At 33.6% G+C, this 144,179-nt stretch overlaps 5 protein-coding genes and 1 long non-coding RNA gene across 12 annotated transcripts; 3 read left to right on the top strand and 3 right to left on the bottom strand.

Moving 5' to 3' along the window:
• The first annotated feature begins 15,132 nt into the window (after window positions 1-15,132).
• Window positions 15,133-18,533, top strand: LOC120069242 (protein cornichon homolog 4-like). Its single transcript, XM_039020955.2, has 4 exons — window positions 15,133-15,670; window positions 16,633-16,814; window positions 17,906-18,028; window positions 18,136-18,533. The coding sequence occupies exons 1-4, from the start codon at window positions 15,599-15,601 to the stop codon at window positions 18,167-18,169; spliced, it is 411 nt and encodes a 136-aa protein (XP_038876883.1). The 5' UTR covers window positions 15,133-15,598; the 3' UTR covers window positions 18,170-18,533.
• A 2,082-nt stretch (window positions 18,534-20,615) lies between these two features.
• LOC120069196 (Nucleotide excision repair, TFIIH, subunit TTDA) lies at window positions 20,616-22,921 on the bottom strand. Of its 2 annotated transcripts, none has more exons than XM_039020880.2 (3): window positions 22,762-22,921; window positions 22,289-22,382; window positions 20,616-20,974 (listed from the first exon to the last, which is right to left on the bottom strand). In XM_039020880.2, exons 2-3 carry the CDS (start codon window positions 22,321-22,323, stop codon window positions 20,797-20,799), a joined length of 213 nt encoding a protein of 70 aa, XP_038876808.1. In that variant the 5' UTR covers window positions 22,324-22,382; window positions 22,762-22,921; the 3' UTR covers window positions 20,616-20,796. The 2 variants fall into 2 exon arrangements, with proteins under 2 accessions (XP_038876808.1, XP_038876809.1); XM_039020881.2 differs by having other exon boundaries at window positions 22,757-22,915.
• A 3,785-nt stretch (window positions 22,922-26,706) lies between these two features.
• LOC120069238 (putative nucleoredoxin 1) lies at window positions 26,707-29,698 on the bottom strand. 2 transcript variants are annotated; one of them, XM_039020952.2, is made up of 5 exons: window positions 29,436-29,698; window positions 29,076-29,276; window positions 28,307-28,786; window positions 27,747-28,226; window positions 26,707-27,540 (listed from the first exon to the last, which is right to left on the bottom strand). In XM_039020952.2, the coding sequence occupies exons 3-5, from the start codon at window positions 28,772-28,774 to the stop codon at window positions 26,908-26,910; spliced, it is 1,581 nt and encodes a 526-aa protein (XP_038876880.1). In that variant the 5' UTR covers window positions 28,775-28,786; window positions 29,076-29,276; window positions 29,436-29,698; the 3' UTR covers window positions 26,707-26,907. The 2 variants fall into 2 exon arrangements, with proteins under 2 accessions (XP_038876880.1, XP_038876879.1); XM_039020951.2 differs by lacking the exon at window positions 29,076-29,276.
• A 4,399-nt stretch (window positions 29,699-34,097) lies between these two features.
• Window positions 34,098-44,145, bottom strand: LOC120069211 (protein serine/threonine kinase). The gene is made up of 14 exons (XM_039020909.2): window positions 43,722-44,145; window positions 42,616-42,742; window positions 42,467-42,513; window positions 42,267-42,337; window positions 42,075-42,188; window positions 41,785-41,960; window positions 41,586-41,674; window positions 40,438-40,555; window positions 40,021-40,094; window positions 39,828-39,875; window positions 36,435-36,603; window positions 35,593-35,697; window positions 35,321-35,410; window positions 34,098-34,582 (listed from the first exon to the last, which is right to left on the bottom strand). Exons 2-14 carry the CDS (start codon window positions 42,697-42,699, stop codon window positions 34,391-34,393), a joined length of 1,377 nt encoding a protein of 458 aa, XP_038876837.1. The 5' UTR covers window positions 42,700-42,742; window positions 43,722-44,145; the 3' UTR covers window positions 34,098-34,390.
• A 30,689-nt stretch (window positions 44,146-74,834) lies between these two features.
• On the top strand, window positions 74,835-77,363 carry LOC120069240 (uncharacterized). Of its 5 annotated transcripts, none has more exons than XR_005479479.2 (3): window positions 74,849-75,140; window positions 75,566-76,286; window positions 76,401-77,363. It is a non-coding gene; the product is annotated as an uncharacterized LOC120069240 (long non-coding RNA). The 5 variants fall into 5 exon arrangements; XR_005479478.2 differs by having other exon boundaries at window positions 74,860-75,140; window positions 75,924-76,286; XR_016524671.1 differs by having other exon boundaries at window positions 74,835-75,140; window positions 75,566-77,363.
• A 60,140-nt stretch (window positions 77,364-137,503) lies between these two features.
• Window positions 137,504-141,560, top strand: LOC120069207 (putative disease resistance protein At3g14460). The gene is given in 4 exon segments (XM_039020895.2): window positions 137,504-137,795; window positions 137,798-140,730; window positions 140,732-141,307; window positions 141,425-141,560. Coding segments are annotated over 3 exon segments (3,645 nt in total). The 5' UTR covers window positions 137,504-137,636; the 3' UTR covers window positions 141,285-141,307; window positions 141,425-141,560.
• Window positions 141,561-144,179: the final 2,619 nt, after the last annotated feature.

A 144,179-nucleotide genomic window follows, 5' to 3' on the forward strand; every position in this document is an offset into this window, starting at 1 on the left:
TTATCATAAAGTAGTTCACATTAATTATTTAGAAAAGATGAGTTATGAGGTAATGAAGGAAGCTAAGGATCTAAATTAACCTTTAACCATTAGGCCTAATGAACTATTTTAACCATTTAATTCATTAATTTTTACTTATTGACTCCAAAAATGAGGGTGACCTAACCTAATATATGATTCTATGAATTAAATTATCCATTACTATTTCAAAAATTAATGATTCTATTCATTAATTCGGTATTTTTTTAACTTTGTAAAAAATATCTTTTTAAAATTTTCTTTTTCTTTTTATACAATATTTTTTCCTTAACCAAAAAAAAATAATTGTATAGCTTTTTATTAAATAAAAAATTATCTCAAGATTAATTCTCTCTAGATACAAACAAAGCAATGCATTAAAGTTAAAATTCATTTAAGACAATTTAAAGTTGAGATGAATACAATTATTAATTTAGAATTTTAATTAATACAATTCAAAATTTAGAGTATAAATCGATTTTTTTAATACAATTTTGGCATCTAAAAAAGTTTGAAGTTGAAAATCTTTGACGTGTGTGGTTAATAATACATGAGAGAGATTCTACTTTTACCACAACCATAATTTGGGAGCTTCCCTGCTAATCCTTATATTTATACCCTTTTAACAAAATTAAATCTTCCTATCTGGAACAAACTACTACCTTCCTTCTTTTGTTTTATGTCACGAGCCTTGGTCCAAAGTCATTCCCAACAAATTTATATAGACTTAAAATGAATGTATTTCGCGTATATGAACAAATCTAAACGTGTAAATGAATAATAGTAATAATAATAATAACAAAGAAATAAATTAAAACACGTGGTGCATCTGTTGAGTCATCATGTTGTTGTCTTGTCCTTTCAACTCATTAACCCTAAATTTTTATTTTTTGTTTATGATTTTCCGTTTTTGGTTTATGGGGTTTTTTTTTTTGCTAACTCTACCTCCCAAATTTACTTTCTATACTCGTGTTTAGATGCTTTAAACAATTAATGATTCGTAATAATTTTTTTTAAAAAAATGATGATCCATAATAATTAATGTAGGTCATGTTTGATAACGATATGTTTTCTAGTTTTTTACTTATGCTTGTTTCGCTACCCTTTTCTATTGTGATCTTCACTAAGATCTTAAAAAAAATAAAATAAAAACTTGAATTTATAGTCAAATGCTAGAGACAAATTTATAAAATCTATTTTCTAACCATCCTTTGATAATACATTGGTTTTTTATTTTTAGCTCTTTAAAAATGGGAATGTTTATTCTCTAATTCAATTTTCTATTTTTTTTTTCTATTTAAAAAAAAATCGAAATGTTAAGAAACCTTTTTTTAAAAAAAAAAAAAAAAAAAAAACCATTTTTCAAAAACACGTTTATATGGCTTAAAAACACATGTTTAGTAGTTACACACGATATATGTTTAATACACAAGCAAATACCAAACTTTTGTTTTCTAAAAATATACAATAAAAATCAGTAACCAAATATGTATTACTTTTGTTTTTTTAAAAACAAAAAATAAAAAACCTAAAGTTTATTTTATGGGAGCTTAACTTTTTTTTCCCAAAACATTAATGAACACATATGTTTTCGACTCATGTTTTTATCCATTATTAATATTTTTCAAAACTTGCCTGATTTTTCTAAGCACGAGTATTAATAAGATAACAAGATATAAAAACTCATGAGTGGAAGGGATGGTGTTTATAAACTTAAAAAAATAAAATAAAATGATAATCAAATGAATCTTTAATTTTTTCCCCTTTTGAGTATCTATAATATTTTTACTTCATTAATATATATGTTAATATATATTTTTTATATGTAGAGTATGAGGATTGAACGTTTACTTTTTAAAAAATAGTATAGGTTAATTGTTGTTAAGCTAAATCATGTTCATCTTCTACCAAAGTGATTCATAATTAAAGTAGTTAAAATATATCATTTATGGCTTAAAAAATATAGGAAAAAAATTATCATTCTAGTCCCTAAGTTTTCAAGAATATGTGCATTTGGTATCTGATATTTCAATTTGACCATTTTAGTCATTCAACTTTACAAAATAGGTTTAAAAGGTCATTATTCTCATTTTTTTAACTAATTACATATTTTTTAGGGAAATTATTTCAAATGGTAAAACTGTTGAAAATATTTACAAGATATAACAAAAGTTTAGAACCATCAATGATAAACAACAATGATAGACTTCTATGAGTGTCTATCAATATCACTGATAGATACTGATAGAAGTCTATCATTGATAGTTCTAAAATCTGTTATATTTTATAAATATTTTGGGTTTATTTTTTTATATTTAAAAATAGCCCTATTTTTTATATTCTTTTAAATTTTGATATGAAAATTTTAAATAAAAAATATATTTTTCTCTCTCCTCTCTCTTTCCATCCACTCTTCTCTCTCCTCCCCTCCCCTTCTTCCATCATCGTTCCCACTTCCCAGCTCCATCTCTTCTCTCCCTTCTCCAATGGACACATTCCTTTTGGCCTCTCATTTTCTTTTATTCTTTAAACCTTCTAAACTTTCATGAGATAGACCATGTTATCAAGTAGAGAAAGATTAAACTTCTAACAACTTTTAAGTTTCATGAGAATGTTTCTGTCCATATTAATATTTTCAACAAGTCATTGACCACTTCAACTATTAAATTTGCACTCTATAATTTAATAATTAGCAGAGCTCGACACAAATGGAGATTACGAAATTGTACAAACTCTTTGAAATGTTCATAGAGAAATTTGCGATTTTATTTTTTTCTGTCTATGCCAATGGTGCCGAATAAAAAACAAGTTCTCGCCAAGTTGGTGTTGTCGAATTCAATCATGGTAGTTCACGAGATCTCTAAAATCCCTTCCTTCTGGATCAACTTCTTGACATAAACGCTCTGCCATTGAAGAAAATGAATCAATAAAGAAGGGAAAATGGTGAAGGGAGGGGAAGAGGGAGAGAAAGAGAGAAGAATCGCAGAGATGGGAGGATGGAGAAGAGTGAGAAAGGTGAGTGAATGGGAAGAGAGAGGAGAGAGAAAATATACTTTTATTTAAAAATGTCATATCAAAATTTAAAAGAATATAAAAAACATATCCGATTAATTTAAAAATGAGAATAAAAACCTTTTGAACTTATTTTGTAAAATTGAACGGCTAAAATGACCAAATTGAAACCTCAAAGACCAAATGCACATATTCTGAAAAACTCAGGACTAAAAAGATAATTTTTTCACAAATATATCATTTACATTTTTTTCCAAAAAAAAAGTCTAGTTTTCCAACCATCATTAATTTGCTAATGAGCAATTTATTCCTAATTAATTGTAATTAATAATAATAATTTTAAATTATTAAGAAAATGAGCAATCATTGATGAAATCAAATCAATAGTTTGAAAGGGAACATAAGTTTGTTTGTTGGGGTAGAAATAGATCCCATCCTATGATAATTATGTTTCAAGTTTCTTATCATATCATTTCTCTAAAAATACAAATGACTACTTCCAAAATCATTTTAAAAAAATACTTTTTGTTTTTATTAGTTTTTTTAAGAAAATCAAAACATCCAATAATTACAAAGACAACGAGATCAATATGTCTCGACTAAAAGAGCAAGTAAAATAGAAAAATTATCTCACCAACAATGAGATTGATACCAATGAACTAACCTATTATCTGAATTGCAATATTATGAGAACATCACCGGATGTGACAAAACTGATTTCAATAAGCACCTTATCCTCCCTTGTCAACAATCATGCAATTGTTAGGTTGTCTAACTCTACCTAAAAGGCAAATACAGCTCCGAAACAATGACTTGTAATCTAGTCACAAACGCACGAACCTCAACAAACAAGACATCAAAAGATCCTCGATACAACTTTTCACTAACAGCGATAAGAACGATATGATTCTACAATACTCCACTAACACCACTCTTGTCTTTTGTCGCATTCCAAGCAGCATCACACGAAAAAATAGTATTTTTTTTAATTAAAAAGATTAATAACTATTTTATGAAAACTTGTATCTTTCTTCTTTTTCCACAAATATTTATACAATAAAATAGTGTGTAGTTATAATGTATTAATTTTTACAATTCATATACCAGGTTACATATTTACCAAGGCTTTCAAGATATGGTCTTCAACTATATATAGAATGTAAAAGCTATTTTCTTCGAACTCGTAATAATTTTTAATTTGTTTTTGAAAATTATTTTATTAATTGAATGCATTATGCATCAATCTTTTCAAAATAAGCTTAGTTCAATTGACATAAATATGTGTATTGATGAGGTCTATGATTCGAGTTCTCCTATCTAAATCTCTATCTTTATTTCCACTTCACCCTGTTGTTAACCCTAAATTCAACTGTTAAGATATATATTTGTTACGTAATTGGAAATTAAAGAATACAAAAAATGTAAAAAGAATCAGCATACAAACATACATGGTTCACTAACAGTATCCACAGGACAGAAGAATAACAATATTATTAGAGATAATATTTTCTGAATACACTAAACGACGCTTCTAGGATTAGAGAGTTTATATAGCGCACTACTCTAAATCCTAGGATCATAATCGTAAATAACTACAAATAAATAAATATGTTAAATACAAATTCTGAATAGGTTTCAAGAGTGTTACCCTCGAATCTCCACTAGGACTTGGTTATTCGAAGCGCCAACAAACGAATTCAAGACACTCCAACAATATTACCTTAAACTAAGAGTTTAGATGTTCAAAACTCCACACACATGTTTAACTCAAGAAAGAAAGAAAAAAAAGTTAACTCACCGATAATTAAGGCTCCATTGAATAACCAGACATTTAATTTTGTTTACAACCATTTGATTTCTTATTCTTTGTTCTTAAAAGTTAAGTTTATAAATACTACTTCTACTAATTGTTTTCTTTGTTTTGTTATTTATTTTTTAAAAGTTATTCTTTTTTTAAAATGGTCAAATTTTGAAAATTAAAAATATATATTTTTTTGAGAAAACTTGTTTTTTTTTTTTTTTTGAAAAAATGTGATTTAAGAATTCAAATGTGAATTAGGAAAAATAAAAACCATAATTCTAAATTAGTTGTCCAACAAAGTCTTAATTTTTAGTTTTTAATTCTGAAAATTATGTTTGTAAAGGCTACTTTCACGAGTGGATTTATTATTTCTTTATTTCGTTACCAATCTTATTATTTCAAAATCCATGTCGAGCTTTTAATTAAATCTAAAAATTGTAGTTTTTAAAATATCGTTTTTGACATTTTGTTTATTACAAAAATAAATAAATAAATAAAAGATCGTTGTAATGAAATTGTAAAAATAAACAAACACAACTTTTAAAATCATAATTATCAACAAGCATTCATGATATATTCCGCCATTATGATAATTTTATTTTTTTAAAAAAAAAATAAACCATAAAAATCCAACAACTTTTAAAAATGATTAGCTTTATTTTTAAAAATAATTATTTGGTCAAAACTCAAAAGTTGCATTTCAAAATCTCTTCGAAAATTAATTTTATCTCAACGTTGAGACCACAAAATTTAACACCATGATTTGATTTTTAACCGAAAGAGACAAATTATTGGTCACAGCAATAACACACAAACAAAGTGGAATTTCCAAACACAAAGAAAACGACAAGAGCCGCCATTTTACTTCTTAAGGTAAAAATATTATTCAAATTAAATTATTAGTGTTTACTTCTGTAACTATTTCATTTTTCGTTTTTTAAATTAAATTTATTTTATTTTCATTTTTCTACCATATTTTGCATATTTCTTCAGATAAGAGTTGAAGTTTTTACCAAATTTTAAAATCTACATTTTAGGTAAATTACAAAAATCATCCCTAAAATATGGTGATAATTCAATAAATCCTTAAGTATTAAATTTTTATGCAATAGGTGTTTGAACTTTCAATTTTGTTACAATAAATTTCAATATATTTATTTTTTAAAAATAAAAATTGATAACGTACCTATATTTATGAAATTGAATTTTATGTTGAATAGAACAAATTTTATGTTTAGTATATATATGATTTTCAAAAAATATGTAAAACAGATCAAGAATGTATTAGATACAAAATTGAGAAATTCAAAGACTTATTGGACATAAACTTGATAAGTTAAAGATCTATAAGACACTTTTAAAGTTTGATAACTTAATATACAAAACATTGAAACTTTAGGATCGTTTGGGGCACATAATTGGTTATATAGTCAGTGGTTATAATAGTTTGTGTTTACCGTGTAGATTATTTTAGTTTGGATTAGTTTGTGTTTGAAATGCTAACTATTTAAAACTAAGTAGGAAGTAGTATACGTTGAACAAAGAGAAGAAAAAAAAAGAATGAGTAAAAAATAGTAAATAATGTAATAATATGGATTTGAAATATTAATACTGTAGATAATTGTAGGTTATAAATAGTTGTAAACATCACTATTATATTTGAATCCTCAAACATGACGTGGGCTATTATAGCCCACTCGACAAACTTCAAGTTAACGGCCAAACATTCACGAAGAAATTATTGGAAAATAAAAAGAGATAGATTCTTTTTCTAAAGTTCAATAACAATTTATATTGAAACAAAATTGAAAGTTCAAGAACCTATTAGATATTTTTAAAAGTTTAGGACTAAATAAAACATAAATCAGCGACTAAATTGATCTTTTTTTTCTTTTACATAAAATGTCAAATTTATAGTTTAATCTATTATTAACAACAAATTTTTTTAAAAAAATAATTTAGATAAATATAGTCTAGTCACGTGTCGATCATCAAAAGGACTAAAATGCCATTGTCACACACGATACAAACACCATCATTCATTCATCCATCGATTATTTTCGACTTTTCACATCATCCCACAATCCTTTTTAATCATATCATATATTGCAATCATTGCTTGATTACGAGATTTCACCAAACTTCACTTACTTTTATCGTTTCTAAATTATTTCCTAAATTTGAGTTTGTGTAATGAATATATGTCTTTTAATTGTGTAAAAGAAATAAAATTTCTCTTACCTCGAGAGTGTATGTCAATTATCAATAAATAATTCGTAAAAAAATTTATAACATATGTTTGGTTTATGAATTTAGTTACTATAGACTAAAATGATAAAAGTTCGTATGTATTTGTGAGCCTATTATTACCAATGTTTTTACGATTGAGTTTATAAAAGTTATATTTAAATTATAAAAATAAGTATGAAAAGTTATACCGTCCAATTTTATTTTGAATGATAATATATTTCTAGTTGAGTTCTAACAAGATAGTAAATAATTTTAACATTTTAAAATCACTTTTAAATATACTCTTATTTGACTACATAAACAAACAAATCGTTAACATATTTGATCTATGAGAATATGATAATAGTCTATAAACGAAAGTTTTTTTTGTTGTTATTTTTACATAAATATATCAATTAAAGAACGTTTTTTTTTAATTTATTGTTCATATGCTTTTCCTTAATTAGATATAACCAAGAATTAGAAGTAAGTTTGATAACTATTTTATCTCTAAATTTCTATTTTTAAACTTTATGTGCTTCTTGTATTGTTTGGCATTTTTTTTTTTTTTAACCTTCTCCTTGATAATACATTTGAAGTAAAAGCAAACATAACTCAACTGATATATAATATATATTAGCGACAACGAGAGAGGTGGTTCAAATCTCCTATTTTCGTTATACTAAAAAGGTAAATAAATATCAACACATTTGAATGAACAAAATTTTAAAAACAAATCTAAGTGTTCAAAATTTATTTATTTGTTTGTTTTTAGTTTTTAGAAATTGGCATGTTTTTAAAAACATGTTAAAAAGAAATTGAAAAAGAAAACATAGATAAAAGATGTATTTTGTAAGCTTACTTAATTTTCATAAATAAAAAATAAAGTAGTTATGGAATGAAGCTAATATATTCCTTTTTAATTACTAAATGCTTGATCCATTTTTTCCTTTATTTTTTTATTTGACATAGATAGGGTAGCGAATAAATCTTGATTCAAATTGCTGACTTTTCATTTCTTTGACTCTTGTCTTAGTCTTTTTTTTATTCGTAAAAAGATCCCAACTAAACAGATATGAAAGCTATAATTTAAACCGAAATCAAATCTATGGAAGCATTGGTTTATACATTCCTCTTAGTCTCGACTCTAGGAATAATTTTTTTTCGCTATCTTTTTTCGCGAACCGCCTAAAGTTCCAACTAAAAAGGCGAAATGCAGCAGTATGATATTAGACAATCAAAACACTATCTTTCCATGGACTTCACTTTTCTCCCCTTCTATTTCAATTAATTTTTACAAATTTTCCTTCAACTTTACATTAATTGTGTTCATTTTAATTTTGGCAGCTTTAAATTTGTTTAGAAACTAGTCATAAGAGGGTTTTTTTTTAAAAAAAAAAAAAGAAAAATTTAAATAATTGACGCGACAACTAATGTATATATGTAATAATTAAAAGACATATATGACATTGTTTACAACATTATTCACGTAAATTGATGTAAAAAAAAGTTAATCATGTAAATGATATTCCCAATATCTTTGTAAGTGAAATAAATAGAACATATACTTTAATCTTCTACATAATTATAAAAAATATCATAGACGCCTTTTAACGTTCATACACACATCAACTATCACATTAGTTCTCATCATTTATTAAAAAAAAAAATGGAGCAACTTCGAAAATTAGGAAAAAAATGAAAAAATAATGAATATAATATAAAGATATATGGATGAAAGATTAAATTTTAGAACTCCGGAGAAGTAGGGCAAATATCAATTTATATCCCTAAACTTTAGGTATTGTATCAATTTAAACCCTAACCTATATCAATTTAAACTCTAAATTTTGAGATTTGTATTAATTTAAACCACAAACTAATAATTATATCAATTAAAACGTTAAACTTTTATAAGTGTATCAATTTAAATTATAAACTTCCATAAGTGTAGCCCTGACTTTTTATTAATATATTAATTTAAATTTTTTTTTTTTTTTTTTTTTTTTTTATGTGCAGTGCATCCAAATAAAACCTAACGAAGGAATTATTGTTTATGATGGGTTTGGAGAAGAAAAAGAAAAAAGAAAAAAAAGCCTAAGAGGATATATATTTCTAGAGGACAGAATGTTCAAATATTAGGGATTTTCTTGAAAGATCAATATTACAGTTAATTATGAACAATGGGCCAATGGCCCCACCATTCATTTTGAGAGATTAGAGGAGACAGATCTTCCGTGGGCCCAATGGTAACGTGATTAATGCATTGAAGCAAATCATTCGGTGGTTCCAATATTTACCTTTTTTTTTTTTTTTTTCATATTTTAAATGATATTGTTAAAATTTAATATAGTTTAATCCTAATCAAAGCGAGTATAGTTTAATTGATATCTTCTTGTATTAGCAACTACAAAATTTTGTTATAGGTAGATTTAGATTACAGGGCATAATTAATTTTATGGCGAAATTCAAAAACCACACTCTAGAGCCCAATTGAGCACGGGAAGAGAGAGGTTTGAGTCAAGACCTCAACTAACCTGCTCGACCTCGACCTTAGGCGATGATGGGTTGAAGCCGACCTTTCCCATTTGATGAATGAGGCATGTCGTGATCTAATTTGGATCCCAAAAGAAGATAGTTTAGGTCAAAAGCCAAATGACCTCTTTTGCCTCAACCTTAGCCAAAAGTGAGGCCAAAATTGAGCCTCCCAATTTGAGGAACGAGGTATGCTAAATGCATGTCCTAGTTCATTTGGTTCAAGAATTAACCTAATGTATATTGGAAGTTGGAAACATAATATAGCACCTTAAGTTATAATTTCACTATAAATACATCAGTATAATTTTAGAAGAAGAGAGTTCATTCTCATCCTTAAAACTCTTGCTACAACCTAACCTCTTAGGCATCAAATGCGTTATGGCAAATACCACCACCAGTGCCCATATTTTTCTTGTTTTGCAGATCACGAATTCCTTAAATTATAAATTTACCACCGTTATCACGTTAAGGTAAAATATATTTTTTCCATTCAGAATTTACCATCAACAACGATGATTTAGTATTTTCTATTATAAATTTGAAGTTATATTTGAGAGTAATTTTTAAATGGATAAAATCATTTTTGTCATTCTTATAATCATTCTTAAACACCTTTATGATAATTTAGAAATAATTTTAATAAAATGAAAATATTTTTAAAAATAGACATCAAATATTAAATTGATTTTAAATGATTAAAATATGATTTAGAGTAATTTTAAGTATTTCAAAAAAAAAAAAAAAAAAAAAAAAAAAAAAAAAAAAACTTCGTACTGATGACTGAGCATCTTCATATCCCAACCGAACTAAGTGTTTGCGGGAAAATCAATATAATTTTTAAAGTAAAATACCATCTCAAAATGTGTTTTTGGAAGAAAATATTAATTAAAGTAAAAACACTAATTGAACGTCAAACACTATGATTTTGAGAATCGTGAAAAGTGTTTTCCTTTTTCTTCTTTCTTTAAATAAAACATACAATGGCATTTTTTCAATGAATATTGTTTATGCCTATGACATTAAATATATAAAATTTAAATATCTAAGTCTTAAATATTTATTTGAATATGTAAACGCGAAGTTAAATATATGTGTTTATTATATATAAATAAAAAATAAACAATTATTTAATTAAATAGAAGAAAATAAGTAAGATAATCATCAATATATTAATTAATTCTTTAATCACTTAAAATATAAATAAATGAATATTTGTATATTAAACATTAATTAAATTATTTAATTTAATTACTAAACATAATAAAAAAATAAATATAAATTAATTATAATATTAAAAGCGGTCTTTTTAAATATAAAAAAAAATATTTAAAAATATTTATACTTTGTAACAAAAGATTCCAAAAGTACAAGTATTTTTTAGATCTTTTTGCTATAAAGTAAAAAAATTTTTTAGATTTTTCTATTATTTAATATTTAATTTTATATTTAATAGATAGTATAAAAGAAAATATCAACTGTAAATGTATTAGTTGAAATTTATTAAGACTACATAATATATTTATATTTAATAATTAATTCATAACACTTTATTGATTAATCGAGTTATATTTTCACCGTTCATTTTCTAGGTACAAAAATTTCACACATATATGGAGGGTACTAGAAAATCCATGTCAAATGGATTTTTATAACTTTCTAGATAATAATCTCCTGAATTTTAAAAAGTTGTTAAACAATAATATTTAAATGTATGTTTGAAATTCATATTGAAACAAATATACCTAGTTCTAAATTGCTGACACATAGGTATGGATTGAAACCTAAAACCTTTAAGAATATATTTTTTCTATTTTTTTAAAAATAACAAATTTAAAAATAGCTTCATATTGAAAAATATATTTTCAAAAGTTATCTCAAATTCGTTCTTAGTAAAGGTGTTTGTAGAACAGGTCGAGACACCTTTTTATTTTTAGACCTAATTCAATTGGTTCTAAATATTTTCAAGGACTCAAACTTGAAAAAAACACATGATTTTTGTGAAAACGATTAAATTTGTTTTCTTAATAGAAACTTCAAATTGGGTTGAGATAAAAATAGTCTTGGATATGTAAGTCTACCAATACGTGTCAACAACTAAAAATGTGCTTATTGCTTTCATATGAACACATTGGTAAAGATGGTGCTCTATCTCACACGTCCCTTTATTAAATAATGATTCTAATCCAATCTAACGGTGAAAGTATTTGAATTGAGTCATTTTTGTCATTTTATTCGATTATATTTTAAGAAAATTTAAAATATAAATATGTAAAAGTGGGATCATCAAAAGTAAAAAAAATAAGAGAAATTATTTACACAAAATAACAAAATTGTAATATTCTTTGATGGAGGCTAGTGATAGAAACTAATAGAAATCTATCATTGATAGACGTTAATAGAAGTCTATTAGTATCGATCAATATTTTTTTGTTATTTCTATAAATAGTTTGACATTTTTCTATAGGTGAAAATTTTCCTATGTAAAATACATCTATTTATTTTATTTTCAAACATTAAATTAAAATTTACTACCCAATTTTAATTTATATTATGAAAAATTTTATTTCAATGATTTAAAAAGAATATTTTTACGAGAGTAGTTGGAGAATTAATACATTAAAATAAAATACATGCACATGCGTACATACACTCAATCCAAACAAGTACGAATTAGGTTAGATTGATTGAATTTTTTGAATCACAAGATTAGTTGTACATAAACTCATTATCAACTATGTGGGGTTTATAATAATAAAAATACATTTTCCAAAACACAAGGCAAAGGATATGTGGGTAACTATTGCTCTTCATGCCTTTCCTCTAAACAAAAGTGGCTTTATACAAAAAAGTTGGTCTTGTTTACTTATTTCAAAATTTGCATTTTATGATCATTGCTTCAATTATATCTTTTGTTTGTGGCCTAATCTAGGGGGAGATATTGGCTCTTATATATATATATATTTTATTTTTGTAATAAAATACTCATTTGCATGCAAATGGTTTTTTTGTACTTTAGATTTTAATGAATTGATTTGTACATGCATGCCTTCAACTTTAATATGATTAAGCATGCTTATTGAAATTTATTGGCCATGTGAAATTTGACCCAAATCTTTAATGTCTTCATCTTTTGGGCTTTCTCCAACAAGGCTTTATTATCTTTTTTGGACATTGCATGTGGTTAGATTTCTTATAGGATTCATTTTCAAATGAAGTTTTTAATGGTTTTTCCATTGAGGAACATTATAAATTTATTTTCAAAATTTATTATTATATACTAATTCAACTAGTTGAGGTATATATACTTTTGATGAAGAGATCAAAGGTTTGAATCTCTTCATTTTACCTGTTAAACTCAAAAGAAGAAGAAGAAGAAGAAGAAATAGTAATTGTAAAAAAAAAAAAGGATATATCTTGATAGAGACTTTACGTAATGAGAAGAATTTTGAAATCAATAAACCATTTACAAAAGACTTTCATGATTAAACGTGATATAAAAATTTTCTTGTGTATAGAATGAGTGAAGAGGAAGCATATTGGATAAATTTATATTTTATGAGGCAATCTAGTTTTAGAAACAATTCAAAGACATTATACCAAAAGTAGATCAACTAGATAAAGTAAAGCTGATGGGGCCAAAACTTTTAATATTTTCATATGATAAAATATTTCATAAAAATGAGACAAATGCAAGGATTTGTACAACAGTGATGCATGTAAAACAATAATGTAATAATATTATTTGGAACATAGCTAGTGATATACTTTATCAATTATGAAAAAATGATATTTTATATGATTTGCTTTATATTATGGGTATTATTGTGTTGTATACTTCTATATATATATATATTAGTTAGTCTAACCAAATTATATCACACTATAATCTTTGAATAAAATATCCATTTTTTTAAAAGAGTGGTTTAAGAAGTGACCACCCCATTTTTTATTGGATAAATGTTCCATCAGTTTTTTAATGAACTAATTAAGATTTATCGAGTGAATAAAATATCCCAAATAAGCCATTAGATTTAAATAATCATATATAAAAGTAGTTAAATGGAATCTCAAATTCAAACCAGATGTTATTTTGTGTTGGTTTGGGGTCATTTGTTTTGAATATTTACTTTCTAAAAAAAAACTATAAATTAGGAGGTGATCCAATACGAGATAATTAAAATTATATCTTAATTAAAAATCCATGTGATGTATGGATGGATGAATTTTATAGCATTAAACGATTAAATAATTCATTCTCAATACTTTGAAAATTTTAAAATGGTTAACTATGTATAATTCTATCTAAATGAATTTTTATAATCCGAAAACAACATTTTCCGATGTGAATAGATGTCAAAATAGATATAAAGACGTATTTGAACTTCCCTTCATCATTAACTACATATATCATGTGTGCCTTAAAAAATGTAAACTTGTTAATAGTGTACTTCATACATTATTTAAGAATAATGTGGCCTATAAGATTTATAAAATAAATTAATATATCATTTAACGAAGTGTCAAATTATGAACGAGAATAGTAAATATAAATTAGATGGTGATATCCTACTAAGTGTTGAGAGCTTGGGTTGCAAGGATATGGGTTGGTTTGTTGGAGTTTCTAGGCCCAAAGTTGAGCCCATTTATCTTCACCTTCAATATCCACTCTCATTTCCTCAAGCAAGAGCCCAAGAGGAGAGACTTGCCATTTATGGAGATGGATAGCCTTTGACTAACACTTGGGTACATATCATCTTCACAATTTTGAATCCAATGATGTGGAAAATCTCGAATACGAAAAATTTTCTATTTATCATGTTTCATGCCAACATACTTTTAAAATAAAGTGAGACTAGTTTATTAATATTTATGAAAATAAATCTATGGTATGAATAAAGAGAGTAGAGTACTGAAAAGTAAATTGTAACAATGATCTTAATTTTCAATATAATTGTAAATAATATCATATACACCTTTTAATTTTTGCATATTAGTTGATGTTAATTTTCATCAAGTGTTTCGACTAAAAAGATATGTTTTGGAACAATTTCACTCACCAAAGATTCTTTTTTAACAAATTTCAAAATTTAAAATAAAAATGAAAATTTCCAACTTTCAAAAGAGTAATTGTAATGTACTAATGTAGATAGTTTTCGTCCATAAGTAGGAGCATTAACTTTTTTTCTTTAAAAAAAATTTAGGCTATTAATGAAATTTTTGGTAGTTCAGCATACTAGTGGTAATTATAAGATTTTTTTTATTTAAAAAAAGATATTTATAGGAAAAATTACCAAAAGCAACCCTAAAATATTTTCATCTTTTGAAACTAGTATTCTTTTAAAAAATCTGTTTAAATATATTTTTTTTATTCCAGATCATGAAATCTTATACCAAAGTAAATTTTATCCCAATTCTATAATATTTCTCAAATCTTGGATTTTTTAAATAGATGATTGCAATGGGATCTTTATTAAGATTGATTTGAACAAAAATCATGTAGCCAAAATTCTACAAATAATTTGATTTTTTTTTTTTTTTTTTTTTTTTTTTTTTTTTTTTTTTTTTTAAAAAAAAAAAGATCGGGCTCAATCTCGACCAAGAAGTATCGAGAAGAAGTATTTGACTGATTTTCCAAAAAAAAAAAATGCTCATTATGTAAGGGAAACATTTTGGGCTACTTCTTACAATTTCCCATTTTACAAGCCTACAAAAATATCTTTAGAAATTTGACTCCCTAGCCATCCGGCGGTGGCGTTCGTCAACGTCGAGTTCTTCCGGTCATCCAAATCCACTTTCCAATTCATCCTTCACGAGAAACCTCCATAAACCTCCGACTCCGACGACTATTGCGTGAGTTTTCAGCCCTAATCTCCTTCTACTGCATCTTCACTTAGCCGCTATCTTGCCCGGAAATGGTGTTGCTTCAATCACTCTGTTCGCCTTTAACCAAGAATCACTGGTAATATATCTTGATTGACCGCGGAAGGGAAGAGGAGGAGGATGGGGGATCTATATGTGTGGCTTGTATCATTCTTCTTCCTCATTGCTCTTCTTATTGTCCTTGTTTATCAGGTAAATCCGAAACCCTAGTTTCTCTCGCATTATCTTCAGTTCGAGTTCGTAAAGTAGGATTGAAGATGCTTCATATCGAAATTCCGAACGCGGATTCATTTTACTACAATTTCTGAACATTAATTTGAAGTAAATTAGCATTTCAATGCGCGTTTTGTTAATCTCAAACAGATTAGGGTTTAGCGCAGTTATGATTAACATATTCTTCTTCACCTTTCAATTTGAAAGCATTTTAGGATGATTGACTTCAAAGAACTCATTTTTATGTAAACATTTTTGTCAAAAATGGTAGAAAATACTTTTAAAAAACTATTTGAGTTGTTTCCAAACATCTATTTTTTTTAAATTAAACACTTAAAAGTATATTCTAAACCCGCGCTCTGATTGGATTTTGAGTGCTCCAGTAGCGGCTAGTAATCTTTGTTTTTGTTTTTTGTGTTGTTATTATTATTCTTTGGATTTCGCATCGAATTGTCAATTGCATATCATGCTCTCTAGTTTTCTTGCTTTAATAATTTGCACTTCTGATTTCTTTTTGATGGCAGTAAATTGTTTGAAGTTTATTTGTCAATACCTGTCCTTTTGATCTTGTTTGTTATGAATGGAGTATAATTAAAGTTAAAAATTATAGCATATAGTCTTGAAAGATTATGGATGCAATGAGTCATTATAACATGTTGACTGATTCTCAATTTCAACTTTCTAATGTTGATCCTCAGAAAACCTGTTGGTAGAGGCTCAATTTTCCAAGAGGCTGGCAATGATTAATGAGCTTGTAACGAAACATATTGAGCAAATTTAATTAACATTTTAGGACGTTTTGAAATCAAGTTTTCCTTTTGTATTTATGCATATGAATGGCCTCTCTTGAACTTTTTAAGTATGCAGGATCAAAAATAAAGTTCTTGTTTTTTAATTTGTTTTTATTAACATTATCATCATCATTATTATTTTGTGTGTAGCTCATGTGCTTGGCGGATCTTGAGTTTGATTATATCAACCCTTATGACTCTGCTTCTAGAATAAACAAAGTGATTTTGCCGGAGTTCGTTTCTGTGGGAGTTTTGTGCCTCTTCTATCTTTTAACGGGGCATTGGGGTATGTCAATGATATGTGGGCCCTACATATATTATAATGTGAGACTGTAAGTATTTTCATCCCTCACCTTTGATTGAACTTATTATCAAAATTAAGAATATCTTACATGATATGTACAATACAACCAAAAAATCCATGATTTTAAACAGTTTTGACCATATAGGATATATGCTTCTGATTTTTAGCTTTTAGAAAAACCAGAGCGCCCCATTGGTTTGACCCAACGTAAGAGATACTTGGTGTTAGATTTGATGATTATTCGCAAGGCTAGCTTACTGTCAGTGGATAGCATAGATCACGTTAGTATGTGGTTGTAAACTGTGGCTGCTTACAATTGTAGTTGGGATGTGATAGGAGACTGCTATTTGGAGAATATGTCTTCCAATACGTTTTGTTAACTACGAATTATTAACTGTCCATGATGTGTAGTTGCATAAGGAATATGGTTGGAGCTTGCTTTATTTCCACCTCATAAAACACACGTGGTAGTATAGAGTAGTAGCAGAACTTCCTTGGTTCAAGAACTAATTTATCATGTATTGCAGTCATCACATTCTGTATCTAAATGTATTCTTGATTCTCAAGAACTAGAATTAATGAATGCCAACATTTAGGTTGTGTGAAATTGGACTATGAGACTATGATTGAGTGGTGAATGCACTATTCAGAATATTTTGAGTCAGAATCTCTCTTTGGCTCAAAGTTGAGGCGCATCCTATATTAGGAAATAATACTGAGCATTTTGAATATTTTAATATTTTGGTGTTATAACTCGAGTAGTCGGGTGGTCACTGCCATATTCATTGCATTTTTGCAGTTCCACAGGATATGGATAGAAACCAAAGAATCGTAATTGTATTGAAATATAAAAGGATAAAAGAATACGATAATGCCTCTTTAGTACTCTGAAGCCAAAACCAACCAAAGTGCTGTCTACCTTCATTCATCCTTTCCCACTCCTTATATTCATAACCAACTCCTTTATTAATTACTAATATTCCCTTAGCATTCTAAATCTAATAATATTACTAACAATCTTCTCATATTACATTCCTAACATTACCTTACCCCTGAGACGCCGCCTTGATAATAATCTGCATATAATAATATACTCATTAGTCTTTTTCATGTGATCAGGTACCTACGAAGACAGCACCTGATAGATGTTACAGAGATATTCAACATGCTAAACTGGGAAAAGAAGCAACGGCTTTTCAAACTAGCCTATCTAGTTTTCCTCCTCTTCCTGTCTATATTTTGGTATTTTGAGACGAGAAAGCCTTTTCGTGTTGTTATTCTGTTGTTTTTTTCTAATCTTAAATAGTTAAATGCCTCTGACCGAGTTCGCCCGATACTTGTCATTACAGGATGATATATTCTGCTTTGGAAGATGATGAATGATTTGAAACAATGGGTTGCATGCTGTTGATTGTATGTCAATGGTTGATGCCATCGGTTGTGAGTTGAATTTCTATCCTTCAGTACCTTTTTTCTCTGAAGCTGCTGCACTTTGCAGATTGCAGTGACATTCTTGTTTGGGCTGGGAACTTCATTTGTATTTTGGACTTTAGAGAGAGGTTTAGAAAGCAGATTTCACGTCAATACTGTTCTGTTTAGGTACTTTTCATGATTGAAATAACTATTATGAATGATGTCCCTCTCTCTCTCGGACACACCAGCAATCAATTTTAGGCAATGGTGTTTCCCTTTGTGAGTTTGAAGTCGATATAATGATGCTATGGAGGAAGGCCATTGTTTCTTGTAATTCTTCTTCTAGTATTACTGAGTAGAAAATCATGTTTGACACCCAAATTTTGTAGGGTTAGGTGGGTTTTCTAATGATTAGTTGAGGTACATATAAATTGGTCTGGATAGTCACGGATATTCAAAAAAGGATAGAAAATCATGTTTGAGGACATTATTTGTATTTTGTAGTCTGTTTTTTAGACAGGAAAAGGTGATTGTTTGCTGATGAAAGTATTTCTTTTGAAGTGGAATGATGCTACCTCAACATCTAGGTACTATTTGGTTAGATAATTAACTTTAGAATGAAGAGTCTAGTATGGAGTTTAGTTTCCTACAACACACAAAGATGCCTGAGACTATTTGACTCTCATCTGTGTAATGCATGCCAAAGATGGGTGGTTAAGTCAATGTCATGAAGGAATTTTGACATAATAACAGTGTAGGTGAGCATCAGCATGACATGGCATGGAATGTTTCATAATTTAAGCAATACGTTATATTCATCGTCTGTCAATCGTGCGAGTTGTAAAAAACAACTCGAAAAAGTAAGAAACCATAATGAAATTGATTTTGTTCTGCTATACTATCAATCTTGTATTTATCATTATGTCAATCACGAGATGTGTAAGAAACCACAATGAAATTGAACCAAGTTGATTGGTTTTGTTTCGATCTACCAACAATTTTGTTTTTCAGTTTAAGCCAAATTCGATAATAATTTATTTTTTCCTCAGTTTCAATGTTATTATAACATTGTAGGTAAATTGTTCCAAACGAATAACTCTATACATATATTAAAAAAAAGACCTGTACTTAAAATGTGGTTATTTTGACCTATTTGAGAAATGAAATTAAATGAATATGGGTTTATGGAGTGGCAATGTCTAAATTATTAGGGACAAAAAAAATTATTAAGACATGTTATTACATTACAACTAATAATAAAGACAAAATTGAGACTTTTGATCACCTTTTAGGAATTAAATTATTAGGGTTTGGTTTGGTAATCATTTGATTTTATCTTTATTTTCTAAAGTTCTATCTTTTTTATCAATATTTTTTTACGATGATTTGCATCTTTCTTAAGAACAATGGTTGAATTACTAGTCAAATTTTTTGTTATCAAAATTTGGCTGGTTTTTAAACTATTGGTGAAAAAGTAGATAACAAAAGGAAGAAAATTGGAGGTAGAAGTAGTATCCATAGACTTAATTTTCAAAAACAAAATGACTACTAAATAGAGTATAGGTTTTTGAGTTTCTATAAAAATTAAATTAAAAAACAAATACTTTATTAAAAATAAAAATCAAAATATTGAACACCCTTTCACTAACTTTTGTCATAAGAGATTAGATCGTTAGAGTTACTAGGAATTCGAATAGAGCTGTCCATTCTTGCAATCTCAGCTCTTATTTCTCAGTGGACTTGGCTTTTGATGGATTATCCACCCTCTTTGATTTTCATTGTTTAAGTTTCATACTCGAGTCTTGTAAGGCCATGTACATCGATTTTGATTAATGAAGCTATCCTCTTCGAGGGGAAAAAAAACATGATTGATGTTAAATATATATATATATATATATATATATATATTATAAAGTTTGGTTGAAGATGTGAATGTTCTCTTGCATTCATTGGTAAAATCATGTCAATTACTGTCCATTCCATTTTTATTTTTTCATATATAAATAGGTGGATAATTTTATGAAGATTTATTATAATTTTGTAATTAATATTACTTACTCTAGATATTAAATATCACTATATTTATAATTATATTGATATAAATATTAAATTAATTCCTAAATTTCAAAATTGTGTCCAAGTTTCTAAACTTTGATCAGTAACTAGTCCTTTGAAAATTTCCAACATTCACAAACTTTTAATTTTGTATCTAATAGATTACATATTAAAAAATTCAAAAATAATTATTTTTATTAAGACATAAATTTTAATTTGTCTAATTGAACCTTAAAATTCAAAATTTGAAACTAATAAGATCCATTGATTTTGAAAAGAAAAAAGAACACTTTCTATTTTATTTTTTTTATTTTTTTTAAAGTAAATATGACCTGTTTTTTCTCAAGTTAAGAAGAACCACTTGCAACTCAACAATATTCACCATTCTAGATATTCAAGTCAGATGAGATACATTGCACAGTGAAGGGTGACAATACAAAGTAAAACTGACTGGATGCAAAATAAGTTTTAGAAGCAAAATCAATAACTACAAAAACTCTAAAAATACAATTATATAGTGAACCTTTGATTACCAACATGGTTCAAGTAGGTTTCTCATAAGAAATCTGATCTCGAAATTCCGAGATGGCGTTTCGAATCATGTCAGCTACATGGGGTTGCACAAACATGTGAGTATTATCCAGTATATGGATGATAAATCTATGGGATGTAGGCAAGGAAGCATTGTAATTGATGATAAATTGTGCCATAGGTACGTCACTGCACAAAGGAAGAAATTAATTTATCTTAACAGAAGAAAATGCCAACAATCTATTCATCCTGAAAAAGCAAGAACTTCCGCAAGAATCAATCCAACCTGCCTTTAGCAAAACTAGCATGAAGTTTTGCCAAAAGTTCCAAATTCATGATGGGAAAGAGAGGCAACATAAAATGCATATCAGCTTTGGATATAAAGACTGTTACAGAAATCAATTACCATTATGATAGAATACACAAAGATATTTCAAGCTTTGTGAACTACTACTTATAACAGATTCTCTCACTTCATTGTAAATTGCATAATTGTAGATGAAAAATTCTACTATGTCGTGAAGACATGAACCAAGGGATTTGCCAAAGTCATTGCGCCTTGTTAGTTTAATGGGAAACAATAACTCATAAGTCATACCAACATCCCAATGACCTATCCCAATGTTTAAAAGAGATCATCATCAAGAAAATAGGGAGAAAAAAATGAACAAGATCCCATGTAATAAACAATATCACAAAGTAAGACTGCCACACTAATTCCAAACAGTGTTTAAAAGAAAGAATCCAGAAAAGAAAAAAAATATATATATATATATATATTTGGGGTGGGTGGGGGATGAGGGGTGTTGGTAATAAGAAGCTCTGTGCTTTAGAAGGTCATAATAATCACAAAGGGCATGTTGAGTAGGAGTTGGGGAGTGGAGTTGCTCCTTGTTTGACTCAAAGATTTCTTAGACCCACCGTGAGCCCCTACGACTAAAAAATATCGATTTTACATGCACAACTTAGCAACTCCACTCCATGTCAGGCTCTATCTCAAGGTTCAGTAGTCATTAAAAGAACGGAAGAAAAAACCAACAAGATCCCAAGTAACAAAACGACATCACAATGCAAGTTTCAAATCTTTTAAAAGCGATGTCATTTCAATTGCCAAACTAATTCCAACAACTCTATCCCACTGTTCAAAAGAGATCAACCAACAAGAATTGAGGAAAAATAAAAAATGAAGAATCTTATGGCCCCAAGTATTAGTAGATTCACAGTGAAATTTTCTAAGAATTATAAGAAGCTCCATCATTTAAACCTTCATAATAATCACAGACTCTATTCCAGTGTTCAAAAGAGATCAGGAATTGAAGAAAATAACATGACCAAATAGAAGAAACAATAAACAATATCACAATGGAAGTCTCTAGTCTCTTAGAAGCTATGTCATTCAAATATCATAGCAATTCCAAAAAGAAAACAAAATTCCATAATCAAACAGGAGAAAGTGCACCCTGAATAGATATCTATCTTTCAAGTAATGTAGAAGGCATTTACCAGGAGATGAATAGCCCTTTAATGGCATTAACCATGATGTCAAAAACGCCCACCCTCAAACGGCACCAGATCAAATTTAACTGAAATTCAGTCCCTACATTCCAATTTCAAGTAATTAATCAATTCAATTCTCAGAGCTTAATGAGTCAATCATCGTCGATGATTGGCCCATAAGAACGAATTTGAACTTCCATAGAGGAATAAGAAGGAAGAAGAAGATCCGAATTAGAATCAACAAAGTAAAACTGTGTTCGACTTTTGACTTAGCATTACAAGGTTAATTTTCAGATTAATCCTTCCATGGCTGATAAATCTATTCTTAGATTAGGGAATTGGAGAAAACCTATTGTTCTAATGTTGATTGGAAATTGGAAGGCAATAGATTATTTTCAGTTGAAGCTCGAAAAATGATGAGAGACACGGCACTGAGAGGGAATCGGACAAGTAAAGAGAGAAAGAGAAAGAAACCTTACCTCCGGCGGACTGCTGGCGGTGCTACGCGACTAGCCGGCCGGCGGCAGAACGGACGGAGTTGGGGACGGCCTGCAGTGCGATCGGGCGAGAGATAGTAGAGGCGTACGGAAATAGGGTCTGGTAGACCTTTTATTTGTTGATATTTGTAATATTTAAATTTATTTTAATTTTCAATTTCACTTTCCTTTTATCTTCTTTTTTCTTGTTTTGTTGTGCACCTCCCTTTTCTTTTCTTTTCTCTCTCTCTCTCTCCTTTTTTTTTTTTTTTTTTTTTTTTTTTTTTTTTTTTTTTTAATTTTTTAATTTCTTTATTTTTTTTCTTCTTTTTCTTCTTTTTCTTCTTTTGCTTCTGTTTTCTTTTCTCTTCTTTTTTTGATTTTTGCATCTTTCCCTTTTTATAAAAAAAAAAAAAAAAAAAAAATTAATTTTCTTTCCTTTATTCGATTTTTTTCTTCTTTTTTTCTCATAAAAAATATGAAGATGAAATATCGAACCCAAACTTGAGAGTATCCAATTCATAAGTGACTTAACACCAACAAGTCAATAATCAAATTTGATTATTATAACGAAACATTAAATATAAATAGCAAATGAAAACGGGTTTAAAAGAAACTACTTTTTTTAGTCCACAAATTTGCACCATTTTTAGAAACATTTCTTAAAAAATTGAAATAAGAAATGAGAATAGTTATTAAATATTTCTGAAAAAATGAGAGATGCGAACGATATCAAACAGACCAATAGTTTTTTTTTTTTTCCTTTTTATAGGACTTTGAAAGTATGATATCTATCAGAAATAAACTACAGAAAATGACATAATGACCCAAAATGAAGGGCACAAATTGAAATATTTGTGTATTTGTGTATTGATAATAACAATTGTTAGTGATATTAGTGATATAACTTAGATATATCAGTCAATGTATTAGTGATATCGAATTTAGATAGATATTAGTGGTAGAAGTCTATTAGTGATAAAATTCTGTTATTGATAATTATGATAAAAGTTTATCAATAATAGTCACTGATAGCTTCAAGTGTTAATATTTCAAAGTTGATAGTCAATAATGAAAGTCTATATCAATGATAGTCACTAATATTTTCTATCATTGATAGCTTAATCTTTGTTGATTTTTTCATAGATAATATCCACTTATAGAAGTCTACCATTGATAGCCAACTTAGTGAATTTAATTAATAAAGTTGAATATCGAACTAAAGTGTAAATAAAGTATCTAAAAGTTATCACTAATAGCATGTTATCAGTGATAGAAACTATCAACGATACTGATAATATGTTATTTGATGGTAAAAAGGAATGAGAAAAGTTATCTCTGATAGCATGTTATCAATGATAGAAGCCATCACCGATAACTATGATATAAATGATGGAACTCAAGTGATATCCATATATCGATGATATCAATGATATAAAAGTTAATTCCATTTGATGAAATTCTATCATTAATAGCCACTGCTAAAAGTTATCGGTGATAACTACTAACTAAAGCTATCAATGATAGCCATAGCTGCCAGTGATATTCGTATATTAATGATATGACTTAGGTACATATCAATAAAATGAATGATAATAATGATATTGGTGATATGACTTAGGTAAATATTAAAGATAGTCACTTATAAACCTTTTATTGATAGACTTTTATCACTTATAGCTTTAAATATTAATCTTTCAAAAATGATAGTTTCCTTTCAAAAGTTGATAACTATTTAAAAGTCTATCATTGATATCCACTGATAGTCTTAGGTGTTCCTATTTCAAGTTTGATTCCAATTAATCAAAGTGTATCAATGAAAGCCATTGAAAACTGATAGCAAATTGTAAGGTGTTATTTCAAGTGTTACTATTTTAAGGTTGTATTAATATTTCTCAAATTGAAAACTATCCATGATAGCAACTTATAGTAGCCATCAATGGCTATCTATGATAGCTGTTATTAGTGATAGTTTTTAATTTGAGAAAATCAGAAGAAGAAACGTGAAATGGTGGGCTGCATGTGGACTTTTTAGTCATTTACATATATTGTTATCACTAATAACTACTATCAGTGATACCTAGCGCTAATTTTGTATTATATCCCTAATATATTTATTCTTGTTCTATATATATATATATATATATTTTATTATTTTGGGTCTGATTGTTATTTGTGCAACCAACTATTTATTTTAATTTCTTTTTTTTTTCCAACACTATTAAAATTGTCAGCCGAAAAACTTTTATTTTTCATAACCAACACTCCTTTTGAAGAATTTGTTAAAATAGTTTTTTCAAGTCCTTCTCTGAAGATAACCCACGATATTCAAATTCTCAAATCTTACGCCATTTTCACAATTATCAAATTTTCCGAATGAACCTTGTTGGATCTTAGTATGGTTTCTACTTCAGAAAAGAAGTTAAAGTTTGGAAAAGATTGAATAAGATTTAAGAAAGATATACGATTGTGGTCTTCTTCGTGGCTGAGATTCCCCTGTACAAGTGCAAAAAATTGATAGTTTGAATGTACGATGAAAAAAATTACATTTTTATTTGAATCTTGGGGTCGACCTCGATCGAAAAGATAATGAGTTCTCTAAAAGGATGTTAGTTTTGAAAGATGAAAACATTTAAGATTATTTCTAAAAAATTTCCAACTAATAATCGTACTTCATTGTGTTAAACTTAATCTCATTTGATTTTACCATTTGATATATTTAGTTTTTGACAATTATATTTGTTTTGTCCATTGTATTTTATAAGAAAACTATCACATTATTGGTCAAATTTCAAAAATAAAAATGAGTTTTAAAAAACTAATTTATGTCTTCAAGAACTTGTTTTCATCTTTGAAAAAAATTCAAATATTTCTTTGAAAAAAAGCTTAAAAAAACCATACTAAAATTTTTTGTTAATAAATAAGAATAAATTTCACGAGAAATTAAAAATGAAATTGTTAACGAATGGGGCCTAATTAACTTACTTTGTATTTCTAGAATGTGTTTACCCAAATTCTACAATAAATAATGGATAATTGTTAGAAATAGCACTCGAAGTTGTACACATTTCATAAAATAGCATCTTTTTCTTGCCAATTGTTTTATTCGCTCGTCTAGATGCATCTCATTGATACTGATACCAAAACAAAAGCTTTAACTTCCTTTAATAACATATTTGAACCACTAACTTTTCAAACGTCTCTAGTTGGAATCTCAACCATGACAATGACGGGAATTGAGAGATCAAAAAGAGGAAAAGTTGAATCCTGGAAATCAAACTGTTTTTAAGTCCCTGAAGTTGATCCGAAGAATTAATTTCACAAGTATGTAGGCACATTTTATTAATTTATTAATTAAATTATTTGTTTTAGGTTTAATGAACTTCATAATTATATCTGGTCTTTATATGGAAGGCCATTTTTAGATGTTAAATAAATTTTGGCCTAAGATTCAAATTTGTTTGAAAAATGATCTTTTACTTACGTCAACCACGTACGAAAGTACCGTCTTGTCTCCAAACCATGCATAAGAGTTTGGTTTCCAAACGAATTCTCGTTCCTTCCTCTTGCTTCTCACTCCTTCATTTTGTTCCTTGTTAGATACAACTGTAATTTTTTTACTTCGATTTTTTATTTGTTCAGAGCTTCCTCTCGATGTTTTATTTTTTTCATTTGTTCAGATTCTTCCTCTCACTTCTCGTTCCCTTCATCTTTTTCCTCATCAGACACAACTGCAATTTTTTCTTTGAGAAAAGAAATCGCAGAACGAAGAAGGGAGAGAAAAAAGTTTGGAGAATGAAAAAGAAGACAAGTGCAGGAAAATAAGAAGAAAAAGAACGCAATTGAGAAAGAACACATAAAAAATGTGGATTTTTTTCCCCAAATTGAGCGGTTGCAAACCAAAGAAAAAGAAGAAGTGCATTGAGAGTTAAAGAGATAATTTCGATATAAGCAAAGGACCAAAATTAATTGATTTTGGCTTTTCTCATACTAGAAAAGTGAAGGTTTCACTCAGAATCAAAGAGAAGTGAAATCTCAAAAGAGTGAATAAGATATATACATACAAATACAAATGTGAGAAACACAGTTTTGGCTTTTGGGTTGGGAAAGTGTGTAGATCTTTTTTTAATATGAAGGAAGGAATTAACTTCAACCACAACAACTCCATTCTTCCATCTCACTTTGGTTTTCTGGTCTCTTTTCCAAAGCACACCTGGGATGGAGATCAAAGTCACACTCCTCGCAGTTATATGACCATAAATGGCCTTGCTTTTCGCATCCATCGCATACATAATATCCTTGTCGAGATGCAAGGTAAAGTTGATGTTCTTCATGGAGTGTATGCTTCACCTTCTGTGGCCAATTCTTTGCCATCGCCTCGATTTCTAACTTCAACTCTTCAATTCGACCAGCATCGAATGGATAAGCCTTAGCACCATAACTTGAAATAAGTTGTATAGCATCATTTGTCACCGTGCGCCCATCTGCTCCGATAGAAATAAGCACCGGCGTACCTTCCACTTGGACCTTGAATTTACGCCTTAACGATGCTTTCCTCGGGTCATCAAATGGAACAGCCAACCACGGCATTCTAGAGAATATATTTTTGAACGATGACTCATCCCTGTCGCAAGAGATGAAGATCACTTCCAGATTATCATCGTTCTTCTTTATATTGTCATATGTTTCAATGAGTTTTGGTAGAAATGCACGACATGGTGGGCACCAATCTGCTGAGAAGTAGATGAGGATGTTCTTACCCACCAGACTCAACACCGGAATCTGAAGAATCAAACATCCAATATAGTTATTTATGCACCAATGACCTTATTTTGTCAAGGAAACTAATTACTATGGCTTTAAGATTAGTACTCATGACCATAAATGCAGTTAAGAAGTTGCACTTTTATCTTAATGGATGTCATGTGAATATAGAATCGAACTGAATTTGAAATAAATTGGATATCCAGTCAATGAAAAACTCAAACCTTGGTTCCATCGTTCTTGATGACAAAATCATGCTCCTCCAAAACTAAGACAGACTCGAGAGTTTGAGCTTCTTCTTTTGCCTTTTCAATCTCTGCAAGCTCTGCAAACTTTTCCTTTGTGAATGGATACGCTAGAAAACCATGCTCTTCGACGGCATCAGCAACATTGGAATGAAGAGTTTTCCCATCTCGTCCAATTACAACCAAGGTGGGTAGCGTTGAAACCTCAAAATATCGAATCAATTTATCACATCTATTATCTCTGAATGGTAATGCAAACCAAGGAATGTTCATTAAAGCTTCTTTATACACTTCTTCATCTTGATCAATGGATATCAACACAATTTCAAATCTCTCCCCCATTCCTTTCAGTTCCTCATAAGCATCCACAAGCTTTGGCGTAAAAGCAATACATCGTTCATATGAAAACAAAGAAAAATAAAGACCAACTACCTTCCCTTCAAGCTCAGCCACAGGTACCTAGCAAGTAAAAAAAGAAGATTAGAGATAAGTTAACAAGTTCTAAAAGAGAAACCTTGAGCAAAATGATTGGGACTCACTTTCTCTCCCTTAGATGTCACTACAAAATCACGTGAGGAAGAGACCAAGATAGATCTTAAGGATTGATTCCTTCTAGCTACTAACTCTTGGTTCATCAATTGAGTGATTTTCTCCGGCGTAAAAGGATACCCGTCAGCGCCGAATTCTTGGACGAAATCAACTCCACTCTCAGTAGACAGTTTACCATTCTTATTAAGTATTATGAGATGGGGTATTCCCCTCACTTTGAACAAGCTATCCAAGCGATCCCTTCTCTCTAAATCAGGAAATGGAACAGCGAGCCATGGCATCTTAGAGAAATACTCATTGAAAGACTTGTCATCATCATCAGATGAAACAAAAATAACCTCAAAATTGTCTTTAGAAGAGAGCTCATTGTACACTTCCACCAAAGATGGGGTGAATCTTTGAGATTGGCCACACCAAGCTGCTGAGAAGTACAAGCCTAGACTCTTACCCTTTAGCATCTCAATCTCAACCTACAGAGTTTGTGATTTAGCATCAACTAGATTATTACAGCTTTTATGGAATCTAGAAATAAAGAAAACAAAAAACGTAAATCAAGAGAAAATCAACATAGAGATTTATGTGGTTCACCAAGAGTGTGTTAACTACATCTACGAGCAGATGGAGAACAATTTACTATTGAGAGAATAGTTTGAATTACAGAGTAAAGGCACCTCTAGAGTTGGAGAGTTTACGTAGTACATTTCTTTAAACCCTAGAGAAAATCGTAAATAATTTAAATATGCCAAAAACGAACTCAACTAAGGTTTTGGGTAAACGTTGCCCCTAGATCCTCGCTGACCAGTTAGCGAAATCTCGTACTTGGTCGTTTGGAGCATCAGATATCCGATTCAAGTCATTCCAACAAGAGCATTCAAAACTCAGAGGGAACCAAATATTAAACATCACAGGCTTCACTTCAACAAGACTAATCCATATCTATAAACATTGGTTTCTCTGTAACTGAGTTTTGCAGACAAATTAAACAAAAAAAAAAAAAAAATTAAAGAATTAGCAAAATCTACTTAAAGAGGGTACCATCGGCGCAATTGGGTATGGGAGAAATGGAAAATTAAACCATAATGAATGGAGGAATGGATAGGGTTATGTATGTATGTATACCTTGTCGCCATTGTTGCGGAGAAGGTAGTTTCCGGACTCAGACCAGAACAGAGAGTGAAGAAAATGGGGATGGGCAACGACGCCGTCGAGAGCCGCCATGATCGGAGTTGTTTAAGGTCAACGACAAAGAGAAGATTTCTTCGTTATGGACTGTGGTCAGTCCTACAATTTCCAGGAAGCCGCCTTATGAGACGTTAACCCTTTCTCTTATTTTCTATTACACAACTGCCAAGATTCCTATTTTATACATTTAGATTATGGATAATTTGAATTCTATTTCTAAAAATCATTTTTAGATTATGTGATTAAAAACAAGTTTTTTTTTTTTTTTTTTTTTTTTTATATATATTTTCATACTATTTAGATTTTTAATTTGAAAATTTAAAATGTAAAATATGTTAAATAAAGATAAAAATATTTAGAACTACACTTATTTCATGTTATAAATTCAATTTATTTTTTTAAGTTAAAATATATTTTGTAAATTATTATAAAGAAAAAATTGAATTTTTTGTATGAATGACCCAATCTTAGAGAGGAATGGCCCAATTGTTAAGAAAAATCAATGAAAACTAATCTTTTGCTAACATCATATAGCATTAATTTTTACATTAGGAACGTCCCTTCTATTGCAAAATAATCGAACACGATAATACATTTCAGATGGTGGAGAGCTCTACAATGTAACAAAAGATTAGTTTTCATTGGTTTTTTTTTTTAGGATTTGGTCATTTCGTATTTGTCGTTGGAATTGGGTCATCTGTACCAAAATATCATTTTTTAACATAAAATATGTTTAGAAATTAATTAATAATAGTTTATAGTCAATTAATAATAGTTTATAGTCAAACTAATATTTAGTGAGTAATTACAACTAGGTTTATGGTTTATAAATATAGTGTTAAAGACTATTTTTTAATATTCTATCAAACACATATTTGGAAACATGAAATAGAACACTATTTTCATTGAATCATTTGTTTTCAGATTACCTACTAAATAGGCTTTAAGGAACCATTTAAGTTTAGGATTGTATAGATACATGTAAATTAATATATACATCAATCAAAGATAATTGTATTTAGCTATTCATAGACATTAAAGAGTAATTCTAAACATAACATAAATTAATTTACCAATAGTAAAATCACTCCCACATATATCATTACCAATGTGTTCAACATTGTTATAATCTTAGACCATGATTTTGGTTTAATTCAAATTTTCTAACCAATAATCCAAGCTAAACAATAAAACCCAATATTTAAGTTCATTTTTTATTTTTTTTTGGGGGGGGGGGGGGGGGGGGGGACCAGTCAATTTGCTTCAATTTATCTCATTCATGCATATATAAGAGAAGGATGAAAAATCCCAACATGGAATATAATAGGGTTTATATAAAGGAATAGAAATCTTAATATACATATACATATAACACAATATTTAAGTGGAATAGGATCAAAATGTTTCAAATACAATAATAAAGCTTGATCACATATAATATTTTTACCAAAAAAAGAAAGAAAGAAAGAAAAGAAAAGAAAAGAAAAAGAAGCTTGATCATATAATAAAAGAGTGTAACAAAATTATGAATGGAAAAAGAGAACTTTAGATTAATTTGAGGTACTACTAACATTATTAGAACAAATTTGAATAAGCAAATGGTCTCTTAACTTCTCTTCTCTCCATCTCTTGTTCACTTTTGCTATGAATTCTTCAATCCTCTTCTCCAATTCTTCATCTTCTTCCTCATCTCCGACCTCGTCACGGTCATTATCTTCGTCTTCATGTTCTTTCTCATTCAATTGCTTGATTTCATCTTCATCATTGAACTCGTCTTCTTTCTCATTTTTGTTGCCATATTCGACATTTTTGTCTTCATCTTCGTCTTCTTCTCTTGTATCTTCACGTTGATCACAAGCGCTAAATTCAATGTCTTGATGAGGCTTATGATAGGGGGATAATTGAAGAGTAAGTTCCATTATCTCAAATTGTTCACGAGGATGTGGCTCATGGTTTCTCATAGTTATGAGAAGAATTATGGAGTTGAAGATTGAGAAAATTAAATGAGGACTAACAAAAAGATGACTACTTAGAAAAATTTGAGATGATTTTGATGTTACCCACAAAATCATCACCACCAAAATTGGTACCAATCCCACCATAATTCTCATCCCCATTTTTCCATTCACTTTCTCTTCATCAATAACTCTTCCTTTCATTGCTATTTATACTTCCCTAAATATATTTTTTTAATTTTAATCTTCTGTAGGGTTCATCCATATTTTTCTAATTTAATAACTTAATTAATCTATTAAGTGTTTTAATTTAATCTTTTTTTGTTTTATGTGTATTGATTTGCTCCTTCTCGTCACCCTGAACTTTAAGATTCAATAATAAAATGATAGTCCAATGTCAAAGTACACTTTTCAGGAAATTTAGTGACACTAAGGCATATGAAAAGAGAAAAAATAGAGAAATTTAAATTAGAGATGTTCATTCAAATCGATCGAACCGAATCAAAAATTCAATTTTTACTGAAGTATGAGGTTTGGTTTGGATTCAAATGATAAAGAAATCAAATTTTTGGTTCAGATTGTTTTCGATTTTGATTTGAAAATTGAATCCAAAATGGATCAAACCGTTTATATCAATTAAAATAAAAAATCAAATTATTTATACATATATGTTATATAATTTTATTATACAAAACTGAAAACAAAACCAAATCGAATATTTGTGGTTTGGTTTGGTTTGGTTTGAAGCAAATAAATGGTTCGATTTGGTTTGGTATATATCCAAAACTGATTTTTTTGGTTCAATTCGATCTGATTGCCATGAATATCTCATCTCTAGTTCAAAGTTTGAACTTCCCTATTTCATATAACTTCAACCTACACTAAACTCATTACACATAATATGGCTTGGGAAACTAAGTTGTGTAAAAAAATAGTAATAACAATAATAAGCTATGTTTTAACTTTTAAATGAGGGAAATCGGAACTTTGTCATCGAGAAAGGTAATAATTATTTTATTGCTCAAATTTACAAAATTGTGTAATTATTGATGGCTTAAAATAGATTCTATTATATGAATAAATTTATTAGGAGAGAGATTATGTGTATGAATATAGATTATAGAATATTAATTTGGCTACATTTTTGTGAAGTAAAGAAAACTTGCAAGCATAATATGGGGAAGAGAATGGGATTATTTGTTAATTAAGTAAAATAGAAGAAAAAGCAAATCCATTGTTCTTGCATTAACATAAGGGCATTAACCCATTTGATTAAATTTATTGCTCCTATTTTGAGGAGAATTTCTAAGGTATCAAATTTTTATAATCTTGGCCTTAAGACTTTTCCTAAAGAAACAAAACTTAGCTAAATAGGGGAATGTATTTCTTTAAACCTATATGGCTTGGATTATAAGAAACTCTTCTTAAAACCATGCTGTTTTGTGTGGGTTAAACATCATTATCCAAATTTCGTTTTGGAATCCAATCATAGTTTTGTGTCGATTTAGATATATAAGACAGGTTTAAGATGACTTTTCAAGTGCTTAAAAAGTGTTTTTGTGTAGTAAAAAACGATGTTTTTAAGTACATAAAAATTCATTTCTAAGAATCTTATAAACATCTCGTAAAACACAATATTTTAATTGAACATGTCAATTTTTTAATATAAAGCTAATGATATAATCAATATTATGGAGATAACATTTGAAAAAGTTAACTTACATGTATTTTTTATTCAATTTTAACATGTATTTGATGAAAAATTTCTTGGGCTTTTAAATAAAATCAATTGATGTTGGAGTCCTGTGGAACTTGTAGTAGTCCAAGTGAGTGAGTTTGAAAAGATTTGGAAAACCAATGAGTTCAATTGAATACCGTAAGAGTATATAGTTATGAAAACGTTGTTCGGTTATTCAATGACTTTGGCACAAACATTTAAAAATGAGGCACTTTCAGATTGCAGTGAACTCAACTCATCCATAAATTTAACAACAAAAGCCTTGAAGAATTGTTTGGAAGGAAAAAAACTTCGAAACTAATTACATAAAATTCAAAGGGTTTTTATATATATATGATTTGATCATTTTCTGATTAATTTTGTTTAAAAAATATATATATATATTTTTCAAATTATGTTTAGGATAATTGATATGTACTTTAAAGTAAAAAATTTAAATTCTTATACTCCCACATTAATTTTCCTTAAAATAGTAATTATTATTATTACGGCAATGAACTTTTATGAATTTTATTACTAAATCATTATATCAAATTTGATTACAAAGAAAATAGTAACAAATTTGTCAATACAATCGCTACAAATCATTATATCAATTATCAACCTTCACAAACTATTATATTTTAATCAACATTACATTATTCTTTGCAAACTACTAAATTTTACTGGACATTATATTGTCCTTCACAATCTATTTTATTGCCCAATCAATAATGTAATGAAGAAAATAATATATTATTTTAATTTTATTTCTGTTTTAAATCAATTTAGACCCTAAAGATCTTACATATTGAAAGTTTTAAACATAAAATTGATTATATAGTGATATATTATTAATTTCTTTTTTAAAAAGAAAAACTCAAATACAAATATTAATTGCAATATTATCAAATGGAATGCACAGAATGACAGAATTAATTCACTGATATATATACATACCCAAAATAAAAATTAAATTGCTACTTTTGCCAATATACTTTCATCATGTCAAATTCATCCTTGCACCAAAAACTAAAATAAATAAGAAGACTTCCCACCGAAGTATAATAACCCCACCGAAGTATAATAATAAAGGTATGAAACAAAAACCAAGACCGGATTTTCTTCCTAAAGTACGAGGACAAAATTGGCACGACGATACACAACTATAAGCAATGGTACAAGGATGTGTGTGCATCGTCAAGTATCACAACAAAACTTCACCAGATGCCGATTTGTTTATGAATCTTGGAATTATTAGAAGACTTCCTCCCCTTGTCTTTATAGGTGTTTCGGGACGCACGAGCCTTACTTCCTCCACTAGCTGATGCTATGGCACGTCGTCTCTGCTTGTTCAATCGTTTGTTCAGTTCGTCTTCATTTTCATCTCTAGACTCACCTCCATTGTCCCCCTGAAATGCAAAACAGACACCAAATGTTACTTTTGCTAATACGTCTTTTTCCTTTAATTGTTGACCCTTTTTTTCCCATTATGCTCATCGTCTGTCTACCCTAAAATTTTTTTATATATTCGGGAGTGTCAGACCAGCTTATGTGCACCTCGACTAATCTCACGATACAACTCACCTGACTTTACAACATTTTGGATGTCAAGAAAACTGTCTGTCTACCCTACTCATCCTTTATCTCCCAGAGATATTGGCCATTGGACACCCTAAAACTAAGAGACAGATAAAGGTTTTGAGTTTTCAGCGAACACAAAGGGCGAAAACATTTAGAGGCATCCTGAAACAACCAAGCGCCTCTAGAGTGGCTTTGTTAATAGAATGGGGTTATAGATTGTTAGGATTGATACCGGTTCACTTGAGTCATTCCCGGAGATTCCGTTTTCATTTTCTTCTTGATTTAGAACTAAACGTATTATCCATGAGCAGACAAAAGATAAAACCTACATGTTCGCCTGCTAAAACTGTAAAGAAAAGATGTACTTAGTTTAAAACCGAGCAGATAAGTTAAAAATCATGCAAGGTCCATTACCTCACTCAACCCCCCATGGAAATTTCCAGATTAAACTTAGTTTGATGAATATGGGAGATATTAGAAATATATCAACAATGCGAGGGAAAAAGGAGTTTTATTAGAAACATTAAGTAAGAGAATGATCGTAGAGTTTAGTTTAGAAACATTACATCCGAATCTGAGTCGTTCTCAGATACATCGTTCTGACATGCTTCATGGTTCCTCTGAAGCTCTGCATTTTCATCACCATTCGAAGTTTCCTGTAAATTACAAAAAAAAAAAAAAAAAAAAAAAAGGAAAATATAAATATATCAGCTACATTTTCATGAACTCCCACCCATGATCAGACTTTTATGGCATTAGAGAAGATGAAAATACAATTTGATTGGAAAGATCATCCTAAATTTCAAACTTAGTTCGAGCATAATTATAAACTGAATACCTCCTCTGAAATGCGTAGATGTTCCACTTCCACCACATCGGTGTCCTCCGTTTCATCTTCTTCACCACCAGAATCAACATCTCCCTCAAGTCCATTTTCAATAAACTGCAAATTGTACCAGTATCGAATGGTCAAACTTAGTAATCACCAATCAATCTAGAATGGACTGGATAACCAACTATGTTCAAAATAATTCTAAATCTCCACGAAAAAACTGACATATGAGATCTATCAGAGGATACACCAGAAAAAGATGTTACATGAGGAAGAACCAAACATAAATTACACTAACAGCAGACAGCTCAGATAGTAAACACAGCAAAAGACCAGCCATTTTGTCAATAAGGTCAACCATATCCTGATTTCAAGTTTACTTCATATTTTCTCCTCTACTGTCTCAAATTCAATTACTTAATCGTTAGGGAACTTATGTGTATTGCTGAAAAATCGAACTTATGTGTATTGCTGAAAAATCGAACTTATGTGTATTGCTGAAAATCAGTGATGTTTCGTCAATACATTGCTTGATCAGTGGTCAAAGTTGCTCATAAGTCATTTGGCTGACACATATGGCAAAAATTAGGTAAAAGATGATACACCTCCAACATATTGTTATCGGGGATGAGAATCAGGATATGTTTTGGCCATATGTTCATCATCGCTTAGGAGAAATGTGTATCTAATATTATGGCATACCAGTGGCCTCAAGGGTTTAGAACTACATTTCATTTTAAAACTATATTTACCGGTTACTATTATAAGAAAACTTGAGGTTGTACCAAAATTACACAATATGTTGCAATACCATATCTCTGTACTGAAAAACAAATTATTTTCTTTACCTTTTCGATGTGTTCCTGTTCCTTTCGTGTGAACCCACTGGCAGCAAGTTCCTTGTCTAAACTTCCAACACCTTTAGATATCAAAGAAAAGCAAGGCCTTGCACTTTCATCGTTGTCAATTTCTACATCATTTTCATCAACCACGGTCTCATGGAATGACAAGTTAAACCTGTGAGAGAAAGGAACTCAAGTCTTCAAAATAGCAATAAGAAGAGCCATTAACCCTCTGGAATAATGTGCGATGGCTCAAGATAACACCTCCAACCCTACTACTTGAATTCAAACATATCATTTACATACTTTAATTGAACTTCATAGGATTTAAAATAAACATCATAAATCATGAAGCTGGTGATGCAAACCAACTCCCATTAAGACGAATGAAACATAAAAGACATGCAACATAGTTCTACGTAACCGCCACCACCAAAGAAATTACAAGAAAGAACTCGACTATTTAAAATAATTGACCCGAAACCCACAAGGAAGCTTCAAGGGTGTTAAACTACAGACAAACTCCAAGACGCTTGAAAACTGAAAAGCCACAAACAGGAAGGCTATTTAGGTAGAATCAGCAAAAGTGAGCCTCCTAGCCTTAAACGGAGGTGTGTGCGCCACTTCAAGCTTAGCTTACCACCCACACGGAAGCCTTGAAGCACCTTTTTGTCTTGGCAATAGGGGATAGAACGGCTAAGAGCATCACCAATGATAATACACAAAAAGGGGAGATATAGGATTCTCTCATACAATCCCTCTCTCAGCAGATATTTTACCTCTAGGACACCCATTATGCAAGACAGAGAAGTTAGTATTATTCAAACATCCCCTTATCCATCTCCTTCATCTTTAGCCAAGGCGTTGGAGCTCCAGAATGGCATCGAGGTAGGCCCAATCGGTTTTATCCTAAGCTTTTTCAAGGTCTAATTTGAAGAGAGCCTTCTTTCTTCAACAATTTACCTCACCAACAACTTCGGAAGTAATAAAGATAGTGTCGAGAATCCGTCTTCCCTTGACAAAGGCAGCTTGAGTATCGTAGATCACAACCAAGAACTTTAGTCAAACATTTGGCTAACACTTCTGCTATCAACTTATACAAAGAAGTGACAAGGCTTATAGTTCTGTACTCACCCGCTCTATTTGCTTTTAACTTCTTTGGAATGAGGTATATATAACTTTCATTCATCAGGTTGTTGACGACTCCTTTTCAAAAAAATCGTGGAACACATCTATTCTTCAATAAATGAAGCTTCCAACTCAAAATTCACGTGACTATCCATCGGGATTCAGGACCCAATTAACACCTTCAAACACAACTGTCAACTGTCTTTCCATATGCAGCCTTTTAAAGAAGTTCAAGAACTTTGCCTCTATTCCAGCCTCATCTTCAATTGTACTTTTAAAAGCTCTGTTACTTCTACTCGTAGTCCATCTATCGACGTTTACATTTTTTATTCCACAGTTCGCTATTTCAAAACAATCTCTGAAAATTCACCCGTAAGAAGCTTCCTCCTATTAGCCATTACTGGAAGAAGAGAGATTACTGGAAGAAGAGGGTCAGTGTCTTCCACTCTATCAATTTCATCGATTTGTCTAAGAACACTCATTTTTTTCTATTTTCTTCTTCCAAAAAAGTCCTCGTTCCATCTGATTAAATGAGTTTTAAGAAGTTTCCATTTTTCCATGAATAAAAAATTAGGCCAACCAGAAACTATCATAACTTCCCACCAATTCTGAATAATAGAGAAGTCAGGGAGGTCCAGCCAAATATTCTCAAATCTAGGCAATTTTTTAATTTCTCATCCTTTTCCAAAATAAGATCCCAAAAGAAAAGACTACAACATTATGACCTCAATACTACTTCAAATCCTCTATCTTAGGATTGGATACCCCTACCGTAGTTTCATATAACAGTTTCATATTTAATAATTCCTAAACTATTCCTTTTTGTGTTAAGGATTGTTGAAATAATGATGTCTATTGACTCTTTGTTACCAAAAAATGATAACGAAATGTCTAATATGATCCACAAGGCTACATGCTAACTATGGGTAGAAAGTGACAACCAATACGTGTAGAATTTTGGGGATTACAAGTCTCTTATAGTTATAGTTTATATTACCATCAATTAACAACCAGAACAACCAGAAAGAGAGAGAAACACCGAAGTATGAGTTCATAACAAAGACATTTAAGACTTGACAGTTAACACACCAACAATTGAGACCGTCTACTAAACTTAATTGAATTCAAAAGCGACAATACAATCAACCATAGCAAAGATCAACTCAAAGAGAGGAAAGATATTCAATTTGAAAAGGATTCATATGTACCCAGAAATAAAACGGTATCAACAAACTATAGGCGCCCGAGCTAAACTCATCTCTCCTTGTCCCAAAACCTCCAACAAAACTCCTATCAATACCCCAAGAAACAACTCGATATATCCACCATAAAATGAAAAGGGAAAAAAAAAAAGATAGGATTCCCCTGTTTAATGTTTCTAGATGCATAAATTTTACATTTGGAACTACTGATATCAAAATACAAAAGTTAGCAGGACGCAAACAATTCCCACTCAAGATCTCCACCTCATACCCAATGCCTTCCTTCCAAATATTGAATCCTATACTCAACTGAGCTCATTAGGCATGAGATTCTAGTCTAGTTAGTTGACCACAAAAGCATCTTGATTTCTAGATAAACACTTCTGGCGCCTCTCAACCAAAGTCATAGCAAACATTTTTTGCTTGAAAAAAGACCATCCATCAAACTTACTAAGCAGAGATTCTTGATTTTATTCACGTTATCTTTCTTGAGAAGTATAGAAATGTACATTCTAAGAGAATACTACATTGACTACGTATATGGTGTCAGTAACAGCTTGTCCCAATTAATCAAAGTAAAAGTAGGAGTGATGATCAAATGTAAAAGCATGCTCATGGAAAATTTACAGCATATCATGAGTTATTAAGGGGTGTGCATGAGTGTGCAACACCATTTTCTTCATTTTTGCTAAAATATCAACCAGTCAAATCTACTATAGAAAATATCAAAGGCTTGAATCATAAGGCAAAAAAAAAAAATCCTAATTAGCAGGGAAAAAGACCATAATCTCATAATATTGGAAGGCAGTATTACATAATGGTTTAGAATTCCCACTTTCCATTCAAATTAAATATAATGAAGAGAAAATTCCCTGAGGAATGTGAAACATATTTCCTACCAAACTCATTCTCATCGTGCAAATTTCAAAGACTTCTCACAATATCAAAAATTCTTTCATAGGTCAACATGTCATTATTCAACATGTAGTTTCATAATCCAAACACAACTCAAGACAGTTTTAACAATGGACATAAGCAATTTCAATAATCTTAACAACTAGGCACCAACCTTTTTCTAAAAAACTTAAAGATGCATTCAACATCACGATCAAAATACCTGAAATTAAAAAAGATATTTTCAAAAGATAGTCACATTAAGTATAGGCTAATAACATAAATTATAGGATTCATATGACATGAGAAAATTGTTAGCCAAAAAACCAATATTTTATTCATATAGAGCCTCATTTTGTTCTTCTTACATTTGTGCATTGCGATGTGAGACAGAAACCATTTGTGGAAAATCGATCATGGTGACCTTCTCATCATCATCAATCTGCAAAGCACAAGAATAGAAAGATTGAATGAACAGTAGTGTGCTCAAGAGAGAAGTTGAACTGCATTTAGATTTTATTTTATTATTATTATTTTTTTTGGAATAAGAAACTGTGACAATATATTGAAAACAGGTGGAAAGAAAAGGTTATGCACAAAATCATAATTAGAAAAAGAATTCAAAATAGAACACCAGATAATTTAAGTTCAAAAAATATATTCACAACTGAAAAGACGTCATTTGAAAAGTTGAAGAAAAAGAAAAGGCTTTCGGAAAAGGAAAAGGGACAGTAATAGAACAATTTACAGTTTTGTTGCTTCCACAAAATTCCTCAAGAGCATACCATAATGTTGAATTCGTTGAAGTCACAATGAATGAGTCCATGCTCTGCTAGACGAACAACAAGACCAATGATCGTTTCAAAAACCACATCTGGATTTTGTAATTGTTTTACCTGCACCCTGCATTAAACCAATGATTGGTACTCTGGATCGGACCAAGAAGGAAAGGATTGGTACAACAGAGTTTATAACATTCGTCAAAGCATATATACTCATCAGCTTGTATGACCCAACTCCGCCCGCTTGTTTCCGAAACTAAAATTCAAGAATGGGCCACTTAAACAAATATAAATATTGGTTCTTCTAAATTGTTAGTAAGGGCATTAGTGTGTCATCCCCAATCAGTAAATCTGGTGCCTAAACTTAAAATTTACTTCTGTTATAGTTCCTAAAACTTAATAACATATCATAGTAGTCCATCATTATGCTTTTCAATATTGAATTTTCCTCTAGTTAGTTTCTCCAGGAAAACTCCAAACCAAGAAACTTGGCTGTCAATCGATTTGACATTTGAGAGAAATAAAAAATTTTAAGAGGATTTTTATATAGTTCAGGTGCAAAAACATCTAGATGGGATTATTTTCCTTGAAAATGTGTTCTAGGTTGATTTTTTTCATATTTTATGACATTAGAAATTATGAGATCAATACAATATAATATTGTATAAGATAAAACAAAAATTAACTTGCTCAAAGAAAAAAAAATCACCAGAATGTTTTCCATGTATCCTAAAACAAAGATGCCCTCTATGTTTTCCTCTCTGCCATGAAGATGAGCTAAAAATGCATTTAAATAACTAACAAAGGAGGGACAACAATATAACAACGGTCAGAAACATACCACACCCTTTTACACCTTTAGTTCCGAATCAAGTTTTTTTTTTTTTTGAATTGTGTGTTAAAATTAGGAGCTACATGAGTAAGGGGTTGTTTCTCCTTTGTTCCTCATTACAGTCATATTATTGCCTCTCCTGTTCTGTGATATTGTTATCTTGTAATTTCTTTTTACAAATTTACATACTAATCCTCTACAGCTCTAGTTGTTAATAACAAATACCATGTACAAGACAACAACAAATCAACAACTTTTGAACATAACATTCATGATCAATGATTAACAACAAAACATTGTTTGGCAATGAAAAACTTACAGCGGATAACCTTCAACGAGTGACATAATGACACAGTGCCTATTACAGTCTACTGCACTTGGAACAGGAAAACCATGTTCTTCCAAAGCCTATACATAGAGCAAAATAACCAAGCCTCCATCAATACCGCAATTCAATAAATTGGAAAAAATGCTCTAGTTAATAAAAATCATATAGAAAATCAAAGCAACAAACACACCTTCATGAATGCAAATTCTTTAACTGCCGCAAGCCGAGACAAGTAAAGCCAATTGTAACTACTGCGATGCCTCAAATAATCACGCTTAGATTTAACCGACCTAAAAGAAATTCTACCGAGTCTATGCAACTTCATGGCAAGCACGGTGCCATCTTCTTTCGCAACCTCAAAAATATCTATAATCAGCAATAACAACCCAGAAAAGAGATAATGATGGGTCAAATAGTATTTCACCTTGTAGATACCAAAAACTAAACTACTTTTAAAGTTCTAACAGGCTAGAAATTTACCAGACTCTTTCCCAACGCCAATTTGTCGACCAACAGCCACAAACACTCCGCGGTTGACCAAAGTTTTAATTGCAAGAAAATCATAGCCAAGATATGTAAGTCGAAACCCATCATCTAGACAAACACAAGAAGGATAATGAGATAGATTGGTAAAATTAAGAATTTCCACATCATAATTTAGTAACTACTCACATTTAGAGGAGTCGTGGTGCAATAACTTATATTTGAGTAAATTCTTCAGAACTTTGTAAGTGCCCCCATGCCTACACATATCATAGTAAGACATTCTTATTCACCATCCACCAGTAAAAAAGGGTAATGGCATTAAAGACGTAAGTTACGAGATGCAAAGGAAGAAATTTTTCTGAAGGATAAGAGAATTGAAGTCATACTTAAGAGAAGCTATACGTTCCACAAGTTCTGAAGGAACAATTTCATGCTGAAACAACAAAAACAATTGCACTAGAGTAAGAATCAGAGAAAAAACAAATTAAAGGGTGGATGAAACTCTCTCCCTCTAGAGAAGAATATCAATACATACATTTCGCATCCCCATCTCAACAGCAGTAAGAACCCTAAAATCATCTTTTGAGAGATAGCGTAGGGCATTAACGTCAAGCTTCATCTTCAAGTTTGCCCCAAACCAAGGAAAGTGCTAAATACCCAACCTATATTATCATGCACAATGGAAGTAGGCACCAATATAGCATAAATAAATCAAAGAAAACAATTTTTGAAACAAAGGAATCAAACGAATGATAAGAATGATGAGTTTTTTCGGAGGGCAAAAAATGTTCTCCCCTCTCTCCTCCTTTCTCCTTCTTCCTCCAAACCACCAACCTTTGGCCCCCTCCGATCTATCAGTGCCCACAACCAAGTTTAAGAAGCTTCATCGCTTTGATTTCTCAGATAAGTATTAGTATTACTTTTCAGATTCTTTTTAAGTTTTGATTCGGGAATGTACTTGTTTTGAGTTATAGAAATAAGGAACATATTGTATCAAGAATAAGTATTTTAGCAACTTAGTATCTGGTTTGAGAATGACATTTTCTTTGTTGAAGACATGACAAACAAGCTTGTCATCCTCTCTGCTCATCACATCACATGTGCGTTGGTTTGAAAGTTTGCCATTGAATTTGCTCCATCCTGTGCATTCTTCAAACATGTTATAGACAAGTGTGGAACAATTTGGTTATTGAACAAATGTCATCTTTGGGTTGGAGTATAGAATGTGTTGTATGTCCATCTAGTGGAGGTACAGAATCTGAGCAAAGGTTTTCTAAACAAGTATGAGGAGAATCTTCAAGTTTCTAATATTAAAAGATTTTCTAAACTTGTTCCTATGGGGTCTTCTAAAGAAGGCTGACTCACTTTCTGGGATATGATAAAAGATTTTCTAAACAAGTATGAGGAGAAACTTCAAGTTTCTAATGTTTATGTTAAAATCCCCCTGTTATGGGTGACACCCTCATAAAAGCTATGCTGAGGTTTGAGAAAGAAAATCTGAAGTCGAAGGAATTTCTGTTGAAGTGTTCTAAGTCCTCTTGGAAACTTCTGAATTGGAAGCCAATAGATCGTTTTCACTTGAAGCTCGGCACTGAGAGGGAATTGGACAGAGAGTGAACTAGAGAGAGATATAATCCTTACCTCCGGCGGACTGCTGTGGCGAACGAAAACCGAAAATTAGGAGGCGAGAGAGAGAGAGAGAGAGAGACGTAATCGCCGGTTGTTTGCTGGCGATGCTACGCGACTGGCTGGCCGGCGGCCGAAAGATCGGAGATGGAAACGGCCTTGCTGTGCGATCGGTCGAGAGAGAGACGAGTGCGAAAATAGAGGGTAGGCTGGGGGTCTGCCGGACCTTTTATTTTATTTTCTTTTTTGTGTTTTTAACACAAATAACCCTAATCAGGAGAAATTGTCCCAAATAATCTCGAATTAGTGCGCTACCTTCCCCCCAGTGAGGGCACGGTTGCTCCTAGTCAGCTTCGAAGAGTGCCCTGCCCCTGCAAGCATCTACTCCTATCAAAATGAAAAGCGTGATTTTACTAAACAAGCAAGAAAATCCCTTTCTATTAGTAAAGGGCTTTAGGGCTTTAGGCTTTACCAATCAAATCAAAAAACTTATTGATTGATTCAAGAATAGGGACGAAGATGGGAATAGAGAATGGCTGGTTGGACGCTGAGATGATATAGGATGTAATAAGTTGATGTCTGTGTTTGAGTGATAGAGTTGTTATGTCTGAGTTCTGTGTTTGATTGTGATGTTAGTTTATCTGATTCAATTTTTGTACTCTATAATAATTTGTCTGTGTGAACATTTTTTTAAGAATCTTATAATTCAATTATTGTATTCAATTTTATATTAAAACAATTAAAAATGATTACATCGATAATTTATATTAAAATAATTAAAAATGATTATATTAATTACTAAAATTTATTAAATCTAAGTAATATATTTATATTTATTAATTAATTAAGCTATATTTTTATTGTTCAATCTTTCAAAAACAAAAATCTCACACTTTTGTAAGGTAACTTAGGTAACTTCAATATTAAGAAACATGTAAACATTAAAAATAATTGAAGACGATGCAAATACTCATAAAAAATTTTAAAAAAATTAATAACACAAAAAAAAATCAAACAGTCCGTGTAACATATCCATTGTATAAGTAACACACCAAAATTAATAACACCAAAAAATACAACTTAAATGGAATATAGGGGAATACAAAAAAAAGTAACACACCAGCCTCAAACTAACTGAATATTCCGTATTAGTTTGGGCTGCATAACAAAACAATAAAATGAAGTCAGAAAAAATATAGAAATACTTATAAAGTAGGAAGAGAACTAGTTCGAATAGAGAAGTACATATGTTACTTCTATGAAGTACGATATGGATGGAGTCCACGAGTTGCCGAATCAAAACACAATGAGACACCCTACCACCCACCAAATAACCAAAAGTTAGAAACTTAATAATATGAAAATAACATAACCAAACATTATAAAGTAGAGAATGAGAAACCGAAGTTAAACAACTCGCCGGATTGACAAAATAAATCTTGGATAGTGGAGGCTCTCAACAAATAGAGAATAACCAATGTTGTTATATAGAAAAAGTGAAGGGAGAGGGGTGGTTGTTGAACATTAATAACAACTCCAACAAATATTAGAAAAAAAAGTGTGATCAACCCTAGAATATTAAGTTTACATCATGAATGAGCTCACATCCAATTAATAAATTGGTTGAGTCAATAATGAAGTGGTTTGATGGGTAGTGGAAATACGCAAGTGGAATAAAATCAACAAACAATTAGAACAGTTATTAATAAAATCAGCAAATAATCAGAACAATCATTACTAAAGTTGTTGGCCAGTTTGATAAATGAGGTAACTAATAATACATAATATTTAAAACATGTAAAATACACGAGCATGATCGAGTATGAACGATTGAGTATGATCGAGTATGTTCAAGCATGATCGAGTATGAAGTATGATAAAGCATGAACGATCGAGTACGATCGAGCATGATCGAGTATGAACGATCGAGTATGTTCAAGCAATATCGAGTATGTTCAAGTATGATCGTGTATGTTCAAGCATGATCGAGTGTGATCAAGCATGATCAAGTATGTTCAAGCATGATCGAGTATGAACGATCGAGTATGATCATGTATGATCGAGTATGGTTGAGAGAAACGGTGACATACGATACAAAAGGAAAATGACGGTGAGATACGAAACAGTCTAAAAAATGGGCCACAGATAATTAAAATCGGTGAGATATGATAATAGGCCTCCAAACACTGAGATGATATACCAACCCATGGTATACCATCTCATGTTGAGCCCCCAAATAGCCCTTAAGTTTTCACATTCTCAAAATAACACCTTTAATGGTCTGTTTGATTCATGGAAATGAGAAATAATATTTTATCATCAGGTTTAGTACAAGTTTTCAACCTTGGATTTTCAAGTTCTCATCATGGAGGTTTTTCATAACCACCCAAATAGGTGAGTTTTCTCCATTTCCAATGGGTTTTTCTCTCTTACACATTTTATATTTTCATTTTATTTGTTTTTCTTCTCAGTGGATATTGGTTAATTTATTTAATTTTTTATAATATTTTAAATTAAATTTATAATTGACACATATAATTAATTTTATTAATAGTAATGCTCATATAATAATTTATTCTATTATTATGAATTAATATGAAAAACCATAATCTTTTAAAAAAACTATGAATAACCATAATTATATTTGTTTAAGTCTCTTTTTATTGGTAATATATATTAACATCACAAATTATTTATTAAAATCATTAATTAATTGATAATAATAGAATAAGTTAATTTTTTCAATTAAACAAACTTGTACACTTGTACTTCTAGTTTTAATCTATAATTATAGTTTTTTTAAATTAAAAACGTTGTTTGATGATTTAAAATAGTAACCAATAGATTAACAACGTTGACTAGTTAGGTTTCTATTTCAATAGAATGACTTATACAACTTAGTCTTAATCTTGAGTGTATTACGAACTTTTGTTCACAAAGAATTGTCCTTTGATTTATATGGGTAAGAGTGGTCAGTTTGCTAACTCAATAAACCTACTATTTTAGGGACAAGATTGAGTGAGGAGCTAGGAACATAATAATACAAGATGGAATTCGTTCCTTCATGACTTTAGGGTAAGTAGATAAATGTTCCCTTAAGTGATATCTTCGAGACTTGAACAAATAGCCCCACCTTTTCATTAGTTCGAGTGGGGTTTCTGTTTATTGGTTGGACCATAAATAGGTTGTTCATTGGAAGAGCGCCAGTACTTAAAGATACAAAGGTAATCCAAGAGTAAAACGGTAATTTGACCTAGTTGGTGTTATGGACACTCGTGAAGGACTAACTTACTGTTATTGGTCTATATCCATGGACACAAAAATATATCTGCAGTGAGAATAGTACAGTTGTGGATCTTTAGTAAAGTGTATCCACAGTTAATGAATATTGATTAATTTGGTTAATGGGTTTAACCAATTAATCTCATATTGTTGGAGCTTCTGATCTGCAGGTCCACCAGGTCCCCTTGTTAGCTCACTAAATGATATTAAAAAGGAATGATTTGAATTGTTCAAATAAATTTGAGAAAATTGTATATTAATGTGAATTAATATGTAATTGATTATGGATGTAATCTATAATTTAGGTTAAGTTGGAGAGAAATATTTGAATGGGATTCAAATATTTAATTTGAGTGAATTAGATTAATAAAGAATTAATTAATTAAATTAATAGAGAGGTGATGCACCTAAACATATGATGTTTGTTTCTATTATTTAAATATATACGTTAAATTGGATTTAATGTATAAATGGTTATTTAATTAATGTGCTAATTAATTAAATAAATATTATTTAATTAATTAAGTACAAGGGTAAATAGGAAAAGACCTGGAGAAAGAGTTAATCTTCTCCATATAAATTCTACCTTATGGCCCTTTTAGGGAAAGAATTGATTTTGATGAGATTTACCCTAGCCACCAAAAACACAAATCCTTTACTCTCTAAGATAAATCTTTCTACCTCTTCCTCTTCCAATTAGTTGGATACCACCTATCCTTCTATTGTAATCCTTGAGAATAATAAGATTATTCTCATGGTTGTGTTCAAGTTCGATCGAGAAGAAGTTCGTGGCAAGATCGAGAGGATTTTTCGTGGAGCTTGGGAATCTTCAAAGGTAAGAATGGTTCTCTTTTAGTTCCCTTCTCCAAAGCATGTTATTTCATATGTTTATTCTTCATATATTATGTTTTAGAATACTTTTTTTATTTCTCCAAAAATCGATTTTCGAGATGCAAGGTATTCACATGCTTCCACTCGGGATTCGATCCCTACACCAACCTCATATTCACACGAATTCACGAAAAGAATGTATACATATCCATCTTTCTTTATTTCATATGTTTGGTTTCTAAAATGCATGCTATTAAAAAAAAAAAAAGTGGTTTGCATGATTGTTTACATAATGTCGAGGTATAATGCAATAATCTTGCCTGAGATAGTTTATATTATTCTCGAGATTGTTGAGATATAATTAAATCTCGAGCGAGATGGGAGCATGTTTGCACTGAGATTAACGTTTATTCTCGAGATTGTCATGATTTTTATTAACTTTTTTTGGTATATATGTATTTGCTTGCTTTTTCCAGGATGTCTTGTATATTTGTCTGTTTTAGAGGCGAATGAAAGGAAGATAAGAAAGAATATATTGGAGGACTTCTTCACAGGAAATATATGGAATAAGTGAGATAAATTCTGTTGAGTATGAATTGGTTATAAGATTTCTATATAATGTTAGGCCAAAGGTCTCTGCTTTTGTGATCGGTAATAAAAAAGACCTTCATTTTTTCTTAATTAGTGAAGATGTGTCTGAAATGGCTCTTTTGGCATCTAAGGTACTAATGGTAGTTCATAGGAGCAGAAGTACGACATCGTCCTTTCTAATCCCAATGGCTCAAAACGTATGTTCATTCCCCTTACACCTTGATTTTATGCCTGAGTATGATGTGAGTTCAATTGATGTACGATCATTAAGTCCGTCGAATGACAATTAATTCCACTAAGATTGGGTGACGATACGAATGGGATGTTGAATCGAAAGTCCATATTTGATGCAGACATGTCAAACGATTCTGATGTCAATATTAGTGCGGAGGATGTTGACATATTTAACGTCGATGATGAAGTTGCTCATGCTGACACACTAAATGACCAACATTTGATCGACATCGATGTAGATTATGTGTTGAACGTAAAATCACGGACTAATAGAAGACCGTTGGGTGAGAGTAACCCGACAACAAATGGTGAATAGTCTACAGATTCGATAACAAGTTATGAACCAAGTGCAACTAGTAGAAAGAAGAAGCATACCTCACATTTAAAAACGAAGCTGATTATTGTCTCCTTAGAGTCTATTGTAGAAGATTTCTAGGTCAGTAACCTTTTTTTGAGCAAATGGATCGTCAACAGGTGGGTCTCGAGCAAATGGTTCTTTAAACAACGGACTTTCTCCAACATTGTAGTATTGCTACAATTCAACCAATTTACACTAGGAATAATGTAAATTAAATAATTTAAAACAACAAAAATAATAATCGAACATTGTCAAATGCAATCTGCCTTTATGATAAGTATCAACATATCCTTAATGGCCTTCAGTTCAGTCGTAAAGGATGACTCCATACGATCCAACTTTCCCTCCAAGCGCTGTAAGTGCTGACTATACTCACATGTCGTACGTGATCCACTAGCTATGGTCCTCGCAAGTGCAACTATATCAGGTGTTACGCTCACTTACGAACGTCCTATAGGTGACTCACTCATATGTGGATTGGAGTCTGTGTAACAACCACCCATAAATGGATCGTCACCTTTTGCAGATCCATTAACCCATTCTTGACCCTCATCCTCAACTAGACAACGAAACACATTCTTTAGCGGAGGAAGGGGATGCTCTACATACCCCTCAGTCATCAAAAGGTCCAAGGTACGACTCAAGTAGGCCGGCTTCTCATTGTTTAGAATAATATCATTTATACGGGCCTGGATGTAAACAAGAAGAAAGAAAATTAGAACCCTAAACCTTAAACCATAAACCCTAAGCATTATCCATAAACTCTAAAACCCATACCATAATATAAAACTCATTAGAGAACGACTTACCACTTGAGAACCAAAAACTTGTCTGAATCAACTTCAATCCAGGTGAGTACGTGCAACTCCACTATATGATGTGTGGTATTACATCAATGGAAACCCTATTCGCCGCCCGTCCGCTAAGGGAGAAAACTATCTTGTATGCCCAAACCTACCAATTTAAAAAACAAACAAGTAAACGTTAGTGCAAGATAAAGTCGAAGAACCAATAACAATTATTATAAAACGAAATTAACAAACTTAGAAAGCGAACAGAAATCCGTACATGTTGTATGACTTGGGGAACTTATTATTCGCAGGCTTCTTGTACATTGACACTTTCCCTACTACAAGAAAATTATTTTTTTTATAGCCTTGAGAGAGCTTTTTTAAAAATAAGCTATGAAATTTTTGGAGTTGATGCCCTAAATCTCCTAAGGTCCTATAGTTTGTAATTATATTGTACATACATCTTATTTATTTAATAAAATATATGATGTTTTATTTCAATCTTGTTACATTAACCACAAACCAATAAACTAAGATCCAAGGTTATCTTGTAGCTTAAACATGTATGAAGAGACATGCGAGTGGACCATATTTAAGTGATAACCTGTAGTAGATGGATAAGGCTGGATACCTTATTCTGGTGATACTACAAGTGTGACCCGCTTTGTAGATGTTACAATTATTGTAAAGTGCTACAAATGATCTGATCTTGATTATTCATGTGGAGACATGTGAGCAAGGATATTTTATAAAAAGGGGTTTGTATAAGACCGAACTATGAAATAACTAGTCTCATTATATACCGTCGTTCATAATAGAGACTTACATTTCACCAGGATGACCATAGATAACATGACCTAAATCCTGGGTGAGTTGTGAACTTCTGCCTATGAAGGCGGTCCTTTGATTTGTATGAGTGAGAATGGTCAAATCACTGACTCAATAAGCCTAACATTTTGGGGATTTGTCTGATTGGGAACTGGCAACATAGCTACACAAGAAGAAATCCATTCATTCTTTAATGTCGGGGTAAGTAGATAAATTGCTCCCTTAAGGGTTGATTCCGGGGTTTGAACAATATGACACCACACCTTCTCCTGGCCCGAGAAGGGTTTGATCATAGTTAGACTATGATTTTTTGTTTATTAGAGGGATCGGTGGTACTTAAGGAGTTAGATGTAACTATAGGGGCAAAATGGTAGTTTTGGCCTAGTTGTACTTGAGCAATTTGTGAAGGATCATCGTACGTTGTGTTGGATGGACACCAACACGCAGTGGAAGAAATAAGGATCCATAAGCACTCTAGTTCATTAATTTTGGTTAAAAAGAAACATGCTAAAAATAGAGTATAAAGGGTTTCATGAACATACCTTGGCCGAACCAACGAAATCTCCATTTTTAGCTGCAAAATCCTCTGAATCCTTGTGTAGACCACCACAAGATCTTCCCTACTATTCTCTTGGTGCTCTAGATTGAGTTGTGGGACTCAAAATAAGCTGGAATCAAGGGGAATATGGAGAAAACTCACTAAACAGAACCCATTGAAGAACACCTTCTTCATCCGAATTTTTCAGCAAAAATTCAGTCGGTTCTCATCCCTTTCTTCACTCCAATCTATTCAATATATTGTAGACTATCATGCAAAGAGATGTGTTGCATGGGATGCAGCTCATGCTTGGAGTAAAACAAATGAGAAGGTGGGTTCCAAGTAAGTTAGTTGAAGATGAAAAACCCATTTTTTCAATTTTGTGTAATTTTTCCATTTTCCAAAAATCCAAAATTGATTTTAAAATAATATTTTATTTCTAAAATCAAAATTTATTAATTTTACAAATTAATTTCAAAAATTAATTTTCTAATAAAATTAATAAATAATTATTTAAACAATTTAAATAATTCTAATTAATTTAATATCCAATATTAAATTAATTTTTACACAAATTCATCTTCATATATTTAAATCATATTTAAATATATTTTCTCCAATTCCGTTTGATTCTAGTTTGAACGTTTCAAATTAATTTATCACGCTACTCTAGAGCTAATCTATTTCCGAGCTAGTAGGGGGACCTTATGGACCTACAGATCATGGACTCCAACAATCTGAGATTAATAGGCTAAACTCATTAGACCGATCTAACCCCCATTTGTTAACTAATGGGTCACTCCACTAAAGCCCATAGTTGAACTCCCTTCACTGTAGATATATTATGCCCACTCGATATAACCATGATTAGTAAGTTAACCCTTCACAGGTTGTTCGTAATAACGACTAGGTCAAATCTCTGTTTTACCCCCAAAATTACCTCTTGTTCTTTAAGTCCCCACTGATCCCCTAATGAACAATTGTTTTGTGATCCAATCACAAAACCGAGTCCCTCTCATACCAAATGAGAGGGCGGAGCCCCAGAATCAGCACTTAAGGGAACAACCTCTCTACTATCCCTAAAGCGGGTAGGAGTGAATTCCCTCTTGCACCCTATGTCCCCAGCTATCTATCCAGTCTTACCCCTGAAATGGAAGTCATATTGGGCCGACGCTGTTGAGCCAACCCTCACCTATGCAAATCTAAGGGCAATCCTAGATAAACAGGAGTTCATAGTTAGCTCAGGATTAAGGTCAAGTTACCTAGGTCATCGCTTTGAAATAGTCAATCTTAAACAGTAAACAACGTTATAAAGTAAGAGTGACTCATTCCGTGGTCCGATCTTGTACAAACTCTTTTGCACAAGGACACCCACACTTCTCATGTCCAACTTGAACGAATTAGGATCACTTCATTTGTAGCACTTTACAACTCCTTGTAACAACTATAGAGCAGGCCGTATCTAATAGTGTTATCAGAATAAGGTACCTAACCTTATCCATGTACTATAGATCATTTTGACTATTTACTCGAACCTGATCCACCTTTATGTCTCCACATAAAGTTCAAGTACTCATCCAATAGTCAAGGGATTTTTAGGTTTATTGGATTTCTATTCAAGCAATAGATCTATTCAATAACACATTTATTGAATTTTCAAAATAAGCTCCATTGTTTACATACCACGAGTTTTAGGACATAAAACCCAACAAACTCCCACTTGGACTAAAACTCTAGTGGTAACTTATACATCTGATATATAAGACTGAGTTTCTGAGTTTTATAGAGAAATACAATAAACTAGGGCATCCCATACCCATCTTTTACCATTTGATATCTCTATACCCGGTATTTCTCCCACATGCCCTAGGTTATCTGGTATTCCTAGTCCTACTAGGTAATTCTCAAACACTTTAGCCGAGAGAATTATTGTAAACATTTTAGTATACAATAGGATTTAGATAAAATTATAAGGGAATTGCATCTTAATCTCAATAATGGCCAGGAAGCACACTTTCCTCCCACTACATTGAGTTACTCTAAACTCTTTGAGCAAGATGCATCTGATCTGTCTCAACAACTCTTTGTTAACAGTCAGATCTAGAAATTTTTAAACTTTCTATAGTTTGATCTAGCCATTTAAATATCTGAATATCTACAAATGGCATTTAACAATTTGATTCTCAACCGATGTTGCTAGAACAAACATAATTTTTGAAAATGAACATTTCATTTATCACAAAAATATATACAATTTGTTCTCTACAAGTTTTAACAATTAAAAACAAGTAGCAACTTCTCCCACTGGATGAGTTGAGCAAATGTCTCGCCTGGTTACCTTTTCTCTGCTCTCTTCTCGACAAGATATTGAAGGCAGTGTCTCCTCCAGTGCCCTTCTTCGTTGCAGTGGAAACATTTCCCTTTGCAGCGCTATCATTGCTTTTCAATCCAGTAGGATTCTTCTTCCCTTTCCCTTAGCCTTTCTTCACAAAAATACTCTTACTTTTGAAGAGGAAGCAACTTCAGGCTTGGAGGACATTCCTCACTTCTCGACAGTAGTAACATTTACTTCTGGCATCAAACCCTTTGTTCTTAACATTATTTGGTAAGCCTGTAGCTCATCGAGTAGAGTAGTCAAATTTTATTCATTAATGCATTTAGAATTGCAGAAAAATCTTTAGAAGAGATTCTAGAAAAAAACCAACTTGACTTCTCTCGTTCATGACAGTACCGTTTACTTCTGCCATATGAAAGTGGACCATCATGTCCAGGACATGTTAAAAAACATTGGTCCCTACTTTAATGCGACTGTTGTAAACATGCTTAATGGCATCCCTCGTAAAGATTCTATAATCTTTTTAGCAGTACTCATATCTTCATGCTTTTTTTGTCAACACATCAGTTAAGCTGGCGAGGATATAAGCACAGGCTATATCATTAGCCTTGACCCATCTGTCATATACATCCCGAATTATATGAAATTGGATTCATATAACTAAATTTAATATAAATGAGATTTATATTAAATATCATTGTTGAGAGAATTAACTGTAGGATATATTGTATTAGATACAATATTAAATTATAGGTTATATATTATATTTGATATAACATATAGTTTAATATATTTTATATGATAAAATGGTTATCATATAATTATATATTAAAGTTTTTATTAAAATTATTTTGATTTATTATTTTGATTTTTGTTTTTTTTAAATAGTTTTAGGGAGGGAGTTGTAACTCTCTCCTCCTTTTTCTCTCTACAACATGATAGTGGGAGGGGGTTGAACAGTTGCTTCATCTTTTTCCTCTTTGTGTTTTACAGAAGGGTTCTGTAAAATCAATCAATCTCTCCCAACTACTATCTCCTATCTTCTCTCAATCTCTCAATCTCCCTCATCCAAAATAGTCAGAGCCCCACATCCTCCTGGCTTCTCACCTAGAGAATACCAAGTAAAGGAAATCAGACATGAGGATTTTCATGAGCAACGAAATGATCGTTCCAAATTCCATTCGAAATTGAACAATAACAATTACAGTCACAAAAATGGAAACTTATAGGTCATACACAATACGAAATTACAACATGCTTTAAGATTTAGAACATCAAGGGATAAAATATCATACCTTTGAAGACTCATCTTCAAACTCCCTCGATCACGAATGCTCGTTCAATCTCCAAAACAGCAATACACAAATGCTTGAACACTATGACTGCAACACAGCACGATCAACCAATAAACTCGAACACACCGATCTCCAAGCTCACGAACTCAACGAACGACCTCCAAAACCTCGACTCAGTCAAGTTGAGTTAGACACCACCACAATGGCTACCTTGGTATTCTCGGTGTGATAATCCAGAAGTGTGGGCTCTGTGTGGACTTGGTTAGAAGAAGAGACCGGAGGAGTAACAATCGTGTAAACGATTGAGCAAGTGGGAGATGACAAAAGTCTATCGTATAGACGAATGCTCAATCGTTTAGAAAAAGTCAAGCTATCGTATAGCAAAAGCCCCGCGATCGTTTAGAAGATGATCAGCTAAGTGAACTATCATGTAGTGTCACTCCACGATTGATTAGTTTCTTTTCAGCTACCGTTTAGTGAATCCAATTCACTTGAAGTCTTTCCGTGAGTGATTTATGAGAATAGCAACTCTCTAGCAAATCTCAAAATCTTACTAAATTTAGGCAAACGTTTTCCCTTTTATCTCACGGTTATCATAAAACCACCAATAACCTTCCACTCAATTGCTTATTAGAGAAAAAGTGATAATTATCCAATAATTAATATTATTATAAATATATATGATAACCAACTTACCATATTATATTTATAACCTGTAGTTTTAATATTTCATCTCATGAAACATATAAACTATAGCTCTTTTTCTATTTCATGGTACTTAATATAGATCTCATTTACATTAATCCTCCACTGGATGTATCTCATACATCACACCGATCATATCATATATAATCGTATTACCTCTTGTCAATTTGAACATTTCAAATCAACCCCAAGAACTGATTCTTAACTTGAATCCATTGAGCTACCAAGGGGACCTTATGGACCTGTAGTTTGAAGCTCCAACGGTACGTGAATAACTGATTGAACTCTTTAGTCACGGGATCCACCATCTGTTAACTGCCAGGCACTCCATTAAAGACTGACAACTGCACTCTCCTTACTACAGATATATTTTGTGTCCATATCAACCAATCAACAGTGTGATAATCCTTTACAGATTGCTCGTAAGTACAGTTAGGCCAATAACCGTTATGCCTCTATAGTTACATCTAAGTCCTTAAGTACCACTGATCCCTCTAATGAATATAAGTCATAGTCCTACTATGACTGAGTCCTCTTTTCCAAAAAGAAGTTGTGGCCATTATGTTCAAGACTCAGAATCAGCCCTTAAGGAAGTAATCTATCTACTTACCCCTACTTCGCGGAAAGAGTGAATTCCATCTTGTGTAACTGAGTTCCCATCTCCCAAATCAGAAAAATCCCCAAAAAGGTAGGCATGTTGAGTTGACAATCTGGCCACTTTCACCCATACTAATCAAAGGACTGCCCTCAAAGAAAGGAATTCCCAAAACACTCAGGATTGAGGTCATGTCACCTATGGTCGTTTAGGTGAGATGTAAGTCTCAAGTATCAATGACGTTATATAAAGAGACTAGTCATCTCGTGGTCTGGTGTTATACAAACTCTTTGTATAGGACACGCCGCTCGCATGTCTCCACATGAATGGTTAGGATCTACCATCTGTAGTAGTTCACAACACTTGCAAACCTCTACAAAGCGGATCGTATCCATAATGTCACTAGGATCAGGTATCCCTCCTTAATCCTTATACTACAGACCTTTTTAGGTTATCACTTAAGACAAGATCCACTTGTATATCTCATATACATGCTTAAGTTTACATACAATAACCATGGAGCTTTGTTTATTGGATATGAGTAAATGCCAAATAAAATAACTCTTATTTTATTCATAACAATGTGTACAGTTTACAAACTACGAGATTCCGGGAGAATTAAGGCACCAATCCCAACAATCTCCCACTTGTCCTAATGTCTTGAAAGACTAATGTACAATACAAGATAAATACAAGTACAATATACAATAAACTAGGGCATACTCTATACCCCAGTACCAGTATCATCTCCCACGTACCCTAGACAAGATGACGCATGTCCCGTAGACCAAGAGATTCCAGATGACCCTTGAGCACTTTAGCCGTGAGCGCCTCTATAAATGGATTAGCAACATTGTGCTCCGACGCGATCTTCGTGACTATCACATCACCACGATGCACAATCTCCTTGATCAAGTGGTATTTCCGTTCGATATGCTTGCCACGATGAGGACTTCGAGGTTCCTTCGAATTTACCACAACCCCGATGTTATCACAATAAAGAGTGATCGGAAAATCCATATTTGGAACAACTTCCAAATCTGTAAAGAATTTCCTTAGCTAAACAGCCTTCTTAGCTGCTTCACAAGCAGCTACGTATTCGGCTTCTGATGCGTTATTTTATGCGGTGAAAATATGGAATGAAATGCGATGATGGAATTACATTGAGCAACAAGTTTTCTCAGTGGAATCCAAGTATAAACCCCACTGAGTTTCCTGGTAAGTCCAGGGTCGAACTCAGGGACTTGGGAAAACGGCATGCGGTGATAATTTTTCAAAAGACTTTGCGGTAACCGGTAACTCAAATAGTTGTTTGGTTTGTTGTTTGCGGTAATAAAAATAAACAAATGTGGCGGAGTTTCAAAAAGAGTTGATAATACGGAAAATGCGATGAGTATGCGGTGAACGGGTTGAGAAGGGATTCGGTTAACATTTCCTAGGATGCTTTCATGCTATGTGACCATGTAACACACATACAATAGTAAACCATCTCTCGACGTGAATGCTATGGCTTCTAATGCTAGAACGCATGCAATATATGCGATAAGTCTATAAGACCTACACATAAGCCTTTATTCTTATTTATGCGATGACAAAATGACACACACAAATAAGGCGACCACATAATATCATACATATCTCTAGGGTGCATGCGATGCAGGTTGACAGACAAAGCTTATCTCTAAGTCTCTATCTCTTGCTTATGCAGATCTAATCTTGCTCTCTCGAGTCTAGATTCTAACCTAGCTCTCTCGAGTCTTTAGGTTCTTTCTTTAGACTCTCTCTCGAGTAACTCTAAAGGGGTGTTGGGCACAACATAAAACAAGATAATCGCATGCGATGAAGATCCTAGGTTATGTTAGCTTAGTTCTTCTCAATCCATTCGATAAGTTTAGCTACTCATGCGTGCTAAGAGAGTGAACATATGTAGATAAAGAAATTCCATTTTATAGTATGTAGAGTTGAAATACAAAATAACAATGCAAGAAGAAAATAAATAGCCTGGTAGCAATCTCTTGTTTTCCAGGCTTTTACACTGTCTTTTCTATTCTTGTTCAAAAGATAGTCTCGCTCTCGCGAGAGTCAGCCCGCTCTCTGCTTTCTACGCCTCCGGGTTCTCTCTCGAGTTTCTCTGAGCGATCTTCCTGCGTCTCTTCTCTTCTCTCACTCCTCCTTAAGATAAAAGGAAAACTATGGACAAAGCTATTCTAAAGGAAAATTCTCTAAGTGTTCGAACTTCTCTTCTGAAGGTTGCCTTCGGTATTTATAGAGCTACGGGGTGGAAGACGACTTCTCTCTTATGATTGTACAGATGGGATGGCTTTAATTCTCTGATCGATGCACCGAATATTTGTCACCAAAAAGATGAGTGTACTTGTTATCGTTAGCGGCTTGTCAACTTAATTCGGATTCGACCGTCATCAGCTTTCTGTCCCATCGTGATTAATTATGCCTTTCACCCAGATGCGCCCACCAAGTTGCGGCGACTCTATGCGGCAATCCTTCTTGAGCAGATGTTTACGAGCACAAATCACTGCAAAGCCTTGTGGTAATGCTGTGCTCGTCCGTTGATTTCTTGTGATCACGCTTTCCGCCTTGTGTCAACGCATATTCTGCATAAAAACACAAAAGTTAACTGTTTCTATGCGATGGACGCATGCGACCGCAATGTTATGAACTTAATGCTTTATGGACGCAATCTAACATATTTTATCAACACAAACCTTCATTGTTTAATAACTTAGCACTGTAATAACGTGCATTTCTGCCCGTTATCAGCTTCTATAGTGAAGTCAGCGATGCATCTTTACTTGATGCTTCGTCACACTACAGCCCCTTTCATTCAGAGTGAACATTGACCCCAATGTCGATTTACGAGAATTTCTATCTATCTGAAAGTCAGAGTCTATGTATCCTGTAAGGATCAGATCCTTATCTCCATACACGAGCATGTAGTCCCTCATTCTCCGAAGATACTTGAGGATTGTTTTGATCGTCGTCCAGTGATCTAATCCTGAATTGGACTAATAACGACTGACAATCCCTACTACGTAACAAATGTCAGGTATGGTACACAACATTGCATACAATAAGCCTCCAACAATTGAAGCATAGGGAATCCGTCTCATCTTCTCAATCTCTTGAGGTATCTTAGGACATTGATTCTTAGACAAAATGATTCCATGTCTGAAGGGTAACAAACCCCTCTTGGAATCCTACATCCTGTATGTGAACAACATTTGATGATGTACGATGCCTGAGATAGGGCTAACCTCTTGTCTCTTACGATCTCGAATGATCTGGATCCCTAGAACATACTATGCCTCACTAGAACTGGGCAGCTAGCCACTTCTTAATGTCAGTCAGAAACCCTACATCACTCCCAATGAGTAGGATATCATCCACATACAGTACCAAGAAAGCTACTTAGTTGTTGATGATCTTGTTGTAAACACAAGGTTAATCAACATTCTGATCAAAGCCAAATGATTTGACCAAATCTAATTTTCCACAATCTAGACGCTTGTTTCAACCCATAAATGGACCTATTAAGCTTGCAAACTCTTTGCTCTTGATCTGGAACTACGAATCCCTCTAGTTGAGCCATGTAGATGGTCTCATCAAGATTAACATTAAGAAAGGCAGTCTTGATGTCCATTTGCCATATCTCATAGTCATAAAATGTGACTATGGGCAGGAGTATCCTGATAGACTTGAGCATGACAACATGTGAGAAAGTTTCCTCATAGTCCACTCCCTCAACCTGGATATAACCCTTTGCCACAAGTCTAGCCTTAAAGGTTTGCACCTTTCCATCTACACCTCGTTTTCGCTTGTAGATCCACTTACACCCTATAGGTTTTACCCCATCAGGCTGATCCACAAGCTCCCAGACTTGATTGAAGTACATAGACTCCATTTCCTAGTTCATGGCCTTAATCCACTCATCCTTATCAATATCCTCCGTTGCTTGCTTAAAAGACAATGGATCATTGACCCCATCATTATAAATGACGTTCTAGGCTTCAGTCAAACCCATGTAGCAATCTGGTAGGTTCATAACCCTCCCACTACATCGAGGCAGTGTCAACTCTTGAGCTGGTTGACTAGATGTACCAACCTCAATAACTCTTGTTGATCTGTCAGTCTGTTCAACAACTCTTGTTGAACCCTCAGTAGTCTCAGTCTTACTAGAAATCTCATGTAAAACAAGCTTACTTTGTGGCTTATGATCCATGATATGGTCTTCTTCCAAGAAGATAGCATTTGTAGAAACAAACATTTTATTCTCACTCAGATCATAGAAGTATCCACCCCTCGTTTCCCCAGGGTAGCCTATAAAGAGGCAAACTTTCGAACGCGGTTCCAACTTCTTCGGGTTAGTCATAAGCACATGGGTCGGACACCCCCCAAATTTGGAAGTGGCATAAACTACCTTTACGGCCTCTCCACATCTTAAAAGGTGTTTCAGAAATATTTTTTGAGGGGATGTTATTCAGAATGTAGCATGCAGTTTCCACTGCAAAACCCCAAAAACGAGTCTGGAAGACGAGCATAACTCATCATAGACCGACCATATCCAACAAAGTTCTGTTTCTTCTTTCTAATACACCATTCTATTGAGGTGTACCTGGGGCCGAGAGTTGGGACGTAATTCCATGTTCTATCATATAGTTCTGGAATTTGAGGTCCATATACTCTCCACCACGATCAGATCGTAGTACTTTTATCTTCTTACCTAATAAGTTTTCAACTTCAGCTTTAAACTCCTTGAACTTGTCAAGGGCTTCAGACTTACGTTGCATTAGGTAGAGATACTCGTACCTTGAATAATCATCTATGAAAGAGATGAAATATTTATACCCACCTCGAGCCTTAACACTCATCGGATCACAGAGATCAGAATGTACAAGCTCGGCTTCCTTGGCTCTGTAACCTTTTCCAGTAAAAAGTCGTTTGGTCATCTTGCCTTCGAGGCATGATTCACACACCGACAAGGAGTTTTCTTCTAAACTCTTTAGAAGTTCACATTTCACCAACTTCTCAATCCTATTGAGGTTGATGTGACTTAACCTTAGATGTCAAAGATGGGCGTTTTCCTTAGGAGAAACCTTTGGTCTTTTGGCTGTTGTTGTCATACTGAACATTTTAGTGTTAAACAAGGCTTTTATGACTAACAACCTTAGTACATATAAGTTATTTTCCATTGAACCAAAACCAATCTCCATCACATTCTTGGAAATAAACACTTTACTCTCAGAAAATGAGACAGTATAACCTTGTTTAATGAGACAAGAAACCAAAATTAAGTTCCTCTTGATATGAGGAACTACAAAAACATTATCCAATAACAGATAACGTTTCTTTTCCAAAAATAACTTCAGCCTGCCTACAATAGCTGAAACAACCTCACCGTACCGACTCGAAAAGTCATCTCTCCCTGTGGCAACGTTTTCCAGGAACTAAATCCTTGGTAAAAGGAACTGACGTGGTTAGTAGCACCCGAATCAGGGATCCAGGCAGAATCATCATTCTCTACCAAACACGTCTCCAAGACCAATAAATCATATTTACTGTCCTTAGACATCCTCCTCTTTTGGAGAGTAGTGGGATTAGTATCAGAACCTAAATAAGCTCCAAGTTCCATTTCAGAGAACACTTCTTGTCGATGAACTTTGACAGAGTCAGCAATACTTGCTTTCTCTTCCTGGAGTTTAACTTGGGAACTGACACTACTGGTATTGTCATCCATCCCTCTATGCTTGAAAATTAAGAACTGATGTTCAAACAAGTCTTGCAACGAGTCCATGATCTCGCGTGCAATGACCATGTTTTCAACCCTTTTGGCCAAAACATCAGGTATGCAAGCCAATATGTGAAGTCGGGCCAATGAATTAGCCTTCATCCATACCTCATATGCATTACGAACACTTCACGGTGCATCAAGGGTCGGGACTTGAGGACACTCCTCAACCATGACAAACTCAAGGTCGTTTACCATGAAATACGTTTTACAAGATTCTTTCCACTGTATGTAATCGATCAAACTAGAGGCATTTAACGGAAAAACAAACATGTTGCTGAAAACAAAAACACATTGACCTACGTTAGGTTTTAAACAAATACCCATTGAAAAACATACAACATCCAATACGGTTTAGCAAAACTTACATGAACCCCGTGTGACATCTAGTTTCGCAATGACGTTTCAAAGGTTTAGGACAAAAGCCACCGAAGGATGGTCAATTCATCCCTCTTCTGAATTGAGACATTCTCAATTAGCCATTAATACCAGAATAACTCCTGCTCCTATAACGACTAGCCATCATTGATTTGGTCAAGAAATCATTAACTTACTTAACAATTTCCCGTAAGTGTGACCCGCTACTTTAAGCCCTAGAGTTCCGCCCCAAGCAACTAATCCAAAGGGAAAAAAATCTAATTGGGGCAAAAACTAAAGTGATCCTATCCATTTCTGGAGTTCACCTTAATATTGACCAACTGCACAAAACCCATCTGAAGGGGGACACTCCCAGGGCGCCACCGCCACGAGGGAGTGCAAGAATGATCTCACAGTGCGGACCAACGATAGAAATCGTAGGACGTGTTGACACACACCCTTCACCCACTTACTATAAACATTCTCCCTTCGAATGGTGTTTGCATGAGTCAATATCAAATGAAGACTCGTAGCATGTTGAGGTTGAATATTACACTCAAGCTTCAGTTGAGGGAATGCATGCAAACAGTTGGATTTTTCTAAAATTCCATATTGAATAAGGGTTCTTTAGTTTATGTGAAAAATCAGTCATATTCTTTTCCAAAATTCTCTTATTCTAGCATGTTTTGAGTGTCACAACTCAATCTAAGGTCCTAGAGGATAATAAGGAAGATCTTCTGGTGGTTTACGATCAGTGGGGGAGTAGATTGCAGTTGAATTTGAAGGAAGAAAAAGATCTTCACAGAACTAAAATCAATAAGAAAGAGTTGCATGCGAATTTAGGGTGAACTTTTGGATTGAGATAGACCTGAGTTCAAGTATCTAATGGGATTAGCAATCTATTTAATCTTTTTAAATCGGTTTACTAGGATTAAATTGATTGGTATAAAAGATTAAAATTGTATTAAATCTATCTATAAGGGACCTTTTGTCTAAGGCAGGTTCTGTCTAGGCTGGGGTACTTAAGCTGACAGAAACGGAACACCCCTACCTGGGAACCTACTTGGAAAGGTGAATTAGATAGATTTTCTGCAAGCATGCGACAGTTGGTCAAATACTTCGTTAAAGAGTTTAATGGATGATGATCAAAAGTTGTTCAACTATACAAAGTAAAAGTTACTCTTGGGCAAACCTAAACAGTCACTTAGTTAAAATTCTTAGCTGTGTTTTTTTCTAAGTAAACTAAACACAATGATTACACTCACGTTTCTCCCTGAATGTTCACGCCGTGAGATTCATGCTTGGCCTCGTGGTGCCCTGGAAGATACATTGGCTTGCGCTCTTTCTATCAAATCACCACTTGCAAGTATGGGCATCTGACTGCCAGTGCCTAAAAAGCATCTGAACTAACAAGCGACTGGCCAGGACATGGAAATTAATGTTGTCTTGTCACAAGTGCTATGAAAAACGCCTATAAATAAGAAGACTTGCAACCAAAGCAAGGGGATACAGTTCTTAGAGAAACCATAGAACTTAGATCGTAGTTGCTCTGTTGTCACAAGAAGGATATAGGAGGAAAAGAACCATTGTCAACGTTGATTAAGGAGAGTTGTTAAAGACCAAGCTCAAGAGGGAATTCTTCATCATTTCTTCACCAAGTTAGTTGCACACGCATTTAAATCAAGCTAAAGAAGACAAGAGATTGAACTTTGTGGCTTGATTTCTCCCCTTTCTTTCATTTCACTTCCGTTTTTCATTCCATGCGATTAACTGTGATCGTTGAAAAACAGTTTCTATCTTGAAAATTCAATCTTACATTTGATCCATCCACTCTTGTCTCTTTGTTTACATTCCATTATATGTGATTGACACATTCCTGACTTGTTGCATACTTAAGTTTCAAGCTTTAATCATCTTGATCACTTGAAGTTATAAATTAGTTAAACTATTCGAGAGGATAGGATAACTAGAGAACGAATTGAGTCAGAATGCACAATATATTTAAAGATAAAAATACTTGTGCTTTACTACTTTATGTGACCAACGCATGCATCCTAGAAATAGGAATATATGTGGCATTCACATTGAGAAATGTTGAATAATATGATATGAGGAACAGAAACCTAAAGCATCCACATACACTTGGTTTGTAAACAAGAATTCATATCATCTTTACTTCACCCTTACACCTTCACACACATAATCAACTTACTTAGAATCAACGCATATCCCTAGCATTTAACACTACTCATTCATAAATCCCTCTGTTTCACTTGAACTATTAGGTAGTACATTCCAGTATAATACTAATGGAGGATTAACATTAAGGAAGCTTAGTTGCATGCTTCTTGTTAGGAAACTTTCTAAAAATTATTCTTGTTTCTATTGTTCATTGGGCACTACATTTCTCTTAATTCTATTACTCATTAAGCAAAAACCACAAAAGTTGTGGGAAGATTTTGAAATTTTCTTTACTAATGAGAGAGATCTTTGTTATTCCACTAATTGTGTTGCTCTTTTGTGTAGCTTTTGCAATTTCCTAGGCTTTGAATAAGTGGGCATCATGCTTTTTTGATTGGTGAAAGTATTATTGTAAGTATCCTTTTTGCCTTCCCCCATTTTATAGTAATTTTATCACCGGTTCATGGTCACTCTAATTCTTGTTGGTTTATTTAATAAGAAGGATGCGGTGTCACTATCAAAAGATATACTTAATAGGATATAATTTTAAAGGTTGTTATGAGTTGTTAATATTTTTGGTTATGTTAAAGGTTGTTTTTGCAATAGAACTATGCTCGAAATCTGATAATATGCTACGCTAGTAAGTTATTTCAAATTTCATACCACTTTCTTCAGCCAAATCTAACTAGTAATGTATTTCTACCATGAGGGTCTCTATTTTTCTTACGGGTTGTCTTCTATTTTTGAGATGTTGATTTCTTGTTCTACTTTTTACTTCTTTCCAAGGGAACTCCACATAAGAAACCAATATTAAGATGTTGAAGTGTTGCTATTTTTTAGTCTTGGCGAGTGGTTTATTTCTTCATTTAGAGATCTGCTGTCTCTTCATCTGTTATTTTTTTATATGTTTGGATGTTCTTTGTACAAGATCAGGGGTGTAACATGTCTTCAATTTTTTGTTGGTCGGTTTGTGGTTTTGAAGTGTTGCATGTTTTTTTTTTCAAATGAAATTTGTCTATTGTTGCTCTCTAGCATGTGAAAATGTCACCATTTGATTTTTGGATTTAGAAAATTGTTTTTGTGGATTTGTTCTGTTGAAGGATTGTGAGTGTTCTAAATTGGAGGGACTATAGGAGGAAGTGATTTTTTGTTTCATTGCTGTTTTTTGGGACTACCTTAGTTATTGAAGAGTTGAATAAATAGACAAAATGAGAATTTGGGTGTGAACAAAATGGGGAAGAGTATTAGGAAGAGTCCAATAAACTGGCCAAATTTTGGTAATAATCCAACCTCAGCTACACATTTACAACATAAGTAAGTATAAATTTAGGAACATCGTTCAGCAGCTACATTATTCAGGAGCTTCGTAGCTTATATGGACTACAGGCATCGCATTTGTAATATGTTTGTAATTGCTCATATTGATCATGGTAAGATGTTTATCTTTAAATAATTTATTTATGAATTGGTCCAAGGGTTGAAAGCCCTAACGCAGCGGAAGAAACATGACCATTACTAGTTATTAATTTAGGCATTCTAAAATACGCATACACTGGGAAATTCCAGAAAAATTACATAGATCAAAAACAAAAAAACAGCCTACTATAAAATCAATCCCAAGTTAAGCATGCTTAAAGAATACAGAGAAAAGGGAAAGAAATCCTTACTTTCGTTGAAGATTTGATTGAAAAACACCGATACTCCTTTGGATCGAAATCAACAACACCACAAGGCTACAATTCTATTCTCTATGAATCTTTGGTATTTTGGTTTGTGGAAACCAATTCTAATTGGGAAAGGAGAAGGAGAATTTCAGATAAGCAAAGTGTATAGAACTCTTCCGTGTCTACTTAGATTAAAAGAAAAAAAAAAACCACTACCTTTTGATCAAAAGAGAGAGAAAAAGAATGTGAGTTCATCCACGTTTCAGATAACTCCTCTACGTGGGAGTTATCTGTTTAATTAATTAAATTAATGATTGATTAATAATTAATTAAATCTAATTTAATTAATGATTTCATTTAAATCATATTAAATGAAACATCTCACATAATCTATAGTTTTTAATTCAATTAATTTGAATTAAATCAAATAATTATTTAATTCTCCAATTAAATAATTACCAAATTCAATATCAAATATTTAATTTTGCCTACATTTGAATCATATTCAATTGTATTTCTCTCATAACCTATAGTTTTAATGTGCATGAAATACACATTAATTTTAGTCTATAGTTTTAATATGAATCTAATTCATATTAAATTAATATTTGAACTCTTTCAAATATTTAATTCTCCATAAATTAATTTTGAGTCATATCCAAAATTAAATTTATATTATAAAGTTTAAATAAAATATAAACTGTATATTATAATGTATTATTATATTGATATATTATTTCCTAAGTGAATTTGAACATTTCAAACTTAATTCAAGATATAATTACCTCAATTCCCTTTACGAGTTAAGAGGGAACCTCATGAACTTATAGATAAGAAGCTCCTACGATATAAGATTAATTGGCTAAACTCATTAACCAAATTAAATAATATTCGTTAACTATGGGTACACTCCACTAAAGACCCACAACTGCACTATTCTCAATACAAATATATATCTGTGTCCATAGATATAGACCAATAACAACAAGTTAGTCCTTCACGAGTGTTCGTAACACTAGCTGGGTCAAATTACCATTTTACCTCTAGGTTACCTCTGTATCCATGTACCAGTACTTTTCTAATAAACAACCTGTTTATAGTTCAACCATTAAACATAAACCCCCCTCGGGCCAACGAGAAGGTAGGGTCCTTTGTCCAAGTCCTAGAGACACCACTTAAGGGAACACTTATCTACTTATCCTAAAGTCGAGAAGGAGTAAAATCCATATTGTATCATTATGTTCCCAACTCCTCACTTGGTCTTGTCCCCAAAATAGTAGGCTTATCGAGTCAGTGAACTAGCCACTCTCACCCATGCAAATTAAAGGATAATCCCTCGTGAACAGGAGTTCATAATACACTCAGGATTAAGACTAAGTTGCCTAGGTCATCTTATTGAAATAGAAACCTAACTAGTTCACATTGTTACATTTAGTGGTTACTATTTCACGGTCTGATCTTATACAAACTCATTGCATAGGATACCCTCACTCGCATGTCACCTACACGAATGTGTTGGATCATTGCGTTTATATCAAATACAAAGTGGGTCGTATCTATAGTGTCACTAGGATAAGGTATCTGACCTTATCTCTATACTATAGACCCTGAAGGAAATCTAAACATAGAGATCCAGTAAGTGGAAGCGGATCATTCCAAATTTCATTGTTAAAGAACTCAAACAATTACAGTCTAAACGGAAACGATTATGCATATACTATAACTTACAGTATGCTTCTTATAAATGAACAAACAAGGGATATAGTATGCAAACCTTTGAAGAACCTTTCTTTAAGTATCCCTCGATCGTTCAATAGCACGAACTCGAACGCAACAATCAGAACTCGATCTCAACGAACGACTGGATGAACCTCGATCACAATGAGTTCAACTCGATCCTCGAACCTTGAACGGAACTAAAACACTACCACAAGAATTATCTTGGTATTCTCGGTGTGAGAATCCAAGAGTTGTGGGCTCTGTGTGACTTTGGATAGAGGAATGGATGAGGTAGACGATCGAGTAAGTGGGAGATGGAATAAAGTCTATCGTATAGACTAGATACTCGATCGTGTAGTAAGAAGAAGCCTATCGTATAGACTTGCTACTCGATCGTGTAGCAACAAGTAAACGAGTAACTATCGTATAGTAAACTCAAAACTCGATCGTGTAGTCTCTCTATGCTATCGTTTAGTAGAACACTTTTACTTGATAGCCTTTCTGTGAGATCAATCCGAAATGAATCATCATTTGATTTTGGAAAACCATTTTTCTTTTATCTCATAGTTACCATTAAACTTCCAATAACCCCCCACTCAAGTTGGTTATTGAAGAAAAAGAATAATTATCATATTAATATATTATAAATAAATATGATAACCAACTTATCATATTATATTTCTAACTTATAGTTTTAATATTTCATCATATGAAACATATAAACCATAGTTCTTTTTCTATGTTATGGTATTTAATATAAATCATATTTATATTAATTCCTCTAATTAATGTATCTAATACATCATATCAATTATATCACATATAATTGAGTTAATTTAATTGTATCTCATATAATTAAATTTACTATTGTTAATTTAAACACTTCAAAATAACCCAAAATCTGATTCTCAACTTGAACCCATTGAGCTACCAAGGAGACCTTATGGACCTGTAGCTTGAAGCTCCAACGGTACGTGAATAACTGACTAAACTCTTTAATCATGAGATCCACCATTTGTTAACTGTTGGTCACTCTAGTAAAGATCGACAGTTGCACTCTTCGCACTACATATATATTTCTGTGTCCATTAGATATAACCAATCAACAGTGCGATGACCCTTAAAAAATTACTCGTAAGTACAGCTGGGCCAATTTACCGTTTTGTCCCTGTAGTTACATCTAACTCCTTAAGTACTGCCGAATCCTCTAAATGAACAATAAGCCATAGTCCTACTATGACTGAGTCCTCTCTTCCCAAGAGAGGGTGTGGCCACTATGTTCAAAACTCGGAATCAGCCTTTAAGGGAGCAATTTCCCCTACATTGGGGAAGGAGTGAATTCCGTCTTGTGTAGCTGAGTTCCTAGCTCTCAATTCAGACGAATCCCCAAAATGGTAGACTTGTTGAGTTGACAATCTGGCCACTCACACCCATATAAATCAAATAACCGCCCTTATGAGTAGAAGTTCTCAACTCACTCAGAATTAAGGTCATGTCACCTATGGTCATCCTCGTGAAATATAAGTCTCAATTATCAACAACATTATACAAAGAGACTAATCATCTCGTGGTTCAGTCTTATACAAACTCTTTGTATAAGATACCCCCGCTTGCATGTCTCCACATGAATGGTCAAGATCAGACCTTTTGTAGCACTTTATAATACTTGTAACATCTACAAAGCGGGTCGTATGTGTAGTGTCATCAGGATAAGACATTCCTCCTTTATGCTTATACTACAGACCATTTAGGTTATTACTTAAGGCATGATCCACTTGTATGTCTACACATGCATGCTTAAGTTATATGAAATAATCACGGATCTTAGTTTATTGGATTGAGTAAATGCTTATAAAATAACACTTATTTTATTAATAACAATATCTTTACAAACTACGAGAGTACCAGGAGAATTAGGACACCAATCCTAATAGACCCTTAGGCTGTATTTTGAACATTGATCCTTGTATGTCTCTACATACAGTTCAAGACTCATAAGACAACCCAAGATGTTAGTTTATTGGATTTAGGGTTATTAAGACAAAACAATTACAACACACTCAATAACACTTATTGAAATAACATCGATAACTCTTTATTATATGATAGTCAATTATTTACATTTACTATCTACGAGTTTTAGGGTATAAAACCCAAACATTGACTTCTTTGACTATCATTTTTCTATATTTTTGTGGCAAGCAAGTAATTTAAACTTGTGATTAAGCAGGCAATAGTCGAGCTTGATGGTGGTAAGGATTGTGAAAGAAAGTATTGTTTTCTCATTTATTTCTTTTGATTTTTGTCTATCTACACTTGAACCCCTCCCCTCTACCCCCCTCCCTCCCTCTTTTTCTTGTTTAGCGTGGGCTATATTTTTGTCGATTTCACCTAGGAATTTTATTTTATTTTATTTTTTTCTCTCTTTCTTCCATATCAAAGTAACGTGAGGTATAGTTGAATGAATGTCAATACTCAATATCACAATTGAACCAATTACTTGTGAATTTGAAGTATATCTAATGTTTCAAAACATATGATGTGTATTAAGTTATACAGAGTGTGTAAAATTGCAAATCAACTTAACTAGATTGTTAGGTATTGGTTGAATTATGTCGAGCTCTGTTATATTCTTATAGTTGTCATTTTCTTCTCCTATTTGTACTTGGAAAGTACTTTGTAAATTTATGAATAATATTTAGTATTTCTCATATTTGTAAATTTTCTCAGTGTCGGTAGATTTTTTTTATTTGCTTAATTCACTATTATGTACACATAATCATATATTGATATATATGTTATATATTTGTGTAGATGAATGAAAGAATACCTTACAAAAGCAAAAGAGAACCACCGATGACGGCTCAACTACATGATAATATAATCTTGGACTTGATAAATTGTTTATCTTGAGAGCTAATTTATGTTGGTAATTATATTTAGATACTTTATCTAGCTTGTATCGTTTGGACAACAACTTTGTTTTAGGAAATTATAGAATACATTATTATGTAATGTTAATAGATTATGAATGAAATTTATAGTATTTAATGTGCTATGAAGTATTTCATGTATGTGGATTTCAATTAAAAATGAGTACCTGAAGTAAAAATTATCAAAATCTAATTAATTTACAGATTATTTTGAGCAAAAAGTTCCATCTTTTATAGTCACGAGGGAAAACTATAGAAAAGTTTATATAGCAAGAAAATAAATGCTATCAAAAGTTTATTACAATAAAAATAGTAATTATTAATGATTAATAATATTGTTATAGCATACAATTATAGCTATAAGTACAATATAATAGCCTTAAAAAAAGGCTATTATCTATTAAAGATAACACATTCTAGTAGTTGTATACACATATTATAGCTTTAAAAAAAAGCTATCAAATGTTTTTATAGATACATATAAGTCATGTCTTCATACTCTATTATAGCATCCATTATAGCTCTACAAAAACATTATAAAAAGTTCCAGATTTTTAATACACATGGGCTGTCAGGACCTTCGAAAAAGGTTATAAAAGGTGTACTATAGCTTTTTCGTTAGCTATCATATCCATTATTTCTTGTAGTGCCTATTAAATGCACCCTTAAAGCTACTCAATGTTTTAACAAAAATCATGTATCCCCAATCGTAACTACACAAATCCTCTAACTCATCTTTGAGTCCCAACATGGTCTAGTCCATATGTTGCCTCATTTCCCTTTCCATCATCGCCATCAATGAAATAGAATAAGACCATCTTCACTGCATCCTCATCACTCTGAAACTCAAGGTCCTGAAAACCCTTGTCCAATTTAGTCCCGTTCATGTTAGTCTTATCCCCCAAGTATAACTGCCTATATCTCAAAACTTTATCCTATTTAAACTCAATTACACGCCTGAGCCTATATCTCAACCCCGTCACTATATCAAGCTCGTCATGGCAAAAAGAGACCTTCTTCCCAAGTAACTTAAAGCTAATTACATCTTCCTTATCTTTTTGTACCTCCCTCAATAGAATATAGTGGCATAAAGAACCATTAAAAACTAATTTAACATCTAAAAAATGCCTGAAAACAGTTTGCCTAAACATGTATAACTGTCTGGTGATAACTTTTACTTAATATTTGAGACCTTTTTGCCAGATGAGCACAACAATTCAAATTTGCAGGGACATAGTTAGAACAATGAATTTTAGTTACCAATGTCATCTGTAACATAGAGCACAAAACAGAAACATTTTGGACAATCAATTAGACAAAACAACAACAAAACAAAAGCATCATCTATAGAAACTACCTTAAATCTCAGGGAAAACTCGGTCGAGATTGTGGTTTATTCATGAAGAACTTGGGAAATTTACACCAACGTGCTACGAGATTAAGGTCTTAGATCCACTATGTATAAAATCTTGGGGCATTCTTAGGCCATATATACTAGAGATTTTAAACAGAATGGTGCTAAAAACTCAACAGTCAACCAAATCTCAAGACACATTCAATGAGTCTCAATGAAACTTCATCCAATCCCGACTAAGATGCAACTGAAATTCAAGCGTCATATAATGAAGTCTCTAGAAAAACATCAAATTAAGCCAAGATACTTTAAAAAAAAAAAAAAACAAAACATGGAAAAAACACAAATACATAACCCAGATTTCTCAGATATCTTAGACAACTGCTAAAAACCCCAACAAAGGTTAAATTAAAACTAAAGTATCTATCTAAATGAAAGAAATAGTAGAATACCTCAATAAAACGAGGCTTAAGGATGCAGATAATCGTATTAAGGATACAAATAACAGTAGGGATGAGCTAAATTTGAAAGTAAGTGAAGCGAGAACTCGGACAAAGTGAGGGCCTAAAATGATTTCCGTAAAGACGAAGAGTTTTTTTCAATAAGGGTATTTTCGTCATTTCACAAGATTGCATCATTTGTATTCCTCACGTTTAAAATGCAATCTTGATAACGATTTCACCTGAGAAGACCTAAGAAAAACCATTTAAACAATTATTAAGAAAGGATGTTATTTTGGTAATGTCAAAACATTAGGGGGTTATTTTGGACAATTTTCCAACAATATATATATATATATATAGCCTATTCATTAGGTAAAATGCACTTTTGGTCCCTAAGGTTTGAAATTGATGTCTATTTGGTTCTTTGAGGTTTCAAAATGAACACTTTAGTGCCCAAAGCTTGAGAAATGGTTCTAACTAGTCCTTGAAGCTACGTGAGCTGTTAGTTGACTGATGGTAAAGGGATGTGGCCGTTAAATGATGAGCTAACTAACTTGTTTCGAAAGAAGTTGATTTTTTTTTTTGTGACGTGGCTTTCCTCTTCTTCACCTCTTCTCCATCATCTTCTTCAACTTTCCCCAACCTCGATCTAATATTAAATTAATAAAATTATTATTTCTAGTGGCCTCCATCTTCGTCCCCTTCCACTTACCGTTGTCTCACACCTATCTTGTTTCTATAATTATTGCCCCGATCCTCTACTATTATATAGTCGGGATATTCATTGTCTGGATATAAGAACTCAAGCCACCATTTATGTTTTTTTATCTCTTTAAATTTTGTTATATTGGGATTGGTGTCCTAAATCTCTATTGTATTATCGTAGTTTGTAAACATTGTATAAAAAAATTGTTATTAATAAAATAAACGTTATTTTATGAGCATACACTCAATCCAACAAACTAAGATCCTAGGTTATTTTATATAATTAAAACATGTATGTAGAGACATACGGGCGGATCATGTTTAAATGATAACCTAAACGGTCTATAGTAGATGGATAAGGTTGGGTACCTTATCCTTGTGACACTGCGGATATGACCGGCTTTGTAGATGTTACAAGTGTTGTAAAGTGTTTCAAATGATCTGATCCTGATCATTCATGTGGAGACATATAAGCGGGGATATCCTATATAAAGAGTTTATAGAAGACCGAACCATGAAATGACTAGTCTCATTATATAACACCATTAATAATAGAGACTTACATTTCACTAGGTTGACCATAGATGAATGACCTAAATCCTAAGTGAATTGTGAATTCCTGCCTATGAAGGCAATCTTTTGATTTGTATGGGTGAGAGTGGTCAAATTGTCAACTCAATATGCCTACCATTTTGGAGATTCGTCTTATTGGGGAGCTGGGAACATCTACACAAGACGAAATTCACTCATTTCCTGATGTTGGGGTAAGTAGATAAATTACTCTCTTAAGGGTTGATTCTAGGGCTTAAACATTGTGGTCACACCCTCTCTTGGCTTGAGAGGGACTTGGTCATAGTTGGACTATGACTTATTGTTCATTAGAAGGATCGGTGGTACTTAAGGAGTTAGATGTAACTATATGGACAAAATGGTAATTCTGGCCAGTTGTACTTACGAGCAATTTGTGAAGAGTCATCGCACTATTGACTGGTTATATCTAATAGACACAAAAATTTATCTATAGTGCGAAGAGTGCAGTTGTCAGTCTTTAATGGAGTGACCGGTAGTTAATGGATGTTGGGTAATATAATTAAAAAGTTTAATCAATTATCCAAGTACCATTGGAGTTTTAATCTATAGGTCCATAGGGTCCCCTCTATTGCTCAATAAAGATTATTGATAATTAATTTTGGACTAGTTTGAATTGTTCAAAATAATTGAGGGAATTAATTATATGTGATATAATTGATATAATGTATTTGATACATTATAATATAAAGTTTATTTGAGAGGAATTAAATATTTGAATATGATTCAAATATTAATTATATGGATGCGATTCATATAATTAAATTTAGTATAAATGTGATTTATATTAAAAATCATAAGTAATTGAAAGAATTAAAACTATAACTTATATTGTATTTGATACAATTTAAAAACTATAGGTTATATATTATATTTGATATAACATATAGTGTGTGTATATATAGTAAGTTGATTTATATGTATAATTATTAATTAAATTAAATTAATTTTAATTTAATTAATGGGAGGGAGTTACAACTTCTTCCCCTTAATTCTCTTAATTCAAAGTTGTAGTTGACGTTTTCATTAGTCTTCTTCCTCTGTTTTTAGAGAGAGTTTTCTCTTTCTCCAAGAAAAATAAAGAAAAGAGAAGAGTTCTCTTCTCTCTCTCATCTTCTCCTCCCTTTTCCCAAAAAGTACAGAACCCACCACTCCTGCATATTCTCATTCTCTAAGAAGAATATATGAGATTCTCTCGTGGTGGTGACCATTTGTTTTGCTGGAAGTTTTTGGAGATTGAGATCCAGAACGAAGGGTTCGTGATCTGGATTGAAGGAATTCGTGAAGACCATTTGGCTTCAAGGGTTAGTTGTTTCATTCCTAATTCTCTTCTTAAAATGCATGTTATAGAATTTTATTGTAAAGCATAATATTTTGTCTTTGATTTGTAAATTGGGATTATGTAAAAAATAATAATAATAATAATAATAAAAAAGGATTAAAATTGGGACTGCCCCACTTTCTGCACAAGGATCTTCACTAGTTTCCTTCATGTTCTTCACTTCGTGGTGTTCTGATTTTTTTTATTAATGCACATTGTGATTGATTTTAACAAAAAAAAAAAAAAATCAATTAATTTCATTCGTACATGAAACTTTCTTCTAATTAATTTCATTCGTAAATAAAAAATGGGATGAGAATTTGTTTCGCTTCGATTGTTTTCACTTTCGCTTTTATCATTTAAATAAAAAATTCAATTATCTCATTTATTCTTTACCTAACAACATAGTCTTTATTCTTCATTGGGGGCGATGGCAATAATTATAAGAGGCAATCCTGTAAATAACATGAAGAGCAAGGGCAAAGAAGACAATCCATCAAAAACTATCCTAACAAACATCAACAAAATCACATGATGGCTCCCTCTCTTTATTTGACAAGTGTACATCTACTTTAATTTAAGATTCGTTTATTATTTCTTGTGTAAAAAGGTGAAACCCTAGCTTTTGTGAATTTTCCTCTATATAAAAGGAAACTTTTTCCTTCCTCGTTTAATAAAAGAGAAAAAGACAGCACTAAAACCCTTGGGTAATATCGTGATCTTTTAGATTTTTTTCCTTTTTTTTTAATTTTTGTTTTGGTATCAGAGAAATCTATGGTCCTCGCCTTGTGAGTCACCCCGTCTACTATGAGTCAATCCATGCTCTTCTTTAGCAGCCCTCATCTTAACCAACTGATTAACAAGGTTACCTCAATAAAGCTGGAATGGGGTAATTGTCTACTGTGGAGGAACTTCGCTTTACCTATCCTAAGAAGCTGTCGATTGAAATCATGTCTCATTGGTGAGAATGTTTGTCCACCAAAGTGCCTCGATTCCTCCTCCAATCCCATACGTAGTTGTTTCACAACCTGCAATAGGAGTCATCTCCGAAGGATCGTCATCTACTACAGCACCAGAAATACCCTAAATTGGCACATCCCTTGCATCAAGCTCCACCTCCTCTCAAAAGGTAAATCCTCTTTATAAATCTTGGATTGCATCATATCAGTTATTAATTAGTTGGTTGTATAACTCTATGAGTTCCAAGTTATGGGCTATGAAAACTCAATGGATTTGTGGGCAGCAATACAAGAGTTGTTTGGTGTACAGTCCAGGGCCGAAGAAGATTTTTTTTCGTTAAGTGTTTCGACAAACCCATAAAGGATCTCTCAACATGTCGGAATATTTGAGAATAATGAAGATGCACACGTAACCTTGAGCAAACAACGAGTCTTGTCCCTACAAGAGCCTTAATATCCCAAATCCTTTTGAGATTAGATGAAGAATATAATCCAAGGCAGGCCTAGTATCTCATGGTCTGATGTGCACAATGAGCTCCGTGTGTTTGAGAAAAGGTTAGACTATCAAACCTCTCAGAAGAACTCAATTTCTTTTAACAACTCTCCTTTTGTGAATGTAGCAAGTAGTACCATTTAGAAGAACTCCAATGGAAATAGGCAACGTGGAAACAATGGTCAAAGTAGCAGACAACAACTTAATAACTATCACAAAAATCAAAGAGGAGGAGGTGGACGAAACCATGGCAGAAACCGACCGATTTATCAAGTTTGTGGCAGGTATGGACACTCTGCTGATGTTTGCTATCACCGTTATGATAAGGAGTTTTGTAAGTCCAGCAAATGAAGCCAAAGGAGGTACTTCAATGCAACAAGTTGCTAAAAACCAGAACACTCCTCCCTTTGCTTTTGCTGCTCAGAACACCCTGTTTTCTTTTCCTCCAACTCATAACACTGCTACAAATCCTTAAACCACCATTGATCCAAATTGGTATATGGATAGTGGAGCGACCAGTCATGTGACTGAAGACTATAACAACATGGCTCAGACGTCTGACTATGGAGATGCAAATAGTTGTTAGAAATGGTAATGCATTAAATATATCCCACATTGGTAAAGCATGTTTAAAAATTGATAATGGCTCCCTTACTCCTGAAAATATTCTATGTGTTCCTGAAATAGCAAATACTTTAGTAAGTGTATCCAAATTAGCTAAAAATAATGATGTTTTTGTTAAGTTCCATGCTAATATTTGGCTTGTGAAGAATATTGATACGGGTAGAGTGGTGCTGAAGGGGGACCTTGAGAATGGGCTCTACAAGCTGAATACAAGAGGTTTTGTTATTGGAAATGCTTCAGGTGTTGCTTGAAAAAGCACTAGGATGACTCGTCACTTGATATACGGATGTTAAACGGAAAGCATTAACAATCACTGAAACAACAAAAATACTAATAACAAGTAAACAAGTAGAGAAACACAGAAGTTAATAACCCAGTTTGGTGACGAACCACCTACATCTGGGGGGCAGTGTGCCCAGGAAAGAGAATCCACTAATATTAAAGAGTTAAGTAGTTTACAATGCAGTACTTATCTGTAATACATGATCACTACAGTGACTCACGTAGAGCTCAACTCACTAATCACCTAGGCTCCCCTAGAAGTGAGACTTCTTTAAAGTGTACTTTGTTGGAAAGGTATCAGCACGCAGTGGAAGCGAAGAGAATCGATAAGCACTCTAATTAATTAATTTTGGCATAAAAGAAAACATGCTTAAATAGAATTTTGGCATAAAAGAAAACATGCTTAAACAGAATTTAATGGGTTTCAAGACATACCTTTGAAGAACCTTTGAAATCTTGATTTTTAACGCAAAATCCTCCAAATCTTTGTGCATACCACCACAAGATCTTCCCTACTATTCTCTTTATAAGCTGGAAAGGGAACTTGGAGAATGCTCACTGCAACAACCCAAATGAAGAACACTTTCTTCTACCCGAATTTTCAGAAAAATTCAATCGGTTGCCATCCTTCAACTTCACTCCAATCTCTTCAATATATTGTAGACTATCATGCAAAAAGATTTGCTGCATGAGTCATGCTTGGAGTAATTGAAGGTTGAAGATAATGGGTTCTTTGTGAGCAACTTTGAAGATGAAGATGAAAAATCAAAATTTTCCTTTTTGTGTAATTTTCTATTTCCAAAATCTAAAATTTATTTTAAAATGATATTTTATTTCTAAAATCAAAATTTATTAATTTTACAAATTAATTTCATAAATTAATTTTCAAATAAAATCAATAAATAATTATTTAAACTTTTTAAATAATTTTAATTAATTTAATATCCAATATTAAATTAATTTTTACACAAATCCATTTTTATATATTTAAATCATATTTAAATATATATTCTTCAGTTCTGTTTGATCCTAATTTGAACGTTTCAAATTAACTTATCACGCTACTCTAGAGCTAATCCATTTCCGAGCTAGTAGGGGGACCTTGTGGACCTACAGATCATGGGCTCCAACGATCCGAGATTAATCGGCTAAACTCATTAGATCGATCTAACCCCCATTTGTTAACTAATGGGTCACTCTACTAAAGCCCATAGTTGAACTCCTCTCACGGTAAATATATTATGTCCACTCGATATAACCATGATTAGTAAGTCAACCCTTCCCAGGTTATTCCTAATAACGGCTGGGTCAAATCTCTGTTTTACCCCCGAAATTACCTTTTGTTCCTTAAATCCCCACTGTTCCCCTAATGAACAATTGTTTTGTGATCCAATCAACAAAACAAAATCCCTCTCAGGCCAGTGAAAGGGTGGGGCCCCTTGTTCATGACCCAGAATCAACACTTAAGAGAACAACCTCTATAATATCCCTAATAGCAGGTAGAAGTGAATTCTGTCTTGCACCCTGTGTCCCCAACTATCTATCCAGTCTTACCCCTGAAATGGAAGGTTTATTGAGCTGACGCTGTTGAGCCAATCCTCACCTATGCAAATCCAAGGATAATTCCAAATAAACAGGAGTTCATAGTTAGCTCGGGACTAAGGTCAAGTTACCTAGGTCATCGCTTTAAAATAGTCAATTTTAAATAGTAAACAACGTTATAAGTAAGAGTGACTAATTTCGTGATCCGATCTTGTACAAATCCTTTTGCACAAGGACACCCCCACTCCTCATGTCCTAACATGAATGAATTAGGATCACTTCGTTTGTAGCACTTTACAATTCATTGTAATAACTACAGAGCATGCCGCATCCAATAGTGTTACCAGAATAAGGTATCCAATCTTATTCATATATTATAGATCATTTTGACTATTTACTCGAACCTAATCCACTTTTATGTCTTCACATAAAGTTCAAGTACTCATCCAATAGTCAAGGGACTTTTAGGTTTATTGGATTTCTGTTAAGCAATACATCTATTCAATAACACACCTTATTGAATTTTTCAGAATAAGTTCCATTGTTTACATACCATGAGTTTTAGGACATAAAACCCAACATACTTAGAATTCCCCTAAGCTTGACAATAATAATGTTGATCAGCTCGACATCCAACAATGAGTGAGACTCCTCTCACGATGATATCTTTTCTCAAGTCAACGAACTCCCTTCACTGAAGAATCTTAGGATCCCTCTAAGATGGAGAACTCTTTCTCCGAAGCTAAATCTTAGGCTCTCTCTAAGATTGAGAATCCCTTCTCTGGTAGCAATGGCCTAGGCTCCCCCTAAATCTTAATTTACTTCAGCTTGTTACACTTCAACGGTTGAAGAACTTGCACAGTGGGATGAAGAGCAGCCAGGAAGAACATAACGATGCATAACAAGGGGTGTAGAGTAGAAAACGTCTTGCTTGATTAACAAAAAATGGAAACCCTAAATGATCAGTATAATTCTCCTTTAATAATTGTGTCCAAGAAAGGAAAAAATCCCCATTTGGAATAGGTAGATCGCATTTCGATAAAGGAAAATACCAGACAAAATACTACACCTGGATATTTCCATGTAAGAAAAATATTCTGCAAGAAGATACTCTGATGTCACAGATAGATGTTAAGACTTTATTCGAGACATTTGCATACATCACTGTCTTAAAAAAATATAAAGCCAACTAAACAAGACTCTAACAAATTCCCCATTTGGCTTATATTTTTTTTATAGGCAGAACAAAAACCAACAACCAATTATCAATAAGAAAAGGATGTCTGAAATAAACGCTTGACAAAAAGTATAACACCATTGGGAACAACATAAAAAAAGCCCAAACAACAAGGGCTTCCAGAATAAAAGAAACCATAAACCAAGAATCTAAAGCAATACCAAATCAAAAATAGATTTAACAAAATATTAAACAACAAAACCAAACTAGGAGCAAACCAAACACAACACCCACAACCAAACACTCCCACTTTTTGGCTGTAAACAAAATCAACTCCTCGGTTGAGAAGAAGATGCTTCTCCATCCTTGGACAAGATAGACCCCATAATCTGAAGAACCTCATGTTGGTTTTTATGTCCTAAAAACTCGCAGTTTGTAAAATGATAAACATTTTCTATTATCAATATACTTATTATTGATCTTATAAATTGTATGAAAGTCTAAATCCAATAAACTAAGACCCATGACTATTGTATGAGTACTTGAACTTTATGTGGAGACATAAGAGTGGATCGGGTTCGAGTAAATAGTCAAAATGATCTATGGTACATGAATGAGGTTGGGTACCTTATTCTGGTAACACCATTGGATACGGCTTACTCTGTAGTTGTTATAAAGAGTTGTAAAGTGCTACATACGATGTGATCCTAATTCGTACATGTTATGACATGAGAAGTGGGGGCGTCCTATGCAATGAGTTTGCATAAGATCCGGGTCAAGAAATAAGTCAGTTTTACTTTATAACATTGTTTACTGTTTAAGACTGACTATTTCACCTAAATGACCTAAGTAACTCGATCTTAATCCTGAGTTAACTATGAACTCCTGTTTATTCGGGATAGCCCTTAGATTTGCATAGCTAAGGGTTGGCTCAACATTGCCGGCTCAATAAGACTCCCATTTCAGGGTTAAGACCGGATAGATAGCTGGGGACATAGGGTGCAAGACGGAGTTCACGCCTACCCAATTTAGGGTTAGAAGAAAGGTTGTTCTCTCAAGTACTGAATCCAGGTCTTGAACAAGGGGCCTCACCCTCTCACTGGGGTGAGGGAGTTTGGTTTGGTGATTGGATCACAAACCAGTTGTTCATTAGAGGATCAGTAGAGACTTGAGGAATAAGACATAATCTCGGGGGTAAAACAGATATTTGACCCAGCCGTTATTACGAACAACCTGTGAAGGGTCGACTTGCTGATTATGGTTAAATCATGTGGACATAATATATCTACAGTGAGGGGAGTGCAACTATGGACTTTAATGGATGACCCATTAGTTAACGAATGGAGATTAATCTGGTCTAATGAGTTTAGCCAATTAATCTCTGGAGCCCATGATCTATAGGTCTGCAAGGTCCACCTATTAGCTCGTAACAAACTAGCTCTAGAATAACGTGATAAGCTAATTTGAAACGTTCAAATTAGAATTGAGAGAATTAGTAATTATATGAGATATAATTATGTTTAATTTTAGAATTAAACGGTAGAGGAGAATTTATATATTTAAATATGATTTAAATATATCAAGATGGATATGCGTTAAAATTAATTTAATATTTGATATTAAATTAATTAAGTTTTATTTATTAATTCATTTATGAAATTAATTAATTTTTTTTTCATTTTTTAAAAATAAAATAGATTTTTAAATCAAAATTTTATTTTTGAATAAAATTGAAAAAAGAAAAGAAAACAAAAACACAAATGGAAAAATGGATTTTTCCATTATCCATCACTTAACTAGCTCACTCATGTTGCATTATCTTGCCTTTGTCTTCTCTAAGCATGAGCTGCAACTCATGTAGCTCTTCTCGCATGTTGATCTGCAATATAATGAGAAGATTGGAGTAAAAATCGTGCATGCAATCAAAAGGTTTTTGAGAGAAAAACTGATTGAAGAAAGGTTCTTCAACCTTGTTGCAGTAGTGAGCTTTTCTTCTTCATCCCTTGATTCAAGCTTGTTTTGAGTCCCACAACTCAATCTAAAGCACCAAGAGAATAATGGGGAAGATCTTGAGGTGGTCTACAACAAGATATGTAGAAGATTGCAGCTGAAGATGGAGCTTTAAAGAAGTTCTTCAAGAGGTATGTCTTAAAACCCATTTTTCTGCAGAAACATGCATTATATTATGCCAAAATTAGTGAATTTGAATGTTTAGATGATCCTTATTCTTTTGCTGCATTTGATACAATCCTACACCTCATCAACCTTAGTCTTTCTCTCTTGAAGTTTATGCATTACAGACTTAGGGTTACAAGATTCATTTGGGAGTAGGTGTAAGATATGTCTACCAAAAGAAGAATCAATTAAAGCTCTACTTGGACCATGAAGATGATGAGTCGTGGTGTTAGTATCTAGATCAGGAACATGGTGTCCTAGCAGAAGCTTTGGGTTGATGGAGAAGAGACTTGGAGAAGACCCAATAGGTTCTACGGGAGATAGAAGATCAGGCTTCTGGGATAGTAGAATACCGCAGATAAGGCGAGGAAAGGAAATAGGCAACTTTAGAGTTGTGGAACTAAAATGCCTTTTAATCTAGTTCAGCATAATCACACCATAATTGAACTGAGCTTGAGTCTCTATTTGATACAACAAGGTTGCAAGAGCAATGGATAAGCCCGATTTGTGAAAGATGGGTCCCAATTATAAATGTCAATCTTGTGCAGTAGAGCATATTTAACATTCAAAACAGTTGTTGGCAATTGACCCCTTCATGGCCAAATGGAACGGGCCCCTCCAGTCAGTTCAAATACTAAATCTCTGAGGGAAGGACACTGTTCCTTCACATTCTTAAGCACATTTCAATGCAAAAATTGATTGGTCACAGCAGTAGAGAAAATAAATGGATGACGTCTAATATGCACCCTCTGGTAATCTGGGCTGGCTGAATCTACGAAACTAGAGGGAAGATTCACAATAAACTCATAAACAAGATGAAGATAGTAGAGACAAGTTCAAAACAGTCCGTTCAAGTCCAACACCATGGATCAACTCCATAAGCTCAACACATTCTTGAGTATGGTTAGATAAGTCTTTCTCATCCACAATTTTGCACTTAACAACATACTTTCATAGACTGGCACCCTCCTCAGAGTAGAAGGAAACACCATCTAATAGAATAAAGGGAACGTTGGAAGTAGCTTATTGTTTTCTTTTGGCCTAAGAAGGGGCTCTAGTGACATGAGCAGAATCAGTATCATCATTGTCTAAGGTTCTTTTGAAACCTCAGTCTGAAGTTTCTTCAGAAGTAGATTTCTTAGATTCATTCTCAGACATCTTAGATAAGGCATCTGTTGGGGTTGATGCCCTAAATCTCGTGAGTTCTTTAGTTTGTAATTGTAATATACAAACATTTTATTTATTTAATAAAATATGAGATGTTTTATTCAAAATTTAGTAATATTAACCCACAAACCAATAAACTAACATCCAAGGTTATCATCTATAGCTTAAACATGTATGTAGAGATATACAAGTGGATCATGTTTAAGTGATAACCCAAATGGTCTGTAATAGATGGATAAGGTTGGGTACCCTATCCTGATGACACTACGAATATGGCCCGCTTTATAGATGTTACAATTTTTTTAAAGTGCTATAAATGACCCGATCCTGATCATTGATGTAGAGACATGTCAGTGGGGGTATTGTATACAAAGGAGTTTGTATAAGACCGGACCACGAAATGACTAGTCTCATTATATAACACCGTTCATAATAGAGACTTACATTTCACCAGAATGACCATAGGTGACATGACCTGAATCTGAGTGAGTTGTAAACTCCTACATGTGAAGGCAGTCCTTTGATTTGTATGGGTGAGAGTGGCCAGATTGCCGACTCAATAAACCTATCATTGTAGGGATTTGGTCGATTAGGGAGTTGGGAACACAACTACACAAGATGGAATTCACTCATTCCCTGACGTTTAGGTAAGTAGATAAATTGTTCCCTTAAAGGTTGATTCTAGAGCTTAAACAATGTGGCACCACACCCTTTTTTGGCCTTAGAGGGGTTTGGTCAAAGTTGGACTATAACTTATTGTTCATTAGAAGGATCCGTGGTACTTAAGGAATTAGATGTAACTATAGGGGAAAACCGGTAATTTTGGCCTAGCTGTACTCACGAGCAATTTGTGAAGGGTTATCGCACCGTTGATTGTTTATATCCAATGGACACAAAAATATATCTATAATGCGAAAAGTGCAACTGTCAGTCTTTAGTGGAGTGACCGACAGTTAATAGATGTTGGGTAATTTAATTAAAGAGTTTAATTAATTATCTAAGTACTATTGGAGCTTCAATCTACAAGTCCATAAAGTCCCCTCTGTAACTCAATAGGGATTATTGAGAATTAATTTTGGATTAATTTGAATTGTTCAAATTAATTAAGGGAATGAATTATATGTGATATAATTAATATAATGTATTTGATACATTAAAATATAAAGTTTATTTGAGAGGAAATAAATATTTGAATATGATTTAAATATTAATTATATGGGTTGGATTCATATAAATATATTTAATATAAATGTGATTTATATTAAATACCACATGTTAATGAGAGAACTAAACTATAGGTTATATTGTATTTGATACAATATATAATTATAGGTTATGTGTTATATATGATATAACATATAGTTATGTATATATATATATATATATATATATATATATTTGTTTAAATTAAAATTAATTTAATTTAATTTCAATTTTAATTTTAAATTTAAAAGGGAAAACAACTTCCCTCCCCTTAATTCTCTCTAGATCCCATGTAGAGAGTGGGAAGTGGGTGAGAGAGAATTTTTCACGAAAAATTTTCTTTTCAATTTTCTATCTTCTTCTTTATAGAGGAGAAAAAAACGACCGTGAAAAAAAAAATACTTCTGTATTATCTGAAAAATCTCCCTGCAAAAGTTTTTCTTTTCTCTAATTCTACTCTCCCTCTCCCAAAATCTTAGAACCCACACACTCTTTAGAAGTCTCACTTATGGTGGTGCTCCTTGGAATTTTGTTCGTTGGATCGTGACTGGAAGAGGATTTGTGAAAAAACCGTTGTGATCTTTAAGGGTATGGTTTCTTCTCCCCTTTTTTCTCTTTTAATGCATGCTGTAAAATTTTCAATTAATGCATAATTTCTTTTTGAATTTTGTAATTTCATTGTTCCATAAAAAAATTGAAAATTGGGTTGATCCCCTTTCCGCTACAAAACTTCACAGCTCCTTCAGCATCAACATTTGCATTAACATTATCAGAATGACCAGCATCAAGTACGATTTTTCTTGATCGAAGCTCTGCGATAGTAATTCGTCTTCATTGTCTTTGTCATTAGAATGAGCAGAACGAGGAGAATTCACATGACTTCGATCGTTGGAGTTAATAACATTCTTAGATAAAATAGCAAGTTTCACATTCTCAGTAATCTCAGTAGTCAACAAATCATTAGTCCCAAGTATTTGATTTTGTAAAGAGGTAGACTCAGTCAGAGCCTTGACATTCTCTGCAACAATTTAAGCCTCTTCACTAGGCCCAGTACTAGTCACAACCGGAATCGCAAGGACATTTAGAGAATCAATAGCATCAAGCACGGAGGAAACATAAACAATATTTTCAACAACAAACTTTAAAATATTTTCTTCAGAGACATTCACACCTTCAATTTCAATCAATTCAACAGTAGTCTCAACAGTGCTCCCAAAAGGGACAGACAATAATCAAACTCAAAACCACCAGGAAGAGCAATATTTTCTCCCACAACAGTATCAAAAGCATGTATAGTAGAGCCAATAGTACCAACACCAGATACATGATTTTCATCAGAAATAATCTACTCTTGAAAACCCTAGCTTCTACTTGATCATTGATAGATGCACTTCAACCAACATTAGGGTTTCTAAGTAGTGCTATTAACACATGCATGTTACTTGGGGAATCATTAGAAGAGGACTTATCTATTTCGAGAAAAATTTCTACCTTAGCACCAACTAGATCAATCATTGTGAGAGATGATAAACTTACCTTTTCCTTTCCTTTCGTCTTGATAGATCGACCAATACCAGAATGCCTTCGTTTCGTTGATGGAGGGGGAAATCTGACCTCTTTATTTGTAACAGGGAAACCACGAACACGAACTCCATATTTGTTCGTTGAGGAAGGAGGAACATCCTCTTCAACATGTAACTTCCGCTTGGTCTTTTCTTTGTATCTCACTATTTTGCTATTGGAAGTGTGTGTTCCTTGTCTGGCACTCACAATTTAAGGAGAAAACACAGGAATTACAAAGTGAAAACTACTTTCGGAGAAGTTGAGAAAGAGGAATCGCCACGAGATCGAACGAGAACCTGCTACATTCCAACTGAAAGTAATTCAAATTCAAAAGTAAATTTGAAATTAAACGTCGATTAATCTTTCTCACACCTTCACCAACCGTAATTAATAAACTTTGATCATCTCATAACCACTTGGGCTTCCAAGCAAAAAGGGCCAATTAACATATCAAACCGGTGCAACATAGTAATTGATATGCTTTTAAAACACTCAGACCCAAGGCTGTCCTTAGGGCCTCAAATTGATCAGCATCTAACGCCTTAGTAAAAATGTCTGCCAATTGATTTTTAGTGTTGACATGCTCTAACTTGATTTGCTTGTTTTCCACAAGGTCACGAATAAAGTAGTGTCTGATGTCAATATATTTAGTACAACTGTGTTGAACTGGAATTTTGGCTATATTGATGGCACTTAAGTTGTCAAAGTAAAGAGTCATGACATCTTGAGAGACTTCAAGCTTTTGTAACATCTGTTTCATCTAAATCAATTGCGTACAACTACTCCCTGCTGCAATATATTCAGCCTCAACTATAGACAAGGAAACACAATTTTGCTTCTTGCTGAACCAAGAAATAAGATTATTCCTAGGAAGAAAACACCCTCTAGACATACTCTTTCTATCCTCTGAAGTTCCAGCCCAATCGGCATCACAATAACCAACTAGAGAGCTACTAGTGTCAAATGAGTATAATAAACCATATTCTTTGTGTCATTTATGTATTTGATAATCCTTTTTGTGCTAAGCAAATGACTGTTTTTAAGACAAGACTGATATCTGGCACACACACCAATAGCAAAGGCAATGTTTGGTTGACTGACTATTAGATAAAGTAAGCTCCCTATGATGCCTCTGTAAAGGCTCTTGTCAACTTGATTTCCTCCAGAGTCTTTGAATAGTTTCACATGAGTTGGGGCAGGAGTTCTCTTAACACTGACATTTTTAAGGCCAATTTTTTTTACTAAATTCTTGGCATATTTGCTTTGGGATATAGAGATTCCCTCATTTAGTTGCTTTATTTGAAATCCCAGAAAGTAGGACAATTCCTCTACCATGCTCATCTCAAATTCTTTCTGCATTTGTCTTAAAAAGAGCTCTACCATTTCCTGTGACATTCCTCCAAAAAAAATATCGTTAACATAAATTTGAACAATCACAAAATTCTTATGAGCATTTTTCAGAAAGAGAGTCTTATCAACTCCTCCACGACTGTACTCGTTGTTGACAAGGAACTTGGTTAATCGTTCATACCAGGCCCTGGGCGCTTGTTTGAGGCCATACAGAGCCTTGTTGAGCTTATATACATGGTTAGGATGTGTAGGATCCACAAATTCTTTGGGCTGAGCAACATACACTTCCACCTTTATATATCTGTTCAAGAATGCACTATTTGCATCCATTTGATAAAGTTTGAATTTTAGGAGGCAAGAAATACCAAGCAAGAGTCTAATTGCTTCAAGTTTTGCAATAGGAGCAAAGGTTTCATCAAAATTCGTGCCTTCTAATTGAGTACCCTTGAGCCACCAACCTGGCTTTATTTCTAGTCACATTTCCATTCTCATTTGTCTTGTTCTTGAAGACCTACTTTGTCCCAATTACATTTACAAATTCTGGTCTGGGAACAAAAGTCCACACATCGTTTCTAATAAATTGCCCAAGCTTCTCCTGCATTGCATTGACCCAACCTTCATCTTCAAGAGTTTCTTTGACATTCTTTGGCTCAATAGAAGAAATGAAACAAATATTACTGATCATCTCAAGATAGTTTACTTTATCTTTCCTTCCAGTTGTCACCCCTTCGTCAAGATCACCAATTATGTTACTAGAAGGACGATTTTTAAGAGCCCTACTAGAAGGTTGTTTGATATTATCCTTTATCTACTTAGGGAAATTCAAGTTACCCTCCACCAGAGCACCCGAACTTATATTAGAGGGGATGTTAGGGACATCAATGTTGACAAAGGGAGTCGAACAGACATCTTCTTCCACAGTAAAGGAGGATCCGAAGGAAGCAACATTGTCACCAATCACGACGTTAATGGACTCCATTACAGTGTAAGTTTGTTTATTGTAGACACTGTAAGCCTGAGTATTTGTGGAACATCCAAGAAAATTCCCTTCATCCAACTTGGAATCCCATTTCCGTCTAGTCTCTTTGTTAACAAGAATGTAGCAAGTACTTCAAAAAATGTGAAAGTATTTTACAGTCGATTTCTTTCCTCTCCATATTTCATAAATTGTATTAGAGATTCATGGTCGTAGAACAACTCTGTTGTATATGTTACATGTTGTGTTCAGGGCTTCTGCTTAGAACTGGAAATGTATATGTTTGGCATACAACATCGCACGAGCCATCTTCTGCATAGTTCGATTCTTCCTTTCCACAACTCCATTTTGCTGAAGAGTAATAGGGGCTGAGAATTCATGATAAATTCCAGCTAACTGATGAAACTTAGTAAATTGAGAGTTCTTAAACTCCCTACCATGATCACTACGAATTCGTATCAAATTCAAATCCTTTTCACGTTGTAATTGAAGACAGAAAGCTTAATAGACAGATAATGTATTTGATTTATCACGTAGAAACGAACCCAAATGTATCTCGAGAAGTCATCAACAACAAATAAAGCATATTGTTTCCTCCTAAACTTCTTGAGTGCATGGGACCTATAAGATCCATGTGAAGAAGTTTTAAAATGCGAGATGAACCAGAGTGACCTGTCTATTTGTGAAGAGTATGAGTTTGTTTTCCTGATTGGCAATCACGACATATAATTCCAGTGAAAGTAGGTAAGAAGGAGAGTTCAGATATAGCATATTTGCTAAGAGCTTTCTATATAGTTTTCATGCTTACATACCCAAGGCGTTTTTACCATAGGCTAGCTTCATCTTGCCTAAAGAGACGACAAACATACGAAAAATTGTCATAAATCCACAAATAACAGTTATCAGAAGAGTGCGTACCTGTCATGATAAGAGCTTTGACATTTTTATAACAACATATTTGTCTCTGGTAAAACTCACATTCAACCCTTGGTCACACAGCTGACTGATACTAATAAGATTGGCCATAAGCCCTTCAATTAGCATTACATCATTCAATTGTGAAAGACCTGGGTAATTTAGTTTTCCTTTCCCAATGATCTTACCACAAGCCCCTTTATCGAAAATAACCTTTCCTGATTTTACAGATTTGATATTAAACAAATAGCTCTTTTCACCAATCATATGAAAAGAGCTTCCACTATCAAAGTACCAATCTCCTTTGGCGAAAGATTTGAGAGAGGTCAAAACAACATTGCATCTGTTTTGAACATTCTTCTTTCTCCATAACTAGTTTATCTTTATATGTCTTTGATGGTAATTCTAAGAGAAGTGGGGTGCCATTGTAGGATAAGTAGGTTTTTGAAGAATTTTCAACCATTGATAGCAAAAAGGACAATTATGTCTAACTTTGTCACAATAATGACAAATCCATCTCTGTTTGAACGTACGGTTGTCTTTCCCAATAGAATTGCTGGAGGAAGTACCAGTAAAACCGTAGGACTCTGGTTCTTGAGCTCGAAAAAACTCAATATTTTGGTCCCCTTTGACTAATTATTATGTTGACTTCCTTCTTTTGAAAAACCAAGCCTAAAATTGTCACCGACTGTTTTTTCCTTTTGTCAAAATTTTCCTAGAGACTCAATATTAGTGTTTAGCATTCTGACATTTTTGTACACTGAATCATTCTCAGCTTTAACTTGAGAAAGTTCACGCTTCAATTCTACAATAATAGACACAAGTCTTTGATTGTCAACTATCAAAGTTTCCATTCTTTCTTTTTGCACATCCAGAGCTTTCTACTCATCTTGCCATTTGAGAAACAAGGCATGATAAAAAGGATTTACAGACCCATGACTTGCAATTTTGTGAGCCTTTTCTACATACACGTCATACTTAGAAATCTCACATGAAGAGGTGTCAGAAGAAATATTACTAACAAGCGCCATAACAAGCTGTCTTCAGATTCAACATCAGACAAAGTTAAAATATAACCTTTACTTTGTTTCTTCAAAAACTTAGGACATTCAACCTGGATATGACCATAACTGTCACACTCTCTGCATCTGATATATTTTTCCTTTTGAGGCACGAAAGTATTGTTGGGATTGGTGTATTAAATCTTTTGTATTCTCGTAGTTTATAAATTTTGTATAAACAAATTGTTATTAATAAACTAATTATAATTTATGAGCATACACTCAATCCAATAAACTAAGATCCTAGGTTATTTTATGTAATTTAAACAAGTATGTAGAGATATACAGGTGGATCTTGTTTAAATAATAACCTAAACGGTCCGTAGTAGATAGATAAGGTTGGGTACCTTATCCTTGTGACACTAGGGATACGACCCGCTTTGTAAATGTTATAAGTGTTGTTAAGTGCTACAAATAATCTGATCCTGATCATTCATGTGGAGACCTGTGAGCGGAGGTATCCTATACAAAGAGTTTGTATGAGACCAGACCACGAAATGGTTAGTCTCATTATATAATACTGTTAATAATAGAAACTTAGATTTCATTAGGATGTTCATAGGTGACATGACCTGAATCCTGAGTGACTTGTGAATTACTTGCTCTGAAAACAGTCCTTTGATTTGTATGGGTGAGAGTGGCCAGATTGCTAACTCAATATGCCTACCATTTTGGGGATTCGTCCGATTGGAGAGTTGGGAACACAGCTACACAAGACGAAATTTACTCCTTCCCTAATGTCGGGGTAAGTAGATAAATTGCTCTCTTGATAGCTGATTTCGGGGCTTAAACAATGTGACGACACCCTCTCATGGCTCGAGAGGGACTTAGTCATAGTTGGACTATGACTTATTATTCATTATAGGAATCAGTGGTACTTAAGGAGTTAGATGTAACTATAGAGGCAAAATGGTAATTTTGGCCCAACTTTACTTACGAGCAATTTGTGAAGGGTCATCGCGTTGTTGACTAGTTATATCCAATGGACATAGAAATATATCTGTAGTGCGGAGAGTGCAGTTGTTGGTCTTTAGTGGAACGACCGGTAGTTAATGAAAGTTAGGTAAATTAATTCAAGAGTTTGATTAATTATCCAAGTACCATTGGAGCTTCAATGTACAGGTCCATAAGGTCCCCTCTATAGCTCAACAAGGATTTAATTGAGAATTAATTTCGGATTAATTTGAATTGTTCAAATTAATTGAGGAAAATTAATTATATATGATATAATTATTTAAATTAATTATATGTGATATAATGTATTAGATACATTATAATATAAAATATTTTGAGAGGAATTTGAATATGATTCAAATACTAATTATATAAATGAGATTCGTATAATTAAATTTAATATAAATATGATTTATGTTAAATACCATAAATAGTTGAGAGGAATTAAATATTTGAATATGATTCAAATATAATTATATGGATGAGATTCATATAATTAAATTTTAGTATAATGCGATTTATTTTAAATGTTATGCATAGTTGAGAGAAAATAAAACTATAGGTTATATTTGTTGGGGTTGATGCCCTAAATATCGTAGGGAACCATAGTTTGTAATTGTAATGTACAAATATTTTATTTATGTAATAAAGTTTGTGATGTTTTATTTCAAAATTAGTTGTATTAACCACAAACCAATAAACTAACATCCAAGATTAGCTTAGATATGTATGTAGAGACATACGGGCGGATCATGTTTAAGTAATAACCTAAATGGTCTATAGTAGATGGATAAGGCTGAATATCTTATCCTGGTGACACTACGAGTATGACCCACATTGTTGTTGTTACAATTGTTGTAAAGTGCTACAAATGATCTGATCCTGATCATTCATGTGGAGACATGTGAGCAGAGATATTCTATACAAAGGAGTTTGTATAAGACCGGACCACGAAATATTTAGTCTCATTATATAACGCCGTTCATAATAGAGACTTATATTTCACTATGATGACCATAGGTAATATGACCTGAATCCTGAGTGAGTTGTGAACTCTTGCCTATGAAGGTGGTCTTTTGATTTGTATTGGTGAGAGTGGGTAGTTCGCCGACTCAACAAGACTACCATTTTGGGGATTCGTCTTATTGGGGAGCTGGGAACACAATACACAATAAGGAATTCACTCATTCCCCAATTTCGGGGCAAGTAGATAAATTGCTCTCTTAAGGGCTGATTCTAGGGCTTGAACAATGTAGCGCCACACCCTCTCATGGACCAAGAGGGGTTTTATCATATTGAACTATGATCTATTGTTCATTAGAGAGATCTGTGGTACTTAAGGAGTTAGATGTAACTATAGGGGCAAAGCGGTAATTTTGGTCCAGTTGTACTTATGAGCAATTTATGAAAGGTTATCGTACTATTTATTGGTTATATTCAATGGACACTGAGATATATCTGTAGTGCGAATAGTGCAACTGTCGATCTTTAGTGGAGTGTTTGACAGTTAATAGATGGTGAATAATTTAATTAAAAAGTTTAATTATATATTCACGTACCATTGGAGCTTCAAGCTACAGGTTTATGAGGTCGCTCGATAGCTCAACGAGATTAAATGAGAATCAGTTTTTGGATTAATTTGAATTGTCCAAATTAAATTAAGGGAATTAATTATATATGATATAATTAATTAAATTTAAATTATACATGATATAATTTCTATAATATATATGATACATGATATAATTTCTATAATATATATGATACATTATAATATTAACTATTTATGAGAGGAAATAAATATTTGAATATGATTAAAATATTATTTTTATGAATTGGATTCATATTGTTAAATTTAATGTAAATGTGATTTATATTAAATATCATTAGCGAGAGAAAAGAAACTATAGATTATATTGTATATGATACAATATTAAAACTATATATTAAAATAACCACCTTATCATATAATATATATTAAACTATATGTTATATCAAACATAACATCTTATCATATAATATATATATTAAGGTGGTTATCATATTAATATATATTAAAATATTTATTAAATAAATAAATAAATAAATTATATATATACATATATTTATTTTAATTAATTTTTTAAAAATTAATTAATGGGAGTGAGTTGTAACTTCCTCTCCTACTTTTCTCTCCACTTCATATAAGTGGGAAAAAAGATCTTGTATCTTCTTCTTCATCTTGCAAAAGAAAAACATAGAATAGTTCTATGAGTGAGAAAAAGAAAAATCCTTGCTTCTCTCTTCCTATCTAAAATTCCCTTCTCTCACCAAAATCACAAGAAAACCACAAACTTGTGAGTTCTCATCCCAGAGTACACCGCAGTAATTATTGTGGTGCTGTTCATTCGTTGGGGATGGATTACATTGAAGAAAGTCTTCAAAGATAAGAGGTTTTTGAAACTTTTTTTTATTATTATGTATTTTTTTTCAATCATGTTTTATGTTTTGTATAATTAAATAAATGATTTGTTCTATTTCTCTGTAAAATTATCAATTCTAAAAAATTGGGATTTTGAACGATCGATCGCTTCCGCTCAAGGACCCTTCAATGGGATCCTTCAATTGGTATCAAAGCCTTTAGGTTTTAATCCCAAATTCCTTTTTTTTTATGAATTAATTTTACAGTTTTGGTGAGTTTTAGAATCTGCATTCTGTGATTATTTCACGTGATGAATTGATATTGAATGTGGTATTGCATTGATGGATGTTTTCGGGTTTGGACATTAGTTTTATGGCTTTCTTTATGAATTTTGTTATGTAAATGCCCATGTTTTGAGGCATTTTTTTTCTGCTATCGAATTTATAATTATTTTTTAAATCATTCGTGATGGTTCCTGGCCGAAATCTGGAGAAAATAAGGTGGAATTCGATGGTTTTTCGAAGAAGATCAAAGCAGTACAATGGTCGACTCTGTTGTAGTATTGCAACGTTATGTCCTAGTATTGTGACGCTACGATGTGGCAGACGAAAGAAAATTTCCATAGCATCGCAATGCTGGGGATAGCGTTGTGATGGTTCGAGACGGAAGTTTCACACTGTTTAGTTCTGGTTTGTGTGTGGTTCGTGGTCTGCTGGTCTAATTTGGTTAGTAGGTTCTCCAGTTCGAGCTTTTTGGGTTCATCTGGACTGGTTCCTGGTCTGGTTTGAGTGGTTCAAGGCCCGATTCTCCTGTTTCGAATCGGTTGGCTATTATTTTTGTAATAGTTAGTTTTTTTCTTTTAGATGTCTAATCCCGGTCCATTAAATGCTTTTTTAATATACATGTGATGTATGATTTAATCTTATATATATATATATATGTCATATTGTATGTCATATAGTATAAAATCCCAAAGACTATGCATTTAATTTCATGCATCATTTAAATTATGAGTGTTATAATGTATATGCATGATTTAATTAATATAGCATGCTCATGCATCATTAGTATAAATGTTATAATATATGCATGCATGCATTAATAGCATATTCATGCATCATTTATATTATAATTGTTATAATATATGGTTCAATGTATGTATGGATGTATGCTATTGTATGTTTCATTACTTTATTATATAAATATATATATTCTAGTAATGAAATAGAATTGCATGAAGCATGACACTACTTTAGGTTAATTTATAATTGTTATAATTTGCTAAAGTATGTCAAAGCATGCAATGCATGGTTTTAATTTATTTCATTTGTTTATAAATGTTATAACAAAATGAAATTAGAAATTAAAATCAATAATTAAGAGTTACATGCAAACCTTAGGTTAATAATCATATGTTAAAATTGTTTTAAAATATGATTCACATAGACTTGAGATCACTTTTCTAATGAGATTAGAAATTTAAGTTTAATCTTTTAATCGGTTTAATTAGATTAAATTGATCTTAATTAAAAGATTAAATTGTAACAAATGTATCTATAAGAGACCTTTTGACTAAGGCTAGTTCTGTTTAGGTTGGGGTATTTAAGTTGAAGGAAACATAACACCCCTACCTGGGAACGTACCTGGAAAGATGAATTAGATAGATTTGTTACCAGCATGCAAGTTTGATTAAAGTTTGTTAAAGAGTTTAATGAACCTTAATAAAAAAAATTTTACCAACCAAACACAAGTGTTATTTTTTGGACAAATTAAACAATTATTTAGATAAAATCAGTGTCGGATTTTCCTAAGTTAATTATTCATAGGTAAAACGCTTGATGGGAGGAAAATGGGTATATTGTATTTCATTTTATTCTCTCTATGTTTCTCCTTAAAGTTCATATTGTGAGATGTATACTTGGCCTCGAGGCACCATGAGTGCCCCCTACGAATGATATTTGTATAGATCAATATCAAGGTGAATGAAGAGAGTGTTTGTAGTAAGTGGGAGCGAGACATGTGACAACACATCCCTCAGTCTCTCTCATTAGTTTTAAGTAAAGTTTCATGGATGGCCTCGTGGCACTGTGGGTATCCCCTTAAAGGATGACATTTTTGCATGATGCATTAATCAAACTCCATAAATGGATATGGTTGCTTTAGTTTCATGTCCCAATCGATTTTTTGCTACGGCTGGCTCTTTGGGGTGGAACTTTGGGACCTAAAATGAGGGGTTACACTTACAAGAATTGTTAATCGAGTTTAACCAAATTCTGGACTGAACAATGGTGACTGATAGTTACAGTAACAAGGTGTTGTTCTATCTATTGGTTAAGAATGTCCCATTTCAGTGAAGGGTTACTTAATCACCCTACGGTGACTTTTGTCCCGACTCACTGAAACATCATTGCAAAATAGATGTCACTTAGGGTAAATTAGACTATTTTGCTAAAACTGATTGGTTGTCTTGTTAGTTTATTGCAAATAAACTAATGATAAATAATTTGTATAGTTTCAACAATCTTTTATCAATATGACTTCAACGACATTAAATCCACTCGCCGTTGAAAAATTAATGGACGAATACTACACTTCATGGAAAAACACGATCAACACAATTTTTATAATCGATGATCTTCATTTCATCCATATGGAGGACTGTCCTCTCATTCTAGCTCCAAATGTTACTAGAAATGTTTGAGAAGCATATGAGCGTTTGACACGGGCAAACAAAAAGGCCCGAGCGTACATCTTGGCGAGCCTTTTCGAAGTCTTGGCCAAGAAGCATGAGCCTATGCTCATAGCTCGTGAGATCACAAAGTCCCTGAGGGGAATGGTCGGACAATCGTCTGCACAGCTCAGGCATGACACTCTCAAACACATCTTTAATGCCCGTATGCAAGAAGGGGCATTTGTCCGAGAACATGTTTTGACATGATGGTCCACTTCAACGTGGCGGAGATGAATGAGTCTGTCATCGATGAAGCTAGCCAAGTTAGCTTTATTTTGGAATATTTACCTGAAAGTTTCCTACATTTCCATAGAAATGTTGTTTTGAAAAGGATTGACTATAACCTAACCACCCTCATCAACGAGCTACAAACCTTCTAGTCCTTGATGAAAAGTAAGGGTCGGAAGGGTGAAGTAATAGTTGCTTCATCCTCTAAGAAGTTCTACAGAGATTCGACCTTTGGGACAAAGTTTGTACCTTCTCCCTTCGACACCAAAAAGTGGAAGAAGAAGAAAGGTGGAAAGAGGAGAGCTAACCCACCAGCTACTGCTCAATAGAAAGCTAGGGAATTTGTTTCCATTACAACCAAGAGGGACATTAGAAGAAGAACTGTCCCAAGTACTTGGCAGAAAAGAAGAAGACCAAGTAAGGTAAATGTGATTTGCTTGTATTAGAAACATGTTTAGTGGAGAATGATGATTCTGCCTGGATTATAAATTTTGGTGCCTCTAACCACGTTTGTTCTTCATTTCAGGGAATTAGTTCCTAGCGGAAACTTGATGTTGGTGAGATGACGATGCAGGTTGGAACTGGACATGTCGTCTCAGCTGTGGCAGTGGGAGGTCTCACTTTACAAAATAAATTCATTTGACTAGAAAATGTGTATGTAGTTCCTGGCTTAAAAAGGAGCTTAATTTATGTAAAGTGTTTATTAGAACAATCTTATTGTATCAATTTTCATGTAAATAAAGTGTTTATTTCAAAAAATTGTGTTGATACTTGTTCTGCAAAACTGGAAAACAACCTTTATATGCTAAGATCGTTAGCAACTAAAGCCTTCTATAATACTGAAATGTTTAAAACTATGATAACTCAACATAAGAGGCTTAAATTTTCTCCTAAAGAAAATGCCTAACTTTGACACCTGAGGTTAGGACACATCAATCTCAATAGAATCGAGAGGTTGGTGAAGAATGGACTTCTAAGTGAGTTAGAAGAAAATTCTTTACCCGTGTTTGAGTCATGCGTTGAAGGCAAAATGACTAAAATACCCTTTACTGGAAAAGGTCACAGGGTCAAAGAACCTCTAGAGCTAGTACATTCAGACCTTTGTAGTCTGATGAGTATTAAAGCAAGAGGAGGTTTTGAATATTTAATCAAATTTATTGATGATTATTCAAGATATGAGTATGTTTATTTAATGCAATACAAGTCTGAATCTTTTGAAAAGTTCAAAGAATTCAATGTTGAAGTTGAAAATGCATTAAATAGAACAATTAAGACATTTTGATCTGATCGAGGTGGAGAGTTTTTGGATCTAATATTCAGCAGAATCAGAAAGGAGAAATCGAACCCTATTAGACATGGTTCGATCTATGATGAGTTACGCTTCCTTACTTGACTCGTTTTGGGGTCATGTAGTAGAGACTGCATTGTATATTTTTTAACTGCGTTCCATCTAAAAGTGTCACCATAACATATTTGGATTTATGGAATGGTCATAAAGCAAGTTTACGTCATTTCAGAATCTAGGGTTGCCCAGCACATGTGCATGAGGCAAATCCTTAGAAATTGGAACCTTGTTCAAAATTGTGCCTATTTGTAGGCTACCCTAAAGGAACGAGAGGTGGTTTCTTCTTCGACCCTAAAAGAAACAAAGTGTTTATATCGACAAACACTACTTTTCTTGAAGAAAACCACATGAGGGAGCACAAGCCTCGTAGTAAAGTTATGTTGAATGAACTTATCAAAGAAACTACCAAACCTTCAACAAGAGTTATTGAAGAACCAAACACCTCAACATGAGTTGTTGAAGTGGGATCACATAGTAGGTTAAATCCACCTCAAGTGTTGAGGGAACCTTGATGCAGTGGAAGGGTTGCAAACCCACCTGTTCGTTACATGGGTTTAATAGAAATCCTAGTTATGGTAGTTGGCGGAAATATTGAGGATCCATTACCTTACAAGAAAACAATGGAGGATGTTGACAAAGATGAGTGGATCACAACTATGGGTCTCGAAATGGAGTCGATGTACTTCAATTCGGTTTAGGATTTTCTAGATCTACTTGATGGGGTTAAATCTATAGGTTGCAAATGGATCTACAAGAGAAAATGAGGTGCTAATGGGAAGGTGTAAACCTTTAAGGCTAGACTAGTGGTAAAGGGTTATACCTAGGTTGAGGGAGTCGACTATGAAGAGACCTTCTCACCTGTTGCCATGTTAAAGTCTATCTGGATCCTCCTGTTCATTGCCTTATATTATGACTATGAGATTTGGCAAATGGATGTCAAGACTACCTTTCTAAATGGAAATCTTGAGGAGACGATCTACATGAAGCAGCCTGAGGGATTCATAACCCAAGGTCAAGAGCAAAAGGTTTGCAGGCTTAATCGGTCCATTTATGGGCTGAAGCAGATTTCTCGATCTTGGAATATAAGGTTTGATACTACAATCAAATCTTATGGCTTTGATCAAAATGTTGATGAACCTTGTGTAGACAAGAGGATCATCAATAGTTCAGTGACTTTCCTAGTGTTATACATAGACGATATCCTACTCATTGGGAATGATGTAGGTCTATGATTGAATTTAAGAAGCGACCCAATTCCAAATGAAATATTTGAGAGAGGCTTAGTTTGTTCTGGAAATTCAGATCTTTAGTGATCAAAAGAACAAAATGCTAGCTATGTCTCAAGCATCGTATATTGACAAGATGTTTGTCAAGTATTCGATGCAGAACTCCAAGAGAGGTTTACTACTTTTCAAGCATGAAGTTATCTTGTCTAAGGAACAATGTCCTAAGACACCTTAAGAGATTCAAGAAATGAGACGGATCTCTTATGCATCGACTGTTGGGAGCTTAATGTATGCGATGTTATGTACGAGACCTGACATCTGCTATACGGTGGGGATAGTCACTAGGTATCAATCTAATCAAGGATTTGATCACTGGACCGCCGTTAAAAATATTCTCAAGTATCTATGGAGAACGATGGGACTACATGCTCGTGTATGGTTCTAAGGTGTTGGGGTTGATGCCCTAAATCTCGTAGGATCCTGTAGTTTGTAAACCTTGTATGAACAAACCTCGTAGGTCCATAAGGTCCCCTTGGTAGATCAAATGACTTAAGTTGAGAATCAGTTTTTGGGTTAATTTGAAATGTTCAAATTAATAAGAGAGAATTTAATTATATATGATTCAATTATATATGATATAATTGACATAATGTATATGATACATTATAGTTTAATTGGAAGAATAAATATTTGAATATGATTCAAACATATTTTCTATGAATAAGATTCATAGTTGTTAAATTTAATATAAATATGATTTATATTAAATGCCATAAAATAGAGAAAAAGAACTATGGTTTATATATTGTATATGATACAATATTAAAATTATAGTTTATAAATATAATATGATAAGTTGGTTATCATATTTATTTATATTATTAATTATTTGATAATTAAACCCCTTTTCTCTCTAACCACCCTTGGTGGGAAGTTATTCGGTTTTTTGTGGCAATTTGGGATAAATAAAATATGATTTTATTTTTTTAAAAAAAAAATTGAAGTTGTTGCATGATTGTGAGATACTACACGATTTCTTGGAGAGCCTATGCGATAGACTCGCTTCTCTAAACGATCAAGACATTTTGCTATGCGATAGCTTTGTTCATTCCTCGATCGTCTTCCTCCTCCAACTTCAAACTCCCCTTTAACCAAAATTAGCCAGAGCCCACCACTCCTGGATTCTCACATCGAATACCAAGGTCACTAAGTGATAGTGTCCCCTTTTGGTTCAAGTTTGCACTTGTTGCTGTTAAAAGGAGTTTGTGTTGTTTAACGAGTTTGTGAACACTCGTGGGATTTACTTGAAGAAAAGTTCTTCAAAGGTATAATCTCTAAACTCTTGTTCATTTATTCAAAAGCATGCTATAATTTAAGTTTTATGCATAATCTGTTTGTATTACTGTAAATGTATGCGTTCAATCTAAATGGGATTTGAACGATCTGCTTCCTCTCAAAGGTTCTCTGTCAAAAGAGTTCCTTCATAAGGATCTGACCTTTACTGGATACACGGATTTTGATTTCTAGACTGATAAGGGTTCTAGGAAATCCACATCAAGATCAGTGTTCACACTTAACGGATAGGCAATAGTCTGGAGAAACACCAAGCAAGGATGCATTGCTGACTCCACTATGGAGGCCGAGTATGTAGCAGCTTGTGAAGCTACTAAGGAAGTTGTTTTGCTCCGGAAGTTTCTAACTAATCTGGAAGTGGTTTCAAACCTACATCACACTTTATTGTGATAATAGTGGTGTTGGCTAATTCCTGAGAGTCTAAGAGTCACTAGCGCGAAAAACACATTGAGCGGAAGTATCATCTCATTCAAGAGATTGTGCATCGAGGGGACGTGATCGTCACATAGATAGCTTTGAAGCACAATGTTGCTGATCGATTTACAAAGGCCCTCACGACTAAGGTGTTTGAGGGTCACGTACAGAGTATGGGTCTATGGGACAGGCGACGTTTAAACTAGGGCAAGTGGGAGATTTCTACTGGGCAGTTTGTGTCCTAGTTTATTATTTTGTGTACTTTGTATTTTAGTATGACTTTTGTATTGTACGCCCCATTGGCTTTAGGTCAAGTAAGAAATTGTTGGGGTTGATGCCCTAAATCTCGTAGGAGACCATAGTTTGTAATTGTAATGTACAAACATTTTATTTATGTAATAAAATATATGATGTTTTATTTCAAAATTAGTTGCATTACCACAAACTAATAAACCAACATCCAAGGCTATCTTGTAGCTTAAACATGTATGTAGAGACATACGGGTGGATCATGTTTAAGTAATAACCTAAATGGTTTATAGTAGATGGTAAAGGTGGATATCTTATCCTAGTGACACTACGAGTATGACCTGCTTTGTAGATGTTACAATTGTTGTAAAGTGCTACAAATGATTTGATCTTGATCATTATGTAGAGACATGTGCGAAGAGTACAGTTGTCGGTCTTTAGTGGAGTGCCCGACAATTAACGGAGGGTGAATAATTTAGTTAAAGAGTAATTAATTATTCACATACCGTTGGAGCTTCAAACTACAGGTCCATGAGGTCCCCACGGTAGCTCAACGGGATTAAATGAGAATCAATTTTTGGATTAATTTGATTTTTTAAATTAATTAAGGGAATTAATTATATATTATATAATTAATTAAATTTTAATTATATGTGATATAATTACTATAATGTATCTGACACATTATAATATTACCTATTTATGAGAGGAAATAAATATTTGAATATGATTCAAATATTATTTTTATAAATTGGATTCATATTGTTAAATTTAGTGTAAATGTGATTTATATTAAATGCCATTAGTGAGAGAAAATAAACTATAAGTTATATTGTATATGATACAATAATAAAACTATAGATTATATGTTATATTTGATATAACATATAATTTAATATATATTATATGATAAGGTAGTCATCATGTTAATATATATAAATTATTTATTTATTTATTTTAATTCGTTACCCCCCCCCCCCCCCCAAAAATTTATTTCTCCACTTCACGTAAATGGGAAAAAAGCTCTTGTAAAAAGAAAAATATAAAATAGTTTTGTGAGTGAGAAAAAGAAAAATTCTCTGTTTCTCTCTTCCTCTCTAAAATTCTCTTCCTTCACCAAAATCACTAGAGAACCACAAACTCTTGAGTTATCATCTCAGAGAATACCGTGGTAATCATTGTGGTGCTGTCCATTCGTTGGAAAGGGATTACATTGAAGAAAGTCTTCAAAAGTAAGAGGTTTCTAAAACCCTGTTCAATTATTATATATTTTTTTCAAGCATGTTGTATGTTTTGTATAATTAAATGCATGATCTATTTTGTTTCTCTGTAAAATTATCAATTTAAAAAAATTGGGATTTGGGACGATCCATCACTTCCACTCAAGGACCCTTCAATGGGATCATTCAATATTGTATTTGATACAATATAAAACTATAGGTTATGTGTTATGTTTGATATAACATATAGTATATCTGTACATAATAAGATAGTTATTATTATTATTATTATATATTAAATTAAATTAAATTAAAGGGAGGGAATACAACTCTTTCCCCTTATTTTCTCTCAAAACAGACGTGTTGTGTGGGAGGTTCAAGATGTGGAACATTTCTCCATCTCCTTCCTCTGGTTTTATAGAGAAGAGCTCTCTTAGGAAAAAAAAAATTTTCCCTATCATCCTTTCTTTCCTTTTCCAAATTGTGCAGAGCCTACCATTCCTGCCCAGTTCTCATCCTAAGAGAATACAGAGGATTCTCTAGTGGTGGTTTCTTGGTTTAGAGATCGAATCATGATCGTGATCGAGGGACGACTGAGAAGATTGGATTCAAGGGTTAATGTTACTTATTTCCCTCTTCCTCTCCCTGTAAAAGCATGCTGTAAATTTTAAGTTTTAACGCATAATATTCTTTGTTTTGATTATGTAATTGTATCACTTTTGTGAAACTAAAAATGAGAATGATCCCCACTTCCACTGCGAAACCTTCGATGGTTTCCCTTCAAGTATCTGACTTGTCAGTTTCCTTTTTGCTATCCTGAGGTTTGGACTGATTAGGGGGAGGTGAACCACCAGACTTGAAGTTGTAATAAATGGCAGACCTCTTACCTAACCTTTTGAGAACATGATTAAATTGTTTTGAAAGTAACGATATAGATTCAGCAATGGATTCGTCTGACTCTCTATTAAAATCAACAAGTTCCTTTTTAATTGATGACTGAAGAGCAATACCTTTATTCTTCTTTTCGATCTCTTTAGCCACGAGATCCACCATCCATTAACTTCCAGACATTTCACTAAAGACCGACAGCTACACTCTTCTCATCACAGATATATTTTTGTGTCCATCGGATATAACTAGTCAATAGTACGATAACCCTTCACAGATGCTCGTAAGTACAGCTGGGCTAATTTACCATTTTCCCCCTGTAGTTACATCTAACTCCTTAAGTAACACTGATCTCTCTAATGAACAATACAACATAGTCCTACTATGTGTGGACACCTCTCAGGCCATGAGAAGGTGTGTGGCGCCACATCTTTCAAGTCCCAGAATCAACCCTTAAGGGAGCAATCTATCTACTTAGCCTTACTTTGAGGAAGGAGTGAGTTCCATCTTGTGTAGCTGAGTTCCCAACTCCCCAATCAGACGAATCCCCAAAGTGGTAGGTTTGAGTCAGCAATCTGGCCACTCGCACCCATGCAAATTAAAGGACCGCCCTCAAAGGCAAGAGTTCCCAACTCACTTAGGATTAAGGTCATGTTACCTATGGTCATCCTAGTGAAGTGAAGTCTCTGTCATGAACGATGTTATATAACGAGACTATAACACTGCGTGGTCCGGTCTTATACAAACTCCTTTGTATAGGACGCCCCCGCTCGCATGTCTCCACATGAATGATCAAAATCAGACCATCTATAACAAGTCACAATACTTGTAACTCTTCTACAAAGTGGGTTGCATCCGTAGTGCCACCAAGATAAGGTTTTCCTCCTTTATCCATATACTACAGACTATTTTGGTTATCACTTAAGGCATGATTCACCTGTATGTCAACATATACATGCTTAAGTTACAACGACAACTAGGGATCTTAGTTTATTAGTTTGTGGTAAAGCAAATAAAACTTTCCATGTTTTATAGACAATAGTGTAGAAAATATCATAAATTATTATATCACAAGCGTTTATTCAATACAGTGTTTACAAACTACAGAACCCAACGAGAGTTTAGGGCATCATCCCTGACAATTTCCATCTATGGACGTCTCAAATGTAAGCATGAAACCAAATAGTTCATCTACTCTCAACTTTGTTATGTCTTGAGCTTCCTCAATGGTAGTAACTTTCATCAAATCTCTTAAATAGTGACTTAAGCACCTTCCGGATGAGTTTTTCTTTTGAAAAATTTTCCCCAAGAGTAAATGACTCATTTGCAATATCTAATAGTCGAATATTGAACTCAACAATGGATTCTTAATCGTACATTCTAAGGCTTTCAAACTTCGATGTCAACAATTGCAGGCTTGACATTATTAAATATTGCATTCAAGGCATAAGAATTCCCAACAAAGCTTCATCTTCTTTAGTAGACCACTGGGACTCTGGCTTTACAATTTCTTTTCTATTGTCAGTCTTGTTGGTGGGATGAGACCAGTCAGGTATGACAACCTTCCAAGATACAAAAAGGTAGTCATTCGAGCTTTCCAATAGGAAAAGTTTGTTCCATTTAGAACCGGAAGACAAGTGCTAGAGCCACTTTCTTTGATCCCGTCCATGATCGAAACACCCGAGGTAAAGGTCACCCGTTCTGATACAAATTGAAAAAACACTAGCATGACTCATCACTCAATATACAAATGTTAAACAAAAAGCACTGACAATCATGAAACAACAAAAATACTAACAGAAAGTAAAAAGTAGAGATACACAGAAGTTGGTAACTCAATTCAGTGATAAACCACCTACGCCTGGGGGACAATGTATCCAGGAAAGATAATCCACTAATATTAAAGAGTTAAGTAGTTTATAATGCAGTACTTATCTATAATATACGATAACTACAATGACTCACGTAGAGCTCAACTCATTAATAAACTAGGCTTATCCTAGATGTGAGACTCCCTCTCAAGTGTACTTAGGCTCTCCCTAAGTTTGACATTATTAGTGTTGATCACCTCGACATCCAATGATGAGTGAGACACCTCTTACGATGATATATTTCCTCAAGTCAGTGAATTCCTTTCGTTGATAAATCTTAGGATCCTCCTAAGATGGAGAACTCCTCCCCCGAAGCTGAATCTTAGGCTCTCCTTGAGACTGAGAATCCCTTCTCTAGCAATAATGGCTTAGGGTCCCCCTAAACCTTAATTTACTTTAGCTTGTTGCACTTTAACGGATGAAGAACTTGCACAACAGAATGATGAGCAGCAAGCAAGAACACAACGATGCACAACAATGGTCGTAGAGTAGAAAACGTACTGCTTGATTAACAAAAACGACAACCTAAATGATCAACATAATTCTCCTTTAATAATTGAATCTAAGAAAGAAAACAAATCCCCATTTGGAATAGAAAGGTCACGCTTCAATAAAAGAAAATACTGGACAAAATATTACACCCGAATATTTTCAGATAAGGACAATTTTTTGCAAGAAAATACTCTGATATCACAAATAGTTGTTAAAATTTTATTAGAGACATCTACAGAAATCACTACCTTAGGAAAATATAAAGCCAACTAAACAAGACTCCAACGTTGCTAATAAAAGCTTGGAGTCGGCAAATAATGTAATAGTGTGTTTAGCTCATACGTTATCAAAGGTTCACATTAGTGCTAATATGGTAGTGTCCAAGGAAATTTGGCATAGATGTCTTGGGCATCCATCCTTTGATGTTGTTAAAATCTTGGTTAAAAAGTGTAATCTACTGGTAACGTTAAATGAAAATTTTGATTTCTATGAAGCTTGTAAGTTTGGGAAGTCACATGCATTACCGTTCACTTTATGTCATTCTAAAGCATCACAACCGTTTGAATTAATTCATAATGATCTATAGGGGCTAGCCCCAGTGCTGTCTATAGATGGTTTTTGTTATTAAGTTTATTTTCTTGATGATTTCACTCGTTTTATCTATATTTACCCATTATGACTTAAAAGTGATGTTGCATCAACTTTTACTCATTTTCTGAACTTAATTAAAACTCAGTTTGGGGCTTATGTCAAGTTCTTACAGTCTGATAATGGTGAATAATATAAAAGAGTACATCAAATGTGCAACCAGTTAAGAATTAAGTTGACTGTGAGAAACTCACAAAATGTGAGTTGTGAGAAACCCAATATTTTGAAAATAAATGACATTACAAGCGAAAAATAGGAGATAGGTGAAAGTATCTATATGATAAAAAATGAGGATATCAATATAATTCGTTTTGAGATTGATGTAAAAATTAGAAAAACTTCAGACAAATTTATCACTAAACTAACAGTAGAAGTATTTTCTTTAAAAAAAACTTTTTTCTAAAAGAAAATTAAGGTTATATTTGCAATGTGGTATCAACAGTTCCTGTTTATATATTGACATTAAGAGTACTTTTGAATTTTTTTTAAAAAAGTTTAAAAGTATTTTTGAAACTTTTGAAACTTCAAATGTATTTTTGAAACATAATTTTGGGGTTTCATTCAAAATTAACAGTGAGGATATTTTTGAACTTTTTTTTTTTAAAAAAATTAAGGGTGCTTTTTAAACTTTTGAAAGTTCTAATATATTTTTTACACAAAGTACAGAGTTCAAGGGATATATTTTTTATATATATAATTTAGCCTATATTTTAAATGAAAACATTACCCCCAATTAAAGATTAAAAGGTTTGGAATAATTTACTATCAAACTCAAGATCTTGAAAATAAACGCTTTTTATTAAAAATCTCTTTTTCCAACATTTTAATAAATGAGTTAAAAATCATTATTAGTCTCTAAACTTTTATAAAAGTAACAATTTGATCCCTAAACTTTTAAAAATAATGATTTGGTCTATATACTTTAAAAATACTAACAATTTATTCCTTCGATTAAAATTCCTGTTAACTTGTCGTCAAATCTTGATAGTGTTGAAAATGTGCTATTTCCCTCTACTTAATTTAAAGCTGTTCCTTTGTTTAATGTACTTATTTGGTGATTTTATAGATCTAGGGCATCTAAGAGGTAGAATGGAGTGTTAGGAGCAAAACGATGCTAAAATAGACCCAATCGGAGCTCAAATGTATCAAAATTACCAAAATTCCCCTGGAGCACAGAGCAGCAACTTAATGGCATCGTACTATGCACATTTTCTCGAGAGCTCAGGATTCGGGAATGTGAAGCAGCACCAAGACGCTGTACTTTGACGGAAAAGATGTGCGTGCAAAGCATCAGCGTGTTGCGCTTCAATAAAGGGGGTTCTCTGCCCCTAGAGCCGCGACACCTACATGATTCTTTAAATATGAATTTCAGCCCTTTACTCAGTGGATTACGTCGTTTTTCCACTTTTAGAGTTGTTTACCTTTCCTATTCTCTATAAACTCAAAATTATACTCAATTGAGATATCATCAAGCTAAATTTCTTGTATTTCCATGATGTTTAGAGGCAAAGGTAAGGTATCTAGCTTGGGTTAGAGGTCTCTATCTACTTCTTTGCAAACTTTAGAGATTGCGGATGAACTATCCTCAGTAAGTTTCAAGTTTAATGAGCATTTCATCTTATTATCATGGTTCAATTTCTTCTATATAGGATTATTTGAAAAAATAGCCGTACATTTTCTATTGATTGTCGAAGTTTACTACCTAATACATAAACGTTAGGGAACTAATCGACAAGAGGCAAATATTAAGTTAGGTTGTGAAGTTGATTGGGGATCCATTTGACAGGCATTCTTATAACTAATCTAGGTGAAATCCAATATCGAATAATCGATTAAACGATGAAAATTGATTATTTGGCTTAAAATGCCCTTAATCTTAATGCTTATTAATTCCATATTTGGAAGAGGATTCTCATTTGGGCTTGTAGTTAATATGATATTAAGGACTTTTATTTAGAAGTCTAAATTAGTTTGGCTAAGTTGGAACAAGAGAATTACATGTCTCCCATTTAGGAGATAATCAATGTTTAAGTAACAAAGAATAGGAATGACCTCGTCAATACCCTAGCTAGATGTTTATTTAATTGATTTTTACACTATGTGCATTTAAATCACCGTTAACATTCCACAATTCACTCCGTGCAACTTTATTTCATGCTTTTACATTTAATTCGCAATCATCAAACAAAAACACCCCTTTGGCTACTGTACCATAAGCATTTTAATTGGGAAGTCTGTGTGGCTCTATGTGGTTCAACTTGTACTATGCTTTACTACTAAGTTTGTGTAGGCATAGAGTTGTAGTTTGATTAGATCGAAAGAATTCGACACCCTTTCAGTCAGCGATCAAATCCCTTCCATTTTTGTTTTAGCAAACTTTTTCTTCCTTTTTCTCCAACTAGCTCCTGTGACCCCATGGCCAAGATTTGAGTAATATTACTTAAAAATTTTCCTTGCCTGAGTTTCAATTTCCAAAGACAAGTTTCAGTGGCAAAATACACCATGGTGACCTTTGTTCTTTGAAATTTACCAATAATTTGTGGCGGTTTAGTGTTGTAGGTGTTGGGGTTGATGCCTTAAAGTCTCGTGTCCTGTAGTTTGTAAACAATATATACGAACACCTATGATTGTTAATATATGATATTTACTTCACATCTTGTTATTTCGCTCGGTTACGTATTTTATTTACTTTACCACAAACCAATAAACATAAAATCCCTGGTTATCTGTATGTGACTCAAGCATGTATGTGGTGACATACAAGTAAATCATGTCTTGAGTGATAACCAAAATGGTCTGTAGTATATGGATATAGGAGGGAAACCTTATCCAGGTAATACTACGGACGCGGCCCGCTTTGTAGAATAGTCACAATTGTTGTGACTTGCCACAGATGGTTTGATCCTGATCATTCGTGTTGGGGACATGCAAGTGGGGGCGTCCTATAAAAAGAGTTTGTATAAGACCTGACCACGAAGTGTTAATGTCTCGTTATATAACACCGTTCATGACAGAGACTTCACTTCACTAGGATGACCATAGGTAACATGACCTCAATCCTGAGTGAGTTGGGAACTTCTGCCATTGAGGGCGGTCCTTTGATTTGTATGGGTGCGAGTAGCCAAGTTGATGATTCAAACCTACATTTTGGGGATACGTCTGATTTGGGAGCTGGGAACTCAACTACACAAGATGAAATTCACTCCTTCCCCGAGGCAGGGGTAGATAGATGGCTCCCTTAAGGGCTGATTCTGGGGCTTGAACGATGTGGTGTCACACACCTTCTCTTGGCCCGAGAGGTGTTCACACATAGTTGGACTATGTTGTATTGTTCATTAGAGGAATCAGTGGTACTTAAGGAGTGAGATGTAACTACAGGGGCAAAATAGTAAATTGGCCCAACTGTACTTATGAGCATCTGTGAAGGGTCATCGTACTCATGATTGGTTATATCCAATGGATACAGAAATATATCTGTGGTAAGAAGAGTTCAGCTGTTGGTCTTTACTGAAATCACTGACAGTTAACGAATGGTGAATCTCGTGGCTAAAGAGTTTAGTCAGTCATTCACGTACCGTTGGAGCTTCGAGCCACAGGTCCATTAGGTCACCTAGGTAGCTTGGATAAAGTCGAGAACCAGTGTTTGAGTTAATTTGAAATGTTCAAATTGACAAGAGGAAGTTCAATTATATATGATATAATTGGCTAAATTTATGAGATACATTATTTTGAAGGAAATTAGAAATAAATATGATTTATATCAAGTAAAGGAAACATACTATAGTAGATATATGATATCAAACTATAGGATATAAATATAATATGATTATATTTATTAATTAAATTAATTGATTAATTATTTAATTAACCAATTAAACGTTTGAACGTGGGACGTGGAGCCGTGAAGGTTAAGGTAACCGGCGAGTTGAAGTATGAAAATGGTTTTTATTTTTTTTAATTGATTCGTGCATTCGAGATCCCGTGCCCCCAAAGAAACGGTGAAAGAGCGATCACCGAGAGCCTATACGATAGAATCTCATTCGTCTAAACGATCGTCTAGTTCACACGGCCCCTAAACGATCGTATACCAATTTTCTAAACGATCATCCAATTTTTCCTCAACGATCGTGTAGCTCTACTATATGATAAGCGTCTCCGCTATACGATAGCAGAGTTCTTCTCGTGCATGCTTATCATCTACACGAAATCTTCTCCTTCGTCCTCTACCAAACTCACCAGAGCTCACTCTTTGGGTTTTTGATGCCGAGGATACTCGGGTTTCCCTTGTGGTGGTGTTGTCCCCGCGAACTTGTTCGTGTACATTCGGATCGTGTAGTAACAGCCGAGAGACTCGTCGGGTATTGGTAGATCGGTGGGAGTTTTCCGCTGTTGTGGGTTCAAACAAACAAAGACCGTCTTCCTCTGGTGTGAACCCCTTTCTCTACATTTTATCATATTCTAAGCATGTTGTTGATAAGTTTAATATGCATACTGTTAGTATAGAATGTAAATCGTTTATATTCCGGTCACTGTGAAATCGGAGCGATCTGAACTCGCTCATGGAACTCTCAGTATGAGATCCTTAAGTAGGTGTCTAACCCACTTGTTGCACAAGCAAGACTTTATTTAAACTTTTTTTTTAGTCTAATTTTAGGTTGGCTCATATTGAAAGCCCTAGTTTTTCTTTTATGTGATATAGGGATGACCTAAGGAAAAAGATAGAGGAAAAGTGTCACACCCCCTCCCTAGCCTTAGCCCCCAATACTTGGAAGGGAGTGTGAGGGTACACCAGTAGTATTCCAAGACAACATTTAAATTTAACATTTCCCCCCTTATCTATTAAAGATTTCAACATGTTTACAACACTCTATCTAACTTTCATACACATAGTTCAATTTCCTATATTCTTTATTACATGATCTGAGTCGTGTCCTGAGAATTTACCAAGTCCTAGTGTGTTGGTGGTTAGTAGACTCCTTCTTAAACGCTCCGTTTTGCCACCGGGGGGAGGATATAAGAAAACATTTGGAAGAGTGTGACCTACTAAGCCCAGTGAATGGTTCTTTTAAAATAATAGTCACTTTGCAAAACATATTTTTGGAAAATCAATCACATAATCATAATTCCAGTAATTTATGCATGATCATGTGTACATTCATTCAATCATCATCCTCTAGTTCCATGCTATACGTGGCATGTTCATATCATGGACATATTATCAATCACAACAACTTTTTATGGAAACTTTCCTATTACTCACTTTTCCCGCCAATGTGTACATCGACAATTCTTTTCCCGCTAGTCATGCTTAGGTAACTTGACTATATTTCCTGTCGGTCGTCATCAACTATTATTTCCTGCCGACCGAGGCCGACTATATTTTCCCACCAAGCACCTTTTATTAAGCATGCTAACTTATGTTGTCCAGGTATAATCTCAGTTTCCATAAAAATTTCACAAACAATATCATGGTAAGCAGCATAACATCATCAGCATGCATTTTACACTTATATATGCATATATTCACATATCAATGTATAAAACTAAGTAAACACTCACCGAAAGCAAGTTTTTCCACTAAAATTACCTTGAGAATACCTTCCTGAGAATTCCTCCATATCAATGGAAATTCCTTAATTAATACTTGTTATATCAATAAATAATGTCAAAATAGCCAAAATATCATTATATAATGAAAATATCAGCTTACCCTACTCTAATTTAGCCAAAATCCCAAAATTAGCCTCTTTAGAGGTTATTTGGACCGTGGTAAGTAGCTGGGCGTTGGGCAGTAGGCAGGGTGGGCGTGTTGTGCCGCACAGGGGGCTGACGCGTTTGGGCGTGCGTTGCGTTGCACGGTGGGGCTGCTACGATGGGCATGATGCGTCGCACGAGGGGGGGCAGCTACACTGGGCTAGCACGCGGGATGCGTCGAGCGAGGCGGGCGGATGGGCGGATGCAGCGCTGCAAGGCGTACACGCAGGGTGTGGGCTGGTTGTGCGTCCGGTTGACTCAATGCCTCACCAACGCAACCTTTGTTTCTTTTGATCTCCAATCAACTTGGCAATCTAATAACTCAAACGTAATTCTTTAAATATGCTCTCAATACAAGATTTAAGTGATGGTATGAATAAATTCCTCTTTCCCAACCCCTCTATTTATATTTATTCCAAATTCACCCCCTTGTGACAACTCAACTCCCATTTGTCTCACTTTGGAGCTGCCAACACTTAGTTTACCCAGCCTAGCCTTGAGTTGTTCTCATCTCAACTTGCCAGCCAAAATCTCCTGTTTTGCATGAAATCTCCTTCACCCACCTCCTGCTTGGGGTGATAAGATTTCAATGGCATGAAATCTCCTTTGTCCACCTCCTACTAGAACTTTATGTGATCCTCCTTTTGCCACCTAAATCACTTAAATACTTAACATATTTCTCTATTTAAATTGTCTAAGACTTATGCTCGTATACCATTGGCATCTTCCCTTGAAGTTTTCCATTAATTAGCCTTACCTTTTATCCTTAACGCATAGCAACTCACCCTTCCTTCATCAAAGTCCTACTTAGCCATCGCATGAGTCGGCCATCACCAACGCATAGGGTGGCTGTTCACCCTCGATGCATGATTTGCTAGGTATGCTTGCTCAGCCTACTAAGCATGGACGCACGATGCTGACCATCGACGCATGGGCGTGCTGCCTAGGCGCTTGGCCGCATAAGCGCGCTCGGCCGCATAGGCTTTATTGGCTGCGTGGGCGTGCGCTTGGCTCAAGGCATCGACGCATGGCTGCTCGGCAGCGCTCAACGCATAGGATGGCTTGCCCGCTTGCCCATTCGACACATAAGTAGGGCACTTAGTATACACCATCGACGCTTGGGCTGCGCACTTGACGCACGGCCTGTGCGCTTGTCCTCAACGCATGGGTTGCGCGCTTGGCGCATGGCCTGTGCGCTTGGCTTCAACGCATGGCCTGCGCGCCTAGCATGCTCACTCGACGCATGCTTCCTGCCCGTGTCTGCATGGCTCGTGTATGCCTTTGCGTTGGTTGTATGCAACCCTTAGCCATTTTCCAAGTCTTCTTGCTTCCATTCTCCATGCATTCTTGCGTCCAACATGTTTAAGCCCTTCATAGGCGTTTGGACTTTTGGTCACCATTTTGGATAATTTTAGTGTTTTCCACCCTTTGCTCCACTATCCTTACTTAGGATTTTTCTTCTCTACATTTAACCTCCCACTTTAGATTTAGTATTAGGGTCTTACATTTACCACCCCCTTAAAATAATTTCATCCTCAAAATTAAACGAAACTTATTTTACAATAGAACTTTTATTTAATAATTTGCCTCATACAGTTTTATTACACCACGACTTTTTATTCTAGTCTTCTCAAATTTTCTCTTTCCCTTTTCCCATGACCGACATATTGTCTTCCCTATCTTGAGTTAGTCCATATAGTTTCCCCAACGTTATTTTTCCTATTTCCTCTTTTCTTCCTCCTATAGTTCGTCCTCCCTCAACCGTCGTTGATCTTCCTCCCAGGTTGTTTGGTGGTTGTACATTTCCAGTATCCATTAACTGAGGACATTCTCATTTAAAGTGTCATGGTTTGCCACACTTAAAACACGTGTGCGACCGTTCTTGGGTTTGCTCCCAACACCTTCCCGAGTGATATTTATTACAGACCGGACATCTTGGTCTTTGGTTAACGCTCACCATTGACTCCCTTATTTGGCTCTCCCGTTCAGGGTCTACTTTAGTGTTGGTAACTCTTCTTCTTTTCCATCCACTTCTGCTTTCTACCCTGGGTGTAAAATTTCTTGGTTCTTCCCTTCGCCACCGACTCATTGATGAGTCTCTTTCCGGTCTTACTTCTTCCGTTGTTAAACTTCTTTCTACTCTCATTGTGACTTCTTTTAGTTTTGAAAATTCTCCTCATTCTATGGTTGCTGTAACAGAAGTTCGAATCTCTTGTCTTAATCCTGTTTCAAACCTCCGACAACGTTCCTTTTCATCCACCACTATGTTTAAAGCATATTTGGATAGCTCTGTATACTTTAATTCATATTCCGCTACAGTCATGTTTCCCTGCATAAGCTGTAGGAATTCATCTTGTTTCATATCCCTGAATGATCGGGGATGGAATCTTTCGAAAAATGCTTTTCGAAATTCCTTCAAACATATTTCTTCTTGATCGCCCCTCCTATTCTTTAGTAGCTTCCACCAATCTTTTGCTTGTTTTTGCAGTAAGAATGTGGCAAGACTTACCTTACGGTTTTCAGGACATCTCATCACCTCGAAACATTTTTCTATTTGATTCATCCATGCTTCTGCATCTGCAGGATCCTTTGTTCTTCTCAATTGTGTCCTTCAGTATCGAGCTACTCAGATACCTTCTCAAATGTCCTTCGGTATTGAGTTTCAAGTAAAACTAGCCATAAAATGACTTTCTTTAATAAAACTTAGAAAACATGTCTTTATCTGAAAAATCTTTCTTTAGCACATGGTTTCTTAAAATTTTTTAAATATTTTAGTCACTCACTGAGCTTTATAGCTCATGCTTTCCAAATGTTTTTCTTTTCTTCCCAGGTAGCGAAAGGTGCTGCTAAGGTCAAGGTCTGCCACATGCCACAGTTACACTTCCGGAGGGTTTTACGGTTGTTGTTGTAAACTTTGTTGTTAAGTCTTTGAGTTGTATAAACGTTACATTGTTGTAAAATAAAATGGGCCTACTTAATCAGTTGATTGTTCAATTTGTACATTGGTATCAGAGTTATTTCTACAACAGTTATTAGGCAGTAAGTGTCAATGAAAGGGTTGATAACTGCTATCAGTCACGCCCTTTCCCAGGCTCAGAGAGTAGTCTGGGGCGGGGTGTGACAAAAAGAAACAGAAAATCGGAAGAAAGACAACAGTTTGATTTTTCAACGACAACTTCCACAAAGTTGTCTATTGTTAGAGTTTGAACCATTGGATCGTATTTAAATTTGGTCATCATGTTCAGAACACATAGGATCTCGTTTTGAACGGTTGGATCGTTGTTTGGAGCTCTAGTTTATTTGTAATCACTAGAGAACATAATCTAGAAAATTGGGTGATTTTCATTTTTTCTATCTCTCTAGTGTTCATCTTTTATGTATGAAAGTATTGGTGGGTTATGAACCTTTGTATGATTGATTTGGGCTCTTGGTTTAGACATTTTAGAGAGCATGGAAGGAACATGATCCCACTTATTTGCATCTCAGGGTCTTTGGCAGCAAGGCATACATGCATGTTCCTAAAGAACAAAGGTCAAAGCTTGATTTGAAGAACAATCCATGTGCTTTTGTTGGGTATGGGGATGAAGAGTGTGGTTATAGGCTCTACCAGAAAGGAAAAAGATAGTGAGAAGCAGAGATGTAGTATTCTTTGAGCACGAGAAAGGTATACATCTTCTTAGTACAAGGTACACTTTTACTTCAGAATTGTGTTTTCATACTACTAATGATTCTACTTCTACTCCTTCTGTTGTTCAACCGACAAATGAGAATGTTGATAATGTACATGATGTTGTGGGTGAGATACAACTTGATGGTAATGTACCAAATCATGCGGATGATGATGATCTTGATGAGTCTTCATCCGATGAAGAAATTCATAAGGAAGATGCATATGAGGAAGCGATTCATGGAGACGTTCATGAGAAGGGGGAGCAATCTATTTCCCAAATGGAGGATACTCAGGCTCGAAAGTCCACCAGAGTGTGTAAACCTTTAACAAGGTATCCAAGCTCAGAGTTCATTCTAGTTAGTGAAGATGGAGAGCTAGAGAACTATCAAGAGGTTTTGTCTTGTGATGAAAAAGACCAGTAGCTTAATGAATGAAGGAAGAGATAAATTCCTTAGAAAAGAATGGAGCCTATGAGCTAGTGAAGTCTCCAAAGAGAAAGAAAGTATTGAAAAACATATAGGTTTTCAAGTACAAGAAGGATAGTGAGAAGATAGTGAGATAAAAAGCCAGATTAGTGGTTAAAGGATGCAACCAGAAAAAGGGCATTGACTTTGATGAGATCTTCTCTCTAGTGGTCAAAATGACATCGATTAGAACAATGTTGGGATTAACAGCGATTCTTCATCTTGAGGTAGAGTAACTTGATGTAAAAACCCTTTTTTTACATGGTGACTTACATGAAGAGATCTAAATGGAGGAACCTGAAGGATTTGAAGAAAAGGGGAAAGATAAACTTATTTGTAAGTTGAAGAAGAGTCTTTATGGGCTTAGACAAGCACCAAGGCAGTGGTACAAGAAATTTGATTCGTTTATGATAAGCAATGGTTATAAATGAACTACAGTTGATTCTTATGTGTATTTTAGAAAGTTCCCTATAGGAAACTTCATTATTCTTTTTTTATATGTAGATGATATGTTGATAGTTAAACAAGATATAGATATGATTCAAAATTTGAAGAAAGATTTGTCCAAGTCATTTGACATGAAATATTTGGGTCCTAAAAATCAAACTTTAGGTATGGAGATTGCTCATGACAGGAAAGCTGGGAAATTGTGGTTATCTCATGAGAAGTATATTGAACGAGTGCTGGAAAGGTTCAATAGGAAACATGCTAAACCTATTAATACAGTACTAACAACTCACTTTAAGCTAAGTAAGAGAGCTTGCCCTACAACAAAAAAAAAAGAGAAATAAGTTATGTCATCCATTCCTTACTTTTATGTTGTTCGCTCCTTGATGTATGCTATGGTGTGTATTAGACTTGATATTACACATGCAGTCAGTCTAGTGAGTCTTTTTCTATCCAACCCAGGTAAGTCTCGTTGGAAAGCAGTGAAGTAGATCTTCAGATACTTGTGGGGCACCTCTAAATTGAGTTTATATTATGGAGGTAGCAAACCTATTCTTGAACGCTATACTGATATAGACACAGAAAGTGATCTTGATAACAAAAATTCTACCTCAGGTTATGTGTTTACATTTTTAGGGGGAGCCATCTCATGGCAATCCAAGCTATAAAAATGTGTAACATTGTCCACAACTGAGGCAGGGTATATTGCAGCAGTGGAAGCAAACAAAAAGATGTTATGGCTTAAAAGTTTCCTTCAAGAGTTGAGGTTGAAGCAAAGTGAGTATGTAATATTTTGTAATAATCAGAGTGCTATGGATTTGAGCAAGAATCCAATGCATCATGCTCATACTATACACATTGACATTAGATATCATTAGCTACGAGATGTAATTGAAGAGAAGTGATTGGATCTGAAGAAAGTCCACATTGACAAGAATAGTTCAGATATGTTAACTAAGGTAGTTCCCGGAAGCAAGATTGAGCTTTGTAGTAAGCTTGCTGGGATGAGGTTCCAGTGATCATAGATGTGATTGAGTCTTCCCCGTGTTGGGCTAGAGGGGGAGATTATTGTGGGTGTCCATCCTACTTGTTGCACAAGCAAGACTTTATTTTAAACTTGTGTTTTTTTAGCCCAGTTGGGCCTAATTTTTAAGTTGGCCCATCTTGAAAGCTCTAGATTTTCTTTTATGTGATATGGGGACGACGTAAGGGGAAAAAAAGAAGAAAAGAAGTAGAAAATTAGAAGAAAGACAACAATTTGGTTTTTCAGCAACAACTTCCATAAAGTTGTCGATTGCTGGAATTTGAACCGTTGGATCATGCTGAACTTTGGTCAGCCTGTTGAGACACATAGGTCTCATTTTGAACGTTTGGATCGTTGTTTGGGGCTCTGGTTTGTTTGTCATTGCTAGCGAACAAAATCTGGAAAACTGGGTTATTTTCATTCTTTTTAACTCTCAAGTATTCATCTTTTATCTATGAAAGTATTGTGAGTTATGAACCTTTGTATGACTGATTTGGGTGCTTTTTCCTCAATTTTATCATAATAAGAGACAAGGGTAGACTTCCCATAAGTCTCGTGGTTTTTACTCTTCACATCAAAGAGGTTTTCCACATATAATTTGTGTGCTCTTTGCTTTTAGTCTTCCAGAATTTGTGGTTTATTGCTATCAATTGTGGGTTGATTGCTTAATGATTACTTTTATTTATTTATTTATTTGTCATGTTTTGGAGAACAGTTATTTGGTTGATTATTTTGGAGAAGATTCTAGTGGGTTGTTGTTATATTGTTTGGGTTCTATTAGTGCTTAGTTGGTTGGTGAAGTCTATAATCCAAATGAAAGCAAGACCCATTTCCATAGATCTTTGCAAATTTAAATGCTGCCATTCTCTAACTTAAACCAGTATCAGAGTAATTTATATGTTAGAGACAAGAGAGAGTAAGAAAGGCAAATAGAATGAGATAGAATGTAAACCCCTTAAATTTCACCTAAGTTAATTAGGTTAGAACTTGGTTAGTAAGGAAGCTTGAAGAAGGATAAAAGAGGAGGAAAATGCTTCAAGTGTTGAAAAATAGATCTTAAAGGCTAAAACATAAGTTGTAGTTAAGTGAGGTTTTAGAGGACAAAAATTTGGCTAAATGTGGAGCCATGCGTTGGGTGAGAACTTGGAAAACAATGGCTTTGTCATTTGGGGGTTAGGCGAGGACCTTGTCATTTGAGGACTTAAGTTTGTTGGTTAAGGGTGGAGGAAGAAAGGTGTTAAGGTTAGTGGACGCGTGAGGTATACGACCATCAAGGAGTCTTTGAGGTTATGTGTGAGGTAGTGGTTGAGCCGTTGCCAAGCATTAGACAAGGTAGGGTGTGCGGCAGCCAAGGCAATTTGGGGTTAAGTTGAACGCATGAATGGGCGAGGCAATGTCCTTGCGATGAAGCCATACAATGGCTAAGTCATATTGTGGTCAGGGAAGGCCTCATGGGATGCATGTGACAAAGATTGCTTAGGCGAGGAGACTTGGCATTGAGGTGTTATATGCGATGAAGAGCCTGCAATGGCCTAAGTGTGAATGAGCGCATGCGCCAAGGGTGAGTCACGCATGAGAAGAAGTGTGTGGCCAAGGGGGAAGTATACGATGGTCTTAAGGTTAGTGTGAGCACAAGTAGAATCCAAACATTGGATATTGCCATGCGGTCAAGAGGAACATGCAACCATGGGTTGGGATATACGTTGACAAGGAATGACATAGAGAGCAAGGTTAAGTTAACAACTCATCTGGAAAAATGGTTGACCATGGGAGTTTTGGGCTTGAACCAACGCGAGGTGGAAGCATGAGAAGGCATGCAAAGTGAGGGACAAATGTTGACCTGAGGAGAAGAAGACACTTCAGGGCAGAAGTGTCAAGGGGAGATGTTGGCAACATAAGGGAAGGGCATTTGGACATGCAATTAAGGTGGAGGTGTCAAGTTTAGAGCAAGCTTGGATGCCTATAAATAGGGCAATTTGGGAGGCTTAGCTTTCACAATCTACTCGTGCAAATTGAGTGAATTTAGTGTGAGAGTGTAGAATGAGACTTTAGGCTGCCATTCGATTTGGAGTTGTGAGGAGTGAGGAATTGGTGTTGGAAGACAGAAGGCTCAGCTGCTCGCATATGCCAGACGTGCGTAGATGCTCAACGCCAAGCGGTGGACGCTCGCTAGCACGCACGACCGCGTGGCTAAGTGTGCCAGTGCATGCTTACATGCATCTCACCAACTAGCTCTCGCGCGCACACTCCTAGCGTCCTAACGCATGTTGCCCAGAGCTCGCACACGCACACCTACACCCAACGTTGTGTCACGCCCACGCCTGTGCGTGATCTACCGCCCAGCTACGCTCAACCACGCCCAACCCATTGCACGGATAGCTGCCCATGTTGGGTTTTATGTCCTAAAACTCGTGGTTTGTAAACAATAAACTTATTCTGTAAATCGATAAAGTTGTTATTAATATATGAATAGCTTATTTCATTTTAGAAATAAATTTAATAAACTAAAAGATCCATGACCATTACATGAGTATTTGAACTTTATGTGGAGACATAAGAGTGGATCAAGTTCGAGTAAATAGTCAAAATGATCTATAGTATACGAATAAGTTTGGGTGCCTTATTATGGTAACACTATTGGATGCGGCCCACTCTGTAGTTGTTACAATTTGTTGTAAAGTGCTACAAACAAAGTGATCCTGATTCGTTCATGTATTGATATAAGGAGCGGGAGCATCCTATGCAATGAATTTGCATAAGATCAGACCAAGAATTAAGTCACTCCTTCTTTATAACGTTGTTTACTATTTAAGACTAACTATTTCAAAGCGATGACCTAAGTAACTTGACCTTAATCCTAAGCTAACTATAAACTTCTGTTTATTTGGGATTATCCTTAGATTTGCATGAGTGAGGGTTAGCTCAACAGCACTTCAATAAGCCTCCCATTTCACGAGTAAGATCGGGTAGATAGCAGGGGACATAGGGTGCAAGACGAATTCAATCCTACCCGCTTTTATGGATGGTAGAGAGGTTGTTCCCTTAAGTGCTAACTCCGGGTCTTAAACAAGGGGCACCATTCTGTCATTTAGTTTAGTGATTGGATCATAAACCAATTGTTCATTAGAGGATCAGTGGGACTTAAGGAACAAGATATAATCTCGGGGGTAAAACAGCTTTTGACCCAACCGTTATTACGAACAACTTGTGAAAGGTTAACTTACTAATCATGGTTATATCGAATGCACATAATACATCTACAGTGAAGGAAGTGCAACTACTGGGCTTTAGTGGAGTGATCCGGCAGTTAACGAATGGTGGTTAATTAGGTTATAGAGTTTAGTCGATTAATCGTGGATCGTTGGAGCTCATGATCTGTAGGTTCATGAGATCCCCTACTAGCTCATATCGGACTAAACCTTAGAACAGTGTGATGAACAAATTTGAAGTGTTCAAATTCAGTTTTTGGAGAAAAGCATTAAATATATACAATATATTTAACCTAATGTTTAATTGTGAATTAAACATAAAGAGAGAGAAAATAGGAGATATTTAAATAAGATTTAGATATCAAGATTATGAATAGGGATTCATATAAATTAGAATTAGTGTTGGATTTAATATTAAATTAAAGTAATTAAATTATTTAATTAATTATTTAATATTAATTTAATTTTAAAATTGTTTATTAGAATTAATTTTGAAATCAAATGAAATTGGTCAAAATTGCATTAAAAGTCAAATTGTTGACTAGGTAAAAAATGCAATGAAAGTCAAATTGTTAACTTATGACTTTTGAAAGTCAAAAAGTCAAATTTGTTCACTTTGGACTTTGAGAGTCAAACTTTGACCAAGTTAGTGGAAAAATTCAACATTTGTGAGTGGGAAATTCCAATTATTGAATTGCTAAGTATTGTTTTCATTTGAAGAGACTTGCCCCACTTAATCTCACTTTGAGTTAGTGGATTTTTAAGGTCAAATTCTCATCAAACTCAAAATTGCATGTTCTGCATGTAATGATCTTTAAAAGAGAGTGTTTAATAAATTTTAAAAACTCTTGGTCATAGTGGAATTGGATGAGATTACGTGATAGTCATTCACTGGATCCCACCATCCCGTTCTAATGCCAGAGAATAGTCGGGAAGACTCTCGTGGTGGTCCACAAATCGTTCGTGAGGAGATTGGAGCAGATTTGGAGAAGCTTCAAAGTCTACAAAAGTTGTATTCTTTTCCCCCTCTTATTTGCTTAATTTGCATGCTTATCTTTAAAATTAACCTAATTGGAGTACTTTAGATCCCTTTTTATTCCACTGCACATGTGTTCATTCCATCAATTGGTATCAGAGCATGCTTAAAGTACTCAATTTTTTGTTAATTTATGCATATGGTGGGTATTGTTTCATGTAATGAATGTTGTATGTGTTAACAAGGATAATTTCAGTTTTGGCATCCGTTTTTCCTCTTAGGTTGTAATCATTATTGTAATTTCCATGTATTTTATGGGCTTTAATGTGTCGTGAAGGGTCTGTAAATTTGTTAGAGCTATTAGAGTCAAAATTAGGCTGTAATTGCTCGATTTCAACAAAAACGATAGCTCCAATTTGGTGAAAATTAGCTCACAGACTCGGAAAGCACTCCAAGACCTAGTTCGTGACCCGCGACCCGACTCAGACGGCTTATCCAACCCGTGAGCATGGCTGACGCGTGTGACAGCTCCCAGACCCGGTGACCCGTCCGATCCGACCCGTGTCTGCTTCATTTGCCCAACTTCTTGCTCGGCCCAGCCTACTTTTCAGTCTGGTTAACGCTCCAGTGCGCGCGGCTCAAGCATGTCTGTCCAGTTCAGCTGCTTCCTCCGACCCGGTGACCCGCATCCGCTCCAACTGTTGACTCGTGCGCCTGGTGGTGGCTCAGCCAATCCAGATGGTCTGGATCGGTTTGGTTCAAGCTGGTTTGACCAGTTTTCACCGATTTTGGGTTGTTTTGCTGTTTTGAAGGGTTGTTCAAGCTTTTTTCAAGTGGTTCGGTCTAAAGTGTTTGGATGTGGTTCGAGGTTGTTTTCTGCTTATTATTGTAATAAGTGTAGCTTTTAGCTAGCTTAGGATGCCAAAACTAGTCCATTTTAGTATGTTTATTTAATTATGCTTTGTGAATGTATGAATTAAATATTTTATCTATTGTGTGCATATGATATGCCATATAGATTTAAAATCCCACCATATAGGATAAGCATGTATCATGCGTTGAAAGTATATTATAAGTGTTATAATGTATAGTATGCATGTGTAGGATTCCATGGCTTTTGATATAAGTTGTTATATTAATGCATGGAATGAATGTTTATATAATTGTTATATAAAAGCATATTATGGATGCAAAGTATATCTATTATTTTATAAATTGTTATAAAATTGGATTAGACATTAAAATCCATAACAAAGATAAGTTGCATACTCATGTAGGTTAACCATCTGTTTTAATAGTTAAAATAGGTCGACATCTTGTAAGATATAGTTACAAACTCAACCGGTATATAATCTTGTCTAAGGCTGTGGATACTTAAATTGACGGTCTACAGAACACCTTCTACCTGAAGATTATGGCCGAATAATTGAGCGTTGTTAACCGGTCTTATGAGTACAAAGTGAGCGGTGTGAGGTGTTAAAATTGGTTTTTTCACCTAGACATCGCAAGTTAAATCCAATTATAAATGTTATACTTGGATAAACACTTAGAATTAGGTTGTTTAATTAGCAGGAACATACCTAAGTAAAGATTTACCCAAAAACAAATAGAACGTTTCAGTGGGAGTTTAATAATATATATGATATGTTGTTAGAACGCTTCAATGAGAATTTAATAACATATATGATATGTTGCTAGAACAATTCAGTGGGGGATTAATAACATATACAATAAGTTATTTTTAGCTCTCGCGTCCTTATTTTAATCCTCACGTCCCTAAAAGAGTTCACACCATGAGATTCATACGACGCTTCGTGTCACCCTGGAAGTGACCTCCATCCGGAAAGTGTTTGTATGAATCAAGATCAAGGTGAATAAGTTGAAGTTGTTCATTAGAAAATAAAATATATGATATATTGATTTCAACTCTCACATCCCTAGAAAGCTCACATCGTGAGATTCATACAACGCTTCATGTTACCTTGGAAGTGACCTCCATTCAGAAAGTGTTTGTATGGATCAAGATCAAGGTGAGTTCATAGTAAGTTGGGTGAAGGATATTTGTCAACGTGTCCTACGGTCTCTTTTGTTGGTTTGGACCATGAGATTCCTATGTTGCACCTACTGGTTAGCTTTAAGTGGCCCTTACTAGTCGTTTAATGACGGCTATCCCCTCAAAGGGTTGTAACATGGGATTCAGAACAACTCAAACTCCAGAAATGGATAGAATTTCTTAGGTCGTTTCCCAACTTTGACTCTCTAATTCAGTAGCATTGTTGGAGCCGCTAATTTCTGAGATCTAAAAATGGAAGGTTACACTTACAGAATTACTAAGTGTTAGTAAGTTCTTGACCGAAAACGGTAGCTAAATGACTATCGAAATATGAGTTATCCTAGAGATAGTATTTAGTCAAGAATTTCTTGCTTTAGTGAAGGAATATTTGACTGTCACTCGGTAGCACTTATTCTGACTCACTATAGTATCGTTGCAAATAAAATAATGAAATTTGGGTACATTATTACTTTACTAAAATTTGATTGGGTTAAGAAACAATTCACTAATTAGAATTTGTTTATAATTTCAGCATATTGAATTCTTCAAATTTACTCACTTCCGACACTTTTTAACGGTAAATTAAAATAGAAATCGAATATACTAGCAGTTGATGATTTAGACTATGTTTTGACAGAGGAATATCCTCTATCTCCCAATTTTGCTATTTATCAGAAAGCACGACAAAGTAAATATGATTTACTTGTCATTGAGACGTGCTTGGTGGAAAATGATATGTTAATCGGGATAATGGATTCAGGAGCTATTAATCATATCTGCACTATTGCTCAGGAAACTAGTTCCTGGAGAAACTTACAGAAGGCAAAGTAGCCTTTAAGGTAGGGACCAAAGAGGTTGTTTCGGCTAAAGCAATGGGAGATATAAAGTTATTTATTGGAGATAGACACATTTTACTTGAAAATGTTTATTACATTCCTTTTATGAAAAGGAATTTAATTTCTATCTCATGTTTGCTAGAACAAAATTACAAAGTTTCTTTTGAATATAATGAAATGTTCATTATCTCAAAAGGTAATATAGTATGTTATGCAAATCTAGAGAATAACTTATACATGTTAAAACTGACTGAGGTAAAAGTCATTTTAAATATAGAGATGTTTAAAATAGCTGAAACTCATCATAAGAAAAGGAAAATTTCTCCAAATGCCTATCTTTGGCACCTAAGACTATGTCACATTAATCTCAATAGGATTGGGAGATTGGTTAAGAGTGGACTTTTAAACCAGTTAGAAGATAGCTCTTGAAGGAAATCAGATTCGCGATTTCCATAAGCAGTGGAAGTAATATAATTCCAAATCACAATCATGAATGAACATTTCATTTACAGTTGACTTCAAACAAGCGGTTATACAAATAATACAAAAATTACAGCATGAACAACAAATGAACAAGGAAGAACTATACGAACATTTATCGCCTCGTCTCCATGCTCCTTGCTCATGACCACTCAAACAACAGCAACCTCGAATGCTCAATCTACACGACCGCAACACCGCACGAACTCTTCGCGCTCGTCCTCAACGATCACCTCGGCCACGAACTCCTCAGCAATAGCACGAACGGCCTCCAGAAAACCTCGACGGTGTCGAGTTGAGTATGACACCACCAACAAGGCTACCTTGGTATTCTCAGTGTGAGAATCCAGAGGGTGGGCTCTATTCGGACTTGGAATGAGGCAGATGAAGGAGGAAACACCGATCGTGTACACGATTGGGCAAGTGGGAGATGGCGGAGACCTAATGTATAGGTCGATGCCCAATCGTTTAGATAAAGCTAAGTGACCATCTAGCAAAAGCTATGTGATCTTTTAGCTCATTATTTAGCTTGGTCTGCTGCCTACAGATACTACACGATCGTTTACTTTGGGCAAGCGATCGTCTAGCAAAACTATGCGATCGTTTAGTAAATGTTGCACGATCATTTAGCTCGCCATTGCACGATCGTTTAGCTCGCCCTAGCCGTCATTTAGTAAATTTGTATTTACTTGACGACTACCGTGAGTTTCTTTTTCTTTTTCTTTTTTTTTTTTTTTTTTGCCGAGAGAAATCTCAAAAAACTTTTTAACAGTTTGTAAAAACCCACTAAAGTTAGGAAAACCATTTTCCTTTTAAACTCACGGTTACCATGAATCCAATAACCACCCACTCATATGATTATTTAAAGAAAAAATAATTATCCAATAATTAATATTATTATAAATATAAATGATAACCAACTTATCATATTATATTTATAACCTATAGTTTTAATATTTCATCTCATAAAACATATAAACCATAGTTCTTTTTCTATTCCATGGTACATTATGTAAATCTCATTTACATCAATCCTCTACTAGATGTATCTCATACATCATACCGATTATATCACATATAATCAAAATACCTATTGTCAATATGAACATTTCAAATCAACACCAAGAACTGATCCTCAATTGAATCCATTGAGCTACCAAGGAGACCTTATGGACCTGTAGCTCAAAGCTCCAACGGTACGTGAATAACTAACTAAACTCTTTAGTCACGGGATCCATCATCCGTTAACTGTCAGGCACTCCACTAAAGACTGACAGCTAAACTCTCCTTACTACAGATATATTATGTGTCCATCTTAACCAATCAGCAGTACGACAACCCTTCACAGATCGCTCGTAAGTATAGCTGGGCCAATAGCCGTTATGCCCCTATAGTTACATCTGTCTCCTTAAGTACCACTGATCCCTCTAATGAACATAAGTCATAGTCTTACTAAGATTGAGTCTTCTCTTCCAAAGAGAAGTTGTGGCCACTATGTTCAAGCCCTGGAATTAGTCCTTAAATGACCAATCTCTCTACTTATCCTTGCTTCGGGAAAGGAGTGAATTCCATCTTATGGATTGAGTTCCCAACTCCCAGATCAGACAAGTCCCCAAAAAGGTAGGCATGCTGAGTTGGAAATCTAGTCACTCTCACTCATACTAATCAAAGGACCGTCCTCAAAGGCAGGAGTTCCCAAAACACTCAGGATTGAGGTCGTGTCACCTATGGTCGTTTAGGTGAGATGCAAGTCTCTGGCATCAACGGCATTATATACAGAGTCTAGTCATCTCATGGTCGAGGTCTTATACAAACTCTTTGTATAGGACACCCCCGCTCACACGTATCCACATGAATGATCAGGATTTACCATCTATAGCCTCTACAAAGCTGGCCGTATCCGTAGTGTCACCAGGATCAGGTATCCCACCTTAATCCTTATACTACAGACCTATTTAGGTTATCACTTAAGGCATGATCCACTTGTATATCACATATACATGTTTAAGTTCACATAAGATAACCAAGGAGCTTTGTTTATTAGATATGAGTAAATGCCAGAATTAAATAACACTTATTTTATTCATTGAACAATGTGTATCTTTACAAAACAACGAGACTCTGAGAGAATTAGGACACCAATCCCAACAGCTCTTTACCGCCATGTGATCTTGTCTTGAGGGTAAGATGACCAAAAGATCTTTTACTAGAAAAGGTCTTAGAGCCAAAGAACCCTTAGAGCTAGTACATTCAGACATTTGTGGTCCGATGAATGTTAAAGCAAAAGGAGGGTATGAATATTTCATTAGCTTCTTCAATGATTATTCAAGGTATGACTATATTTACCTAATACATCATAAATCCGATACACTTGAAAGTTCAAGGAATATAAGACAGAGGTTGAGAACCAATTAGGTAAAAAGATTAAAACACTTCGATCAGATCGAGGTAATGAGTACGTGGACTTAAAATTCCATGACTATTTGATAGAACACGGAATTCAGTCACAACTCACAGCACCTGACACACCTCAACAAAATAGTGTTGCAGAAAGGAGAAATAGAACCTTGTTGGACATGGTTCGTGATATGATGAGTTATGCTCAGTTGCCAAGTTCTTTTTGGGGTCACGCAGTAGGGACTGCGGTATATATATTGAACATGGTTCTCTTGAAAAGTGTTTCAAAAACACCTTACGAGTTATGGAGAGGATGTAAAAGTAGTTTACGTCACTTCAGGATTTGAGCTCATGTGTTGGTGCAAAATCCAAAGGAGTTGGAATGTCGTTCAAAGGTATGCCTATTTGTAGGTTATCCCAAAGAGACAAAAGGTGGTTTCTTGTATGATTCTCAGGAAGATAAAGTATTTGTGTCGAAAAATACAACATTTTGGAGGAAGACCACATTAAAAAATAACCAACCTCGTAGTAAGCTAGTATTAAGTGAGATAACCAGAGAAACTACAAATAGATCAACAAGCTTTGTTGATCGAGCAGGTCCTTCAACAAAAGTTGTTGATGGAACTGGTACTTCACATCCTTCTCAAGAGTTGAGAATGCCTCAACGTAGTGGGAGGGTTGTGGGACAGCCTGACCGGTACATGGGTTTAACTGAAACTCAAGCCATCATATCTGATGATGGCTTAGAGGATCCATTGACTTTATACAAGCAATGGGTGATGTGGATAAAGTAGAATTTCTGGTTCTATATGTTGATGATATTCTACTCATTGGGAATGAAGTAGAATTTCTAGCTGATGTTAAGACATGGCTAGCCACAAAATTCCAAATGAAGGATTTGGGAGAAGCACAGTATATTCTTGGGATCCGAATTGTTTGGAACCTCAATAACAGAATGATAGCATTGTCTCAGGCATCTTATATAGACAAGATGTTGTCTCGATATAAAATGCAAGATTCCAAGAAAGGTATGTTGGCTTTCAAGCATGGAATTCATCTGTCTAAAGAACAATGTCCTGAGACGCCTCAAGAGGTCGAGGTTATGATACGAATTCCATATGTATCAGCAGTAGAGAGTTTAATGTATGTCATGTTGTGTACTCGTCTCGACATATGCTATTAGAATTGTCAGCATATATTAGTCCAATCCTGGATAAAATCAATGGATTGCTGTTAAAATCATCCTCAAGAATCTTCTGAGAACGAGAGACTACATGCTCATGTATGGTGCAAAGGATTTTATCCTTATTGGATATATTGATTCTGACTTTCAGACCGATATAGATTCTAAAAAATCTACTTTGAGGTCATATTCACTCTGAACAGAGGAGTTATAGTATGGAAGAGTATCAAGTAAAGTTGCATTGTTGACTCCACCATAGAATTTGAGTATGTACATCAAGAAGACGTGATTGTCATGCAGATTTCCTCTGAAGAAAACTTGGTTGATCCATTTACAAAGGCCTTCTCAGCTAAAGTATTTAAGGGTCACCTAGTGGGACTAGGACTGCGAAATAGATAGAACTAGGGCAAGTGGGAGAAGTACTAGTATTTGAAGCCTAGTTTATTGTATTTATTCTCTCATTACTCAACATGGTATATATATTTGTATATATATGTAAAAATCCACTGGAATTTTAGTCCAAGTGGGAGTTTGTTGGGTTTTATGTCCTAAAACTCTAGGTTTGTAAACAATAAACCTATTCTGTAAATCAATAAAGTTGTTATTGAATACATGAATTGCTTATTTCGTTTTAGAAATAAATCCAATAAAGTAAAAGATCCATGACTATTACATGAGTACTTGAACTTTATGCGGAGACATAAGAGTGGATCATATTCGAGTAAAAGTCAAAATAATCTATAGTATACGAATAAGGTTGGGTTCCTTATTCTGGTTACACTATTGGATGCGGCCCACTCTGTAGTTGTTACAATTTTTTGTGAAGTGCTATAAATGAAGTGATCTTGATTCGTTCATGTATTGACATGAGAAGCGGGAGCGTTCTATGCAATAAGTTTGCATAAGATCGATCAAGAATTAAGTCACTCTTTCTTTATAACGTTGTTTATTGTTTAAGACTGAATATTTCAAAGTGATGACCTAGATAACTTGACCTTAATCCTGAGCTAACTATGAACTCCTGTTTATTTGGGATTATCCTTAGATTTTCATAGGTGAGGGCTGGCTTAGCAGCGCCAGCTCAATAAGCCTCCCATTTCAGGGGGTAAGACCGGGTAAATAGCTGGGGACATAGGGTGCAAGACGGAATTCTCTCCTACCCACTTTTAGGGATAACAGAGAGGTTGTTTCCTTAAATGCTGACTCCAGGTCTTGAACAATAGGCCTCACCCTCTCATTGGCCGGAGAGGGACTCGGTTTAGTGATTGGATCACAAACCAATTGTTCATTAGAGGATCAGCGGGACTTAAGGAGCAAGATGTAATCTTAGGGGTAAAACAACTTTTGACCAACGGTTATTACGAACAACCTGTGAAGGGTTAACTTACTAATCATGGTTATATCGAGTGGACATAATATATCTACAGTGAGGGGAGTGCAACTACTAAGCTTTAGTAGAGTGAACCGGTAGTTAACGAATGGTGGTTAATTAGGTTAAAAAGTTTAGTTTGTTAATTGCAGATTGTTGGAACCCATGATCAGTAGGTCCATGAGGTCTCCTTACTAGCTCATATCGGACTAAACCTTAGAACAATATGACGAAAGAATTTGAAGTATTCAAATTTATTTTTTGGAGCAAAGCATTAAATATATACAATATATTTAACCTAATGTTTAATTGTGAATTAAACATAAAGAGAGAGAGAATATAAGATATTTAAATAAGATTTAAATATCAAGATTATGAATAGGGATTCATATAAATTGGGATTAGAGTTGGATTTAATATTAAATTAAATTTATTAAGTTATTTAATTAATCATCTAATATTAATTTAATTTTAAAATTGATTATTAGAGTTAATTTTAAAATTAAATAGAATTGGTCAAAATTGCATTAAAAGTTAAATTGTTGACTAGGTCAAGAATGCAATGGAAGTTAAATTATTGACTTGTGAATTTTGAAAATAAAAAAGTCAAATTTGTTGATTTTGGACTTTAAGAGTCAAACTTTGACCAAGTTAGTGGGAAATTCCAACTATTGAATTGCTAAGTGTTGTCTTCATTTGTAGACACTTGCCCCTCTTAATCTCACTTTGAGTTACTTGATTTTTAGTGTCAAATTCTCATCAAACTCAAAGTTACATGTTTCGCATGTAATGGTCTTTAAAAGGGAGTGTTTAATGTATTTTAAAAGCTCTTGGCCATAGTGGAATTGGATGAGATTATGTGATAACTTCATTGCAATTTTCTCTCAAATTCTTAACCTTTTCCTCTCCAAATTAGTCACTCACGGATCCCACCATCTCGTTCTAAGGCCAGAGAATAGTCGAAAAGACTCTCGTGGTGGTCTTCAAATCGTTCATTAGGAGATTGGAACGAATTTGGAGAAGCTTCAAAGTCTACAAAGATTGTATTCTTTTCCTCCTCTTATTTTCTTAATTTGCATGCTTATCTTTATAATTAACCTAATTAGAGTACTTTAGATCTATTTTTATTCTGTTGTGCATGTGTTCGTCTCATCAGCCCACGCCCCCCAAACTACCCAAATAACCTCCAAAGTTGTGTATTTGGGTATTAAACCTATTTTTGGGTATTTTGAAGGAGGTAACCTGGTTATTATAATTTAAGATTATTTTTTTAAGACTAAAATGGAATTACTGAAGGAACTTTCAACTAATTTTGGATTTCTTTGAAAAGAAGTGGAATTCCAGGAATTCGGATCAAGAGTTGTTCTAGGAGAATTCTTGATGAGTTAATAAGAGGACTGTGAGTGATTTTTAATTATTTTCGTATGTTTGAATTATGCATATATGGTATTATATATGTAATGTGTAAAGTTTGGAAAATTGGCATGATCGGAAAATGTGTTTTTCTGGATTTTATTGGTTGATATTATTCTTGTTATTTTGCTTGTTGCGATTTGCATTGGGAACTGGGATTGTACTTTGGAAAATTGTTAGCTTGTTTATAGCACGTCTAACAGGAAATTGTCAACATGTGCACATTTGGTGGGCTATAAGGATATTGGGATTGTTTTCACATCATCCATATTGAGAATTCCCAGGAATACCCGGAGAAATACATGATCATGCTAGGGATATCCAGTTACCGGGCTGGAAGGGTTGCATTCTTATGTGTGATGATTAATTGAGTTTAAAATTGATTTCCAAAAAATGTATTTTTTAAAACAAAACTTATTTTCGTTTAAAAGGTACCACTCACTAGGCTTTTTTAACTCACGTTTTTCAATGTTTCATTCCTTCCCTCCCAAGTAGCAGAAGCGGAACGTTTTGGAAAAAGCCACACAAGGTCTAGAATTGCTACTCTCTCACAGTGCGAGACTCGGATTAGGTTATTTTTTAAAGTCATTAGGATTGTTAAAGCTAATACTATGTAATAGTATGAACCTTTGTAACTGCTCCTAAGAATTAAATAAATTCATACATATTAGTTATCTATAGTTGATGGAAGTTCGACAGTTGATATCACAATAGTGGTGTCAGCTATCTTCACATCTTCTTTCGGGTCTGAGAAACGAGGCTCGAGAGGAGATGTGACATAGAAATTGGATCCCTAAATTTTTTTCATAAAATTCTTTGATTTCAAAATTCCAGTAACTTTTTATGAGGTCATCATCTGTGGGAACTCCAAATTTTTGGAGTTTGAATTTAGAAATATTGATATGAAATGAGGGAAAATTTTGATGATTGTGGGACTAGTTGGAGAAATTGCTCGTTTTTATTATGTTGGAACAAAAAAAATGGATAGAACGGAAAAAATGAGTAATTTGACGACAAGTTGACAAAAATGTTAATAGAAAGACTAAATTGTTATCATTTTGAAAGTTTATGGACCACATTGTCACTTTTATGAAAGTTTATGGACTAGTGATGAGTTTTAACGTTAATAAATTTAATTTGGTTAAATTAAGAGATCAAATGAAAATTTTAAATTTACTAATCAGAATCGTCAATTAAGAAATCTCATAAAATTGAAAGAGATTTAATGACGTAGCTTAATCTAGAATTAGACTAAATTTATAATGTGGAGCATTAGAATGTTGTTGGATTCCAATAAGTTAAGAGATGCTAACAATGTAACATTTCGAGTTATGGATAAATTGTGGTTAATTATCTTAAATTGTTGGGATTTAATTTCATTTAGTTTTTGGATTTTGGAGTCAACTTAAAACAATTGAGGAGATAATTAATTTTACGTGGCTTTAAATTGATTTAAATATTTGGAAAGATTTATCTTGTATCAAATTGATGGATTTTATACCCTTCAATTTTAGTTTGTGGAGCCTAAATTAAGGTAATTTGAGAAGTTAATTGATTTATTAATTTGATAGAAACTTTGGAGATTTTGAAAATATTGTGATAAAATATTTGCTTTAACTTTCTAAAATTTGACAAAGTTGAAAGAGTTGGGATGTTTGAAATTAAAGGAGAGTGAAAAGAGGTAGAAAATCGGAGAGAAAGACAACAGTACAGTTTTTCAGCGACAACTTCCACAAAATTATCGATTGCTGGAGTTTGAACCGTTGGGTCGTCTGAAATTTGTTCACTCCATTTGAGACATATAGAGTCTCGTTTTGAACGGTTGGATCGTTGTTTGGAGCTCTGATTCGTCCATAATTGCTACTGAATATTAAACTCCTCTTTTCTCTCACTCTTGCAAACCCTCCTCATGCAAGTCCCTTACTACCAACTGCTAACCTAAAAAATTTGCATCATCCAATAGCAACGGACATTGCTCGTCTATGGTTGTTGCCTTTGTCGTTGCCGCTAGTGTCAATGTTGTCATAATTGATATTTTGGGTATGTTATTTGGTGTTTTATGGGTTTTCTTGGAATATCTTGAATACTCATCAATTTTTGGTTTAAGTTTTGGCTTACACATATTGTTTTGATGTGGAAATTGGGTTTTACAGACTCTCAAGGTGCTTTCCGACAAGATTAAAATTGTTCGACATTCTTTTTTTTTTTGTAAGGTTTGGGAGCTTTGTTGAGAATTTTTGGATACCACACTAAGTGTCGGCTTAGATTTTTTTTAATTGTGATTTTTAGAGTTTAGGTTAGAAGGTCTAAAGTTGTTGTCCATTAGAGTTAAAGGTTGATTTTGGTGATATAATTATTGGATCGTGTTGATTTTGAAGTTTCAAAGTGGTTTTGGATCAAACCACGTGTTGGGTAAGTTATTTGAAGACCTTCAAGTTAAGTTGTGATTCAAATTGTGTCCTAAATGTTTGATTTAATTTTGGTTTATGTTTTTGGATTTATTTAGGGTTCAAGGTTTTGCGAAGTTACATTGCTAGCTATTTGGACTTAATTCCAAGGTAAATAATCTTACTACTGGAACCGTTTTTGTGCTGGGCGATACCATTAGGATAATTTTAGAGAGAATATATGAGCATAATGATAATTCTGCTTTAGGCATGTTATGTGAATGTGCATGATCTAGAATGTTATTAAATATTTTATTAGGATGAATAAGTATGAACTAAGTTTTATAAGATATGTTATAAGGATGTATGAGCATGATGATATATTTCCACGATTGTGAGACTCTGATTTTATTGCATGATATTTATGTTAGTGATAGTTGCCCCCTAACCGTAGTCATGTACCCACCAGAGATTGTGATTTCCTTCAGGACTTCATTAGGAGTTAGTGATATCCTTCGGGATTTTACTAGAGGTTTGTGTTTCTTTCGGGATTCACTAAGGTTAGTGATCTCCTTTGGGATTTCACCAGAATTTTGTATTTCCTTCGAGGTTCACAAGAGGTTAGTGATCTCATTCTGGATTTCACCAAAGGATAGTGATCTCTTTCGGAATTTCACCATAGATTAGTGATTCATTTGGAAATCACCAGAGGTTTGTGTTTCCTTCGGGATTCACCAGAGGTATGTGACTCCTTCTGGATTTACTAAATGTTGTGATATCCTTCAGGACTTCACTAGAGGTTAATGATCTCCTTCATGATTTTACCAGAGGTTTTTGGGTACATCTCACTTACGGTAGAGCAGATTCAATTATCCACTAGATGGCCATCCAGGATTCGTAGAGGTTTTTGCATGTCTCACATAGAAAATTGCATTTATTAGGAATAAATGCATAGCCTGACCTCGGTAATGAGGTTACTTATTGAGTATTTTATACTCATTATTTATTATATTATGTTTTCAGGTAGGATAAGGACACACCGACAAATGACCGTGTCATTGAGACTAGAGAGATGCTTCTGCTCATGTTTTCATGTTTTAATGTTTTAAATTTCAGTCTTGATGTTTGAACTTAGAGTTCCATTGTTTGAAAATTTTAATTATAAAGCTTCATGAAATTTATTTTTATTTCAGGGGGACCCGACCAAAGATTTTCAGTTATTTAGATTTTACAAAAGCTGTTTATTTAATCAAATTCTTTTGATTTTAGTTAAAATTTATGAGAGAATCGTTTTGAGATTTATGCATGCATGTAGTAACGACCTAATATAAGTCTAGAAAGTCGGGTCGTTACAAACAATGTATTTAGACTTAGAGGCCAAACTCATATCTATACTTTGCTAGTGATCCATAATTAATATGCGATTTTGAAAATCTACCCTATTTTGTCAAATAGCTTCAACGACACTTTCTTATTGCAAATATTTCTTTTTAGTACTTAATTCCAAATGAGATTTAAGCTTTTTTTTTTTATTTTTTTTTTAACTTTAGATCTTGGAAAATTTTCATAGATAAAAAAACTTTCAGACTATTTATAAAGATAATAAGAAAATAAAAAATTGATAGACCCGGATAGATTTCTATCGACGTCTACCACATAGTATCAATGATAGATTTCTATCACTTTCTATCACTGATGGACTTCCTTTATCAACCTCTATCAAAGAAGATTAAATTTTGTCATTTTGTGTAAATAGTTTCCCATGGATTGAGAAAACAACCTTGAATAATGAAATTTTTGGTAGAAGTAAAGATAAAAAGAGTAAAGTTTAAAGATTATACCCGAATAGAGACATTTGTGACCTTTCATCAACCAAGAAGTCTAATATATATAGATAGATAGTATCATTCGTAAAAGAGATGCATACAGAGGAGAAAATTTAAAATATTTGTTTGGTCTCTAGATTTTGGGTGTAATTTTCATTTAATTTTCATTTAATTTTCATTTAATTTTCATATTTTAAAATACTACACTTTTATTATTAAGCTTTGAGTTTGATTTTCATTTAGTCTATAATTTTAAATTATTATGGTCCCATTTGGTAACCATTCTATTTTTGTTTTTGAAAATTAAACCTATGGACACTACTTTTACCTCCAAATTTTTTCTGTGTTATCTACTTTTCATGGTTTAAAAAACCAAGCTAAATGTTGAGAATTATTTTTTTAAAAAAAAAACTTTCAAAATGTTTGTTTTTGGAATTTGGATAAGAATTCAACAATTGTATCTAAGAAATATGCAAATAATTGTAAGAATTGTAGATGAAATAGACTTAATTTTCAAAAACAAAAACAAAAAATCAAATGGTTACCAAACAGGACCTAAGTTTTTACATATGAGTTTTGTTTTCATTTGATCCTTAGGTATCTATGTATTATTACCTTAAGTTCTTGCTAATGTTCACTTTGAATTTTAGCATTAACTTTAAGTTAATTAATTTAAAATAATTATGAATTGAATTAATTAGTTACAATTATTTTTTTTTATAATATGTGGGACGAGAGAATTGAACCTATAATTTTGAAGTTGATAATACAAACACTACATCAATTAAGCTATGCTCATTTTTTTTTTTATAATTTATTATAGTTATTTGAATATTTTTAAATTTTAATAGACATTACATCGAAAATTGAAATTGAGATTAAGTGAATAATTTGTGTCTGGGATAGTGACTATTTTAGTTTGAATAGTAGTAAAGTATTAAATACTATTGTTAATTATTGGCTCCACCTACCTAAAGTTGGGGCTCAAACACTCTAAGTGGACATTTGAGGCAAATATTACCATAAGCTTATAATAACCACTTCTTGCTGCAGTAAATACAATTTCAAAACCTCCAATTAGTTACGGTAAATACTATTTCAAAATCCCAATTTGTTGCCGTTCTTACTATTTTACATTCATAATTTTTTTTATTCTTTACTACAGTGTTTGTTAATAACCTAGAGTATAATAATCAATTCTCTACCTCGAATGCCTCCCACAATTGTAAAGATTTAAAATTTAGAAACCAAAGGAAAAGTACCTCAGACGCGAAATTAGGGACAAAAAGGTAATTTAGCCAAAAGAATAAAAGGTCACGTAACACCATATTGATTAATTTGGGAGCGTAGACCATGACCAAGACTTGACTTTTTTGTAGCACAACATAAAATTAGACCACAAAGCTTCCTTCTTCACCACTTGTGTTCTGCTGCTCTCAATCCTTCCATTTCCAAATTTTGGTAAAACTCATATATTCCAATCCATGGCGGAATCCATTCTCTTCAACACTGCTGGAACCATTCTAAACAAGCTTGGATCATTTGCTTGCCAAGAGCTTGCATTGCTGTGGGGTGTTGGTGATGAGCTTGAAAAACTCAAAGACACCGTTTCCGCCATTGAAGCCGTCCTTCTCGACGCGCCGTCCTTCTCGACGCAGAGCAGCAGCAATCGGAGAGCCGTGCAGTCAAGGATTGGGTTTCAAAGCTTAAAGATGCTTTCTACGAAGTCGATGACCTAATTGACGAGTTCTCTTACGAAACTCTTAGAAGACAAGTCATGACTCGAAATGGAAGAAAGGGCAAAAACAAAGTACGTATATTCTTCTCAAAATCTAATCAGATTGCATTCCATTTTAAAATGGGTCATAAAATTAAGGGTATTAGAGAGAGGCTTAAAGCTATTCATGATGATAGAACTCAATTTAGCTTCTCTGAACGCCTGATTGATAGGAGATATGATGGGTTTAGGGAGAGACGTGAGACTGGTTCTTATATACCTGAAGAGGAAGTGATTGGTAGGAATGATGAGAAGGAAGAAGTCCTAGATCTTATATTGAATAGTCCCAACACCTTGGAGGATATTGCAGTAGTTTCCATTGTTGGAATGGGAGGATTGGGAAAGACTGCCCTTGCTCAATCTATCTACAACCATAATAGGATGGCCAATCAATTCCAGTTGAAGTTATGGGTGTGTGTTTCTGAAGATTATTCTGTAAAAATGATTATTCGGAAGATAATAGAGTCTGCAACTGGAAAGATTTCTGACTCGTCCCTCCAAATGGATTCATTGCAAAAGAAACTTAAAAGCCAAATTGATGGAAAGAAATATTTGCTTGTCATGGATGATGTGTGGAGTGAGAAAAAAGAGGAATGGTTTAGTCTGAAAAGGCTGCTAATGGGTGGTGCGATGGGTAGCAGGATTTTGATCACAACACGTAGTGAACAAGTTGCGAAAACTTTTGAGACTGCTTTCCTCTATTCTTTGAAATATTTGGATGAGTGCAATGCTTGGACATTGTTTCAAAAAATTACCGGCTTGGAACGACCCGAAGAGGAGCTTTGCAATTCAAATTTGGTCCAACTTGGTAAGGAGATCATGTCAAGGTTAAAAGGTGTTCCTCTTGTAATAAGAATTATAGGAGGACTTCTAAAAGATAAAAAGTCAGAAAGATTCTGGTTGTCTTTCATGGATAAGGAACTTTACCAAGTTATGGAACATGGAAAAAACGATATAGAAGAAATGCGATTAATTCTTGAGCTCAGCTATAAATATCTTCGAGCTGATTTGAAGCAATGTTTTCTTTATTGTGCTTTATTCCCCAAAGATTATAAAATTAAAAAGGATGAACTAATACTACAGTGGAGAGCACAGGGCTTTATTCGAACAAATGACAAAGATGAGCTCATTGATCTTGGTGAGGATTATTTTATGGAGCTATTATCAATGTCATTTTTTCAAGAGGTGACAAAAGATGAGTTGGGAAACATAAAAACATGTAAGATGCGTGATTTGATGCATGATCTTGCTTGTTCAATAACAGAAAATGAATGTGTGCATGGAGTTGGGAATAATATAAACAAAAGAACTCATCACTTTTCAATGGACTCGAGGTCATCAAGAGAATTATTTAAGAAACTTCCAAAAACATTGTCTAAGGCAAGAAATTTGAGGACGTTTTTTATGCACGATTCTTCATATGCCTGGGGACCAGACTTGGAAAAAGTCGTTCAAAATCATTTGCGATTACGAACATTGTGCTGCCTGAATTTTAATTTGTGGAGTAAATACTCGAATACCAAGTTTTTGGAGTTGATTAGTAAGATGAAATATTTGAGATATTTGAGTATTTCAAATTTATGTATTAAACATCTTCCAGATTCTATTACCAAGCTATATAATTTAGAAACATTTATCCTTCAATATTCGAATAGTTTAGAAAATTTGCCCAGTGGTATGAAAAATTTAGTCAACCTTAAGTATTTTAATCTTTCTTGGAGTGGGAATTTAGAATACCTCCCAAATACTATTACTGAGTTGTGTAAATTGGAGGCACTTATCATTCGGGGTTGTAAGAAATTAAAAGAATTGCCAGGAGATGTCAAAACTTGGATCAATCTTAAGCATCTTGATCTTTCCAAGAATGAAAGTATAGAATTTGTCCCAGATTCTATTACAAAGTTGTGTAAATTAGAGACACTTATCCTTCGGGGTTGTAAGAAATTAAAACAACTTCCGGGAGATATAAAAAATTTGATCAATCTTAAGCATCTTGATCTTTCTATGAATGAAAGTATAGAATTCCTCCCAGATTCTATTACTGAGTTGTGTAAATTGGAAGCACTCATCCTTGAGCAGTGTAAGAAATTAAAAGGATTGCCGGGAGATGTCAAAAATTGGGTCAGTCTTAAGCATCTTGATCTGACCCTGAATAGGAATATCGAATTCCTTCCGGACTCTATTACTCAATTAAATAATTTCGAAACACTTATCCTCTGTTATTGTTCGAAGTTAAAAGAATTGCCGAAAGATACTAAAAAGTTGATCAATCTTAAGCATCTTAATTTGACTCACTGCTGGTCTCTCACTCATATGCCAAAAGGATTAGGTGAACTGACTAATCTACAAACATTGAGTACATTTGTATTAGGAGGGCATGATAGTGGTGAATTGAGTGAGTTGAATGGACTTGACAAGTTGAGAGGAGACTTAAGTGTCCGAATTTTGAAATTTTGTACCTCTGTTGATCTACAAATGAAGGCCAAGTACTTGCAACTAAAGTGGGGTCTGCAAAATTTGGTCCTAGAGTGGGAATATACATATGATCATGAGCCTACAATTGATATCTCAGACTATGACTGTGAAAGAGTTATGGATTGCTTACAACCACATTCAAATCTTCAAGAGATATGTATATACAGGTACCAAGGGGTGAAATTATGTAATTGGCTATCCTCTAATTCCCTTGGTTGCCTGATCAAGATAAGTCTTCAAGGTTGTGAAAAATTGCAATATCTCCCCCGATTGGATCAGTTTCCTTTTCTCAAGTGTCTTTATCTTGGAGACTTACCTAACATCAAAGTATATTGGCAACGATGATTCTGCTTCTTCATCGACATTTTTTCCACCCATTGAGGAATTAAGGTTTCCTTCCCTTTCTAGATTAACGATTCGTAGTTGTCCCCTACATATTTTGATGTCTTGGCATGCACCTTTGAAGTCATTAACAATTGGTGATTCAATTCGTAGAGGACGCCATATTAAAGGGGATGAGTTTGATGTTGTACCTTGGAAAAATTTTGAAAATCTCTCCTCTCTAGAGCTTCTCAATATGCGTAAATTGGAGTATTTGCCAGAGTGTTTGCAACATGTGACAACTCTGCAATGTCTATCTCTACATGCTTGTCAAAATTTGAAGTGCCTGCCACAATGGATTAGTAACCTCAACTCACTCACAACGTTTCGGATTCTTTTCTGTGAAAAGCTAACTTTTCTACCAGAAGAGATTTGCCACATCCATGGTTTAGTATCATTAAGGATTGACGGCTGTCCTAAATTGGGAAAAAAGTGCAAGAAAGGTACTGGGGAAGATTGGCCCAAGATCGCCCATATCCCTGATGTACGCATTGGTTAATGAATCTCCAAATTAATAATCAGGTATGCAAACCAATTTTCTTTCTCTCAGTATTTCAATGTACAGTCTTTGAAACGATTTCAAAAAAATTTGACAACACAAAAGGGGTAATAATGTTTCTTTTATTTTTCTTCATGCAGTCTAAGAAGTGCAATTTGGGTGGTTGAGATAATTGTGAATTATTGATTGCCTTGTCTCTTGCCTCTGACTGCATATCTCTGTTTTGTCTAGAAGATTTCAGTTCAGCCATTATCATACCAGAGGGCAAGCGGGAGAAAACTGAAACTTTAGGTAGGTATAATGCTTACTCAAATTCAAATGGAGTCCTTTATCCTGAGAAGCAACTGCTACATAGTTACATTATCTTAGAATTTCTTGGTTTCCTAACATTCATGTCAGCAATCATTCATGGTGCCATAACTAATACATCTTTTTATCAAAATCATATCAGTAATTTGGCTGCAGTTTTAATTTCAACCAGGGGAATTATTACTCAGCAAGATTTCAAGAGTTGTCTCATTCTCATTGCAGTCCTAATGTTCTTCCATTTTATCCCTTTATTGTTGGCAATAGACAAAGTAAGTTGTATTCTTTTTTTATAGGAAAAAGATTTTTGTTTGTTCCTAAGTTTTGGATCTAGTTTCCATTTAGTCTCGAAGTTTTGCTATAGATTTAGTATTTAAATTTTGAGTGTGATTTCAATTTAGTTCTTAGGTTTCAAAATGTTATAATTTTATTCTTGATATTTGGATTTTGTTTCAATTTGGTCCTTAAGTTTGAAGATATATACTTTTTAACCTTGATTCTTTTTACTAAATACTCCTTTCTTCCTTTGACATTAATTAATGTCATTAATAAATTTAAAATAATTATGAAATGAAATTTTAAATTTAATTTTAATGGTATGAAAACAGTGAAGTTTAATTAATTATAATTCTTTTAAATTAATTAATAGACATTAACACTAAAGACCAAAAGTGAAACATAAGGATCAAATTGAAATAAAACTCAAATCTCATGGGTAAAGTATGTAACATTTTGAAACCTAGAGACTAAATTGAAACCAAACTCAAAACTTGAGAACTATGTAACATTTTGAAATCTAGATACCACATGGAAATAGACTCATAACTTAAGGACCAAAAAGTTAATTTTCCATTTTTTCATATATAAATGGCGAATCTGAAACTGGAATTCGCTGTCATTTTTGCTCTTCCACACCTTTTTATTCCCATCACTTTCCCTCCTTTGTGCACTAGCTTTAGCATTTCATTTTTCTTCAAAAGTTGATTTAAGATATATTATTTTGTCTTTGGTGTACGTGATACACTTGGACTTCAGGACAATTTTGAAATAGTTAAAATGTCATTTTTAATATCACTCTGAAAGATACTTTTAATCATTCAAAACCAATTTTGATTATATGAAAATTGCATTTAAAAGTGAAATTAAATATTAAATTAATTTTCAGTGATCAAAAGCATGTTTCGAAGTGATTTTGAACATGACAAAAGTGATTTTAACAATTTCAAAATCATTCCAAATCTTTGAACCTGAAGGATGATTGAGTTGGTTTCCTGAATCTTTCTATGCTTTGTAATGCAGGTGTAGGAAGGAAAGAGATTATCCAAAACAAAACTAATGAATGCCACTTTAAAAGAGTCTTTTTTTTCATTTCATTTCCTTTCAGGTAATATTGTTAAGATGCCTATATTTATCTTGATATATATTTGTGTGGATCTATTATTATTGATAGTTGAGATTTTGACTACGTTGATGTGGTTTTTTACTCAATTTGAGGAGATTTTTACACGTTAAAAATGTTTGTCTTATGTTTTTTTTTATCATTTTCTGCATGCTTAATTCATATTAGATATTCACGCGAGAGGAGATAATCTGATTAGTAGTCAAACATGTTTAACTCATGTAAAAGGTTTAACGAATGGTCTAAGAAGATAGGTTTATCTTGGCTTTGCCTTCGTATTTCCATTATTTTTTGCTACAAACATTTGGTTGGTTTCTTTAAGATTTCGATTCAACCATTTATAGGGATGTTTAAATAACCCCAAAATCCAAACTATCCAACCTTGTTTTGTTCTTGGGTTGGGTCATGGGTTGGTTTAAAAAAAGTGGGTCAACTCAACTCGACCCGAATTTTATATTTATTAATAAACTCTCTCTCTTTATATATATATTTCTCTTTGTTTACATTTTGATTACGTTGTATGGATTAATTTGTGAATTTTCAATGATTTTCTTTTAAAATGGTCATGATATGTCTTTCTTTAAAATTTACAATAAATATAGTAGATATTTGGTATTTAGAATTTGCATTTATGAGACTTTAGTTATAAGTCATGTGTTGTATATTAATTTACATATTTTTTAATTAAAAAGAAAAAATAAGTTATAATCCGACAACCCAACCGAACCGAACCCAAATTTTAAGGGTTGGGTTGGATCGGGTTGATTTTATTTGGGTTCTTTGGGTTGCCAATTCAATCAACCCAAATTTTTGAGTTGGTCCAAAAAATAATCTCAACCCAACTCAACCTAGCAACCCAACTCATGTACACCCTAGTATAATAATTTACTTTCCTTGGGTTAGCTCTCATTTTCATTTTATGTTAAAATTAGATGCAATAATCAATTGGTTTTGAGTCTCTAATTGACATAAAAATTGTTCATGTTTTCCCCATTTTTTAAAAAATAATGTTATTTTAATATATATATTAAATAGGGTAGGATTGAAAATATTGACAAAAATAGGTTTTTTAAATCGTGTACCCAGTACACGATTACGCCTTAATCGTGTACCCGGTACATGATTACCTTAAGTCGTGTATCGAGTACATGATTTCCTTCTCCATTAAACTGTCATGCGACCCTTCTTCT

The sequence above is a fragment of the Benincasa hispida genome, chromosome 11 (genome assembly GCF_027475165.1).
Source record: "Benincasa hispida cultivar pf3 chromosome 11, pf3_genome.v1.1, whole genome shotgun sequence".
In the NCBI taxonomy this organism is placed as follows: domain Eukaryota; kingdom Viridiplantae; phylum Streptophyta; class Magnoliopsida; order Cucurbitales; family Cucurbitaceae; genus Benincasa; species Benincasa hispida.

Bases quoted from the DNA above. Each gene is read 5' to 3' on its own strand.
- LOC120069242 (XM_039020955.2), top strand. From the start codon at position 15,599: ATGGGGGATCTATATGTGTGGCTTGTATCATTCTTCTTCCTCATTGCT. The intron at 16,815-17,905 runs GTAAGTATTTTC...TCATGTGATCAG, and splicing joins ATATATTATAATGTGAGACT to GTACCTACGAAGACAGCACC. The intron at 18,029-18,135 runs GTATTTTGAGAC...TTGTCATTACAG, and splicing joins CTCTTCCTGTCTATATTTTG to GATGATATATTCTGCTTTGG.
- LOC120069211 (XM_039020909.2), bottom strand. From the start codon at position 42,699: ATGAAGCTTGACGTTAATGCCCTACGCTATCTCTCAAAAGATGATTTT. The intron at 40,095-40,437 runs GTATGCTCTTGA...TGTGCTTTGCAG, and splicing joins TCAACGAATTCAACATTATG to ATTGATGATGATGAGAAGGT. The intron at 35,411-35,592 runs GTATTCAGTTTA...TGTAATTTACAG, and splicing joins ATCTACGCATTTCAGAGGAG to GAAACTTCGAATGGTGATGA.
- LOC120069196 (XM_039020880.2), bottom strand. From the start codon at position 22,323: ATGGTTAATGCCATTAAAGGGCTATTCATCTCCTG. The intron at 20,975-22,288 runs GTAAATGCCTTC...TCCTTTGTGCAG, and splicing joins AAAGGGCTATTCATCTCCTG to TGACGTACCTATGGCACAAT.
- LOC120069238 (XM_039020951.2), bottom strand. From the start codon at position 29,534: ATGGCGGCTCTCGACGGCGTCGTTGCCCATCCCCATTTTCTTCACTCT. The intron at 28,227-28,306 runs GTGAGTCCCAAT...TTTACTTGCTAG, and splicing joins TGACATCTAAGGGAGAGAAA to GTACCTGTGGCTGAGCTTGA. The intron at 27,541-27,746 runs GTTTGAGTTTTT...TTGATTCTTCAG, and splicing joins TCAAGAACGATGGAACCAAG to ATTCCGGTGTTGAGTCTGGT.